The 144,179-nt window shown below is 39.2% G+C and overlaps 2 long non-coding RNA genes across 2 annotated transcripts; both read right to left on the bottom strand.

The window, feature by feature from the left end:
* Positions 1–69,380: 69,380 nt before the first annotated feature.
* Positions 69,381–86,750, bottom strand: LOC121039088 (uncharacterized). The gene is made up of 2 exons (XR_005794616.1): positions 86,437–86,750; positions 69,381–69,622 (listed from the first exon to the last, which is right to left on the bottom strand). It is a non-coding gene; the product is annotated as an uncharacterized LOC121039088 (long non-coding RNA).
* A 36,808-nt stretch (positions 86,751–123,558) lies between these two features.
* Positions 123,559–142,040, bottom strand: LOC121038858 (uncharacterized). Its single transcript, XR_005794539.1, has 3 exons — positions 141,999–142,040; positions 125,037–125,040; positions 123,559–123,658 (listed from the first exon to the last, which is right to left on the bottom strand). It is a non-coding gene; the product is annotated as an uncharacterized LOC121038858 (long non-coding RNA).
* Positions 142,041–144,179: the final 2,139 nt, after the last annotated feature.

Raw genomic sequence — 144,179 nt, 5'->3', positions numbered from 1 at the left:
AAAAATTTTTATAAATATTTTCATTTATCTTTATTTCCATGTAACTAAGGACAAAAATATAAGATGTGTTTTATGTGTACGGTCAAATGCCGACTTTAAACAAAGCTAGAAACACTAAAATGTTAATAGTAGATATCTCAGAGGTTAGGGTCATTGATGACTTTTATTTTCCACTTTATATTTTTTGTATTTTTTAATTTTCTGCATGAACATATATTACTTTCAAAATATGTTTTAGATCATTCCAAGTAGCCAAACATCTATCTTTCTATTTAAAGGGACTAAATTAATTTCATATTTTTCACATCCCCAAACCCATAAAATCAGGAATTTTAGGAAAATCTAATTTTCCTAGCAATGGTCAGCAGACCAATATTTCACTTAATAATTTCATGGAAATTATCAATATAAGCTGGAAAGAATTACACTAAATGTTGAAACAGATAATAAGAATTATTTATTAATATAGTAGTCATTGTGGATATATCATAATACATTAAAACCTAAATATCTTACAGAAATAAAGGTTTATCCTTATTCTTATTTATCCTTATTTCTAAGTCTTAAAAAGAATGCTTTTTTAAGGCACATTTTCTGTAAACCTAAGATATTTCTCTACTTAAATTATATAAGTGCTCTTAACCTGATCTGTTAAAATAGACATGAAATTCACCTGTATCCAGAAAAATATATTATTATTATTATTATTATTAATTATTATAGCAAATGGTGTGATTTTTACAGAAGTTCAATAAATACTTGGGAAACTGGTGATCTATAAAATGTAGAATTCATTTGCTATATTACTAGGAGATTTATATTTGCAAAGTATTTTATTTTAATGTATTTGGCAAGACCTGTGCTGTTACAGTGAAATTATTCCAGTAGCAGCTGAACTAAGAACTTCAAATAATACAGCACAACCCTGACAGGAAGAAAAGAGAAAGCAATGTAATTAGTCAACAGGTTTTTAGTACCTGCTTTATGCCCAGCTGAAGCCTGTTCAAGCAAAAAAGGTATGTGACATGGCCCCTGTCTTACGGAATCTTATAGCTCATTGAAGAGATACAACAAGTCTCATAAAAAAAAATAAAAAATGAGAACAGTAAGGCATGAAATTCGGTGATGTTGATTCTAAGAACAATAGATCTTCAAAGAAAGAGGGCAGTTGTGGGGAGAGGGGACTTGAATAACAGTCATAACAGGCTTTCTGAAGAAGAAAGAATTCGAGAAAATCCAAGAAGGATAGATGTGGTCTGCTTAGAGGACAAAGAAAGACGTGATTTCAGAAGAAGAAAATTGATCGTACAAAGAAAATAAGCCCATTGGTTTAAATTGAATGGAGGAAATGATAAGCACAGGAGGAGAGGAATGAGAACACTTGGTGGGCAGTAGCAATGGAGTGAAGTGCAATAAAGTCAAAGTAAGAATGAGGACTATAAACTTACATCTTCTCTCTGCCAGGGCACATGCAACTAAGTGCCCCTGAGTCCGACATCCAATCTCCAGGCAAGGATCTCCAGAGTCCCTTAAAGGACTTTGTCACCAATTCTGATAACCAAACATCAGCTAACTACGGAGTGAACATGGGCTAATGGCTTGGTTCTTATGCTTAACACAAGTCCTCATGTCAAGACACTCTTGCAAAGTTCTGTTTTAAATTTGGCTCCTCTGGGATTCTAGCTTATTCTTCACCTCTCCTGGTCCTTTCTGGGCTCTGATTCATGGATCCTAGGCTCATTAAGTAGCCCACACCTCTGGCTCTATCTTTGCTGTGAGGATGGAAGCTGATCTTTTCATAGTTATATCCTATAAAAAGCTAGATAATTTATAATTTGAAAATCTATGAATAGATAATGTGATACATAAATGCTATATTTTTTCAACTAGTAGGAAGTTTGGTGTTGGGGGCTTATGCAAATTTACTGAGTTAAAACTGGGTAATTTATGACAGGAAACTTGAATCTAATCTTTTCTGCTTGGGAGTTTGAAAAGAATGAAGGGGAAATCATTGGAATGAATATGGATTTGTTTTGTAAAACGGAAAGTCATATGTGGAAATGATCTATAGGGCATTCAATTCAGCTTCCTGACAATGCGGAATTGCTTCCTACAATAAAAGCTCAAAAGTTGAGTTCAGACTATTTTAAAATATGATTCAGCTGCTACCAAACATAAAGGAGAGTTTGTATGAGTCCTGGGCAATATATTTCAATATAAACTGGTGACCTAGCTATACTTAACAATACTGTATTGTATATTTGAAACTTCCTAAAATAGTAGATCTTAAAAGTTCTCATTGCAAGTAAGAAAACAATTTTTCTCTAGGTGAGGTAATGGATGTTAACTAAACTTGTGGTGATCATTTCACAAAATATACATCTATCAAATCCTCATGTTGTATACCTTAAAGTTATACAATGTTATATGTCAATTATACCTCCATAAAACTGGATGGATGGATAAATAAATAAATAAACAAACAAACAAACAAACCAGTAGACTTCCCCTGAAAACTTCCCACATCTAAACATACCTTTTGCTACATTTGGTCTCAGGCTTGTAAAAACTTGGACTATAGATCAATATATAGGTATAGACTAGATATAGATATATAGATATAGATATAAATCCCTGCCTTATTTTCTCTCACTAAATCTGTAATTTAGGATGCACCCTGTCCCTGGGAAAATATACTAAGAAGATAAGGCCTTCTATTGCCCATCCTAGCCTTGGTCCAATAAAGTCAGATAACAATATGCTACCCCAAGCCCCACACATTGGCTGCCAGATCAAAGCAAGCTACAGACGATTAAGCTTGTTTTATGCAACTTCCTTGTATTTTCTCTAGTATCTATATAGGTCACCCTAGCTAATACAACAGCCCATTTTTTAATCCATATGAAATCTAAATGAATGAATGGGGACAGCTCATTCACTTAAACATCTGACTCTTGATTTCAGCTCAGATCATGATCTCACGGATTTGTGAATTTGAGCCCTGCATCAGGCCTCATGCTAATAGCACAGAACGTGCTTGGGATTCTCTTCCTGTCTCTCTGCCCCACCCTTGATCTCTCTCTCTTTCTCAAAATAAATAAATAAATAAATAAGGCAATTTAAGTGTAGTCACAAACTCAAATCTCGTGGTGTCAATAGTAAGTCTAAAATATCCATCTTTCAAAGGATTTCCACAACTTTTAAAATAACCAAATTGGTGAACGCCTGAGTGACTCAGTTGGTTGGGTGTCTGACTCTTGATTTCAGCTCAGGTCATGATCTCACTGGTCGTAAGATAGAGCCTGGAGACAGGCTCTGCACTGACAACATGGAGCCTACTTGAGATTCATTCTCTCTCTCTCTCCCCCCCCCCCCTTCCCTCTCTCTCTCCCTCTTCCTGTCCCCACTTGTGTGTGTATATTCTCTTGCTATCTATCAAAATAAATAAATATTTTAAAAATAAAATTAATAGGGGCACCTGGGTGGCTCAGTCAGTTAAGCATCCGATTTCAGCTCAGGTCATGATCTCGCATTTTGTGAGTTCAAGCCCCATATTGGGCTCTGTGCTGACAGCTCAGAGCCTGGTGCCTGCTTCAGATTCTGTGTCTCCCTTTCTCTCTGCCCTTCCCCTATTCACGCTCTGTCTCTCTCTCTCAAAAATAAGTAAACATTTAAAAAAATTTTTAATAAAATTAATAAAATAAAATAACATAAATAAAATAAAATAAAATAAAATAAAATAAAATAAAATAAAATAAAATAATCAGATCTTCAACATTGTCTATGAGGCTCTATAAAGTCTGGCCCTGGCTACTTGTTCAGTCTCATCATACATCATTCACTAAGTTCTGTGCTCCAGCTTACACAAGCCTTCTTTTTCTTTTTCCAATGTTTCATGACTCCTCCAGACTCCTTGCAAAAGCTACTTACTTCTGCAGAAACTCTGAGCTCCCAACACCTTCCCATCATCCTCCTGGCTCTCAACTCAAATATTGGTTTCCCACAAATGACTTTCTGTTACCCCCAAATAGATCAGTTCTCCGTTATGTTTACCTTTATATATCCTTGCAATTTTTACTCAGAGCAACCATCACTGATTATAATTAGGAATATCCCTAGTACACAGTAAGCCACCGATAATCATTTATGAGGCTGAATGAAAAGCATCTGACTGTGTACCTGCACAAGACCTGAAGGTTTTCTGTTTAACACAGGCAGAGCAACCACATTAGTATGGAAAAATTTTATCTTGCCTTTTTGCTCTTGGATCATTGGAATTCCTGAGGTTTCCAATCTCAGAACACTGTGAAAAAATGGAGATTGCCAGTGCCCAAGCCAATTGTGGCACAAAGGAATTGTCTACCCAACTCATTCTCTTCCTTTCATTTTATCTGCACTTGCCCAGATAGAAAGGGGTCTTTAGAAGACACAAATAAAGAAGCAGAGACATCATAAGCTTAAAAAAAAAAAAAAGACAGTCAAAGAATTGGTGGATATTAGTAAGATAAAGATATTTATTTTGTATCTTTTAGATGCTTCATTCCAAGAAAAAATCTGAAATAGCCAATCTGCTCCTAAAGAGGACTGTGTCAGTCAGCATGGGCTGGGTTATACATAGTAAAAATCAACCCCAAAATCTCAGTGACTAAACACAGAACACATACTTCTCATCCCTTCCCCCCAATATGTGCAATGTGAACCAACACTGGAATTATTCTCACTGTAGTTACTCAAAGATGATGCAAAGGGGAGGTCTATCTTAACATAGGCTTCCTTGATGAATTATAGAGTGGGGTGGGGCAGCAAGAAACCAGGCAGGCACTAGCTAGTAAAGTGACACATATCACTTCAGCTCACATTCTATTGGCCAAAGCAAGTCACATGCTCATGCCTAACTACAAAGTTGTTAAGGAAGTGTGATGCTACCATGTGCCAGTACTGAGAGGGAACAATCCTAATAACTACCACAGGAATAAAAATCAATGGCAGCCATTCCGGTCAGAACAAACATGATCATGACCTTGACCTCTCTGTGCACAAGCAGAGCTGGGACCCGTGCAGGATAGAGACCAAGGAGGGAAAATTTTTTCAGAAACCCAGGTAAGAAAGAATAACTCTGAAGTGGTAACTCAGCAGGAGAAGGAAAGAAGTACAGAAATGTTTGGTTGTGCCCCTCCCCCATCCTCTGGACCCCATGTGTTTATGATCAACTAATGTAAAATTGTTTTCTTTCCAGTAATACATTGCACGCACATGCACACACACACACACACACACACACACACAACAGAGAAGTTATACTATTATAATGCAGTTATGATTGTTCAAAAAGGTTAAAGATCCTCAGGCAGAGATATGACAACAATGGTGTTTTTACTGGAGTTCTAGAGCAGCTTTAAAATGTTAAAAATACCTAAGATGTATGGAAAATATTGAAGGTAATAGAACCCAGAGAAAAAATTTTAGGAGAAAACGTAGATCTCACTGAGAATCTTACTTCCTTCGGGGCATCTGGGTGGCTCAGCTGGTTAAGCGTCTGACTCAGTTTCAGCTCAGGTCATGATCTCATGGTTTTATGGGTTCAAGCCCCACATGGGGCTCTGTGCTGGCAGGGCAGTGCAGAGCCTACTTAGGATTCTCTCTGTCTCCTCTTTCTGCCCCTCTCCCCCTAAAATAAATAAATAAACTTAAAAAAAAAATTGCTTAAAAAGAATCGCACTACCTTCAATGACAATCAAGCAGGTTAATTTATTGGTATTTAATTATTTTAGGCTGCTCTTCTATTTTCTTCCCATGTTACCAAGCAGATATTTGAATTTCTGATTCAAATGCTTTGCTGTGCTGATTCAAATGTTTTGAAGTCAGCAAAAGACTGATTTCATTGAAGATACTATGCCAGTGTCTGGAAGGATAGAGAGAAAAAGACCCATGACTTGAGAACAGAGTTAAGAGAAGCATATAGATAACAGAGGCGCACCTGTCCCAAGAACAGCCCTGCTCTGTAGCAGTAATTTGACAAGGTAGCCCAAGCCATTACTATGTAGTCAGTCAGGGACACTGAGCCCTCGTTAAAAGTCATGATTTCCATGTCCCCACATTCAAAACAAAAGCAGCACAGTTGCTAGACTTGGAATGATCTTGAACAATAGGCATCACAGAGGTTATCAGTAGGATACAAGCTACCTTGATATTTTGGTGCAGCTTAAAATACCTCAGAATTTTGTACAATCTGGTGAAGTAGAGAGCAGATGATGCTAAAGATTAAATTTGTTGCCAACAAGATGGGAGCTCAAAGGCAGATTTAAGTTGACTTAAGGGGAGAAAAAACTGTGTCAATTCTTATATACTAGAGTTTATCATTAAAAATTTATGGTCATAAGTAAAAAGAAAGCTTATGGATTTGGACCAGACTTATGAATACCGTTAGAAAAAAAGAGTTCATTCTATCTCTCACCATACATTTTTCTCTGACTTGAGACAAAACAGAAAAAAAATTGAGGTCAACAGAGAGATCCTGTAGATATGATGGTGTGAGCTCTAATCTTAGGATAAGTGCCTAATGTAATACCTGATGTGTGAAGGAAAACTACCCCTAAAGCAGCCAGCAGCCTATACAAAGAGCCAGAGAACCCAGAGAACCAGGGAGTGCCATCTCCAGGAAAAGAAAGAGAAGTAAACAAACATTTGAATAATAAAGGATGCTTCAGGTTGGACCTTGGAATCAACCATCTACCTACCATGTTCTCTCTAAAAGTTTAACATTTTGTTTGCTTTTTTAATCAAGATTTCATTTTGCCTATGGGCTAGCCGTCTCTGAAATTCTTAGTAACTACCAAATGCTAAATACTAGTCCTAAAATCAGGGCTCAATGTTGTTCTTATTCAATCAATTCCCATGGTCACAATCAATTTCTCAATCCCGTCCAACTGAAATAATGGGACATAGTCCAACTACTTTGAGTTTGTTGAAGATTTGAAGATGTGTAACAGATGGTACAGAGGGGAAAAGCACTTAAAATTTAGAGACAAAGAAGTGCCTGACTTTTGAGTTGTCAATCTGTGGAGCTTTTCATTAGAAGTTTTTGAGTGCTTTCATTACTAATTAATACGTAGTGATATGTCAGACAAGCAAATTTAACACGGAGAAAACTAACAGATACACATACCAAAAGCTATTTAACATTGATTCCATCTCATTTGAGGCCCACTATTTCAGTGTTTCGTTCAATGAAAACTGACACTTGGTATATTAGATCAATTATCAACTTGAAAATAGCATGCAAAATAATTACCATCAAGCCCTCACAGTCAGGCCCTGGCTTTCCTCTTCCAACTTCCTCTTCCCCCAAAACAAATCATTTCCTCTAAAGCTATTCTGTGAGCATCTTGTAAATTCCTGTGGCCTCCCAAGTGCCTTTGCTCAGGCAATTTCTGTTGGAATTATCCCTCTTCCCTCTTAATTGTTTTGAGGACAGAAACCGACACTTGATCATCCTCGAATCCCCTAGAGGCCTTGGCACGGCATCTGCATATAAAAAGGTGTACAATAAAAGCTTACTCAATTGAACACTGAAGTTTGATGATTGATTTCAGTCATGATTATAGCGATTCTCACATCACAGGACAAATAAGTATTTACTAACCTATACTGCCATTCGTCCTTAATCTGACAAAAGCAAAAAACAAAAAGACAAGCCTGCTTTTCAAGAGAACAAAATAAAAGGGATAAGAGCAAGTGGGCAGAATGAAACAAGGAAAAACTGAACCATAAAGCCAACCCCATGGAAGAACAATTTCTTTACTATCCTTAAATGGATATGTTGGTCAAATGTACAGATGTCAAGGAAACATTCCTATTTAGTTAATAGTGCGTGATAGACCTCATCAGAATTAGTCTTTATTCTTCTGAGGACTTTGTAGGGTACCTTTTTTTTTAAGCTTCCGTTTTAGGAAGTTTGGACTGCTTTCTGTTGAGATTACCCCTTTTGGGATGTTCACAGGTCTCTAAGACATACTAGAAAAAGTGAACCAATTCTGCTTAGCATGAAAGGAGTTGGGCAATTAAGTGAAACATTCCATTTATTTGGAAGCATTCCTTAGATGTGTGAAATAATTTCAGTAAAGCCCATGTTCATGCAAAGACTGATAAGGGCATTGAGCTCTTATATTAGCAGCCATTAGTACAATTGAGGTATTTCACAAATAGTCTCCTTAGTCTTAGTATTTTTAAAAGATGTACATGATGATGATGATGTCTCTCAAATGCCTACTTGTGCCAGTCTCTGTGATAGGCACTTACCATAAATTAATCAATTTAATACTCATTAATAATGACAGGTATTAATATCTTCTTTTCACAGATCAAAACACTCAAACTCAGAGAGGTTACATAACTTAGCTAGGGCCACACAGTCAACAGAGCTGAAATGGGAGCCAAGACAAATTCTACAGGTCCCATTCTTTACTGAACTGTATCCCAAGTTAACTAAATGATCTACCTACTAGTTGGCAGCTGAGATGATGGCAGAGTCAGAAAAGTTGGCATTGGCCAAATTACTATTTAAAATCATCCTCAACAGGATGGTTTGGGGTGGCTGGGTGGATCAGTCAATTAAGCATCCACCTTCTGCTCAGGTCATGATCTCACAGTCCATGGGATCAAGCCCTGCAATGGGCTCTGTACTGTCATAACAGCTCGGAGCCTGGAGCCTGCTTCAGATTCTGTGTCTCCCTGTCTCTCTCTGCCCCTCTCTGACTCTCTCTCTTTCTCCCTCTCTCTCTCTCAAAAAATAAACATTAAAAAAATTTTTTAATAAAAAAATAAATAAAATCATCTTCAACAGGATTTTAAATGATGGTAAAAACACAAAATGGCCAATTTCTCTACAAGTAGAAAATTTGAGAATGGAGAGCCATCACCCTGCCAGGTGCCATTAGAACAGCTGGGTAAGAGGGAGGCTAGTGCCAGACACACCCAGCTGAGACCAGACGATCATTTGTGTGAAGAAGAAATCTGTAACTCACGAAAATCTCACTATCAAGTATCCAAGTATGTGTAAATAGCTGCTTGCCTGGCATCATACTGAAAGGCTTTGTTCTGATTTCCACCTCTGTGCTGATAGGGGCCAAGGCAACACAGAAAAAAATAAAACAGAAAGTTGATGATTACCCAGCTATTGTGTGCTGGGTAAACATCCAACTGTTCAACATTTTTAGCAGTGATTTGAAAACATAAACAACACTCTCACTGTATTTTCAGATGCCCCAAAACTGAATAAGCTGGGTAAGACTAGTTATAATATAATTAAGACAACATATTGAGATATAAAATTACCTTAATGAACCAGAATACTAAGGAAAACCAGAGTAAAATTTACAAAGATAGCTTATAAAGTAAGCATATGTGAGTGCAAACCTTGCAGAAACTGAACAGAGTTGGAGGGACTTGGATCAACTTTCTGTGCAAAAAAGCATTGCACAGGAGATAGATTGCATCCATAATAAGCCATAATGTGCCAACAGACTTAAGCAATATTAACACCAGCTTAGGGTCTGTATCAAGGAAGGTGATGGTGACAGAAGAGTGTGCTGTTTAGATGTCCCTATTCAAGATCAAGTCTATTCAGAGGAGAGTGACCAGTATAATGAGAGCTTTGACAACCTGTGCACGTAAGGAACAGAGGAAATTGAGCCTGAAGAGGAAACTCTACAAGTGAATTTGCTAGACCTCTTCACCGTGTAATGGAAAGCACACGGCCTGGAAACCAGAGCATTGGTAGCATAGTGACAATCGGGCCAGCTGCTCAACCCCTGTCAAACTCAGCATCCTCAGGCCCTGTGGTTGGCTTATTCCTAAATTATCTAGACTCAATACAGTAGGTACTAAAAACATACAATAAAAAGCAAGACGTTAGAGAGCTAATGGTCCTGTGCCCAAGATAGACACGTTTCAGTCCATTAACGTATAGAGTAATGATGTTCTGGAGTTCAGAGGACAGACAAGTCACCTTAACACAGGACACGTTGGTCAGGTCTTCTTGACACAATTGTTTTACATGATGTATTAGTTGCCAGGGCTGCTATAATGAAGTACCACAAACTGGGCAGCTTACACAATTCAGAGTCTCTCAGTTCTAGAGGCTAGAAGTCCAAGATCAAGATGTCTGAAGGGAGGTTTCCTCTGAGGCCTGAAAGGGAAAACCTTTCTGTGTCTCCATTGCACTTCCTGGTGGTTTTCAGGCAATCTTTGGATCTCCTTTGCTTGTAGATCTCTGCCCTCATCTTCATGTGCTGTTCTACCTTTCTTCTGTGTATGTCTGTCTCTATAGCCAAATTCCCCTTTTTTATAAGGATGCAGTCATATTGGATTAGGGCACACCCTAACAGCCTCATCTTAACTTGATCAAGATTCTATTTCCAAATAAGGTTGCATTCACAGGCACTGAGGTTGGGACTGCAATACCTTTGGAAGATGAGGACAGTTCAACCCATAACACAGGGCTAACTAGAAATAAGTATATCAAAATATCATATATATATATGACAAAAGTCACACTCTTACATTAGCAGGAGCCCCTGACCATCCGTCTGACCCTAATCCACACTCCATCATGGACCCATACTCCATCTCTGACTCTGCTCCTTCTCACTCTCATCTTCACCCCATCCCTGAACCACATCCCTTCCTCACCCACAGAATGGAGGGTCAGCAGTGCTTGTAAAGGTCAGTAACAGAGTAAGAATAAATGCTTTAGGATTTGGAGATTTTAAGTCAATAATTTTTTTTTTTTTTTGATTTTTTAGGCTCCATCGAAGTGAACGCAAATCAAACAAAGGATAGTGTATAAAAATGTTCCTGAAATCAAAATGATCCCAGGGTAAAAATTGCCAAAATAGCCAAGTCAAAATCGTGTGGTGCAGCAGAGTCTTGGAGAGCTTAACTGTGAGGGCCAAGCCTGAGCTGAGTGTAGAAGGAGAAATAGGAAATTAATCAGGCAAGGAAAGGAACATTCTTGGCTTAAGGAAAATCAAATGGAAAGACACGATGCTGAGAAAGTAGGAAGCATCGGAGAATCTCAAGTGCTGTGGCATGACCAAGGCACAGGACAGAAGGAAGGTAGGCAAAGGCCTAAATGCCAAAGGCCTGATACACCATTGGTTGCCTATTTTATTATATTCTGTTTATTATTGCAGTGAAGAGAGAGCAGAGGATTTGATACAAGATAGGCCAAGCTCATACGTACAATTTTAAAAGATTACTTTGGCAACCTTGAGAAGGATAAATTCAAAGGGTAAAAGAATAGAGGGACACCAGGGTAGCTCAGTTGTTTGAGTGTCTCACTTCAGCTCAGGTCATGATCTCACAGTTTGTGAGTTCAAGCCCCACATTGTCTCAATGCAGTCAGTGAAAAGCCACTTCCAGATCCTCTGTCCCCCTCCCTCCCTGCCCCTCCCCCACTTTCATTCTCTCAAAAATAAATAAACTTTAAAAAAAAGGGGGTGATTATCAATTATATGCCAATAAAATGGGCAATCTGGAAGAGACGAACACATTCCTAGAAACATATGCACTACCAAAACAGAAACAGGAAGAAATAGAAAATTTGAACAGACCCATAACCAGTAAGGAAATTGAATTAGTAATCAAAAATCTCCCAAAAAACAAGAGTCCAGGGCCAGATGGCTTTCCAGGGGAATTCTACCAAACATTTAAGGAAGAGTTAACACCTATTCTCTTGAAGCTGTTCCAAAAAAGAGAAATGGAAGGAAAACTTCCAAACCCTTTCTATGAAGCCAGTATTACCTTGATTCCAAAACCAGAGACCCCACTAAAAAGGAGAACTATAGACCAATTTTCCTGATGAACATGAATGAAAAATCCTCAACAGGATATTAGCCAACCAGATCCAACAATACATTAAAAAAAGGATTCACCATGACCAAGTGGGATTTATACCTGAGATGCAGAGCTGGTTCAATATCCACAAAACAATCAATGTGATTCATCACATCAATAAAAGGACAAGAACCATATGATCCTCTCAATAGATGCAGAGAAAGCATTTGACAAAATACAGCATCCTTTCTTGATAAAAACTCACAAGAAAGTAGGGATAGAAGGATCATACCTTGAGATTATAAAAGCCATATATGAAAGACCCAATGCTAATATCATCCTCAAAAGGGAAAAACCGAGAGCTTTCCCCCTAAGGTCAGGAACAAGACAGGGATGTCCACTCTCGCCACTGTTATTCAACATAGTATTGGAAGTCTTAGCCTTTGCAACCAGACAACACAAAGAAATAAAAGGCATCCCAACTGGCCAGAAGGAGGTGAAACTTTCACTCTTCACAGATGGCATGATACTCTATATGGAAAACCCAAAAGATGCCACCAAAAAACTGCTAGAACTGATTCATGAATTCAGCAAAGTTACAGGATATAAAATCAATGCACAGAAATTGGTTGCATTCCTATTCACCAACAATGAAGCGGCAGAAAGAGAAATCAAGGAATCAATCCCATTTATAATTGCTCCAAAACCCATAAAATACCTAGGAATAAATCTAACCAAAGAGGTGAAAAATCTATACACTGAAAACTATAGAAACCTTATGAAAGAAATTGAAGAAGACAGAAAAAAAATGGAAAAAGATTCCATGCTCCTGGATAGGAAGAACAAATATTGTTAAAATGTAAATACTACCCAAAGCAATCTACATATTCAATGCAATCCCTATCAAAATAACACCAGCATTCTTCACAGAGCTAGAACAATCCTAAAATTTGTATGGAACCAGAATACCAAAAGACCCGAATAGCCAAAGCAATTTTGAAAAAGAAAACCAAAGCAGGAGGCATCACAATCCCAGACTTCAAGCTATACTACAAAGCTGTAATCATCAAGACAGCATGGTACTGGCACAAGAATAGACACTCAGATCAATGGAACAGAACAGAGAACCCACAAATGAACCCACAAGCATATGGCCAACTAATCTTTGACAAAGCAGGAAAGAATAGCCAGTGGAATAAAGACAGTCTCTTCAGCAAGTGGTACTGGGAAAACTGGACAGCAACATGCAGAAGAATGAAGCTCGACCACTTGCTTACACCATACACAAAAATAAACTCAAAATAGATGAAAGACCTGAATGTAAGACAGGAAGCCATCAAAATCCTCGAGGAGAAAGCAGACGAAAACCTCTTTGATCTTGGCCACAGCAACTTCTTACTCAACACGTCTCCGGAGGCAAGGGAAACAAAAGCAAAAATGAACTATTGGGACCTCATCAAAACAAAAATCTTCTGCACAGTGAAGGAAACAATCAGCAAAACTAAAAGGCAACCGACAGAATGGGAGAAGATATTTGCAAACAACATATCAGATAAAGGGTTAGTATCCAAAATCTATAAGGAACTTATCAAACTCAACACCCAAAAAACAAATAATCCAGTGAAGAAATGGGCAAAAGACATGAATAAACATTTCTCCAAAGAAGACATCCAGATGGCCGACTGATACATGAAAAAATGCTCAACTTCACTCATCATGAGGGAAATACAAATCAAAACCACAATGAGATACCACCTCACACCTGTCAGAATGGCTAACATTAACAACTCAGGCAACAACAGATGTTGGCAAGGATGTGGAGAAAAAGGATCTTTTTTGCATTGTTGGTGGGAATGCAAGCTGGAGCAGCCACTGTGGAAAACAGTATGGAGGTTCCTCAAAAAACTAAAAATAGAACTACCCTACAACCCAGCAATTGAACTACTAGGTATTTATCCAAGGGATTCAGGTATGCTGTTTCAAAGGGACACATGCACCCCCATGTGTATAGCAGCACTATCAACAATAGCCAAAGTATGGAAAGAGCCCAAATGTCCATCAATGGATGAATGGATAAAGAAGATGTGGTATATATATACAATGGAGTGTTACTTGGCAATCAAAAAGAACTACGTGGATGGAACTGGAGGTTATATGCTAAGTGAAATTAGTCAGAGAACAACAAATATCATATGACTTCACTCATATGAGGACTTTAAGAGACAAAACAGATGAACATAAGGGAAGGGAAATAAAAATAATATAAAAACAGAGAGGGGGACAAAACAGAAGAAACTCATAAATATGGAGAACAAACAGAGGGTTATGGGACGGGTTGTGGAAGGAGGAATGGGATAAATGGGTAAGGGGCACTAAGGAATCTACTCCTGAAATCATTGTTGCACTATATGCTAACTAATTTGGATGTAAATTTTAAAAAATAAATAAAATTAAAAAATAAAATAAATAAAATAAATGTTTTTTAAAAAGTGAAAGGAGATGGAAAGACCATTGGGAAGTGTTGGGCTAGTACAGGTAAACAATGCTGAGAGATTACACCAAGACAGCAAGTAAGGTGAAGGGGGGACAGCCCTTCACAGTTGCTTGTGGAGGAAATATTCAGAGGGCTGAACCAATAGGGAGGAAAGGAGGGAGGGAGGGAGGAATCAACAGGAATTAATAAGTGAAGTTAAACAAGTGGTTTCCAACTCAAGCTATATGTTGGAGACACCTTGGGAGCTTTTCTAAATGTAGATTCTCCGGCTTGGTCTCAGACTTAGTGAATTAGAATTTCTTCTGTTTCAGATTTGAGAATTTGAAGATTCGTCCAGCCAGCCTCTGTGAACAAACATTTAGGGGCTGACACCCAGGAGGAAGAGAAAACACTGTTGATTCAAGACCAAGTTTTAGTACTGTATAAGAAAACACTTTCTCATAGTTAAACTGTTTAAAGACAGACCCATTACCTTGGAAACTTGTCATCGAATGTATTCAAGCAGGGGCTAGTAAGACAGTTAAAGAGAGGTGCTAGAAGGGCTTTTACTTGTCAGAAGAACAAGAGTTCCTTTAAGGCAATCTAGGGCCAGAAAGCTTTCCTCCGCAGCGAGCGGGAACCAAAGCCAGTCTAAGCACCAGGCAGGTATTCAGAGGAAATCCGTGTGCCCAGGGCCCATGTGTGCATCCCTGTTGCTCTGGCATTGGCTTCAGTCACTGTCTCGCTCTGACCTGGTTTGGACCCCACGTTCTGGCCTTTGGATCTGTCTCTGTTTCCATGACAACTCAGTCCCATTTGAACCATGCTTGCTAGCTGGCTGCTACATCTGGATTCACCCATGAAACCCCCACTATGGTTTCAACTTGTCACAATAGCTGAGGCCCCATTTCAGTCTGGCACACCCCACATCTGGTCCCCAGCTCCATTCAGCCCTTTCTAATTTCTATGCCCACATTCAGACTTTTGCTTCTGGTTCAGGGTACAGACACCGCCCCCCCCCCCACCTAGTTCCAACATTGGTCTACTGGACACATTTACCATGTGAGATGATGGAAATCCAGTAGCTTCCCAGTGGATCTAGGAAATGGGATCTATAACCATTAAAAGTACAGGCTCTTAATTCAGACTTGAATTTAAATCTGGACTGTGTGACAGTAAGCAAGTTACCTAATTTCCCCAAGTTTTAGTTTCTGAACCTATTTAAAGATAATAACTACATCTAACCTGCCCCATTAGTTATAATGGTATAAGCAGCAAAGCCAGCTTCACCTTCTCAGGATAAACACATTGACTAGGTGTTTTTTCATTTAGGGTTAATAACTCAAGCATCCAGGGACTCTTATTAATAGGATGTTCTGTATCTCCCTCTTGACCCTTAACCCACCCCCAAGGCCAAATAGTTCAAGAATTCTCAGGACTTATTTAGTTTGAAAAGGTCAAATCTAGGTTAGTCAGAGAGAGAGAGAGAGAGAGAGAGAGAAAGACAGAGAGAGGGAGGGAGGGAGGGAGGGAGGGAAGGAGAGAGAGAGAGAGAGAGAGAGAGAGAGAGAGAGAAAGCTGGAGCTGCCAATCAATCCATGGACCCAGTTTTTGCTGCACCATGTATTATTAAGACTATTCCTGTGCTCTCTAATGAAGCCTCAGTAAAGCCTTTGCTGGCTGCAATTTATACCCAGGACAAAAGATGTCTCAATCTTGGGCTCCCAGGTGACTCTGTTGTAGCTACTCCCTCCTCAGACTCTTGCATTGGGTCCTGGGCACTAATCTGTCTACCACATACACACATCCCTCCCCAAGCTCCTTTTCAAGACCTTTGGGCTTATATTAGCTACCTAGGGCTGCCATAACAAAATACTAAAAACTAGGTAGCTTAAAACAACAGAAATTTATTCTCTCATGGTTCAGGAGACCAGAACTATAAAATCAATGTGTTACTAGGATTGGTTCCTTCTGGAGTCTGTGAGGGAGAAACACTCTGGTGCTCCCTAGCTTTTGGTGGTCCAGCAAATTTTAGCATTTGTTGGCCTATAGCTACATAACTCCATCTCTACCTGCATCTTTACATGTTTCCTTCATTCTGTGTATCCCTGTGAGTTCTCTTCATATAAGGACACCAGTCAGTAGTCTTCGGGCCTACCCATGAGATCAGCATGACCTTAACTTAACTAATTACACCTACAAAGACTTACTTCCAAATAAGATCACGCATTTTGAGTTTCCAGAAGACAGGGATTTGGGGGGACACTACTCCACTATTCAACCCACTTTTTCTTGATAACAAAGCTTGAAGACCCATATCCCTAATTTCAAATATCTGAAAGAAAGTTCTCATACCCCTTCCTCTAAGAAAGCCCACTGGACTCTATGTAAATTTTTCTTTTACCCTCTCTCCCAGAGTGAGGGACAGCAAACATGTCTTCTTATATTTCCAAATGTTTCACTTAATAGGAAAAAACCTCCCAAACAGTCTTACTGATCCACTCCTACAAGCTAGAAGAAACTGATATCATTTTTATTTCACCTCACGTGTGAAGTATGAACAATGTTTGGTATATTGACAACCCTCAATTATTGGTAATTATTTATTTTCCTCAAAGGTAACCAAAAGGGCCGTGAGGATATAGAACATCAGAATAAAACTTACTTTGCTGGAGGCAAAATACCTGCCCTCTTTAGTTTCTAGTACAATTTGAGTAGAACTCTCAGTGCAATCTGACAGGCTCCATATCCCTCGTATAATAGCTAAATATATTTTATATATTGTTGGCTCATGGATCAGACTAATGATTATGTGTTTCAGACCTGTCTGATACTCTGAACATTTCAGGGCTCTTGCTAGAGCTAAACTAGGATAGATAGAATGTGTTCAGAGTGGAGACAAGTGAGATATTGACACATCAAGGGCCTCTGCCTTGTGAAGACTGTCTTCACATCTACAAGTTCTACAGAAGCACGAGCTAATTGTAGCAGCAGTGCCTTGGGGTTTCCTCTACTGTTACTAAACAAAGGCTCATTTAAGATTCCAGTCCAAATCTAGATCTACGCCAGACGTCTTCTATTTCCCTTCCATATCTACTCTTCCCTTCTACCACCCCATTCCCCATCCCAAGACCTAACTGGTAGGGCCTACATTGTTAAGGCTTCCAGTTGGATTTAGAATAACAGTAACAATTGCCATGTCCTTGGCCCAAGGTCATATTCTTCTCAAAGAGGTCTCTACAAGACTCTTTTTCTGTATCCCCCACCCCAGCTTCAGGCCTAGGGATTGCAACTACTCACTGTTTTTATGATATTAACACTGCACCATTGCAAATAGTCTCTTTGTAAATAAAATTCCCTCAAACTTATTCTTGACCTTTAAAAGATTAGATTTAGATGAAATACATTAAGCTGGTTCATAGTTATTTTCATCTTAAAATTTCATCAAGGATCTTAAGACTGGAAGAGATCATCTAAATGAAATCTTCATTTAACAAATGGTGGAATGGAGTCCCAATGAAGTTCAGGGATTTGCCCAGAGGGAGCTGATCCTACAACCCAAGTCTCCTAAACCCCAATCTAATGGTCTTTCCATTCACCTACCTACAACCTTGAAGAAAGAATAATTATTTTCTTAGACAATACCAAATTTCCATAGTGAATAAATACTCAAAATTAGGGCTACCTCCAGTCACACAATAGACTCTATCTTTCATTCTTCCTTCCTTTTACCCTTAGCATTTTCTTCACCCTTTTTCTTTCCAGCATTCTCCCTCTGGCCTAGGAGAGGAATGAGCATTTATTGAGTACTCCCTATGTACCAGATTCCATGAAACACATATGGAACCCATCCTACATGGCGTGTTGTGCCATTTAACAGTTTCAACAACGGTAGGTTTTAAACCAGTTTTTCGTGGATCGGGAAAATGAGGTCCAAAGAACTTAAGTGTCCGAGATGCACAACTAACTGGGCAAGTTTCAAGTCTGTCCCACCCCAGAATCTATTCTCCCCGTGATGCCGCCTGCATCTTGCAGGTGCTGTGCATGCCTGCAGGCGCTCTGCCCTCCCCTGCCTTCACCACAACAACATTCTGGAAGGCTTCAGATGGACGCCACCATCTTACATCTGACTCCATTAGTAGGTTACAGAAAACTAGCTGAATCATTCCTAATAAATTAATTGAAAGGAACCACTTACCCATTTCTTCTCCACATTTTCTCTCTTTTAAAAAAAAAATTTTTTTTTAACGTTTATTTATTTTTTTGGGACAGAGAGAGACAGAGCATGAACGGGGGAGGGGCAGAGAGAGAGGGAGACACAGAATCAGAAACAGGCTCCAGGGTCTGAGCCATCAGCCCAGAGCCCGACGCGGGGCTCGAACTCACGGACCGCGAGATCGTGACCTGGCTGAAGTCGGATGCTTAACCGACTGCGCCACCCAGGCGCCCCTCTCTTTTTTTTTTTTTTTTTAAAGGAACCCTAGATTCAAAACCTAATGTGATCTCTACAACTGTGGAAAAGAGTCAGATGGTAACTGATGCAAATGTTGGCATCAATTCTTATGAGAGAAGAAGATAGTAGTGTTAGCTTTTGTTGAAAAGAATCCCTTAAGTAGGAAGATATGAAGAAGATCCTTTCTCACACATTCATTTAATTAGAAGTCCACCCATTTGTTCTCAAAGCACTGCTGGAAACTGGGAGAAATAAGCAAGTGTTACTTGGAATTCAGATTCTACAAACGGAGAACTCCAAAACAAAGAACATTACATTCACAGTGTGAGAGAGGAAAGTGAGATTAGGTTTGTGACCGGCTTTCAAGTCTGAAAAGAGGAAGGAACTGAATTCATAAGGAAGTATTACACCCACTGCTTTCATTTGTATAACTTATTTTCAGCACATTGAGTAATTATTTTTACAGTTTTCTCTCTTTTCTCTTCCATAAACCTTACAAGGGCAGGAACTGTGCCTTATTCATGTTTGCATCTTGCACAGGCCAAAGTCAATGTCGCATACATAGAAGATGCTCACTAAATGTCTCCATCAAATAAGTGCTCTGCCTTTTCAAGTCACAGTGCACTTTAAAGAGCCCACTCATGATTTTATCTCCTATGCTGTGCACATTCCAGAACCATATTTTCAGAGATAGGAGTTAAAATAAGATTTCACAATAGCATCAGAGGCATCATGGGAGGATTTTGTCAAAAATAATGAAACTATGGCAAAGTTCATCAGCTCCTAGGTTCTCTTCTAAATGACTTTTTCCTCTTTCATATAGGAGAACCTTGGACCCTTAGCCATTATTTTTTCCTCTTTTTTTTCCAAATGCCTTTCACATAAAATATATTTTTGAGGCACAGGTCTTTATGCATTCAGATGACTTGTACATTAGACACAATAGGCTCCTTGAGCTGCTTTGAGGCTATTGTATATACCTGTACATTTTAAGTGGGTTTTCAACACAATAGATATTAACAGCTGTTCTCAGAAGCACTCAATGTTTGAGGTGTACTTATTACTGCTTCTTACAGGATTTTGTTTCCTTTTTTTAACATTGTGTCTACAATAATATCTCCAGTGGTTGACAAATCAGGGAGGAAACTTAGCATTAAAATTGTTTATAGTTTATTTTTTTCCATGAAAGAACACCAATAAAGAAAGAGGCAAATTTCAAAGCACAAAAAGTTTGTTGCCATCTTTTTAAACAACGTAAGTATACGTAGAGCTTTAGAAATAAAATTCAGTAAATGATTCTGCTGGTTTTGTATTTTTGTCCTTTTTTATACTTTTACTGCCAGTTTGAATAAAACTGGGGTGATGTTTTTAGAGATCTGTATTCACACTAATCGACTGTTAAAGGCAGTCACCACCATTTTTCCTTTGTTGAGCCCCAAAACAAGATTTCTTTGTGGATTCCATAAAATGTAGTAAAACAGAGTACAGCAAGGTTAGTGAGTTACAGTAAACAATGCGTGGTTCTGATACATCTTTTCGGCCCCTTTAAGACCAGTTTGACTGCTTTAAGATCAGAACCAGTTTTATACAAATAGTAGGCTACGTTCAATGATATAATATTCAAACATTTGCTGCATGTAAGAGCTTCAATTTGTAAGCAAGTGAAAATTTGGCCCTGGAAAAATGGAGAGAACTGACCACCCACTTCCTTGAGGCTTGTAGGTCACTGCAGCCAATAATGACAATTCATTTGGGTTCCAGATGTTATTTCTTTTCCTACTGGCTAGAATCACAGAATTTTTTTATTTTAATTGGCTGACTTTGTCATCCTTATGTCCTAAAGTTAAACTAAAGTAGGAGCTAGTATTCTTCCAAAATCACTGAATGAAAATTGGACATTCCTGTAGTTATCATGAGATAAAAGCAATCTTTTATAGGTGTATACAATAGCATCAAAGCAGCTCAAAGAGGCTTGCCATGTGAAATGTTTCTTATTGGCCTCTCCCTGCAGTATCTGAGTGTCAAAGAGGAAGAAAATGAAGTGGGAAAAGCCAATGTGCCAGTGATCAGCTAGAATTATTCTCTGCACAGAGACAAACAATGCCATAGACTACTATTGTCAGCCTGCCTGCTTAGGGGTGGTTGTGGAGGAGGGAGAGTAGGAAGAACTCTCTTGTCACTCTCCACTCTCCATCTGAAAAGCCTCTCAACCCCAACTCACCTTTGGAGACACTTCTATAGATTGTAGACGGGGCTAATTTGGAGATCCTGAGCCAGACAGCATTATGTGTAATATGTGTGATGCATAAAATGTGTTATGTGTAATATGATCACATTTTCTGAATCAAAATTGAAATATACTGCTCTGACACATTGATATAGCTGCACATGATTAACAAGAACACAGAGTAGAGTGTATTTTCATGAATTCAAATATACATATAGTTTTATTATTTTAACATCACTGAAATGTGTTATGCAATCAATCAACAGCATGTCAGTTTAACTGGTGGCTTTTTCTTTATTGGTGGCACAAAAAATAATAGTGTGTCTTACAATCAATAGCATCAATAGCATCTTGATAAGATATATCTGACCCAGGATTATCCCAGAAAATCCAAGAAAAGCAATGGCTTTTTTGGTCACATTTAATGTATGTTCAAACCTTGCCATTTCTTTGATCCCAAACTGGATTTCAGAAGTAGAGTGTGATGGTTAGTTTTATGTGTCAACTTGGTGAGGTTCTAGTGCCCTGTTTTTCAATCAAACGCTAATCTAGGTATTGCTATGAAGGTATCTTGTAGATATGGTTAACATCTACAATCAGTTGACTTTAATAAAGACAACTATCCTCCATCATCTAAGTTGACTTGATGCAATCAGTTGAAAGGTTAGGAGAGCAGAACTGAGGTTTCCCTGAGGGAGAAGAAATTCTGCAGCATCAGCCCCTGTCAGAGAGTTTCCAGGCACCCCTTCCTGACAACCTGATCCACAGATTTCAGACCTGCCTAACCAGCTCCCACCGCCAGTTTCTTGCAATAAAACTCTGTTTACGTATTCTACAGTTCTGTTTCTCTGTTGGAACCCTGACTCATGCAGAAGGTCAGTGGTATTTTTTTTTCCTTCTAATATTTTTTTCTTTTTGACATTTAATTATTTGAAAAGGTAATACATTTCCCTGTTTCTTTTTTTAATGCTTTTTAAATGTTTGTTTGTTTTGAGAGAGAGAGAAAGTGCATACACGGGCAGGGGAGGGGAAGAGAGAGAGAGAGAGAGAGAGAGAGAGAGAATCCCGAGCAGGCTCCATGCTGTCAGTACAGAGCCCAACACAGGGCTTAGATATCACAAACCATGAGATCATGACCTGAGCTGATATCAAGAGCTGGACACAACCAACTGAGCCACCCAGGCGCCCTTCCCTGTTTCTCATAGTGAAAACATTTCTTCCTACACTCTTCCCCACCCTCCCAGTTCCTCATCTTCTGCCACCTGTCACACAAAACCATTATAATTATTTTCTTATCAGTAATTCTAAAGTTTTTTTATGCATAAGCAAGTAAATACAGATATATATTCTCCCCCAGCCCTTGCCAATCTACAAAAAAGGAAAAAAGGGTACCAACTATACACAATGTTCTGAACTCTGCCTTTTATCCTTCACTATATTTCTTAAAGGTTTTTCTACCTCAGGACACAAGAGCTACTTCATAGTTTTCTTCACAGCTGTATTATATCTTATTTCATGTTTGTGCCATGATCTAGTCAATTCACCACCTATTGGTGGACATTCAGTTTATCTCAACACTTTTACTATTATTAACAGGGAAATATCCTTAAAAACATTGAAATTGATAGATAGGCAGATGATAGATAGACACAGCTCTATAAAATGGCATGTATATATACCCTCCCTTCCTCTACCTTCACCCTTGTTCTTCTTTTAGAAGGTTTCCTTGGCTATTTTGCTCAATGCCACACAAGTATTTTAGAAACAGTGTACCTCTCTTCATCCTGCTTTGCTCCCAAAAATATTTCCATACTGGCTTCTCACAGTTCAGAAATTCTACCATTGGATGAAATGAATCAGAAAGCCATAGCATGAGGTGATGGTCTGTCATCTTGCACCATGAACTGGGACAGCTACCACATCTCTTAAGGTCTCTGTGTTCTCTTTGACAGAATGGGGACAAAGATAAGAAAAAGATGTTCTCTGAGATTCCTTCCAGTCCTATAGTTTTTAGTTCAACGTCTACCCTGATGTTGAGATTCTTAATTAGCAGTCTTAATTGGCTTGTGATTTTATGTTACTAGAATTTTTTTAATCATATGCCATAATTTGCAGTAAGGGAGAAGATTTTTTAAAAATGACTTGTTTCACCTATGGATTGAAATTTAAACAACAGAACTCATGCTAAGTTATGTTTTCGAAACCATTTACCTTTTCTAAGCACAGCACAGTATAAGAGAAGAATCTGGCATATGTAAAATGCCAACAAAAAAACAAAAGCTCCAGAAGGTCTGCCTCTATTTTTGTTTTTGCTATTCTCTTTTCTTTTTCACTATTTCTGTAAGTTGCTAGCTGACCAAATGTTGTAAGACCGAAGCCTCTAAATGTGGTTTTCTCACACATGACTGAGTGGCCGGTGAGCATATTGATTACACATCACTGCTGAGTAACTGGGACAATACTCCAATCTAAATTGCATGTCATGGGAGAGGTTGAAAAAATGAACCAATAAAAACTGTAGTTGGTTGCAATGCTCTGAAGAGTACATTATTTTTAAAACTCTTGTCAACAGGTTGGCATGCCACCAATTTTTGTTACCATAGTACTACTGCAATTGAATGGTAGCTTCTGATCAACCACCTAATCTATGAACCATCTAGATCCATGAAAAAAAACCCTCTCTGGCAACCTCAATTTTATCCATGACTGCTTCATTAACACGTCTGCCCTCTCTCTTTTCCACAATGGCTACATGTTAGGTGCACTCTGTTAGAATATAAAATATACAGCACAAAACCAAAAAGAATAGTTTATTTTCAGTGGAGTATTTTTATGCTTTCTGCAGACGAGTGCCTTACATATGTAATATGCCTCTTGCACAAAAATGAAGCATTCTTAGAGTGATTGACCTACATGAAACTCTCATCGCAGCTTTGAAAAATGTCTATGCAAAAACATAGAGCTAAGATAGAAGGCTCTGCATTCATTTCAGCAAGTCAGTAGTTACTTGGGCACAAATCCTAATGGGAGCTGCATACAAATCCCTGGACATCAAAATATCCTTGACTGGGTTGACTTTTAATTTAGGAGTTTACTAGAGCCTGCAGCTATATTGCTGGAGTCTGTGATAGTGTCAGATCCCATAAATGAAGCATGGAGGACTTGGTTAGCAGCCTGGGTAGAATGCCAAAGATTGCCCTGGGGACATGGTAATTCAGTACTCAAGGTAGCCTTCATTTCTGTGAGCCAATACTAAATCAGTGCCCTATAATGGTGTTAGAAGCTCTGCAGTGCAGTCTGAAATTTTTGCTATCAGCTCTTCGCACTTATTTACAAAGCCCTTTTCTCTGGCATATGCAGGGTAACTGCAAGGACAATAAGTTAGAGCTGCCACATCAAATTTCCCTACAAGCGGAGACTGCCTGGCACTCTGCCACAAACCTGGGTTTCCTTGAACACCTTTCCTGATGGGCAAGGGAGGCTGAAGATAGAATGTGACTGGGGAGAGGAGATAGTAGAGCCGACTCCTCCAACATTTCAATGCCAATAGGCATATGACATGAAGAACTAGAGAAAAGAATGACCAGAATGACCACCTCCTACTTGTTTTCATCTCTTCCGAAGTTTCCACTGAGGGATGAAGATGCTTAGGAGTGCCATCCTGCCATTACCCTGGCATTTCCACCACTCCAAAAGTGGAGAGCTGCAGGGATAATTGTAGGCAGAGATCTAATCAATGACTGTAGCTTTGGCTTGTTAGCAGGTAGAGGCAGGAAGGTACTCAGGAACCTAAGGGAATCGAGCCACCATCATCATCATGTCAACACCTATGAGCCCCCTCCATTGAGTTCATGCACTGTGCATTCCCACTCATGGACAAACCCATATCTGAGAAGTATTGTTTTCCCCTTTGTACAGAAGAACTGAAACTGAAAGAGATTAAGTTATGTGCCCAACATTGCTCAGGTACACACAGGAGAGCCTGCACTCAAACCTGTGCCCATCTGACTCCGAAGCACAGGAAGTGGGGTGGTAGATTTATCTCAGATTATTGGTACTTCAAATTAGACTTACCTCAGTTGCAGCTCAGTTCCCAAAGACCAAGAACAACATGAGTGCTGAGTAGTATCACAATCCTCAAGTGAGAGTCTAGAGCACTAGTAAATATAGGGCATACTAAGAACTATAAAGCCAGTCTGTCACTTGTTAGCCTATTTCTCTCAAGGGTTTATAGAGTGAAGACACCAGAGAAATTGTTTCCTTTGAAGCAAACTGTTGGGCCACAGTGGCATCTCTTCTCTCCTTTCCTTAGTAATGAGGAGGGGTATGGATCTTCATTTCCTCAAGCCAGATGAGAACTTCCAGAAAAGTCTGACATGTGTCCCCTCAACTCTGAAAAAAAAAAACTCATTGCCACCAGGTAAAACTGAAGAAAAAGGTGATGGTTTGAAGAGAGGGGGTTGTACTGAGAGTGAGCTGCACTGCTACAAATCCAGGAAAGATGTGGATCTCTCTGGAGACTAGATACAGACTCTGCTATAGGAAGCAGATTTGTGGTAATTTTTAAATTTTTTTTTCAACGTTTATTTATTTTTGGGACAGAGAGAGACAGAGCATGAACGGGGGAGGGGCAGAGAGAGAGGGAGACACAGAATCGGAAACAGGCTCCAGGCTCTGAGCCATCAGCCCAGAGCCTGACGCGGGGCTCGAACTCACGGACCGCGAGATCGTGACCTGGCTGAAGTCGGACGCTTAATCGACTGCACCACCCAGGCGCCCCTAGATTTGTGGTAATTTTTAAAGAAAGTTGACCCTAGACTACTTGGAAAGGACAGAGGCCTCAACAAGTAGAGAGGGTCTGCCTAGCGCAATATACCCAGAGCCCAGGGTAGGGGGGATTTGTTACTTCCATCTGGAAGAGAGGCATGCCCACATTCTGGGAGCCACAGAAAAGAGAGCCACAGCTGGAGGAGAGAAAGAACCAGAAACCACACATGCACAAAATCCCGAGGGACCCATCCACAGATTACACCTGCATAAGCTTCATAAAACAGCCCCTCTCCTCCTGAGCTGCTTCCTGACTGGGCCAGCTCTGGAGGCGTCAGAGGAAGTAGCTTCACAGGGGAAAGAAAACACATTGACAAGAGCAAAAAGTTGACCACAGCCACCTCTTCCACTGTAGGCTTATAAACCTGAAGCAGGCTTGAGCTGGGAAAATGAATTTGAAGAACAGTGGGTTTATTCTTTATTTTTGTACAACAATGGACTAGACAGGGGTTATGTGATTACTTGACAAAACTGGGATTTCAGTGCTAAAACACTAAAGTTATTTAAAACACTAAGTTATTGAAAAGATAACTTTAAAACTATGAAACCTGCTTGAAATGCCATGCAAGAATCAGGGATAGGGAAGAGTCACAGAGCCTGTATTAAACAGTCACTTTATGCTCTTGAGCCCCTCTGAGCTCCTTCAGTGCACACTGTATGCACCTGCAAGGCTGCTTCAATGTATATTATGAGGTGCCCTTTTCTTGGCCTATATTTTCAGGGAATTAAGTTTCTAAAGGTTTGCCATGTCATGCCATGTATGCCATTAGCTATTTACCCTATAGCGCTCCCTCACCTTGTCCACTGCTACCTGGAAACCCTACCCCACACCATCTCCACATATAAGAAATTAGGAACGTCCAATTATGCCCACCGAATGAGTCTATAAATAGATTGATCGTGATGGGTGTGGCAAAACTCAGCTTGCATCTGAGTCCTGCCCTGGTCATACATTTTTACTTCCTCCAAAGCTTTAAATTAATCTTTTGGTACTTCAGTAACAAGCCCTGTGACTGCTTCAGAAGGTGCCAGAAGACTTCATTAGGTCTGAGTATTTTGAGATCCCCAAAGCAATTATTTCTTAAGCACTACTCCATACAAGTGATGGAGGCCCGGGATGGGAAGTAATTTGTCTATCAGAGCACTCACACAGATGGCGCGGCAGCAAGCAGGGCGGTAAAGTGAACCCTCCTCGATAATGGAGTACATACATACATATTAAATCCGGACTTCCATTTGCATTTTGCATTTTTTAAAATATGGGGTGCACTATAAGTCTGTGGATTCAAAACTATCCATAGATAGCCATAAAAGAGGTGTTTGTCAACATTTTGTAATGCTTTTTAATTTCCTAAAATTGTCAATAAAGGAATATAACTTGACTCCTAATTTGAAGATGAAACTGCTGCTGGCACCTAAAAAACATATTTTTAATTAGACTTCATGTGATATGACTATACTCCTTATGCAATATTTTTTTAGGTTTTTTTTTAGTTTTTTTGTTTATTATATATTATATTATATTATATTATATTATATTATATTATATTATATTATATTACCTAGATGTGATAGGTGGCCTGAGGTAAGATATATTTGTATTCTCAAGGAATTGGCAAATAGCTAAGCTCATAACTTAGAGGCCAGGAAGTCGCAAGATTGGAAGATTGGAGAGGATTAAAAGGCACAAACTTCCAGTCATAAAATAAATGAGTCACAGAGATGAAAAGTATATCGTAAAGAATATAGTCGATAAGATGGTAATAGCATGGTTTGGTGAGAGATGGTGACTACATTTACCATGGTAAGCACTAAGTATTGTGTAAAATTGTTGAATCATTGTATTTAAAAAAAATCAGAAGACTGGAGGCTTTGAGATCTGAGGAATGAGGATGAATATAGACCTACAGAAGTGGGACATAAGTGTGTGGGTCTGATATATTTAAAAAAAAATGCCCACAAGAAAGTATTTTCCACTGAAAGTGGCTCTAAACACTGAGGTGCATTGAATGACTTAACCAATGGAGATCAATGTCTGTAACCAACCAGCTCAGTGCTTGTACAGTGGGCCCACAAATGAACTAGCCATGTGGCAAGAATGGAGACTACATGGAACCAACATGGTGAGTTCCATATCATGAAAGCTGATCTACCTACTGCCACTGCTGAATGTCCCACCTGTCCACAACAGAAACTGATGTCAAAACTTCTATATAGTATCATCTTTTGAGGAAACCAATCAATTGCTTGATGGCAGTTGATTACATTGGATTTCTATTTTGCTGGGGCCAGAAACTGGTCTTCACTAAAATTGATACATACTCCAAGGATGGATTTGCCTTTCCTTCTTGCAGTGCCTCAGCCAACACCTGATCGAGGAGCTCACAAAGTGTCTAATTTGTTGTAAGGAAATCCTACAAACCATTGCCTAGGAACTTTATGGTGAAAGAGATGTCACTGAGTACATGTCCATGAGACCCGCTGGTCCTACCATACACTTCATGCCAAACATTGTTGACCTATTAGGGTGACTGAACAGCAATTTAAAGGCACAGCAGAGGTGACAGCTAAGGCCTGATACCCTAGAGGTTGGGGTGCAAAATATACTTTTGACCAATGACCATTACCTACTGCTCCATTTCAGTAGCTAGGATTTAATAGCTAGGGTACCAAAAGATGACAGTAAGAGTGGCCCTTCTTACTAGTGGCCCCAGTAAATTATTTAAAGAGTTTGTGCTTACTTCTCTTGTAACTTGAAGGTCAGCTGGACTAGAAATCCTCGTTTGTGTGTGAGGGAAAACACAGCAAGGGACAAAGTAAGAGACCACTAATCCTATGACTGCCTTCCAGGCATTTTTACCATTCATTCTGAGAGACCAACAGACAAAAGGAATTAGTGTTCTGGCAAGAGTGACTGACTCTCATGGGGACCCAGAATTTCTTCTACTTGATACAGACAATGTTATGTTTAGAGCTCAAGACATCTGCTGACATTTTTTTTTAGAATTCATGGCTAGTCACCACCTTGAAGAATCAATGACAGGATGCAATGAACAAATCAGGAAGTACGAGTGGCCTCCATGGTGCAAGGGGCAGACTATAGTGAATGCTGATGGTGCCCCACATGTACATCTTCAGACTTCACCAGTGTAGTGCCTGCATCTGACTTCCAACTATCCAGTGGCTCTGCCTCGTGGCCAGAACCTTTTTGTCCACACACAAGACAAATCAGAAGTGTCAGGAAATTAACACCCACCCCCAGGATCAGCAACCAATGACTAAAGGGAATTGGGGTACAAATGTCACAGTTCCTTCTACATTGGAGGTGAGAACTCTGAGGTGTGTGTTCTACACAGCTTCCTAGAGTTCCTCAGTGACTTCCAGTTATCCAGGGGTAACTCGCTTCATTTTCTAATTTTTTCCCTTTATTGTCTGTTACCTTTCCCCTATTTCACCTTCCCACCTTCTTACCAGGTCCTAGAATCATCCTCAGATATATTTCTTTTACTCTAATATCAATATCAGGATTTACATCTAGAAGAACCCAAACGAAGAAAGACTCCCAGGCCATTGTTGGAGAGATGTCCACATGGGACAGCCAAGCAGGGACAGAGAGCAACATCTTGTGGCATGAACAAGATCAGTCCTGCTGCACAATGAATGAGATGCCAAATATAAACAAAACAAACCCTTCTCTGGCCCCACTGGAAAGAGAGAAAAGCTGCTCCAGCACTTGCTGTGAGCTCTGGGAGGCTAGGAGAGGCTGTTAGCCATGGGCACTCAGGTCCATTGTATGTCCCAGTAAGGTAAATAACGCCCTTCACAGCATCACTTTGTCAGGTCCACTCCTCTGACGCTTCTCAGAAATTAAGTCCTCTCCTTTCCTGAACAAAAGTTCCCATCTTAATACATACATCTCTTACTCATCCTCTCTACTCACCCTCCCATGCCACGTGTTCCCCCAGCTTATCTGTTCCCTTCAGGCTTTCTTCAGTGGCACCCCATTCCTCCTCAAAACTTACACTCCTCTTATCTTTGATAATGACCCAGAAGGTCCATTAAACCCACAATCCATATCTTTAACAATTAAAAACACACTTCTCTTTTCTTGAATGTAAGGAAAGTTTCATCTTCAACCCCTTCCAGAAGATAAGAAGAAATAGCTGCATACTATCTTTCATTTGCAGCAAAGCAAAGACAAAACTAAATAAATAAGGACAGTCTACACCGTCACATTCTGTCATATCTGTGGAAAGAAAACACACCATAGCATCAATAGGGTTTATTTTCTTGGCAGCAAAAGTACAAGGGGTTTTGATTTCCTTTATTCTCTTCTCTGTTTTCCTAATCTTCTGAAAGATACTACATGCACAATCTCGAGAAAATGCAACCGTGTGTATCATTTCAGAGTCCCTAGATTGTGAATGCTAAATCTATGTTTGTTTTCCAAATGTGTTGTCTATATTATAAGCAAAAAACTAATAGGTCTTTGCTAACTTCAATTTCAATTTATTTCTCAATAATAGTTTTCAAATTTAAAACATGTGCACATAAGTAAAAATAACTCAAACTTCGTGACTTAGAATATCACTTAACTTATTTACAGCAATAACAAAATGCTAAATTCTTTTTTTCTCACATATGCATCCATATATAAAATACCTAATCTTAATGAGCATGGATTCTATTCACAATTTTCAAAAATTACTAACCTGTCAGCCAAAAAACAATGCCAGCCTCAGTTAAGCTTAAAGATAAATTAAACTACATAATAGCTGATTCTGCTCAAGAATGAAGACCTTTTAGTAGACCACCATTAAGCACTGGAAATTTGCTCTCTTATGAAATTCTTAATAACATAGCTGAAGATCATTTGGCCTAACAAGAGTAATAAAAGGATAGCTAGTATCCTTCAAGATAGCCACAGGAATCTTTCTGAGCTATTTCTTTCATTCCTTAAGAAAAAACTGGAAAATAACTGTGAAAAACAGGATGAGTTTCTATGAAACACAATACATTTACATCTTAGATCTACTGAAAGCCATAGCGGAGGACATGTAAAACTTGAACACTGTTCACTATATTCTGGATTAAGTTCCTTCTGTAGAGCTGTCTGAAACCATTTAACAAAAAAAGTGCAAAAGAAGATAAAAATTCAAAATATCATGTTCAGTACTACAAAGTAAAATCAAACTTAGTGCAAGTTAATGCATCATAGCTCACAGTAACTGAGACTACTTGAACAATGACCAGGAGCTGCTTCCAGAATAAACTGCAAGGCACATATCAAGTACTAGGTTGAGCCATACATTTGACCATTTTTTACCATACAAATGACAATGTCATGTGATTCAACCTAACATTTTCTTTCACACTTGCGGAACTACAAAAGTAATCTTTGGCCACAATGCTGATCTAACAAACCATATGTTAAAACCCTACACGAAGGGGGCGCCTGGGTGGCGCAGTCGGTTAAGCGTCCGACTTCAGCCAGGTCACGATCTCGCGGTCCGTGGGTTCGAGCCCCGCGTTGGGCTCTGGGCTGATGGCTCAGAGCCTGGAGCCTGTTTCCGATTCTGTGTCTCCCTCTCTCTCTGCCCCTCCCCCGTTCATGCTCTGTCTCTCTCTGTCCCAAAAATAAATGAACGTTGAAAAAAAAAAAAACCCTACACGAAGCTCATCTTCGTAAGTATGTTAAGCTAGTATACACACACCACTAAGAGCACCTGCCCACTGGCCCAGCTCCACCCCCCAGAGTCTCTGTCCCTGGTGTTAGAATGTGATTTCACTTCATCTTTAACTTTTACAGGAAAAAGGTCATGTGGATCTTTGAACTTAGAAGGTCTCTTAAGAATATGGGGCGCCTGGGTGGCGCAGTTGGTTAAGCGTCCGACTTCAGCCAGGTCACGATCTCGCGGTCCGTGAGTTCGAGCCCGCGTCGGGCTCTGGGCTGATGGCTCAGAGTCTGGAGCCTGCTTCCGATTCTGTGTCTCCCTCTCTCTCTGCCCCTCCCCCGTTCATGCTCTGTCTCTCTCTGTCCCAAAAATAAATAAACGTTGAAAAAAAAAATAAAAAAAAAAAAAAAGAATATTCTAAGGGGGGGGCGAAATATCATTTATTTCTCCCTTTTTAAAATACTCTCTTCTCTTGGAAAGACATCGACTCACCTGTTTTGGGTTGTTTGTTTGTTTGTTTGTTTGTTTTGTTTTGTTTTTTCTCTACCTCTCTGCCTCTTTTCAAATTCTCAGAGCATCTTCTCTTATATCCAACCTCTGAATGTTGAGGTCCTCAGGGCTTAGTCTTGGGCCTTCCTCTTTTTTCTCTCTTTCTCCCTGATATCCTCCATTCCTGTTGTATTAAATAACATCTATGTGATGACAGTTTCCAAATTTATGTCTCCAGTCAAGATCTCATTTCTGAGTCCAGATCCTCATAAACAACTGCCTTCTTGATATTTCTACTAGGGTCTTTCTGTCTCTTCCAAGTAAAAATTAGAAGCTGAACTCTTAATTTTTGTCCCCAAAATTCATCCTTATTCTCTATCCTTCATCTCAGTAAGTGGCACTTCAATCTCACCAGTCGCCCAAATAAGAAACTTAGAAGTCATCCAGAACACCTCCCTTTCCTCAACCCACCACAACTATCACTAAGTTCTATCAATTCAAGCACAATGTATATACAGCTCAATTCAATCTATCTCAATATCTCATCTACCTCTTCCAGTGTCCGTGGCCATTTTCTAGCCGTGCCACCATCATCTCTCACCTGCACTACTGCAATAGCACTAACTTACCAGTTTGTTCTTCACAAAACTATTAAGAGCAAACTTTTAAAAGTTCAAACCAGATCAAGTTATTGCCAAGGGTAAAACCTTTCAATAGCTCTTAGGGTATAATCTAAGACTCTGCAGGATTTTGACTTGGTCTCTGCCCTTCTCTCCAGTCTCATCTTAGGCCACTCTTCCCCATTCTTGGCCCCATCCTCTCACACTGGGCACCTGGCCTGCTGTTCTGTCACCTCCAATATTCCCCCTGCTATTCTGCCTAGCTAATATCTCAGGCTTCTTCTTAACTATTACTTCCCTAAAGAGAATTTTTCCTGCTCCTCCAAACTAAATTAGGCTCCCCTTATTATTCTTCCTCATAATTACCTACACTTTTCCTTTGAAAGACATATCACAACTTTATTTATGCTTGTATATATTTAATGCTTTTCTCTCCCACTAGTCTATAAATGCGTTGAAAGCAGGCATCTATCGGCATCTATTTTGCTCACCAGTACATCCAAAGTCTAGGAGAGTGTTATTGTTTGGTAAATATTTGAAATATCTATATCAGCTCTTGACATTAATAATATATTTCCCTACAAAATAACTGCATTATAAAATAAAAACGTCAGAGGCTCCTGGGTGGCTCAGTCAATTAAGCGCCCAACTCTTGATTTCAGCTTGGGTCATGATCTCACCGTCCGTGAGTTCTAGCCCCACATTGGGCTCTGCACTGACAGTGAGGATCCTGCTTGGGAGTCTCTCTCTCCCCCCACCCTCTCTGCCTCTAGCCTGCTAGTGCTCTTTTTCTCTCTCTTTCTCAAAATAAATAAATAAACTTCAAAACATTTTTTAAAAAAGAAAGAAAAGAAAAGAAAAATATCAAATTTCTTGTCCTTGGGGTGCCTGGGTGGCTCAGTCAGTTGAACATCTGGCTTCAGCTGAGGTCATGATCTCATGGTTCATGGGTTCAAGCCCTGCATTTGGGCTCTGTGCGGACAACTCAGAGCCTGGAGCCTCTCTCTCAATGCCCCTTCCCAACTTGTGCTCTGTCTCTCTCTCCCTCTCAAAAAGAAACATTAAAAAAAATTAAAAATAAAAAAAATTTCTTGTCCTTTCACAGTATTGTATCAATTCAGTTTGATGCCATAGTTTACTTTTGCTGATCAGACACTTTAGCCCTTAGAAACAATAAATTTTTAGGGGATTTATTTTTTATCATCATAATTAATTGATCATCATAAATGCAGTTTGGGAAATAAAGACATTTCAAATGTTCACAAGGAAAACAATAGCAAGGTGAAGGTCCTGGCGACATATTTTTAACTTGAGAATTGACCTGCAGTTCAAGATGGCAGACTGAACACGTACATCGATGACCCCTTCCTGCAAAGATCATTGAAATAACAACAATTACTGCAAAAAATTAAGAAGAGAATACATTTTTAGCAACCTCAAGAGGAAGGAATGACATTACCAGAGCAAGGATCGGAATGATTTCTAGAAAATAGAAAGCAGGTAGAATTGTGCAGACGGAATAAGAGAACGTGGGGAGACAGGCTGCCGGCAAGAACAAGCAGAGGAGAAGGCTGCAGTGGAAGTGGAAGCCATTCCTGCCAGCCCAGCTCCAGAGGAAGCTCCAAACTCAGGAATCAGAGCGGGAAGTGGGCAGAAAGCAGCTGAGCAATCAAAGGACCGGCTACAGAATGTCTGCACCGGTCAGCTCCCCTCCGCCCCCTCCCCCACTAGCTTCCACTCCCCCGTGTGCAAAGCGACTGGCAGCGGGAACATTTCCCCCCAGACTGAAATAAAAGAAATTCTTGCTAAGCAAATTGAACAATATGCCTGTAAAGGACAGGGTTCTTAGTGTAGATGTGGATACCACAGAATTGGTTGCTTCTTATTTAATCATCCAGGAGAGGGGCCAGCTTAGCTACGTACCTTCTGCTCACACACTCCAGCTGACACACCCACCCGCAAACTGTACATTCACAGTCAGCCTTCCAATTTAAGGGCGAGCCTTGTGGGGAAAACCACCCCAGCTACTGACATTCATCCACCGAATTCTGCATTTAGTGCCTGTTATGCACAAAGCCTAAGTTATATAGTATTATACTAGGCCCTGTATAAATATTTTTGGATGGGGTAAACCAATTAACAAAAGCTAAAATAAATGTTTCAAAGAAATCGTTGCCTAGTCATCATGGGCTCATAATCATCACTCTCCTAAAACTTTCTTTTGCAGTTGTCAAAACACGCAGTATTTATGTGTCTACTACCTGCTCGTTCCTGTGGTTGGCAACGTTACTTTCTCCTCCTTCTTTGTCTGATTCTCTCATTTTGTTCTCCAGTGTTCCTTTCTCTTTTTTTCTACCAACATGGAGATTCCTCCGAAGAATGAGTATAAATGTGTCATGTGTGTGTGTGCGTGTGTGTGGGTGTGTTCACCCTCGCATACACTTTTTAGCAGTTTGGTATCATTTTCCCATTTGCCTGAGCACCTCCTGAGCTTTGCCCTGTCTGCTAGGTATTTCACTCAGACGTCCCTTGTTCATTTGAAAACTCACCTGACATCTGTGAGATGGTGACGTCTCACAGTGATGCCATCTTTTTATAGTCACTTACATGAGATTTTGAATCACTTCCAATTCACTTCTCCCCTTCCTTTTCTCCATGCAGCCAGTTTCTAAGGCCTGTCAGTACATCGTGGAAATATTACGTGATTTAAACTTCTCCTACTTCCACAGAAATATTTGAGGTGGCATATAGAGCACACATATAACAAAATGGTTTATTGTAAATTTTAAAAAATTGGAACTACAGAAAATACAAATTAAAATACATTATCAGGGAGGAATAAAACATAGGTAGACTGTAAAATCATATATAAATATTCTGATTTGGTAAAAATTTGATTGTGAACAATATAATGAAGAAAATGAAAAGGGAGACATATATTCCACAGTTCTTAATATCCAAAATACGAATGTTGCTGTTAATAGAGTATCTAAGAGGCTCAATAAATAGCAACGTTCTTTGCACTCAGGTTTTGTAGCAACTGAGAAATTAGAAGAAAGGAGCAAAAGCTAAGGCCATGAAGATAAAATAACACTATCACTGATAGAGCTGATGCTTGACGTGACTTACATCAGTAGACAAGTGAGCTTAAAAACTGAACCCAGGATTGGGTAGACTCTCCCAGCCAGTCCTTGCCCAGTGGCCTCCAGTGGAGGCATGGCCTGCCCCTCTACCACTCAGCTTCCAGAATGGCAGAGGGTGGCTGAGGGCACATTTTATGGATAGACTCACTTCCAAAAAGAAGAAGAAGAGAATGAGCCTAACCCTTGCCCAGTTCTTCCTTCCTAAATCACCAGTCTGATTTATTCATTCCTCCAAGTGAGGGGCAAAGACTGTGAGAAGTGTGACACCTTATAGCTTCCTCCACATGGAATCAAGAACAAGGGAGAAAAGTTCCTGTCCCCCACATAAGGGTCCCTGAGGGATGTGGCAGACAAGACATTTTCAGGAATAAGTTTAATGACACTGCTTTGTGTAAGAGTTTCTTTTTTTAATTTTTTTAATGTTTATTCATTTTTTGAGAGAGACAGAGCACACGTGGGGGAGGGGCAGAAAGTGAGGGAGACACAGAACCCAAAGCTGGCTCCAGGCTCTGAGCTGTCAGCACAGAATCCAACACAGGATTCAAACCCATCAACCGTGAGATCATGACCTGAGCCAAAGTTGGATGCTCAACTGACTGAGCCACTCAGGCACCCCTGTGTAAGAGTTTCTTAATGAAAGCTGTGATTACAACACAAAAATCCAACTCAGTGAAAGCAGTTCTGACAGAGGCCCCAACAATGAAACATTCTTCCATATATGTTGTTCCTGTTTCCCCATATAAAATGGTAACTGTGCCAGGAGAACGAGGAGACAACCTACAACAAGATGTCTGTAGCCAAGTGGTTAAATATGTGTGTTTGGTATTAGATTCAGATTTGAATCCCGACACTTACCTGTCATGTACCCTTTCTTTCAATTTTGGAGATCTTTATAGTCCCTTGTAAATTTGAAAGAAAAGTACACTAAGCAGTTAATTGTTTGACACACTGATAACATATAGAGATAGAGGTACTGATACATGCCAAAACAAACCAACACTGCCCTTGGGCCAAACCATCTGAAAATAAGCTGCAGACCTTATGACACTTGGGTACATAAACTATGTAATCTTGAACAAGTTACTTCAACCTCTCTAAGTCTTGGTTTCCTCATGCATAAAAAAATGGGGAGGAGGTAACAGTTATGCATTTTTAAGAGTCATTGTGAAGGTTACATTTTTTAAATAGCTGATGCTATTGTTATTAACTCCCATAAAATGTGTACATTTCTTAAATGTTTATTTACTTATTTTGAAAGAGAGAGACTCAGCACGAGCAGAAGAAGGGCAGAGAGAGAGGGGGAGAGAGAGATGGAGAGAGAGAGAGAGAGAGAGAGAGAGAGAGAATCCCAAGCAGGCTCTGTGCTGTCAGTGAGGAGGCCAATACAGGGCTCAATCTCACAGACTGGGAGATCATGGCCTCAGCTGAAATCAAGTCGGATGCTTAACCGACTGAGCCACCCAGGCACCCTTGTACATTTTCTATTACAGTCCAATACTTCCCCCACTTTCAATTGTTCATTTAATTGTCTTGTCAACTGGGCAACTAGGATCAATGAAGGTAGAACTATAATGACTTATTCACTACTGTATCCATAGCAAGAAGCATCCAGTCTATGTTGGGGGCCACAATTTAAAAGACAGTGCTTTAGGGGTGCTGGTTGTGATCTCTCCTCTCTCATTCTTGATTTTATTTACTTGGGTCCTTTCCTTTTTCTTTTGATCAATCTGCCTAGGGGTTTATCAATTTTGTAACTCTTTCAAAGAAGCAGCTCCTGGGAACAGTATGGAAGCTTTTTGTGTGTCTGGCGTCCATGAAAAGCAGCCAGACCAACACTAACCATCCTGCACACCTAGAAAACTGATCTGAGGATTAACACAACAATCTGCACAACCTGAACCACAGAACTCAGCAGATACACTGCACGGAGAGGTGAACTGGGTGAGAGAAAAGCGGCAGAGAGCAGGGAGGGAGGTGCTTTTGCGGATGGAGAGAGGACGATGGAAACAGTGGAGAGAATACAAGAAAAGAACCCCGCCCCAAAAGCAGCTGCAGAGGAAGTGGAAACAGCCGCAGGGACTGAACTAAAAAGGGAGAAAGGAGAAAGGAGAGGGTTCAAATTCCTTTAAGACTATAAACAGGGGGAGCGCAGAGTCTGAAACTCCGCAGCTCAATACCTGGTGGTGCTCTGATGGGAAGGGCGAATCCCCAGGAGCAGAGTGGAGTCCCGGGCTCTTCAGGCCACATGGGGAGAGGCGGTTCCTCTGCTGGGATGACACCTAGTAAAGGTTGTGTGGGTCCCCCAAACGCAAGGCCCCAGTGGACCTGGGAGAACAACCACATTCGCTGGTGCTGGAACAAGGTCTTTAATGGTGAAGCCTGGTGCCAGACGTGTGTTGTGATTTTCCATAATTCCTGAAATGCTGCTGCTACACTATCTCGCGAACTTTTTCTGGGGCAGGCTGGCACCTAGCCGCAGTCCCTGGGCATCGGCAGCAGCAGACTCACAAATGTTCCTGGGTGTGGCTGGCACCACGTCATTGCGACGGTGAGACCCTCCCACAGACAAGTGGAGTGGGTCAAAGCCGCAATCCCTCAGAAGTGGAGGGTCTGGGAAGGCAGCCGCATCTGAGACAAAGTCAGGAGGGAGGTGCTGCCTAGGGCTTGGTCATGAACTGTGTAAAAGCGGGTAGTGGACGGAAGCCGAAGACACAGGACGGGTGCGCGACTGCCGATCCGGGAGAACAGAATGGGTAGCTGGGTGACGCCATTTTTACTGCTACCGCGCGTGCGCATATGTGCCTACAGGTGCCACAATTCCTCCCAGTAAGCTAAGCAGCGCCATCTAGTGGAAAACGGAGCCTCACTCTTCAGGAACACAAGTCTCTCCACCTGCTTAGTTTATGGGCTATAAAGCGCTTCATAGTTTGACTTCTAGGGGAAAACGAAGTGATTTCCGTCATATATCAGTCTGTTCGCCAGTCCATCTATTCAATTTGCTTTTTTTTTCTTTTTTTCTTTTTCATTTATTTTCTTTTTCTTGAATATAGAAAGAGAAAAATTCGTTTTTATTTTCAATTTTTATTAAAAATATTTTTCTTTAAATTTTTTCTACTATATTTTTTACCTTTGTGTAAATTTTTTCAAATTCTATTTTACTTCCATCATTTCATTTTAGTCTACTTCAGTGTATTCATTTTTTCAAATTTTCAAATGATTTCCTTTTTTTTCTTTCCCATTTTTTCTCTAACCTATCAAGCCCCTTCCAACACCCAGACCAAAACACACCTAGGATCTAGCATCATTTATTTCATTCGTGTGTGTGTGTTTGTTTTTAATTTTTTAATTTTAATATTTTCTCAATTTTAATTTTTTTAATTTTAATTTTTTTTACCTCATTAATTCTTTTCTCCTTTCAAAATGATGAAACAAAGGAATTCACCCCAAAAGAAAGAGCAGGAAAAAACGAAAGCCAGGCACTTAACCAACACAGATAGAAGCAAGATGTCTGAACCAGAATTTATAATCAGGATAATAAGAATACTAGCTGGAGTCAGATGAGAATCCCTTTCTGTGGAGATAAAAGAAGTAAAAGCTAGTCAGGATAAAATAAAAAATGCTATAACTGAGCTGCAATCTCGAATGGAGGCCACAGCAGCAAGGAGGTATGAGGCAGAGCAGAGAATTGGCAATATAGAGGACAAACTTATGGAGAATCATGAAGCAGGAAAAAAAAAGGGAAATTATGGCAAAAGAGCACAATTTAAAAATTAAAGAAATCAGTGACTCATTAAAAAGGAACAACATCAGAATCATAGGGGGGTCCCAGAGGAGGAAGAGAGAGAAATAGGGGTAGCAGTGTGATGTGAGCAAATCATAGCGGAAAACTTTCATAACCTGGGGGAAAACACAGATATCAAAATTCGGGAAGCACAGAGAACTCCCATTAGATTCATCAAAAACAACACAATCAACAAGGCATATCATAGCCAAATTCACAAAATACTCAGGCAAGGAGAGAATCATGAAAGCAACAAGGGAAAATAAGTCCTTGACTTACTAGGGAAGACAGATCAGGTTTGCAGCAAACCTATGCACAGAAACTTGGCAGGCCAGAAAAGAGTGGCAGGATATATTCAATGTGCTGAACCAGAAAAATATGCAGCCAAGAATTCTTTATCCAGCAAGGCTATCATTCAAAATAGAAGGATAGATAAAAAGTTTCCCAGACAAACAAAAATTAAAGGAGTTCGTGACCACTAAACCAGCCCTGCAAGAAATTTTAAAGAGGACTCTCTGAAGGGAGAAAAGATGAAAAAAAAACAAAAAATAAGTAAAAAATAAAAAAATAGAGACCAAAAGCAACAAAGACTAAAAAGGACCAGAGAACACCACCAGAAACTCCAACTCTGCAAGCAACATAATGGCAATAAATTCCTATCTTTTAGTACTCACTCTAAACAGCAATGGACTAAATGCTCCAATCAAGACATACGGTAACAGAATGGATAAGAAATAAGATACATCTATATGCTGTTTACAAGAGACCCACTTAGACCTAAAGTCACCTTCAGATTGAAAGTAAGGGGTTGGAGAACCATCTATCATGCTAATGGTCTCCAAAAGAAAGCCAGAGTAGCCATACTTCTATCAGACAAGCTAGACTTTAAAATAAAGACTATAACAAGAGATGAAGAAAGGCATCTCATAATTAAGGCGTCTATCCACCAAGAAGAGCTAACAATTGTAAACATTTATGCACCAAATGTGAAAGCACCCAAATATACAAATCAATTAATCACAAACCAAAGAAACTCATTGATAATAATACCATGATAGTAGGGGGTTTCAACACCCTACTCACAGCAATGAACAGATCATCTAATCAAAAAATCAACAAGGAAACAATGGCTTCGAAGGACACACTGGACTAGATGGACTTCACAGATATATTTAGAACATTTTATCCTAAAGCAGTGGAATGTACATTCTTCCCCAGTGCACATGGAACATTCTCCAGAATAGACCACATACTGCATCACAAGTCAGCCTTCAACAAGTACAAAAAAGATGGAGATCATATCATGCATATTTTCAGACCACACTATGAAACTCAAAATCAACCACAAGAAAAAATTTGGAAAGGTAGCAAATACTAGGAGACTAATGAACATCCTACTAAAGAATGAATGGGCTAATCAAGAAGTTAAAGAGGAAATTAAAAGTTCATGGAAGCAAAAAAAAAAAAAAAAAATGATAACACTACAACCCAAAACCTCTGGGACAGAGGAAAGGCAGTCATAAGAGGAAAGTATATCACAATCCATGCCTTCCTAAAGAAGGAAGAAAGATCTCAGGTGCACAATGTAACCTTACACCTTAAAGGCTGAAAAAAGAACAGCAAATAAAATGCAAAACCAGCATAAGACAGGAAATTATAAAGATTAAAGCAGAAATCAATGCTATCAAAACCAAAAAAAAAAAAATGGTAGAACAGATCAACAAAACCAGAAGCTGGTTCTTTGAAAGAATTAACAAAATTAATAAACCACTTACCAGTTTGATCAAAAAGAAAAAGGAAAGGACCCAAATAAATAAAATCAAGAATGAAAGAGGAGAGATCACAACCAACACAACAGAAACAAAAACAATATTAAGAGAATATTATGAGCAATTATATGCCAATAAAATGGGCAATCTGGAAGAAATGGACAAATTCCTAGAAACATATACACTACCAAAACTGAAACAGAAAGAAATAGAAAATTTGAACAGACCCATAACCGGTAAGGAAATTGACTTAGTAATCAAAAATCTCCCAAAAAACAAGTGTCCAGGGCCAGATGGCTTTCCAGGGGAATTCTATCAAACATTTAAGGAAGAGTTAACACCTATTCTCTTGAATCTGTTCCAAAAAAGAGAAATGGAAGGAAAACTTCCAAACTCTTTCTATGAAGCCAGCATTACCTTGATTCCAAAACCAGACAGAAACCCCACTAAAAAGGAGAACTATAGACCAACTTCCCTGATGAACATGGATGCAAAAATCCAAGATATTACACAACCAGATCCAACAATACATTAAAAAAAGGATTCACCATGACCAAGTGGGATTTATACCTGAGATGCAGAGCTGGTTCAATATCCACAAAACAATCAATGTGATTCATCACATCAATAAAAGGACAAGAACCATATGATCCTCTCAATAGATGCAGAGAAAGCATTTGACAAAATACAGCATCCTTTCTTGATAAAAACCCACAAGAAAGTAGGGATAGAAGGATCATACCTTGAGATTATAAAAGCCATATATGAAAGACCCAATGCTAATGTTTTCCTCAATGGGGAAAAACTGAGAGCTTCCTCCCTAAGGTCAGGAACAAGACAAGGATGTCCACTCTCGCCACTGTTATTCAACATAGTATTGGAAGTCTTAGCCTCTGTAATCAGACAACACAAAGAAATAAAAGACATCCCAACTGGCCAGAAGGAGGTGAAACTTTCACTCTTCACAGATGACATGATACTCTATATGGAAAACCCAAAAGATGCCACCAAAAAACTGCTAGAACTGATTCATGAATTCAGCAAAGTTACAGGATATAAAATCAATGCACAGAAATTGGTTGCATTCCTATTCACCAACAATGAAGCGGCAGAAAGAGAAATCAAGGAATCAATCCCATTTATAAATCCCATTTATAATCCAAATCCATAAAATACCTAGGAATAAATCTAACCAAAGAGGTGAAAAATCTATACACTGAAAACTATAGAAACCTTATGAAAGAAATTGAAGAAGACAGAAAAAAAATGGAAAAAGATTCCATGCTCCTGGATAGGAAGAACAAATGTTGTTACAATGTCGATACTACCCAAAGCAATCTACACATTCAATGCAATCCCTATCAAAATAACACCACATTCTTCACAGAGCTAGAACAAACAATCCTAAAATTTGTATGGAAGCAGAAAAGACCCTGAATAGCCAAAGCAATTTTGAAAAAGAAAATCAAAGCAGAAGGCATCACAATCCCAGACTTCAAGCTATACTACAAAGCTGTAATCATCAAGACAGCATGGTACTGGCACAAGAATAGACACTCAGATCAATGGAACAGAATAGAGAACCCACAAATGGACCCACAAGCATATGGCCAACTGATCTTTGACAAAGCAGGAAAGAATAGCTAATGGAATAAAGACAGTCTCTTCAGCAAGTGGTGCTGGGAAAACTGGACAGCAACATGCAGAAGAATGAAGCTCGACCACTTGCTTACACCATATGCAAAAATAAACTCAAAATGGGTAAAAGACCTGAATGTAAGACAGGAAGCCATCAAAATCCTTGAGGAGAAAGCAGGCAAAAACCTCTTTGATCTTGGCCACAGCAACTTCTTACTCAACACGTCTCTGGAGGCAAGGGAAACAAAAGCAAAAATGAACTGTTGGGACCTCATCAAAACAAAAAGCTTCTGCACAGTGAAGGAAACAATCAGCAAAACTAAAAGGCAACCGACAGAATGGGAGAAGATATTTGCAAACGACATATCAGATAAAGGGTTATTATTCAAAATCTATAAGGAACTTATCAAACTCAACACCCAAAAAACAAATAATCCAGTGAAGAAATGGGCAAAAGACATGAATAAACACTTCTCCAAAGAAGACATCCAGATGGCAGACCGACACATGAAAAAATGCTCCACATCACTCATCATGAGGGAAATACAAATCAAAACCACAATGAGATACCACCTCACACCTGTCAGAATGGCTAACATTAACAACTCAGGCAACAACCGATATTGGCAAGGATGTGGAGAAAAAGGATCTCTTGCATTGTTGGTGGGAATGCAAGCTGGGGCAGCCACTGTGGAAAACAGTATGGAGGTTCCTCAAAAAATTAAAAATAGAACTAACCTAAATAAAATAAAAATAAATGTTTTTCTTTCTGTATCCAAGAAAAAGACAGGAAAATAGAAAAAAAAAATTTTTAAACCAAAGCAAAATAAAACAAAACAAACAAAATGAACGGATGAACCAGTAAACAGTATGAAACCCAAATGAAATTACACCCAGTTTCCCCTAGAACTCAAACTACGAAGGACTCTATAGTTGTACACTAAGCAGGAGGAGAGACTTGTGGTGGTCCTCCAGGCCATGTGCTTGGAGGGTGCACATGGGTGGGGTTAGTGTAATGGCTCTGTTCTGCACTAGGTAGCACTGCTTAGCTTACTGTGGTGGATCAGTGTGACACGCATGTGCATGTATGTGCATATGGGACAGATGAAAATGGCATCACCCAGCTTCCTAGTTTCTATTACAGGAACTCTGCACTCCCACCCACCCACAATCAAGCACCCTTCCTTTGTCTGGGGCTTCTATCCACTCCTTGCTTCTTCACTATCTGTGTCCAAACTGTCAGCCTGCCAAGTGGCACCACCCTCCCAAATTTATCTTAGATGGGGCTGTGTTTCCAAACTCCTCTCTTCTGAGAACACTGCTGCTTAGACCTGTTCAGACCCACTGGGGGAGGGACTTGCTGAGCAATGGCCAGGTGCTGGCTTACACCAGGGAATGATCATGTGGATCACAGAGGTTCAAAGATTGTGGCCGGGTGCCAGCTTGCCCCAGAAAAAGCTCATGCAATTGTGTAGCAGCAAAGGCTCTGACTTTATGGCAAATCACACCACACAGCCGGGGCACCAAGTTTCACCACACTCTGGAGTCTTTGTTCCAATACCAGCAAACATGGCTGTTCTCTGGGGTCCACTGGGATCTTTGCCTCTGCGGAAGCCGTATGGCCTCTACCAAAGGCCCTGCAACCCAGGGAGCCGCTTCTTCCTTTGTGGCCCACGGACCCCTTAGATCTCTCTGCCTGTTCCTGGGGATTCACCCTTCCTCCCACCAGAGCACCGCCAGGTACTGAGCTCTGGAATTTCTGACTCTGCACTCCCCTGTTTATAGAGTACTAATGGTATTGAAACCCTCTCCTTTCTCCCTGTCAATGGTTTTGGGGAACAGATTTCTTGTTCAGTCTCTTGTGAGTGTTTGCACTCTTTCTCTTTCTCTCCAGCTACTTTCAGGGGGAGTGCTTTTCCTATACTCTCTTGATGTGCCACATTCTCCCCCACTTTCTCTCCTCTGTCTGCAAAAACAGCTCTCTACCCTCCAAGTCTTCTCTCTCCCCAGTTCACCGCTCCATGCCATGTACCTGCCAAGTTCTGTGGCTGAAGTTATGCAGATTGTTGTGTTAATCCTCAGATCAATTTTGTAGATGTGTAAAATGGTTTGGTGCTGATCTAGCTGCGTTTCAGGGATGAGAGAAGCCAAAACCTTTGCTGCGCCACCATCTTAGCTTTTGGAGTCTCTCTATCTCTTAAAATAAATAAATTAAATTTAAAAAAAATAAAATAAATTAAAATAAATAAGACAGCGCTTTAAACCCTCCCTAAAAAGGTCATTGTCATTCCTTGTTGAATACTTAAAAGATATAATTTTTTTTCTTTCTTTCTTTCTTTTTTTAATTTTTTTTAATCTTTATTTTTGAGAGACAGAGACAGAGACAGAGCGGGGGAGGAGCAGAGAGAGAGGGAGACACAGAATCTGAAAAAGGCTCCAGGCTCTGAGCTGTCAGCACAGAGCCCGACGCGGGGCTCGAACTCACAAACTGTGAGATCATGACTTGAGCCAAAGCTGGACACTCAACAAATTGAGCTACCCAGGCACCCCTTAAACAATACAATTTTAATGATTATTGAGATGTAATTTATGTTTATTACAGAACATATGTTTAAAGAGACAAAAGAGAAAGTAAAATTTACATTTAAACCCACCACCCAGAAATAACCACTCAGTTAATATTTTTTGTATATTCATTCACACTTTATTAAAATATAAGCTTTATAAATCTATATCTACATGTATGTGTATTAACTAGGACTTATCTTGTCAAATGCACAAATAGGCCCTTCTTTACCCTTCATGTGTCATAAAATTTGCACCTTGATTACTTCTTTATAATTTGCTGGACTGCAAGAAAATGAAAGGCAGAGGATCTGTGTCTTACTTGTTTTGGAATTCCTTGGGATCTAGTACATGGTCATTATATGACTATTATTATCAAATAAAAGTTCAATCCATTCAAATTTAAAAACCAGTTACAGATTCAGAATCAGCACTTTGGAAACACAACTTCCTGCAAGTCACTCCACAATCCTTCTCATGAGCTGAAACCTCCATATATTTTGAGAACTCGTTTTAGGTGAAAGAAAACCTGTAAAATTTAGACTTCTTGATTATGAGCTTTCTCTTTTTATTGGGATTTCATTTTGGATTTCCTTAGGATTTTTTACATACTTTAAAGAGCAGGCTTCTGAGAATACGAGTTTGTCCCACCCTGTAGCATAGCACAGTAATTATTGAACATATTAGAAAAGTTCATTTCAATAGAAGATTTTTATTTTATTTTATTTTATTTTAATAGAAGATTTTTATTTTAAAGGCTTAGGGAGATGATTGTTTTATAGGAACCGATGATATTATAAATTTTCAAATTAAAATACTTTAGTAGTTTTACTGAAGTTTTCAATCTGCCATTTGATATGAGCTGGCTTGATTCCTGGAAAGAGATGTACTGTGTGTTCAGCTGCATCAGCCCTGGACTGTATCTGAGGACACATCTCCCCCCCCACCCCCACCCCCCCGCCCTCCTCACTTTGGCCTTAGATTAACTCCGTTTGTTGAGTGGCTTGGAAATATACAGTTTTTATTTCCTTTTTAATAGACATAGTTCAAGTCTTTGTATGATGATCCTCAGTTTCCTCCAACAATCTTCCTTATCTTTCTATTTTCAGATATTCTTTTACCTCATTTTTGTTATGATGTCATTTTATCTAATAAGCACCCACCCAAGCCACCACTAAATACTCATCAGGCAGTGCATGCTGAGGTTTTCAGTGAGATAACTGACAACAGTTTTTTTGTTTTTGTTTTTTAAGTTTATTTTTATTTACTTTGAGAGAGAGAGAGCAAGCTGAGGAGGGGCAGAGAGAGAGAGGGAGACAGAATCAAAAACAGGTTCTTCACTGTCAGCCCAGAGCCTTATGCAGGGCTTGAACTCATGAACCGGGAGATCATGACCTGAGCCGAAATCAAGAGTCAGATGCTTAACTAACAGAGCCACCCAGGCACCCTAACAACAGGTTTTTTTACAACTATTTTTGATCCTATGTGCCCATTTTTTTAGACAAATTAAATACTTGGCATATTAAAAGAGATATATGTAAATGATGAAGCAAAATAATGAAACAAATATTGAATATATGTTTACTTTTAAAATCTGACTTTGTTCCAGGTTTACAGATAATATTATCATTTAAAGCTTTATGAAAACAATGAGATAAACGCTAGACAGATAGATAGATGTCATTTATCTAACAAGTACTCACCCAAACAACAACTAAACACTCACAAATGATAAAGCAAAGCATGTTCAGGTTTCCTGTGAGGTGTGTTAGATTTAATAGATTTCTTTTCCAACAACATGACTGATTAGAAGATTCAAAGAAACATCCCTCCACAGAACAACTGAAGTTTGAAAATAACATACCATTTAGGGCACCTGAGTGACTCAGTCGGCTAAGCAACCAATTTGGTTTCAGTTCAGGTCATGATCTCACAGTTCGTGGGTTCGAGCCCCTGGTTGGGCTCTGTGCTGACAGCTTGGGGCATGCTTGTGATTCTCTCACACATCCCCCTCCCCACTCGCTCTGTCTCTCAAAATAAATAAACTTTAAAAGAAAAGAAAAAGAAAATAGCATACTATTTAAAATATTGCTAGCCTCATAGGAATAGGAATGTTTCCCAAGGATATACTCTCTTTAAAAAGTCACATGGGCTAGGATTGATAGCAAACATCCAGGAGCATAGTTCCTGGAGGACAGCTCTATAGTCTCAGCGCTGTCTGGAAGCTCAGACTTAAGTCAGCCTTGGGTCAATAGGAGTCTTGAAAAAGGACTGGATCTTACATGCAGAGCCTAGTTAGTCCCAGGTTGGGGTAGGGGTGCCATCAGCAGAAAAAAATGGAAATCCTTGTGGCACCTTGCTGGCACAGTCAGTAAAGCATGCAACTCTTGATCTCAAGGTTGTAAATTTGAGCCCCATCTTGGGTGTAGAGATTACTCTTAAAAAAGTGAAATCTTTTTAAAAAAAGAAATGAATGGAAATCCTCTACAGAATAGTTTCTCAACGTTTCACCTTAGGCATGAAGGATTAAGCAAGAAACTCACACTATTTGATGCCAGACGCACTTGAAAGCCAGCCACCATTGACTGGAAGAAAGAGAGGAAATAACTGATCCAAGGGCTATCGAGATTGCAAATGTAGCTATAAAATGCAGAACTACATACAAAGTGATTAAGGAAATAGATAAAACCAGAGATCATCTATCAAAAAGAAATTGCTAAGAATGACAGATATAGTCGCAATAAAACTTATAGAAAGGAAACAGATAACATTGAGATCAAAAGCTCAATGGGCTAGACTGAAAATAAAACACAGCTGAACAGAGAATTAATGACTAGTACACACACAGACACACACACAAATTACTCAGACTGAAGCAGAGAGACCAGAGAGTTGCAAAACATGGAGATATTAAGACACATGGAAAGCAGGATAATAATGACAACATAATTCTATTGAAATTGTAGAAGAAGAGAACAAATAAAAATATTGTGCCTGATCAAGAAAATAATCTGGTGTAACTGATTCTAAAAATAAAAGTCCTCAAAAGAATGGTACTATAGATGTATAGTCATGTGCTTTGAAGCTTTGAACATGCAATACTTTAGCGAAGGAACATTTTACACTTTTTCAGACATCATTTTCTATGACTATAGCAATTATAAAAATTATTTAAAAGAATTCTTGTATTTTTAAATTAAAGAAAACTGGCATTCCTGAGAGCAAAATTCAGTTGCACAAATTTGTGACTGACTTCAAGTCTCCGCAGCCAAAACCTGCAGCAGGTATATATCAATAGGGGAAGAAGAGTGAGGATTGGTTATTGAGATGGACAGAAAAGAAAAAGGGAAGTATAAATGAAATTAAAGCAAGCTTAGCACTTTGTGCTGACATTCTAGAAAGAAATTTGGTGAAACTTATCTTTTACTGAGATATTCAATTGCTTAGAGGTGAAACTTGGAACATATAACACATCTTTAAATTAAAATCTAACAAGGGGTGCCTGGGTGGCTTAGTCGTAAAGCATCTGACTTCAGCTCTGGTCATGATCTTGCAGTTTGTGAGTTTGAGCCCCGCGTTGGGCTCTGTGCTAACAGCTCAGAGCCTGGAGCCTGCTTCAGATTCTGTGTCTCCCTCTCTGTCCCTAACCCACTCGCCTTCTGTCCCTGTCTCTCTCAAAAATAAACATTAAAAAAAAATTTTTTTAAGGTCATACATTTACATTACCCTAATCATGTAAGTATTTAAATCATATAATATGTGATATTGTATTTATATTTCACATGCACAGTTACCATTATAAACATGTTTTTATAATTTATCTCAGTTCATCTTCCCCACCACCCAAGGAAATAGCCACTGTTTTTGTGAATGAGAGTAAAGCCAAGTAAGTTAGGTATCTTGCCCCAAATCACAAAGTCAGCAAAAAAGAACATTGTCTATTAACATTTTTGAATAGCATGATTTATTTTTTTATGGCCATTGTGAAAATACTGTTCTTACATGAACATTCAAAGCTAATCATTCAATGCCAATGGTGGATGAAATGAAATGCAAATTTCTGGTTTCCAGATCTTTTCTACAACTTCCTCCTCAAACTTTTCCCAAAGCTCCCAATATGAAAATTAGCTTGCCTTCATTTTGCCACCTCTGTATTCCTCAAATCCCACTCTGACCAGGCTCTAATGAAATGGAAGAACTGGTGGGGCGCCTGGGTGGCGCAGTCGGTTAAGCGTCCGACTTCAGCCAGGTCACGATCTCGCGGTCCGTGAGTTCGAGCCCCGCGTCGGGCTCTGGGCTGATGGCTCAGAGCCTGGAGCCTGTTTCCGATTCTGTGTCTCCCTCTCTCTCTGACCCTCCCCCATTCATGCTCTGTCTCTCTCTGTCCCAAAAATAAATAAACGTTGAAAAAAAAATTAAAAAAAAAAAAAAAAGAAATGGAAGAACTGGGAAAGTCAGGCAGAAGCAAAAAGAAGGGGCCGCAGCTTAAGAATCACTTGAAGAAACAGAGCCATCAATAACTGAGCTACCTCTTATTAGCAGATAGGATATCTATCTCTATTGACTTTGCATTTTTAGAAAAATCTGAGAGAAGATTAGGGCTCTATTATGTGGAAGGGAATAAATTATGACTGTAAGACTCTCAGGCGAGTCTGATGGATACTTTGCATGTGGTCTGACATGCATCAAGCAATAGATTGCTATCTGAAATTGGGCAATAAATTGCTTAAAAAGAGATGAGTTTACATTGAATTGTCAGGCACATCACTAGCCAAAATAGCTGGTTTCAATAAATGGGATTTGATGTAGGATCATCTCCATTCATTTTCATCTATGTTTCAAAGGTTGTAGTCCCACTAAATAATATTCTGTCTCACTGCAAACACCAATGTTAATGTGATCCTTTCCTTCTGGGATGACCTGATCCAAGTACCATACAAAAACACATCACTAGGTACTAAAAATAAATCCAGCATGAGGCAGAGTTTTCCTCTTTCATCTTCCGCATAGGGGTATTATTACAATTTTAATGATCTGCCTAGGATTTTTCGTACACTCTGCTTCTTTTGAAGGGAGGACAGGAAACCTATTGAAACACACCAATCTCCTTGAAATGTCTACAGTAACAGAGCAGTGGGAATATATGCTTTGCTGTAAAGGAAGAAAAAAAAAGAGTAAAGCAATCATAAATGTATCACTTTGGTCTGTTATGATATACTGCTTTTCCTTTAAAGAGAACAGGTACTTGTGTTCTAATATTGTATTTCCAGTTACAACATTATTCTTTTAAGGTATTCAGAACATTAAAAAAATCCCCACCAAAAAGAATTTTTTTCTCTTTAAATATTATTTATGCTTTAGAACTTTGTACACACCTCAATGTAATCATTTGATTATATATCTGGCCAAGCTCCTTTTATTTCTTTTCAAAGGGAAATTTAACAATTATTTTAAATGATTGAAAATCATTTATATACCTGGGAAGTTTGTATGCTTGTTTAAAATACAAGCTTTGTCAAAAGTTAGTTAGAAGTGCTAGGAGTTGGGGTGGGGATAATGCAGAAGGTACTAATGCTTGAGTAATTACTGTACCTTCTAGTGTTTTCACATGTAAACTTCTCGTCAAACCCCTAATCTCAGTCAACCCTGTGTGGAAAGAAAATATTTGAACCATGAAGGTCAAGCAAATGCACTTTTCTTAAATGTATGTATTTCTCAAAAACACGTCCCACTTCAGTTTGTTCGACATTTGGGTTATAATTTTTTTAAACAGTTCCTTTTTCCAGAGCTAATTGTCTTTCTTGTCATTAAGACAAATAATAATCTTATCTATAAAATGACATAACTTCTTGATGATGAAATATTGTAATATCATTTCACTTTCTTCTTAAAGACATTCTTTCTGAAATCTTGGGCTTCATGTTGTAATTTGAGTTATTCTAGGACTTTTTCATGTTACTAGATTAGTTTGAATGTTTGTTGGATTATATATTCTCTTTTCTCTTGGATTTGCTTTCACTTTTTTTTGACACATCCTCAAATAAATGTTTCAGAAAAAGCAAATGAGAGGAAAAAAATTTTGGACTCCTTGCTTTTCCAGAAATGTCTTTTTGACTAGATACAGAATTCTAGAATAAAATGTTTCCTTTCAGAACTTATTGAACCATTATCTTCTTGCATTTATGCCTATTGATAGAAAGTCTGAAATCAATCAATGTATTTCCTTTTCTTTTGCTGGTAAACAGTTTTTCTATGAATAATTTTTAGAGTCTTGTTTTTGTTCATCATTTTCCGAAATTTACCAAGGATATAGTTGATGTAAGATGTTAGAAACTACTATTATGGCATTTCATAGGCCCTTTCAATGATCATTCATGTAATCTATTCTGAGAAAAAAAAAATTTTTTTTCCCATCTCTTCTTTTTATCCGATTCTCTATTTTTGGAACTCGTATTGGATGTTTGTTGGAGCTTTTGAATGGGTTTTCCATTTGTCTTAATTTGTCTCTACTACACAATCATACCTGTAACTACCAGGAACTCCTCCTTTCTCTCTAGTAGCTCTATTCCTGAGATAGCTCATTCTTAGTTTCAGTGTCTTCTTGACTCTGGGAAGACAATTGGATTAGAAGGCATTAAGAAGGGTACTAATGGTAAGAAAATTAAGGCCATTGGTATAGATCTTTCAACTGAGAAGTCTTGCTGTGAACAATGGCAGAAAAAATAAAATGATAGCTAGAGACTGTAACAGTCAAGTGGGTAAGTTTTGTTTTGATTTTTTTGGCTCCACAATAAGTGAGATCTGTGCATTTGAAAACCAGCATGAAGAATTAAGAGTCCTTAAAGAACAGGAACTCTGTTCCCCACCATATACACTGGTATTTGGCCACTGCATACCTGTACAGTTGCAGCAATGTTAAAATACCTAGTTACTTCCTTAGTCATTGGTAAAGGCCAAAGCCACAACTCCTTTGAGTGCTACGCAGTATGTCAACATTCCTGAAACTGCCCCAGTAATTCCCTGGGGAACTCTGTAAGCTTTCCTCAATGCAGAAGTTATTCCTGGAATACCAAAGAGACTCCAGAATTCTGCTCTAAGATTAAAGGAGAAATTCTTTTTGATTACTAAGTACCTATGCACATCAGCTCCCCAGATTCCCCCTTCCTGCACACAGATTCTTTTCAAGGACTTCAGAAGGCTGGCTTTGGCTCATTGTGCCCTCTGCCTGGCCCCAAGAAGTTCAGAATTGATACCACAAGGAAGCCGCTCTGGCACTGACCAGCTTGCCAGCCACCCACCATGGTGCTGACATACCACTTCCATCCCTACATATTGCCCAACCAGAGCAGGCCTGGACCCCAACACAGGGTGAGAGGGGAAGCATTCCTGTCTGCAATACTGGCAACCTACAAGTAGATGCCAAGTGCCTACCTGGGCTCCCCAGGCTACAGCCAACTGCCATCAGGCTGGTATTTCCCTTAGAAGATTACCGTGGGGTCTATACCTGTGTAGAACTTTGGTTCTGAGAGCACAGGAGAGGAGGCTCGGAGAGCAGGTAACCAGGCCATTGCACAGAATGGCTGAGTGCTTTAGCTCTGGTGGCCTGGCTTCAAGAAAAGAAAATGGAAAGAGCCTGAGGGCAGTTAGGGCCTGGAAGCACCTGGAATGCAGCAGGTCCTCCTTTTCACCACTTCAGTTGAATTTCACCTCTACTTCATGGGATAAGTTAATTCAAATTGACCAACTGCCTGCTAATCACAAGAATTTAAGCATTAGTGTTTTAACAAAAATGACAACATGTCTGAAGCACATACCAATAACATGGAAAAGGACAAAAGCTACACATGTGCATATTATATAATTTTAGTGATATAAAATTCTCAATCCGGGGCACTGGGGTGGCTCAGTCGGTTGAGCTTCCAACTCTTGATTTCAGCTCAGGTCATGATCTCACTGTTCAGGTTCCTGCGTTCGAGCCCCACATGGGGGGCTGGCTCTGTACTGACAGTGCAGAGCCTGCTTAAGATTTTCTCTCTCCCTCTCCTTCTCTGCCCCTCCCCCACTCACGCTATCTTTTTCTCTCTCAAAAATTAATAAATGCTCTAAAAAATTAATAAACTCTCTCAAAAAATTAATAAACTTTAAAAAATTCCAAATCAGAAATAAACTATGATGAGGAGTTATATGGGAAGAAGTGACAAAACTATAAAGAAAGACAAGCAAGATTAAGTCAGAGGAGTGGTTGCCTCCATCTGGGGAGAGGTGCCTATTAGGTGTTTCTGAGATGCTGATCATGTGTTATTCCTTAACCTGGGTAGCAGTTTCACGGGTATTTACCAAAACTTAATTACTAAATTATATAGTTATGTTTATGTACTTTTTGTATTTTATATTAAACAATATTTCTAAAAGGAAAAGATTTCAGTGGAAGTAGTTGGAAGACCATTTCTCATGTAAGGTAATATATAAAACAGCGTGAGGCTTCCCTTTCCCTCCACTGAAAAAAAGACAGCCGTAGAAGGAACCATTGCCATGTGCTACCCTGTGGCTCTGAGCAACCTGTGATATAGAGACAATAGTCATAAATAACCTCAACACAGAGGTAATATTAAAATGTAGAAAAGTCATTGGGAAGTGATGAGTTTTGAGTATGTATTACTCTGGTTTTGAAAAATAAGTTATTTACTTACAAGTTTATATAATTAAAATTTTCATTATGGCTATGGTTAAGAATCAGCTCACACAACTCTTGAAATTTTACCAAGTAAATGTAAGGCAGTGCAAGCCAGCCCCAGCACACCTCTGACTATGGCCCATAACAAAGGTCTTCATAAAGGTGAAAAGGAGGACAAGTAAATCAAAGCCTGGTCCAGGACGCCAAGTACATGTAGGGCATAATTTACTTATTTATGCATTTAGCAATTGCATAGCACTTACTGCAAACCAAGTACTGCTCTCAGAACTATACAGATATCCACTCTGACATACGTGGCTTTGCCTGAATGAGAGGCATGCATCGGAACTGACTACTTAAGGTCTTCAAAGGTGAATGGACTCTTAAGTTCATCAAGAAATGGGTAAAGGTTCACATACTGGCCAAGGCCAGAGGAAGTTTAGCGTCACAGTGGGAAATTGCTGTGGCTAAAAATGATTCGCTCTCAAGCATGGGCATTTATGAAGCGTTTACCAAAGAGTTCATGAATGGCTCCAGTTGGGCATAGGATGAAAAAGGGCACCTGGATTGCCCAGTCAGTAGAGCATGTGACTCTTGATCTCAGGGTCGTGAGTTTGAGCCTTACATTTGAGGTAGTGTTTACTTTAAAAAAAAAAAAGGGGGGGCGCCTGGGTGGCGCAGTAGGTTAAGCGTCCGACTTCAGCCAGGTCACGATCTCACCGTCCGTGAGTTCGAGCCCCGCGTCAGGCTCTGGGCTGATGGCTCGGAGCCTGGAGCCTGTTTCCGATTCTGTGTCTCCCTCTCTCTGCCCCTCCGCCGTTCATGCTCTGTCTCTCTCTGTCCCAAAAATAAATAAACGTTGAAAAAAAAATTAAAAAAAAAAAAAGTCAAACAAAAGAAATAGAAGAAGTAATTAAGCAGATTCAGGAATTGGAGGGGCTGGTCATCTGTCTTTATGGAAAATTAACAACACTAAGACAATCAAATGTGAGGAATAAAGGGTGATTGGGGAAAGTACTACCATCTAGATTGCTTTGGAATCCATCCAATGACCCTAAAGCCATGAGAAACTCCAGAGCTTCGGACACGACCTGAAAAGCAAGCATGAAGGAAAAAACTGCTACTACTATGCTGTAAAGTATCGTGTCCTGGGAAAGACTTTATATCATAGTATATGTAGAGAGAAAACCAGTTTCATATCAAAATGAATAAATGGATGAATGGTATAAAAATAGTTATAAATTCTAATATACTAAAACATTTTAATTATTGGGAAATTTTAAATGTTTATGAATTTCTGCACATACCAGATAGTAGAATTCAAGAACTAGGTGACTATGATTGGTTATTTTTTTAAATAAGAAGCAGAGGATACCAGTGGTTCTATGTAAGAAGCTACAGGTTTTTAAAACTAATTCAACTCAGGTTTCAAATGATGGGTGTTGGTCAAATTCTAGAAACTATTACCACATTTTATACTGAACGAAGCAATATTCTGCTAGAATGTCACATATATTTAAAATAAAAGATGTTTTGTTTTTCTGTTTCAATCTCAAATTCATTTACAGGTTTAACTAGGATTTTCCTTTTTTATATATGGTAGTTGAGATGACATTTATATGAAATCATATTCATTTTGTTTGTATTTGTGATTTCTTAAGGGCCAGTCTTGGGTTTGGTATTGCATAAAACAGAAAAGAAGACCCAGTCCATGCCCTGGGGGTTTGTAATCTCAGCATGACAGACAGAACTGTAAGGGACTATATAATTCAAGGATGATTGAGTTACTACCAAGGCTTTAGTTTGCTCTAGGAACTCTTCCAATTATACAAAGAATCATGGGACCGAGAAAAAAAAATGGCATTTTGAAAAAAAAAAAAAAAAAAAATGGATGCTTGCTGTCTTTACCACCACCTCACTCTCAATCTCGCCTGGGGAACCAGGGGAAGAGAATGCAGAAAGGCTGTTATCTTACTGCTTGGGAGCTGGCATTTTCTGCCCCCCACGATATGCCCCCCACAGGCATCTATAGGAGTGCACTAATGCAAATTGGAATTGAAGCTTGGAAAGCTTCCTTCTATTCTGTTCTGAAATTAAACCTCTGAGTAGTAGAGAGCATATTGTGTGGATAAGATCTAGCCTCAGGATAGTACCCTGATTGGAGGCGTGATAAAGTCTATCAAGGCTCTTAAGAAGATTCTTGGCCAGGAGGCATGCTGACACACCCACCGCTCTCCACACTGGCCAGCACTCATTCCTGTGTGTAGCCCAGACTGCAGATAGAAGGGCTGGCACCTGCTATCACAGCATCTAAGCCCATCCATAAATGTTTAATCTTATTTTTCTGAAATCTTGGTAAAATCATAGCCTCCATGAATCTCGGTTATTTCGCCTGCAAAAAAAACAAAAAACAAAAAACAAAACAAAAAAAAAAACAACAACAACATAAAGATGCTTCCCCGTGTCTTTCCAAACATTTAAAAAAAATTTTTTTTAATTTTATTTGTTCATGTTTATTTTTGAGGGAGAGAGAGAGACAGAGCATGAGCTGGGGAGGGGCAGAGTGAGAGGAAGACACAGAATCCAAAGCAGTCTCCAGGCTCTGTGCTGACAGCTCAACCCATGAGCTGGGAGATCATGACCTGAGCCGAAGTCAAATGCCCAACCAACTGAGCCGCCCAGACGCCCCTTTCCAAGTATTTTATAATCCCCTGAGCTGACCTTACCTGGCTCCCTCCATCCCTCACAATCCCACAGTGGTCTCCTTCTAAGCCCCATTACCTTCTTCCTCTCTTTAAAATAATTACCGCTATCCATTTACTGAGAGATGGCTCCATAAGTCCTGCTCAGAAGCCTGTCCAGTCTTCTTTGCATCCCAGTATCGTGGGTTGTCTACAAGTGGCACAGCTGTCCCTCTCCTTTATCCTAGAATGCTAAAGAGACAAAGAGCCAAGGGTTCTGTGGGTTGGTAAATCATGGGTCAATCACATCTGAATTTTGAGAAGTCAGATATTGGCACAGCCACTCCTGCCCCCTTATCTGCCCTGGCACATGGCCAGGAGAGGCAGAGAAAGGGACAGCAGAGGTGAGTTTTCAACCGTGTTAACTGTTTGGACTATCCCAGCTGCCCCACCACATCCGCAGGCCAGAGCCTTCAGGCTCTGCTTTCTTTGCATGGACTCAGTTGACTGTGTTAAATAGGCAGCAGCTGGGGTGCCTGGGTGGCTCAGTTGGTTAAGCATCCGACTTCAGCTCAGGTCATGATCTCGTGGTCCATGGGTTTGAGCCCCATGTCGGGCTCTGTGTTGACAGCTCAGAGCCTGGAGAATGCTTTGGAGTCTGTGTCTCCCTATCTCTCTGCCCCTCCCCTGCTCACGCTCTGTGTGTGTGTGTGTGTCTCTCTCTCAAAAATAAATAAAGATTAAAAAAATAAATAGTCAGCAGTCCTCCACCCTACCCCTTCAAGGGGAAGGGAGGAGTAATAGAATCAAATTATTTTATTATTTTTAGACAGAATCAAACATCGGAACTGAAATCATTTTGAATGCACTTTCCCAGTGAAGGGGGGTTTACTGCAGAGAATTTCGGAAGTCAGAACCCTCTTACTTTATTACTTTATCACATCAGTTCCTTAGCATTTAACTCCTTTTTTTTCCACTTTGGGAGGGGTAAAAAAAAAAAAAAAAAAAAAGAATGAATAAAAATACAGGTTACGATCTCATGAGGCTGCCAACAAACCATGATAGAAGAAAGTCTGTAATTGTTTCAACTGTAAATAATTATGTCAATTGCACCGGCTGTGAGCCATTCGTATATAGCATCCCTCAGATCAGGAGAAGTATTATAATATATCCAACACTTCTTTTCACCAGACTGACAGACTCTCACTTGTGAGCATGGTAGGCCTAAGGGACCTCATAAGTAAAGGATTATTACTAGAAATATTCATTTCTGCACCAGGGCTAAAGAAAACGTGAAGTCTGGATGGATCAGCACTGAAATTTTAAATGTTTAATTGACTTTTTATGGGTCTGTACACTGAATATTAAACACATGGGTTTCTTTCTGTTATATTTCCAAAGCAATTTTACATTCTGTTTTGTTCAGTAACTTTATCTTTTTGTTTTCATATTTGTTTACAGCTACCTGATTTTATCATGCTGTTTTAGACCAACCTAACGTCATTGCCCAAACCTGCCATTTCACAGCATGTCATCGTGTTATGTACTGACATGGCTATGGATATATGGCACATTTCCAATTATCTGCGGTAGTGTATGATTGGAAGGGCATGGATAAGCAAAGCCAATGAAAAAAATCCTGAAATCTCTTTGTAGCCAGTACTACATTTTTAGGATTTTTCTTTGCCAAACATGTCACAGAATTTGCTAATAAAATTGATTACATTTCCAATTTCTTCTCCTGAGCATGCTAACTCACTGGTGAAAGTGATATTGATAATAAGCAGATGAATGATTAAATGACAACAACAGGAGAATCATAATCAATATACAAATGAACCTGATCTCCACTGCAGTAATGAGAGTTGGCTGAATCTCAATAGGCTTTTTTTCTTTTTTTTTTTTTTTTTTGCCTTTTTAATAATGTGCTCTGTAGTGGTGGGAGACTGTCAAAACTTGATTCTGAACTGTGTTGTGTTGTGATTTGAGACCCAGGAAGGGGTGACAGAGTGACTCCAGTAACCAGGAGCAACATGGGTTCTCTGGATGTCACACAATGGCACCCAGTAGCAATGGCCAGTGCACCTCGTCTGGCTTGGTGGGCAGCCAGGACCTCAGCATCAGACATCATTGAGAGCAACCAATGTGGAAAGTAAGGAATTGAAGTTCACATCCCATGAAAGAAGAGAGGACCTGAATCTGAGTTTGCATGAGATACACTGGGAGTAGATCTGAATGGATAACAACCAGGGAAATATTAATTACTCTTCAAAATAATTCTATGGTCGCATTTCTGACCAGGCTGGAAAAACCTGGAGAAAGACGCATTACAGATGTTTGGAATCACACACTTTTTTAAAGGTATAATTGTAGTGTGTATGTTTGTGTTTGATTTTTTTTTTTTTTTTTTTTTTTTTTACTTTTTTGGCTAAGTATGCTTCCTCTTTCCCTACCTCTAGGGTCACTTTTCTTTCCCATGTCTTCATTGATATAACAATAGTCAGGTGGGGTGTTCTGCTTTATCTGATAAAATGCTGGGATGATGTGTCTCTAGTGAGTCAACCCAGAATGGCAAAATACTGAGACAATGGCCATATAAAGACCAAAATTTGCTCAGAAAGTAGACCATCTCATAAGTCTTTCCTAGTTTTCTAAACCACAAAGAAATGTATTCATATGAGAGAATAAAACTCAAAGGAAATATTCCTTCTCTCATCTTGCCACCTAGCCTCCCTTTCCCTGTGGGGAAACGTAATTGTTTTGTATTTCGTGAAAGAGGGGATAGGTAGAGCAGTGGTTGTGTGCTACGTCTGAAACACTGCTTGGCACAGTAGGAATTTACTTGTTCTGCTTTGTAGACACGGTGCATTCCCATCAGAAGTAGTTCAAACCATGTTCAGTGACCTTTAAGAATCTAGAGGAAAAGGAAAAAGGCTGTGAGACTGGAGATAAGAAACAAAAAAATTGGCCTTTTTTCCAAATGCAAGAGGAAACTGGAAACCGCAAAAAGCAGAATACTGAGTATATTTGTTAGGCCAATTTTAGCCACCAAGAGCAGAGAGCAACTTGAACTTCTTAAGCAAACAATGGGAAATTCATGGTAAGGTAAACCTAAACGCAAACCCCAATATGGACATGGTCAAGTCTCAGTTCTGCAGCTTCCTAATTCTCACTGTAAGCTAATTACCTAACATCTCTAAGCCTCAGGGTTTTCATCTGTGACACGAAGATCATAGTGGTAACTAACATTCAGGTTTATCGTGAGGGTTAAATGAGATGATGCCAGAAAAGCGCTTACCACAGGACCTGGATTACTGCAAATGGCACCTATCATTAATACTATTAAATGACTCATGGGAAGGTGTGAATGTTGTCACCAAATATGTAAAGGGCGGCCATATGGAAGAAAGGAGACATGTTCTGAATGGTCCTGATGGGTAGAATTTAGAAACAATTTTCGGCTCAGTTTGGGGAAAATCTATTGAACAATCTGAGCCATACAAGATGAGAATGATTCACCTCAAGAGGTAGGAAGCTGCTTCCAGTCCCTGCAACAAATAAATGTCAGCCTGGCACTTTGGTGGAATAGAAAATTTTCTCTGGCTTTAAAGAGATGGTCCGGCTACTAGAAAACCATCAGGATTCTTTTGAACGTATGAGATCCTATGATTCTATTATTCTTTCCCTTCAATTTACAGTAGAAATAAGTGAGAACAAAGTCACATTTTAGGAATGACAGAGAGGAAAGAAAGACAGAAGAAAGACTTCTGCTCCGTACTTACTAAATTGCCACTATTTCTCCAGAAAAGATGTCATCATCATTACTATGAATGATGCTAATGTGCAGTGCTCCAGAAAGTGGGTCAAGATGGTCTCTAAAGGGATTTCAAAACAGAACTCTTCCAGCACTGCTTCAAGGTCAGTCTTTACATATAACCTTCTATTCTAACAAGAATGCATATTCATTCATTTCTTGATTTGTGCAAGATATATTTATTAAGTATCAGGTATCAGGAACTAGGGATACAGAAATTAACAAGATAGGTATGGCCCCTGCATCCATGAAACTTATAGTTGTTCATTTTGCAGTTTGTAAAAGCATATTTGTTGTTTCTAGTATTTTACTATACATGAGTGCTTGCTTGGGACTTTCAAAATTACTCTTTCGGTGTCTCCTGACATTTAGTGAGCTATTACATCACGTCAACTTGGTATATTTACCCTACACTAAACAGAACTGCCCCAATGGGGTTGCCTCAAAGATACATTCTAGGGGAGCCTGGGTGGCGCAGTCGGTTAAGCGTCCGACTTCAGCCAGGTCACGATCTCGCGGTCCGTAAGTTCGAGCCCCGCGTCAGGCTCTGGGCTGATGGCTTGGAGCCTGGAGCCTGTTTCCGATTCTGTGTCTCCCTCTCTCTCTGCCCCTCCCCCGTTCATGCTCTGTCTCTCTCTGTCCCAAAAATAAATAAACTTTAAAAAAAAAAAGATACATTCTAAAAATTAAGGTGTACTTTTAGAGTCACTTATTATCCCATATCAAAAAAGAATTCTCTTGCCTACTAATTATTCAGAGCAACCAGAGACCATTACTAAGGCAAGCTACTTTTTCAAAATTTCTCACTGTTGACTCAAGGCTCTTTATTCATGGTACAGTTACACAATTCCACTTAGAATTAACTAGAAAATCTATAGCTATCCCAAACAGTAGAACTGTACCCAAAACGAAGTGGAACATAGATGCACTGGAACTTGATGAAAAAAAATGTGGAAATCCTTATGTAATAACCCCTATGTAAAACCAGAGTCTACTAGTACCTCATTTTGGTGATCAAGGATCCAGAATCTTAGAAGAGCTTGTCACTTCAGATGTTTAATAAAAATAGTCTTCATATGTCTGTTCATCAAAGGCCCTGTATTTTTATGCTGTTATGTATGGGCTCTAGCTTGAACTATTCAAAGCCCAGAGAAAGCCTAAGAGTTTCAATACAGGTGTTCCCTGCTTTACCAAAGTAGAGTGTTTCTATGAAACCTTTTGTAAGCCGAAATGGCATGAAGCAAAGAAGCAATTATGAATCAGTTTATATGGAAAATCTTTTTAGTGTTCCCAGACCCCAAAAATGCCCACCCCTGGGGTTTTCTGATCCCTTAAAACACACCTTGCTAACAGATGCACAAAATAAATGGAGATAAAACACAGACACCCACAGACACAGGTCAACGCTGTGGTGGCTCAACGCTGAGATGCTCAAGGTGGTTCCCAGGGAAGGAACTTCACAGTGCCATTCTCACTGCTCGAGGTACATACTGCCTCTGTAATGGCTGCTGCAAAACGAACACTGAATGCTGTTTTTACTCTTTGATTTTTTTTGTAAAAGTGAAAACCCTCTTTGGATTTCTCTTGGTTAATGAAAACAGGTACTGATGTAGATGTTCTATAAAAGCAAGGTGGTGTAATGCAAACTTCTGAAAAGCAGACTTGTACACGGACCATTACTTTTCCTGCTTCTGTTGGTGATAAAAAGAAGAAAAGGAAAATATTCTGGGTACCAAGAATCTAGAGATTAAAGGATGATTAAAAAATAAAATAGCCATCACTGGTAGCAAGGTAATCTATGATTTTTATGCAGTCATCATCACAAAGTACTGTCAATTCTTCTTCGGGACTGGAATACAAAGAAGGGCAGCTAGGGCAGCATCCATGGTCATGAAACTATTTCCTCTCAGGTGACAGTAGCTGTCTTTAGATAGCGAGTCTGGGACCAGAGAGAAAGCATTTATATGCCATCTTTCAACCTGGGGTCACAGAACAAAGGTGTGCTTTTCAAAGTGCGAACACTGGACAATTGCTCCCTTCAAGCCCTCTCTTCCATGGCAAAGGAAGAACCTAGGAAGCCACTGAGCAGTGATTGGCAGCCCACCCCGTCTATCACTTGGAGCAGACCCACCCGATGGAGGATGCCATCTTTGCCCTCTAGCGCAGGGCATAAGGCCTGTCACTGTGCCGCATTGCCAAACTTCTCTGATGGTAAGAATTATCTGGGGTACTTGCTAAACATGCAAATTCCCAAGCCCCACCTGAAACCACTGAATCAGAATCTGTAGGTGAGGAGCCTGGAATGTTAAATATTTAGTAAGCGCCCGGAGTGATTCTTGTTTTCATAGAAGCAAGGGAAACAGCACAGAAATCTAAGTCTTCATTCATAATTCGCCTTTAACCTCCTGGGCTCTAACCAATTGGGTGGCAGGCCCTGTTCACTGGTCTAGGTATCACCTTGTCAACCAGCTTCCAGAGGTACCAAGAACCCTTCATATTTGCCACCACATTAAGCAGTGTAGCCTATATGTCATCAAATAACCAAATATTTATGAAATGAACAAAATTATATAATTAAGCAGCATAGAAGGAAATAGTAGTTCATTAGAGAAATTGTTTCCATCAACTCTCTCTAAGTGTTTCTGGAACAGAAAGTCAAAACAAATGCTTTAGTTGGCATAATATTTGAAAACCACTTTTAGTATACCAGCCTTCTGAAAAAAAGGAAGTTTTGTCTTAAATTGCAAATCCAATAGAAGTATAAGTATGTGAAACCCCCCATCTAAGACAAAATCTAGATAGTAACTTATTTTCCTTATACAATGACAATCATACTTGGCTAGACACATCCTGCATGAAGTTTATAATTATAAAAAAAAAATATCCTGATGAACAGATGCTATTGATAATATTACATAATAAGATAAATTAATATTTTTTTTGAGAGAGAGAGAGAGAGAGCATAAGTGAGCAAGGGGCAGAGAGAGAGAGAGAGAGAATCCCAGGAGAGGCAAAGAGAGAGAAAGGGAGAGAGGGAGAGAGAGAGAGAGAAGCAGGGCTCACCAGATGTGGGATTTGAGCTCATGAACCATGAGATCATGACCTGAGCGAAAGTCATATGTTTGATGACTAAACCATGCAGGCACCCCAGTAAATTAATTTCATTATATTTTTTAAATTTATTTTTATTTAATTTTTTAGAAAGATACAGAAAGAAGCAGGAGAGGGGGCAAGAGAGAGGGAGAGAGAGAGAATCCCAAGCAGGGTCCACATTGTCAGCACAGAGGTCGATGCGGAGCTAGAACCCATGAACTGTGAGATCATGACCTGAGCCAAGATCATGACCTGAGCCAAGATCAAGAGTCAGACGCTTAGCTAACTGAGCTACCCAGGTGCCCCTAATTTTATTATTTTAAATGAAAGTTAATCAAGATAAAATTTTACTAAAAAGTAAACGACATAAAAAATTGCTTTTGCCTAAAGAATCCATTGCTTGCCAACACCTCTTAATTAAATAAATCAGAAAATAGCACTTTGAGATGATCCCAGGTATCTCCCAGTGTTCTATGTGGCTACTTGCGACCATTTGGTTAAGTTCCGGTCAGAAAAATGTCAGCAAAAATAATGTGTGCCACTTCTGGGCCTTACTCGCAACATATCTGAACTCAAGTCTCTTGATTCCTTTGCCCTTTTCCAATGGCTGGGAGAGGCAGCCATCATAGACCCACACATTGGAGGCTATAGGTTGAGAAAAGGCAAGTGGCCTGCCTTCTCACACACATTTAGGTGTGTGTGTCTGTGTGTGTATAAGAGAGAGAGGGAAAGGAGTTTGTATTTTGTTTTAACCACTTTAAGGTTTTTTTAGCCACTTTACTTTTTTTCAATGTTTTTATTTATTTTTGAGAGAGAGAGAGACAAAGTGCAAGCGGGGGAGGAGCAGAAAGAGAGGGAGACACAGAATCTGTAGCAGGCTCCAGGCTGCCAGGTCTGAGCTCCAAGCTATCATCACAGAGCCCCTTGCAGGGCTCGAACCCACGAACCGTGAGATCATGACCTGAGCCGAAGTCAGACACTCAACCGACTGAGCCGCCCAGGCACCCCTTAACCACTTTAATTTTGAGTCTTTTTGTTAGAACTCCCTAGCCTGTAATACACTGCCACAAAGTACAAACCAACATGCTTGAAGAGGGAAAATACTACCAGAACAATAAGAATTTCAGAAAAGGCATAAATTAAAACAACCACTTTGCAATAAATATTAACCATGATTGAACTTGATATTTTTTATTTCCAACTTTTAAAAAAAAATCAATGGACTTTTTTAAAAGTAATTGTCAACTCTCCTACCTTCTAATACTTACTCTCAATATCTGCTGTCTTTAGATGTTATTGTAGGATACTAAGTGACCTTTTAGGTTATTTATGATGTAAAATGAACTATCCTTAAAATTGTAATCTTTTAACTGTCAGCAAATCCTTGCAAAGTTCAACAGATTCATAAATAATGAAAGTTAATATTCTGCTACAATATTTATGAAAATTTTAAGGCAGAGACATATAGATTTAAAAATAAAAACACAATATTTTTGCATTAGCAATTCAGATCAATAGAGACTATATTTCTAAAGCTAAAGTTTTCAAGGCACTATTTCTATTTTTATAGCTCCCTAAGGTAAAAGTATTTTCTGTCATTTTGTATAAATCGACAGAGTCTTAGTTCAGAATTTTTCAACACAGAATATTAAAACTCAGGATATATAACTGTTAGCATCAGAAGGGCTAGGACAGTCTACTCAGGGGTTTCTTGCTCTCTTAAGATCCCACTTTGGGTAACTCTTATACAGGCTCCACCTGCTTTGAGCAATAACCAGGGGCATGAGTAATAATCCCGGGGCTTCTAATTCCTTCTGTTGGAAAATGCCCAAGATCTTCATGCTCCTCAGATCACCTCCTTTCCCTGTGGGAAGTCAGACCCCCTATTCCCAGCATGTTTGAATGTCTTCCTCCCTCTCTGCCTTTCCAATGGCTACTTCCTACTTTCTAAGGCAGAGTTCTCAAGTTTGGGGAAGAATTTGATTATGACAGCCAACTTTCCAACTTCTGATCTTAGGTTTCTGAAAGCCTCTATAGATGAATTTTTGGTTGAAGAGAACCTTATAGAAAAAAAAAAATCGGATCCAGGGCACCTGGGTGGCTCAGTCCGTTAAGTGTCTGACTTTGGCCAGGTCATGGTCTCATGGTTCATGAGTTCAAGCCCACATCTGGCTCTGTGCTGACAGTGTGGAGCCTGGAGCCTGCTTCAGATTCTGCTTCAGATTCTCTCTCTGCCCCTCCCCCACTCACACTCTGTCTCTCTCTCTCTCTCTTTCTCAAAAATAAACATTTTTGAAAAATAGGATCCTCAGGACAACCATCCAGAGTGATCATAAACAGCTCCTTAAAGATTTCATAAACATGGAAACAAAGTAAGAAAGGCTAGAGTTGCCAGATTTAGCGAATAAACATATGGAATGACTATTTCAATTTGAATTTCAGATAAACAACAAATGATTTTTTAGTGTAAATATGTCCCATGCAACACTTGGGACACAGTTATACTTTACACATTATTCACTATGTATCCAAAATCCAAATTTAACTGGGCATCCTGTATTTTATCTGGCAACTCTAAAAACTACATGAATGAATGTAGCAATGAAATACACTAAGTAAGCATAGCAGGCGTCCCAGACTCTGGGATTTAACTGGTCAAGGCATATATATGAGAAAAGGGGGCAGGTGGCCAAGAAGCATCTATTTGCAAGAATTAATTTACCTGGGGGGAGAAAAGACACATACAGAGGAGGTGGAAGGAGGGGAAAGAAGAGCAGAACGTACCATCTGCAGTCTGTCACCTACTGGATTCCCAGATCCAGCATCAGGGACTCATGCTGAGCTGTTTTATGGAGACAGACTGTAGGCCAAGCTGAATGAGAGATTCTGAAAATCCTAGGGCAGAGGTCCCACACTGCATTTGGCATCCAGCTAATGAGTAATACTGAGTAACGATATGACCTCTTACAGAAACCTCCCTGGACTTCTAACGTTGCTGCTTGGAGACTTCAGAAGTGGCCTTTTGGGAGCACTGAGTGACTGCCACTGACCACGCCTGGAGCACTGATTCTAGCCACAGCAGCCAGACAGCAGTGACCCCCAGGATGGTCATAATGGTCAAAAGGGCCAGAGAGGGAAAGAACATGGCAGATTTGGCATTATCTTTAGCCAATAGAATTGCTCTTAAGCACAAAAGAGATATGGCTTGGCTATAGGCAGAAACAACTTCATGGAGCAGCACCAAAGAGCTGTACATGACCAGGTGGAAGCAAGAGCCAGAGAGACATGGGCATGACCTCCAGTATGACACCATGTGTGTGTAGACAAGGGAGGCCCGGGAAGCACGGGTTGTAGCGTGTTAATGAGGACACAGCTGTCCTTTTCAACTCTATCATCAACCTCTTGCTTATTAGAAACAAATCATGAGCTTTCTATGCAAGAGTTCATTCTTAGAGATAATTTTATTTCTTCTGCAACCTTCCTTTCTCCAAGTATTAAAAAATTTCATGAGCAGGAGGTTTCAACTCTCCATGACCCCAACCAATGCTCAAGGTTAACAAGAAGGTATTCAGAAATGGATTTACATATACTAGAATTTTATGTCAAGGGAACTTTCGATCGGGAATGGATTTATTCCACTGTCCTTCATTTGTTTGTCATTTATTTCCTGAGAAACCCTTCCTCACCGTCAAAAACAATTCGGCTCCTGGAATCAGACACCGAGCACCTCGGCCCTTCTGTGCAGCTTCCTGCCTCTAGAGGCACTGCCATTAGACCCTGCTGCAGTCCTTCCCTTCTTGTTAGACTGTCTCCATCCTACTATCCAATGGGCAAGCTCTTTACCTCTGTTCTCCCAGGAGACCTGGAAACGTAAATGCAAACAAGCCTCTTGGGTAACCTCTTCTGAAATCTTAGAAGCACAGGAGGCCTCCGCCTTTATTTTCACTCTTTTTTAAGTAAATAAGGGAAACAAATACACTCTCACACTTTGGGGTCCTCAAAAACCTAAATAATAGATTTGGGTGACAGCAGATATGTCAAGAACTTGTCTTGCCTTCAGAAAATACCTAAGGTGGGGCACCTGGGTGGCTCAGTGTGTTAAGCCTCTGACTGTTGGTTTCAGCTCAGGTCATGATCTCACGGTTTGTGAGTTAGGGCCCCGAGTAAGGCTCTCTGCTGATGGTACAGACCCTGCTTGGGATTCTCTCTCTCCCTCTCTCGCTCACTCACACGTGTTCTCTCTCACTCTCTCAAAAGAAAAAAGAAAAAAAAAGAAAATATCTAAGGTAGTAATATCCTTAGATTACAAATCAGGTAACTGAGGTTCGGAGGATTTGAGTCAATTGCCTAACATTGAGTGGCACTAAGTAACGGAAGGGCAACTAGAATACAATGCCTGCCTTCCAGCTTCCTCCTCTCTGCACTACACCTCCCTGCCTTATTTAAGAGTGCCACATAAATGCTTAGAGCCAGCATTTCAGAAATTAGGTCTAATCTACTAATACCAGTTTGTGCCCAGTGTAACAGAAAAGCTAGTACAGAAAACTTCATGGCTTTTAGGAGAGGCTCATTATTCACAACCATCTCTAAAATGTGCTCTAGGAGGGGAGGCACATCTTAGACACACATTTAAGGATTTGCTATCCCACAAGACAGCCGGGCCAGAGCCTCCTGGGAAACCAGGGACACCTGCCATCTCTCTTGCAACCTGCCTCTCTCTGTCTCCATCTTAGAACTGATGAGTATGTTCATGGGTCTTACTGCTGTTTTATTAAACAGCAGTAAGATTCAGGGTTCTAATTTAGCTTGAAGGAGGGGAACGCTCCTGGGTCTTCTAGCCTGAGGCTTCACTCACCACGTTCTCTTCTAGCACAGAGTTGAGCATTTCCTCGCTTTCCTTCGCAATGTTTGCATACTCCTTGGGAACTTGAAGAAAACAAGTGGCTGAAGGCCTAACAGGATTCAAGTATTAGTGTGTTGCTAATCACAATACCATCTTAATACCAACCCAAACTCATTATAAATGGTAAAAATGGGTAATTTTGAAAGAGAGACACTCTGAGAGGGCAGAGCTGGGCAGGGAGCCAGGAATGAGGTCTTTTGAAATTCCAGAGGGACAGCACTCAAGACATGCATGGGGTATGCAGGGACACCACCAGAAGGAGCAGGAACAGGGCAAGGAAGGAGTGCCAATGACCAACTTTGTTTATCTATGTTTCTGGGGATGGCAACAATCCCATGAATCTCCAAATGTTACCGAGCAAAAAAGCTGTCATGCATCAGATTTCTGAAAGACTTAGAGGACTAATCTTCCAGAAACACTTATCTTATCTTAGATAACAAATAATACCAAGACTCCCAAAGTACTTACTGTAATGTGCCACATAGTAGGCTTTTTTAAGATTTGTTGAATGAATGGTTTCTCTTTTATTGTCTCTTTTGTCCTTGATCTTAAAGGACATTTTGCTTTAAAAGCTGCCAGCATAACCACTATTTTTAAACTGCTAAAAATATTTGAAAGTCTTTGCAACTTTTCAGTAAAATGTGTGTAAATATCATTATATTGCTTCATCATTGCAACTATTGAGAATGAAATCTTTTTGGGGAAGGAGGCTAAGGCACAGGCAAAGAAGTCTCAGAATTTCTATTTGGAAATATCGCTGGAAAACTAACAAAACAAAACTGATACTTTTAATTTGGAACATAAATCAATTTCCAAAGATAACTTATCACTTCAAACAGGTACTTTAGGGAACGGTTGGGTGTAAAAGGAAATGAAATAAGATGTACTCATTATCTGGGAGTTGGGCAGGTCCTGAAGAAGCTTGTTAGTTGGCCCGTAAGACATGTCCTTTCTCCATTCAACTGTAAAGGAAAAGCGAGGGGCATGGTTAATTTGAGCTTGGATCGGACTCAGAGTTACATATACATTTTTAATTACAGTACTGAGTTTATTTACAATACTTCATATGATTAATATTCACAATTTACACAAATTCTTAAATATGGTGCAAAATAAAGGGAAAATAATGACAGCGTGTGAGGGTACTCACGTCACTGGTTTTTTTTTTAGCGCGCGCGCGCGCACACACACACACATACACACACACACACACTGTTCCTTAAAAGAGTATGAGCTAGTTTCCAGTCACATGCATCCGGAAAGGGTTTTTTTTTTTTTCAACGTTTATTTATTTTTGGGACAGAGAGAGACAGAGCATGAACGGGGGAGGGGCAGAGAGAGAGGAGACACAGAATCAGAAACAGGCTCCAGGCTCTGAGCCATCAGCCCAGAGCCTGACGCGGGGCTCGAACTCACGGACTGCGAGATCGTGACCTAGCTGAAGTCGGACGCTTAACCGACTGCGCCACCCAGGCGCCCCGGAAAGGTTCTTAATAACATGTGTGTGCCATTTTTCATTTTTCTTGAACCCTATTTACTCTGATTTCTTTTTTTCACACAGCTTGCTGTTTGCAGACACCTCCAAACAAAATCTCCTGAATGATTTTTTTTTGTTATATTCTTTCCAATATTTAAAATACATAACTGTGATAAATTTTGGGAGTTCAGAATATTGATCCATCCTTTTTAAGCAATGTTTCCTGAACTTGCCTGATCAAAAAACAACCTGGGTGGAAGCGTCCTCGTTAAAATAAATATTTGATGGTCCCACCACGTGAAGCCTATTGAATCAGATTCTCTAAAAGAGAGGGCTAACAATCTGTATCTTTTAACAAGCATCACAATTGAGCCTTATAGTAAGGTAAATTTAGGAAACACTGCCCTACAGCAACATTTGTCCTAAAATCCTTTCTTTTGAAGAAAAGCCTTCTTCCTATGGGTCCTTGAACTTTTGAACCCTTTGAACTTTTCTCTAGAGTAAATCTGTTTTCTTCTGAACACATCTGATGAAACAGGTCTCTTTGACTTCTTTTCTTTTTATAAGTGCTCTGTGGTGAAAGTCATTCTGCTTAGCTGATTCCAATATAATCAATCAAGCTAAAGCTGTGTGAGCTCATTATTTAGGAAACTCATGGAAAGAACTCCAGCCTTGGAATTAGGTAAACCTGGATTTAAATTTCCCATTTAGACAAATCTGGGTATAAATCCCCACAATGTATTTAATACACATGACCTTGAGTGAATTCCTTAAACTCACTTACTCTCAATTTTGTTAATCTGTAAAATTGGAAGAGAGCATAGGGTAGAATGACCACCCTATAGCAATAATAGAATAGAATAAACACTGTTGCTTAAGGCTTTATTTTTTTTAATTCCAGTGTAGTTAACATACAGTGTTATATTAGTTTCAGGTGTACAATATAGTGATTCAACAGGTCCATATATCACTCATCCAGATAAGTGTACACTTTTCTTTAACAAAATTTTTTTTAATGTTTATTTATTTTTGAGAGAGGGAGACAGACAGAGAATGGGCAGGGAAGGGGCAGAGAGAGAGACACAGAATCCAAAGCCGGCTCCAGGCTCCAAGCTGACAGCACAGAGCCCAGTGCGGGGCTCGAATTCACAAACTGTGAGATCATGACCTGAGCTAAGTCGGACGCTTAACAAACTGAGCCACCCAGGCACCCCAGTGTACCCTTTTCTTTAAAAAATTTATTCATTTATTTTTTAGAGAGAGAGAGAGTGAGACAGAGACAGTGAGCAAGTGAATACAAGTGGAAGAGGGGCAGAGATAGAGGGAGAGAGAGAATCCCAAGCAAGCTCCACACTGTCAGCACAAATCCCAACATGGGCTTGATCCCATGAACTGTGAGATCATGACCTGAGCCGAAATCAAGAGTTGGATACTCAACAAATTGTGCCACCCAAGCACCCCCGTATAAGTGTATTCTTAATCCTTTTCATCTCTTTCACCCATTCTCCAACCCACCTCCCCTCTGGTAATCATCTGTTTGTTCTCTATAGTTAAGAGTCTGTTTATGGTTTTGTCTATTTCTTTCCCTTTGTTTTGTTTCTTAAATTCCACATGTGAGTGAAATCATATGGTATTTTCTTTCTCTGACTGGCTTATTTTGCTTAGCATTGTATTCTAGATCCATCCATCATCCATGTTGTTGCAAGTGGCAAAATTTGATTCTTTATATGGCTGAATAATCTTCCGATATATACACCACCTCTTCTTTATCCATTCATCTATCAATGGACACTGGGCTGCTTCCATAGTTTGGCTATTGTATATAATGCTATAATAAACATAGGGGTGCATATATCCTTTTGAATTAGCTTTTTGTATCATTAGGTAAATACCCAGTAGTGTAATTACTGGATCATTTGGTAGTTCTATTTTTAATTTTTTGAAGAACCTCCATACTGTTTTCCACAGTGGCTACACCAGTTTGCATTCCCACCAACAGTACACAAGTGTTCCTTTTTCTCCACATTCTCACTAATGCTTGTTGTTTCTCGAGCTGCTGATGTTAGCCATTCTGATAGGTGTGAGATGATATCTCATTGTGCTTTTGATTTGCATTTACCTGATGATAGATGATGTTGAGCATCTTTTCATGTGTCTGTTGACCATCTGTATGCCTTCTTTGGAAAAATGTGTATTCATGTATTCTGCCCACTTTTTAAAAAAAAATTTTAATGTTTATTTATTTATGAGAGAGAGACAAAGTGTAAGCGGGGGAGGACAGAGAGAGAAGGAGACACAGAATCTGAAGCAGACTCCAGGTTCTGAGCTGTTAGCACAGAGCCCAACATGGGGCTCAAACTCATGAACTGTGAGATCATTACTTGAGCCAAAGTTGGATGTTCAACAGACTGAACCACCCAGGCGCCCTGCCATTTTTAATTGGATTATTTGGTTTTTGAGTGTTGAGTTTTATAAGTTCTTTATATATTTTGGATAATAACCCCTTATTGGATATATCATTTAGTGTTTTAGTTTTACATAGTAGTTTTTAAAATATTTTTCTTACTGGGGCACCTGGGTGGCTTAGTCGGTTGAGTGTACAGCTTTTGATTTCAGCTCAGGCTCATGAGATAGAGCCCCACATCAGGCTCTGTGTTGACAGCATGGAGTCTGTTTGGGATTCTTTCTCCCTCCCTCTCTCTCTGTCCCTCCACTTCTCATTCTCTCTGTCTCTCTCTCTCTCTCAAAAGAAATAAACTTTTTTAAAAAATTAAATATTTGTCTTAGTTTTTAGTAATGGTGACAAAGCAACAATAGAAAATTTTGCCCAACTAGAATTTTAAGACAATTTAAGATGTTGCCACCATTAAAAAGATATCCTAATGCTCAATGAATAATAGGTTTACTTATTTTAAAATATAATTTGGCTTTAAAGAGCTCTTATTTACTTTCATGCAAAGCCAAGAGGGAAAAACAAAGTTAATATCAAGCTGTCAAAAGAAGGCAAATCAAGTTGAGTCATTCATTACTCTTCCTGAGTCACCCACTTAAATGGTTAGGCCTTTTCTTTTGTTTCTTTCCTGTTTTTTTTTTTTTTTTTTTTTTTTTTAATTTGGCCTTTTCTCAACTCATGAACCACAAACTAATGATAGGATCAATAAATCCCAAAAACTAAACAGAAAAAAGCAGATTGCCTTTCTACCTGTTACACTGGCTTTTATCCTATCACTTAATCATAGTCACCTACAAAACCATTTTGTTTATCTTATTAATTACTTTGATTTTCTCTTTTCTCTGCCCTACAAGGAGTGTTTACCAATTGTCCTGGCTTGCAAGAATTAGCAAACACTCGAATGGAGGATGTGTTTAGCTACGGCAAGCCATGATTACCACCACTGTTAAATTCCCATTTTACCCGCCATAATAGCCCCCAAAAGGTTCTTCAATGTCCAGTCAAGCATTCTGGAAAATATCTAAACTGCTCACTTGGAGGGTAAGAATTTATGACAAGAATGCTTAGCCATTTGATTCAGATTATCATTATCATTTTTTATCAAGAATAAAATTTTCTTGTGAAGTGGCAAATATTTGTTTTTATTGCTATAACATCTCAATATTTAAGACACCAAATGAGAAATCTGGAAAACAGACTATTTTAACCTTGTTTTCAAATTTAAAATCTCTTCTTGTCTTCAGAGTCCTATATGTCCCAGAGCACGTATCTCTATACAAGTTTTACAATCTCTCTTTGAGAAGTGATCTGAAAATATAGCTTACTATATATTATGTTATTATGTAATTACAGATTTAAATAGAATATTTTTACATATAGTGTTTATATAATTATCTTGGTTGCTATGCTCCTTGCTGGTGAATGGTAAAAAGCATATCAAGATAACACAGAAAAACTTGCTCAAATAGAAATGAGAGACATTTTATGCTGGCCTTCCAATTAAAAACACAAATGTTATTCTAGCTGAGAAAGGGCCTCTAGGCCCTAAGAAAGAAGTTGGTTTGAGAGAATTATAAGAAAGTATAAGGAAAAATTCATTCAACAACAACAACAACAAAGATGTTTACCATACACAGAAGTTATCTCCAGCCACACAAGTAAAAACCTGAAACTAGCAGAAATTTTTATCTTGCTGTAATACATCATAAAGCACTGTGTAACGTGTTGTCTGTTTTTAACTTAAGCTGGATACTTAAAAAGATAAATGCCTACTTTTTTTCACTTACAGCAAATTTCTATTCACTGGTCCTTCCTTTCTACAATTGTTCTGTTTTGATTGATATTGGCAGCCATTGTTTCTTTACCATTGTGTTGAGAAGTATGTTAGATTTTTTTTTTTTTTTTTTTTTTGCTGTTGTTGCAATTTCCATCTGTAGGTGGGAGTTTCAAACCATGCTGACAGCTAGCATCTAAACACCATTTTCAGTCACAGTTGGCTAACATAATGTCTTATAGTCAAGGTGGTAATTTTTATACAGAGCCTCAGGGCTAAGTGATGAATGACATGTTCAAAACACAACACAAGCACAAGTGATAACAGGGCAAGAGTACCCTCAAGTTTTAGGGCTTGAGTTAAAAAGTAAGCCGCTTTTAATCACCGTGGCAAGCAGAACAACAACCTGAGAAACAAAAGCCACAAACAGCAAGATCCATATACAGTATTTTCAGCTCTCTATGTAAGAAAAGCAACACAGTGTGGGATGTGTGAACTCAGCGAGTGAGTCAGAGAGGTAGGTACATTCTATGTCATGGTTACATTCTCTCATTGAGAAATATTACATCAGCCATTTGTCCCGGAAGATAAATGTGAACATGTTTTCTGCAAGCAGTTTTTGTTCCTGCAAAAATTAAACATAGTTATACCTCACTTTATTAAATTATAAAAATAACGTATCTGTGACTCACAGGAGTTCGGCACCTCACAGCATTGCTTTGACTGAGTTACGCTTTAATGATGCCTTTAGCTTCCATGAAATGTTGCTGTAAGGAAGTCAAAAGAAATTTGTCATTTCATTTTGCCGTTTAAAAAATAGTTGGGTAGATTATAGAACCTATCACTCAATGTATCCTATAAAGAAAAATCCCCTTGGACTAAATTTATTCCAGAAAATCCTGCCAGGAAAAGCTTTATCTTTTCTAAGGTTTGTGTTTCTTGCTTTTAAATGAGAAGAAACTGTAACATGTTGTATTTCCCCCTTTGCATTGACTGCCAGGAATCTCAAAATATGAAGCTCAATGTGGCAATAAGTAACCTATATGGCACCATTTTACATTCATCATTTTTCCTTCGTTCTATTTCCATTTCTATTTTATTGTATTTTTATTAACATCATAAAAGCTGGGGCACCTGGGTGGCTCAGCCCATGAAGCATCCGACTCTTGATTTCAGCTCAGGTCATGATCTTGCAGTTTGTGAGATCCAGTCCCATGCCAGGCTCTGTGCTGACAGTGCAGAGCCTGCTTGGGATTCTGTCCCTCTCCTTCTCTCTCTGCCTATCCCCCCACTCTCTCTCTCCCTCTCTCTCAAAATAAATAAACATTAAAAAAAATTTTTTTAATTGCAAAAGCTACTTCAAGTTCTTTATGGAAAGGATTGTTAGTAAATTCTATTGGTTATCAGTAAATATGGTAAAAGCTACTTCAAATTCTGGGAAAGAACTGGAATCAGTAAATTCAATTATCAGCGTTTATGGCAACATTGACTCTCTGAAACACAGTTGATAATCAAAAAAGTAAATTAAAAAGACTCTAAACAGTTCCAATCTAGTTACAAAAGCTTTGCACCAAAGATCACATGGTGTTACACCAGGAAAACGACTCTGTCCTTCACTTATAGCTTCTTTTAACTCTGTTTAGACACAACTCTAGCAAGATGGGTTATTGTGTTCCTTAGGGCAAAGAATATGAAGCAGTAGTGAGAAACTGCTTGAAGTGGTCACACTGTTAATAAAAAATAATTTCCAATGTATAGTGAGGGAAGAGGATAAGCAACTATTAAATGCAGTCAAAAGAGGTTAAACCCTTGCTAGTCCAGAACCATTTTACAGAGAGCAGAGTTTCTCATCGTGATCCTGAGCATTTACATTAGAATTTGTTAAAAAGGTAAAGTCCTGAGACCCATATCAGAATCTTTGGGGTGTGGCAAAGTACAATATTCGCAAGCACATCAGGTAATTCATTCATAAAGGACACTTTGTGAATTACAGGTATAGACCCAGACAACTCTATATTACTCAGTAGGTCTTCAGGGCCCGATCATACATCATAGATTACATCAGAGTCTTCCTCTTTGAGAAAATGGGAAGATATGTGATCAATTTTAGAAAGGTTATCCCTTAGGGGCACATGGGGGCTTAGTCCATTGAGCATCCGACTCTTGATCCAATTCTTGATTTTAGCTCAAGTCATGATCCCAGAGTTATGGGATCTAGCCCTGCATTGGGCTAAGCCTGCTTAAGCAGGCACAGAGCATGGAGCCTGCTTAAGATTCTCCCTCTCCCCCTCTGCCCCTCTACCCCACTCACACTCACTTATTCTCTAAAATAAATTTAAAATTAAAAAAAGAAAGATTATCCTTTAGAATTGTTAATATGCAAAGAATTTAGTGTTTTATTATTTTCATGTGCAACAGGATAATTATCAATACATCCAGATAATTACAGAATTGTGACTGTCAAGAACTGTGAAGGGCCTGAGGTTCTACCCTAGTCACAAGTTGACAAGTTAACCCGCCACAGTGTCATGCTGACAGAAGCCTGGAGATTCCTGGGTCAGAGACAAAGGACCTTGTTACTCACAGCACAGCAAGGAACAGGAGCTTCTTATTTGTGCCAATTTCCTTCCACCCCTGGACTCTCAAGGGCTATCCAGAGGGGCCCAGGGGGGTTTGTGTCACAACTGAGGAAACCCAAGCTTAGCAATCCCCAATCTTTTTTAATGCAACTAACCCACATGGCCTAAACTTTGTTCTGGAAGGAGGCATTATCCTTATTATACTGGACAGTAAACAAACTTGTTCTCTGCTCCAGAGGGAGACACTATCTCTATCTTCCAAGGTTGTTCACTGTACAAATATCCTTACAGAGATAGTCTGGGATAAAAACTGTCAGTGCCTCTGCTCACAAAATGTGTAGAAACAAGAGAGACAGTGAGAACCGTGTCCCAGTAGTGACCTCTTTCTTGGGGCTGTGGAGTGATGTGTATTGTCCTTTTAAAATACAGGAATTTGTTGTCACCTGAACAAAACCTGTTTTCTTATCCTCCTTTCTCGCTGGTTGCTCTTCTCTGTCTTGTTCTCCAGTCCCTCTACTTCTCCCAGACCTCTGAACACTGGAGTATCGAGGCTTTAGTCCCCTCTGCCTGCAATCACCCATCAGTGATTTTACCCAATCCCATAGCTTGAATAGCATGTAAATTGTCAACAACTCCCAAATTTGTATCACCATCCCAGGCCATGTTTTGAACTCCAACCTTACTCAACATTTCCACTTGGATATCTAATACATACTCAAACTTTAGATCCATATTCCACCTGTGGTCTTCTTCAGTGTAGTTCACTAGTGATTCTATCCTTCCAGTTGTTCAGACCAAATATCTGGGATCATCTTAGACTCCTCTTTCTCTCCTATCCCACCTCAAACCTCTCAAGACATACTGTTGGCTTTATCATTAAAGTGGATCTTACCACCTTCATCTGATCTCTCTACTGATTACTGAAATAGGCTCCTCAACTGATCTCCCTTCTACTGCCCTAGGCTCCCCCAAACTTCTCCCGATATACACACATACACACAGTCTATTGTAAAAGTCAGATCACTCACCCCTCTGCGCAAAATTGTCAGTTGGATTCCTGAGAGCCTCCCCAACCCTTTTATCTCTCTTACCTTTTCTACTACCATCTCTCCTTCCAGTCACACTGGCCTTTCTGTTGCATGAACAAACGTAGGCACACTCACACTGCATTAATCTCCCACTGCCATTATAACAAATTACTGCAAACTTAGTGGGTTAAAACAACACAAATTTATTCTCTTACAGTCTAGAGGTCAGAAGTCCTAAATCAATTTCACTGGGCAAAAGTCAAGGTGTCAGCCTGGCTGGTTCCTTCTGGAAGCTCTGAGGGGAGAATCTATTTTCTGCCTTTTGCAGCTTCTAGTGGCCACGTATGTTTCTTCACTCCATCTTCAAATTGTATTACTCCAACCTCTGCTTCCATCATCACATCTTCTCTGGCTTTTGATTGCTCTGTGTTTTTCTTATTATGATTATATTGTGTTTATTTGAATAATCCAGATAATCTTCCCATCTCAAGATCCTTAATCACATTGGCAAGGTCCTTTTTGCATATAAGATAATATTCACAAGTTCTAGGCATTAGGACATAAATATATGTGGTAGGGCCATTATTCAGCCTACCAAACCCACTTCAGGGCACTGGCTGTTCTTTCTGCAGGAAACACTCTTCTTCTAGATACGCACATGGTTGATTTACTCACCCCCCTCAAGTCTGGCCTCAATAAGGCCAACCCTGACTACCTATTTAATATGGCGACACTCAACAACTCCTCACCCCTACGTTCCTGATTCCCTTTTCTATTCCCTTACTTTACCTGCTCTGACTTTTCCTCATAGCACTTACTATCTTCCAACATACTACATTATTTACTCATTTATTGTCTATCTTCCCACACTGCAATGCATATTCCATGAAGCCGGACATTTTTGTCTGTCTTGTTTATGGATATATTCCAAATACATACAGCAGTACCTGGCACATATGAGGAGTTCAATAAATGTTGACTAAGTAAATATGTCATAGATCTCACAAACTTAGAACACCAAAAGAAGATCATATTTCTTAATGTCAAATAAAAATAGCTCAGACTCCCCACCTGTCTCAGTTTCAAAAATTAAATTCTCACCACATTCTTGCTAACTATAGGTGCCAATTCCTTCAGAAATCTCCTCTGCTAGGTCCACCTGTCTCCCACTGTGACTACCATACTTCCATCCCTTCTTCCTAAGGGCAAGAGAGTCCTGTCCCCAATGTTCCACAGCTCAAAAACAGGCCAACATTTCTAACAGAGTTAGGATAACTAAGAGACCAACCAAGCAAAGAGTAGTTTAAACTGCTACTAGAAGTGACCACTTTTCTTAGAACCTAAAACTACAAACTCAACTTCAGAATCTCTTGTCTGGCTCCTACAATTCCTCCAAGTAACAGAGGCCAGCTCACCCCCTCCACCACAGGACAGCTCCACCACAGGAGCTCTGTCTGCACCCCATAGTCTAAGCAAAACTGTTGCTTAACTCAGAGAGAGTAGAAATCTGAAATTTGCTTCCAAGAATGTGTACTTCTCTGGCCCTAAATTGTCTTCTTCCCACAGTAATTTATAAGGACATATTATTTCCAACCCATTGGAGTCATAATAGTACAATCCATCATAATTCAATAATTGCACATTTTCTAGATAAACTCTAGAGGTTATTTGATTTTTTAAAGTTTTTTGTTTTGGTTTGGTTTTTTGTTTGTTTGGTTTTGGTTTTGTTTTTTGAGAGAGAGAGAGAGAGAGAGAGAGAGAGAGTACGAGCTGGCGAAGGGCAGAGAGAGAGAGCAACACAGAATCTGAAGCAGGCTCCAGGCTCTGGGCTGTCAGCACAGAGCCTGACACGGAGCTCGAACTCACCAGCTGTGAGATCATGACCCGAGCCGAAGTCGGACGCTTAACCGACTGAGCCACCCAGGCGCCCCTGATTTTGAATAACACTCTTTGTGGGGCTTCAACAGAACAGTCTAGAATAATAAGCTTTAACCAGCTCAGTTAAATCATTTTGAGGGTTCCCTGTCTCTGAGCTGTCCAGTTGCATGCTTTCTACCCTACTTGTGTCTCCCCTCTAATCTTTGGCAAATGCTTGGACAACGGCATGAGTGAGAATACATACATAATCCCCACAAGAACAAACAATAATTTTCAGAGACCTCAGGGTCTACATTTACAGGGGAAAAAAGTCTCTAAAGAAAACATAAGGATACTCTCAATGTCCCTGTCTACAGAACTCCCACCATCTCCATCTGAAACATCTGTTTCCCGTTACTGCAAGACCTTTAGGCCTTCCCCAACTATAATAGAAGAGGAAAAGGAACAACTTTCAAAAGAAGGCTTTTATTTGCATATCTAAAAGCCTTGTCAAGAGATTTTCCCAAAACAAAGGAGCAGTTTACCCTCAAAGCTGAATTCAAATTGTCCCCCAAAGGCTCTGAGGCTTTTAGATTGGCAGGCTTTTTAGTTTAAGGAAAGAGGAAAAAAAAAAAAAAAAAGTTGAGGTCCACTCTACAGTCATCAAGTTTTATTAACAGATGAGTAATACATTTTCCAACGTGTCAAAACAATGTTTCAAAATGCAAAAAAGAGTTTTGAAATAGCCAAATCTTTCTTAAAGATTTTAAAGTCATTTTCTGCAGAAGTCTGAGCACCTGTTTGCCAAAACGGGTACCCACAGAACGACAGTCTCCAAAAAGGGCCTAATATTTTATATATTTTATATGTGTATCTTACTTTGTTTTGTCTTAAGCCCTTACCCACCAGAATGTGAGCTTCAAGGGAGCAGAGTGTTTTTTTTCTATTTTATTCATTGCTTGCATCATTAGGGCACAGAACAGTGCTTAGTACACGGAAGGCACTGAATAAATAAATTAGTTGGATGGGTGGATGGATGGAAGGGAAATTCTGATGTTCTAAGAAGGAAAATGTCAGATTCTAAATAGACTGCTATGATAATAGCAAATCTTTTAACACAAATCTTACCCATTTTAAAGTTTTTCACAATTGTTCCTTATAATACACAGTATATACTGGTAGGGAAGCATTTCAAAATAAACCATCACAGATATAAACCATCAGTTTCCCCATGCTAGTGCCTAAGACCCCAAAGCAAAAATGGTCTCAAGCCTTGGTCACACAGTACTTAGTAAGCACTAAGTTCTTAATGTGTAGGTAATGAATAAATAAAGTAAAACAAAATTTCTAGTCCTGCTATGGGATCATAGTTTTCTACAAATTTTCCTACAAAACATCTGCTTCAGCTTCTTAGGTATAATATAGTCTTTGAATATAAGTCATTGTTTGTTAGATTTTAAGTTCTTTGAAAACACAAAAAACTGTCTAGGGATATTTTTTATTTCCAGGAAATGTGTACTTTCAGACAAGTGACATAAGACACGTTTTTAATAACTGTAAACTTTATGATAGTTTTTAAACTCTTATGAGAAAAAAATAAACATTTTGAGAGATTTACTTTTAGACTTATGCTCCTTCCTTAGCAACACTCCCCTGTATTTTGATCATTTTGTTGAAGCAACTGACGTATGAGAATAATCATGAAATATTGCATAAATAATTTTCTTTCATGATTCTGTTTCCTTGAGTTCTAAAAAAATACTTCTCACAGAAGATAGCAAAATTGATATTGAACAAAGATGATAAAGAAATCTCTAAGATGGCAAGTTATTAATTGTCTACTGGCATAAGGATAGACATATAGATCAACAGAATAAAACTAAAGAGTCTAGAAATAAACCTTCACACTTATGGTCATTCAATTTCAACAAGGCTGCCAAGACAACTCAATAAGGAAAGAATAGTCTTTTTAACAAATAGCACTGAGACAACTGGATAGCTACATGCAACAGAATAAAGCTGGAGTCCTACCTCATACCATATACAAAAATTAATGCAAAATGGATCAAGTATCCAAATATAAGAGTTACAAGAATAAAACTCTTCGAAGAAAGCATAGGACTAAATCTGTGACCTTGGATTAGGTAATGGTTTCTTAGATATGACACTAAAAGTACAAGTGACAAAAGAAAAACAGGTAAATGGGACCTTATCAAAATTGAAAACTTTTGTGCTTCAAAGGACACAATCAAGAAAACTAAAAGACAACCTATAGAATGGGAGAAATTATCTATGAACCATATATCTAATAAGGGACTTGGATAATGGAGTATATAAAGAACACTTACAACTCAATAACATAAAGACAAATATCCCAATTTAAAAATATACAAAGGATCTGAATAGACATTTCTCCAAAGAAGATCTACAAATGACCAATAAGCACAAGAAAAAGATGTTCAACACCATTATCTATTCAGGAAATGAACAATGAAAATGAGCAAATCAAATGACCAAATCAAAATCACAATGAGATACCACTACACATCTACTCAGGTACATAAAATTGCTGGAAAAGACAATATCAAGTGTTGGTGAAAATGTGGAGAAATTGGAATCTCATAGGCTATTGGTAAATATATATTGGGAATTTATATTGGGAATATAAAATGGTATAGCCATTTTGGAATACAGCTTGGCTATTCCTCAAAAAGTTAATATAGAGTTACCATGTAAGCCAGGAGTTCTACCCCTAAGTGACAAAGGAAATTAAAACAGGTGTCCAAACCAAAACCTGTATATGAATGTTCATAGCAGCATTATCCATAATGGACAAAAAATGAAAACAACCCAAATGTAGGTCAAATGATAAATGGATAAACAAAATATGGTATACATATAATGGAATATTATTCAGCCATAACAAGGAATGAAGTATTCAGACATGCTACAACACGGATAAACCTTGATAATATCATACTACATGAAAGAAGTCAGACACATAAGTCCACAAATTATATGATTTCACTGATATGCAATGTCCAGAACAGTCACATCCATAGAGACGGAAAGTAGATTAGTGGCTTTCAGGAGTTGGGGGGGAAGGAGGGAATGTGGAGTGACTGCTAATGGGTTAAGTGTTTCTTTGTAAGGGATGATGAATGCATTCTAAAATTAGACAGTAGTGGTAGTTGCACAACTTTGTTAGTATACTGACCACCATTGAACTATATAACTTAAAAGGGTGAATGTTATGATATGTGAATAAACTGTTATTAAAAAAAATAAAAATTGTTTTGGAGGGGCACTTGGCTGGCTCAGTAGGAAGAGCATACGACTCTTGATCTCAAAATTGTGAGTTCGAGCCCCACGTGGACAGACATTACTTAAATTTAAAAAAAAATTTTTTTAATAAAAACTTTCAAAAAATTGTGTTTGGAGACAACTCAAAATGAACCACACTTTAATAATACTTTTATAGATGTATGCATCTTTGAACTGGAAAGAACCTTAGAATTTTACTTTTGTGTTTGAGAAAAGACAACCATTAAAATGTCTTACTTTGTCTAATGAAATGTGTCATATGAATTGCCCTAACCTTCCTGTGAAGATCACATGAGATAATATGAGGCAAATTGCTTTGGAAAGAACTGGCCCTGTAAATATAGTCTATGATATTGCTGTCATTTTTTACAGTGTTAAAGGCCAAAGAGAAAAGAAGTCTGTGCCTTCTCTTTTTGGCCCCTTCAACTAGCTTCCCATGCAACTTTTACAGAGTCTCAAATAATCTCTTCCTCTCCCTTTAAGAGGGAATATTAGAATATTATAAAAGAAGGCATAAAAGCATGTAGGAAAGGCTTGCTCCCTGAAAGTCTTCACTGATTGAACTTGATTTAAAGGTTCACTTACTCCCTTCCTCCTGCATCTCCCAACCCCTCCCAAAATCAAGGGGGGGAAAAAAATCAATGTTTTGTTGTTTAGTGCTGTTAAAGGCTGTAGCTAAATAGCTAAAAGCAGATGAGACTGATATGGAGATGTATTTGCCTCCTGAACTATTGAATGAATATTAAAGCAGCAATCCAGACATCTTGTCTTACCTGAGCTTTATTGGTACAATAGAAACCGTGTAAGCACCAGGCTGTCCTACTGGGGGTTTAAGAAGAATTTGGCAATCTCAGAAATATGGTTTAACATTAAAATTGAGAAGAGAATCTATGGAAATAGTCCCATGTGTTCCCAAAAGGAATGGTAGGAAAAAATGAGATCACAAAGTTAAATACCCTATTCTTAGGAAAAAAACCATAACCTAGCAGCTCATCACCTGTCTAGTCAAGTTTTCATAAGAACTGGGGAGATTACTAAGAAAAAAGGCTAGATTAATGTGTTTTCTGATACACTACTCTAAAAGAAACTTTAAGACAATGGTGACTTTGCCTTATCCTACCCCCAAATCTCCTTTGGACTACATGTTTAACAAAAGTTGTTCAGAGCTGTTCTATTCTCTAATTCTTTCTCTAATGGCTCCACTCTAAGAAAGAAATACCAGAAAACTGTGCGCATAGAGTTATAAGCTTAACTCTCTAGCTGACTACATACTCTGGAAGGAATAATGAAGCATTTTATGAGTCCAACATAATGTAGCTACTATATAGAAATTTTAGGAATAACCACTATGGCTGAATACTGCCATGTTTGCAAAAAGACAAGGGAACAATTCCCAGAAGAATAGATTCCTAAAATGATTCTTAAGGAATATGTAGGATTTAGCTAGACAAAGAGACAAGTCTGAGGGAGGAGACTTGGAAGTCTAAGGGAGGAGACTGGAAGAGAGGAGGCCAGAATCCTAAGGCAGAGGCCAAACCACACAGAGCCTTTTTGGTTCCGCAAGGTAGTTTGGACTTGATTTTACACGAGTAGACCTTGCAAGGCCATTGAGAAGTTTGCCAACAGAGTAGACAATATGCTAATTGCAAATTGCATAGTATCACCTTTTCTGTACATTTCAGCCAGATTTTTAAGCTATTTTAAAGTGAGATATTTCTCACTAGAAACTTGAAAAATATGAGCATCAGATAATTATGCTGTAAGCCATTGCTCTGTGGCTTATTACCGTCAGACCTGCTTGTTCTCTGTCTTAAGGATGCTTAATTGTTTCTGTCTTTGTTGTTCTGTGTGATTGTTTAGGTTTAACATTCTACAGTTACTCTCTACTACTACGTTTATAAAAACCAATTTGGGAGCTAATCATCAGACACAAATTATCTTGTTTATGCCATAACAGATTAGTCATTATATACACCCATGGATTGTCATCCAAGTAAATTTTAGCCAGATATTACCTATGGCTTTAAAAATTGGACTTCTATAAACAGAAAGACAGCTACTTAAGTAAACAAAAAACTGCAAAGTTTCTTTCTCAATACAAAGAGCAGGAAATTGATTACAATCTGGATATATGATGGGACTCTGACCAATCTTGGTTCCCAGGTCAAATGATGGTATTTGCTCCCTGTTTATTTAGAAGAGGGTAAATCATCAACTACATCTGGCTCAGCCCCTTAAGGTGTACTCTAGGATCACTTTAATGACATTTAGATCATAGCAGGGCCTGAGTGCTAGTTTAAGAGTTTCTGATTCTGCGAGAGTCTTGTTAATAGAATTACTTCAGAATCAACATTTTCGTCATGTAAATCATTTCTCCTTCATCACAAGAATGCTTTCTTCTAAGCCTCCAAATACAAAAGCTACCTTAAAGGAAAAGAGACAATATTCAGAAGCTCCTCTCGTTTACAAGATAAAGCAAAGTCTACTTACTGTATTGCACCTGCGTATTTTGGTTTTATTTTGATCACAAAACAAAGAAGTCATAGTTTCACCTCTTGAAAGCACCTCAACGCTGAATTACCATTAAAGGCACAGAAACAATCCACTCCTGACATTCTCTTCAGCAACATTCATTAGGTAATAAATTCATTCATTTGCACTTGTTACGCACAGAACTATTATAGTATTCCTATTTTATCTTACTCTTCTGACACTGGGCTATAACAACTCACTGCAAACACAGGTACGTTAGCAGTGTTTCCCTGCAGTTTAGAAATGAAATCTAAAAAAAAAAAAAAAAAGGAAAGACAAAGACCTCACTATTTTCAGTGAAAAATACTGTTTGGGCAAAGCCTTTTATTCTAAGCCCTTTTAGACTGAACATCATTTTAGTCTCAATTAACTCCTAATTAGATTAAGCGTCAGAGAGAAAGACTTCCACAAAATATCTACAGAGTCCTAAAAATGTAGTATTAAAGAAAAATCTTCAGCCTGATTCCTAGCCTTTTAGATGACTCCTTACTATTTATAGTGCAATGAAAATAAGGGTTGTTCATTACATGGCGATGCTACGTAGCTTGTTAATTTATACATGTGTCTATCAGGTAGAAAACGCTTTGCTTCTTCTTTACAGCATCCAGTCCACCAGGTAGATTTAAAAATAAAATTGGTCAATCAAATAGCAAAGCTCAGAAGAAAACCTTACTGTTTCGTGGTTATAGAGCGAAAGGCCCAACTGTGAAAGCAATGACTGCTTGCTTCTTTCGAGAGAGAGCATTGAATTACCCGCAAAGTGGATGACTCCGCAGTCTCTTAACAGGGGCCACTGCTGTGAAAGCAGATCTCTGCTTGCCTCTGCCTGGAAGGAGCGGTCCCGAGCAGTGGAAAAAAAGAAGGAAGAGGTTCTTGTCAGAATCGCATGAAGACAGAACACTGATGTCCACAAATTAGTTCTCCTGCCCAACTACCTGCTGTTGTTGTTATTCCCCACTTCTAAACTGAATCAATACTAGTCGGGAGAGATTTCAGGAAAGAAGGTCTGTTGTGGTCCAACTGTGATTCTTTCCTAATACTCTTTTGGAACACTTCCTATGAAGGATACAGTATTAAAATCTATCAACTTGTGTCTGATTTCATTTTCCCCTTAAGCCGACTTCAGCACTTTATTTGAAATTATGTTAGGGACTTCTCATCTTTCTGCAATGTACATTGATTGCTTTTACAATCAGGAAAAATAAACTAATAAAAAAGAAATTACATTTGAGGCAGTGTGATTATCAAACTGTTCTTAGTTATTTAAACTGCTCATCATAGGAAATAAGGAAAGACATTCATCTTCCTTGCTATATTTCACATTCTTCACCAAAACTTCATTCTTCTCTTTACAAATTTTCTGCCAATTTTTTTTTTCATTACGATTGCATGATCCCTTTTAAATGTTTTCTCTGAGTAACTTAGACTGACCTTTTCCCCCTAGGCCTGGGCTTAATGAACATTTTCCTTTCACAAACCTCTCAGACCTGTTAAAAGGGCCCTCAAATACACAAGTTCATACTTCAGAGATAGTGATGCTGCCCTCAGAGCTCCATATTCAGAAGAAAATTACTTCAAATGTGTCAATTCTCAATCTTTCAAGTACATGAGGGGAAAACTGGCAATTACTATCTTAAAGCAGAATTAATGCTATATCAAATTTAGACATGTATTCTCAATTCCACCCTAAATCCATAACAAGGTGACATATAAATAAACAAATGTATACATACTAAATATTTAAAATTTCAACTTAGGATATTAGCTAACGAGCTGTTTTAGGACTATGATATAAATACAGTTTGAAATACGTAACAGGCAAATAATACTAGGATTTTTTTAATCCATTCAACTCAGACCTCAGGTGCCTGGTCCCTTATATGGGCTCCTACCCTTTGATTTTGGAGGTAAGTTGTGACCTCCAAAGATTCTTTGACTTCCCTGGACACTCTGCCATGAAGGGACAAGAAAATAGGTTATGAGTAGTCAACTGTGCCCCCCCCCCCCACCTCCAGGTACCTTCCCTAGCCCAGAGTGTTAACTTTAAGGCACCGCCGTATTAATATCACAAAGAATCCCATCAAAGCTGCTCTTCGTAGTTGTGGCTCAACATTGTCCCCAACCCAATATGACCAATCAGCAGCCGCTTTCTCGCTCTAACAAAAAGCTATCACGTTGAGGTTTTGAAGAAGTACCGTGCTGCACTGGACCACTTTTTGACATGGAGGCATTTCTCTTCAAAATTTTGAAAGCCCCACTGAGTAGTTAGTTGTCTAGCATTTTCAGGAGTGGGCAAGGTACAAAACATCACATGACACTCTCTTTCTTACATATTTCAAAGGCTCCATCTGCTCCATTGCTTTTAATTAGCCTATTCTGACTCAATTAAATTTATTTATTCATTCAAAATTGCATTCATTAATTCCACTATTCAATTTAAACCACTTGTCCAAGCTTAATGGGCAACTAATTTTCACCTCTGCCATAGTAAACAGGGAAAAGTGTGAGTTAGGTTTAAACACATCTTTATTTCTGTCTTTTGTGGATATTTTATAGCATTGAGCTAGAGAGTTCAACTGATTAGAGCAAGGTACTAATGAGCCCAAGGTTGTGGATTCAATCTCTGCATGAGCCAATTAACTTCACTTAGGCAAAACCACCATTCCATAGGTACAGGTTAAACTCCTAAATCCAGCCGGTCATGTAAAAAACATCCAGTGAGCTCTAGGAAGTATTAAGAGAGAGGAGGTGGGTAGCTCAAGGCAAGTTATCATCATTGCTCACAAAAAGGGGGAAAATTGGTGGGTCATTCATTCAGAAATAAATATCCTGTGTCTGCAGGGTACAATGTAATTAACGTGCCAGGTAAGAAGAAAACTAAGGTGAGCAGCTCAGCTTACAATCTGGCATGCAGTCTCCAGAGACATCCTGCCCAACAAAGAAATAAGCCTAATGATAAGGTTGAGATATATGAAACAGAAACCAATATAAGCAAGAAGAATTGGTAAACATAATAAGATGTATAATAAGTATCATGAAATTTGAAAACCTTCAGGGTCTTACAAAAGACAGAGAGTTCGTGTTCAGCTAGTGTGATCAAAAGTGACTTTATGGAGGGGTGCCTGTGTGGCTCAGTCGGTTAAGTGGCCGACTTCGGCTCAGGTCATGATCTTGTGGCTCGTGGGTTCGAGCCCCATGTCGGGCTCTGTGCTGACAGCTCAGAGCCCAGAGCCTGCTTCAGATTCTGTATTTCCATCCCTCTCTACCCCTCCCTGTCTTTCTCTCTCTCTGTGTCAAAAATAAATTTAAAATGTTTTAAAAAAATTAAAAAGTGACTTTATGTAAAAAATAAAATCTGGTTTGTAATTTATAGGAAAATTTGAGAGAAAATTCTAGGAAGATCAAAACTAGATAATAGAGGGCCTTGACTAGTAAACAGATAATTGTAACTTTATCTTCTAAGAAACATAGAATTCTTAGAATATTTTCTTAGAATACAGCAACAACATGATTAGAATTCTGAAGACCTAAACTGGTAGAGGCATGTGACACATTGGAGCAGGGCATCTGAATAAAAGCAGCCAAAATGAGGCTTTCTTGAGAGCTTATATTCAAGATCTCGGTGAGAAAGGAAACAGATTCAGGAAATGCTAGGGAAATGGAAATAGCCAGGATTTGACAGTGGATTAGATGGAAGAAATTATTGAAGGAAGGGAGATTAAAAATATAGAAAGATTAAAAATCCAGTGATAGGGAAAATGGTGGTTTCCATAAATAAGAATAGAAATGAGAGGGTTGGAAGTAGCCAGTAGGAGTCAGGAAGGTAGACGATGATAGTGAATTTGTGTTTGTGTATACAGTTGACCCTTGAACAACACAGGAGTTAGGGACCCCACACAGTCAAAAATCTATGTATAACTCTGGACTCCCCCAAAACGTAACTGCTAACACCCTACCCTGTTGCTCAGGGATCAACTGTACTGAATTTGAGGTACCAGCAAAACACTTACCTGGATTCATACAGCAGGCTGTTAGTTGTAAGAAGGAATCAAGTCAATAATACCAAATGCTGTGGAAAAATAGAGGAGAATGGAGAGAAAAATCTGTTTGATTTGATAATAAGGAGACATGGCAGTTCACTGAATATATTTCCATTCTGGGCGCATGGGGGGGTTGTACTTTCTCAACTGATTTCTTTAGTTAGATATGGCCATGTGACTAGATCTGTCCAATGAGTTCGAGCAAAAGTGACATGTCACATTTCCAGGCCAGAAAATGTAATTTGCTAGTGCAAAACCTTGTAGAATTCTGTTTTCTTTTGCCAAGGCTACTTGCAATGTTCAAGGTATGAGCTGCTTCATCAGCCTGCATCTTTCATGGAGCAGCAGCCCCAGCCCACCCACAGTACTGCAATAATCATCTGTATAGCAGGAGTGAGAAGCGAAACTTTAAGGCTGAGATTTTCACTAAGATGGAGACCATACTGATAGAGCAGGATTTTGGGTAAGCATCAAGAAAGCAGCTTCACTACAGTGGTAAAGGAAAAGTCTGTCTTTCAAGGTGCTGAGAAGTGATAGGAAGGGGAAAAAAATGAGGTATTCAGCAAGATCACTGCGTTGGTAAATCTAGTCATGAAAAAGACAGAAAGAATTCAGCAACTTTGAAGGTAATAGAAGAGAGAAATAGAGTGTGAGAGCTTTTGTTGTTGTTTTAGTATGGGGAATCAGTCCCAAGACAGAAAGAATATGGGAGGGGAAAAGATTAATAGAATAAGATTTCAAAAGAGTTGGAAGAGGGTCAAGGTAGAAAGAGTCACATTCCTTCCTCTGAGGCAGGAATAATGAGAAGAAAGATTAGCCTTAAGAAAATATTAAAATGGGAAGGAAAGAGACTGAAAGAGCTCACGTCAAATGGTTTCAACCAGTGTTATCTTTCCACACAAAGCTATCATGTTTTAACACTATCCAGGATATTATCACTGCTCATGAAATACTAAATAAAAGCAAAGTCTTTCATGAAATTCATGCTCTTTTTACCATATCATAAATAATTACAATGTTCTGAATACAGTGTTAAGCAAGGTGTGGGAGCCAGGCATCTAGGGTATGCATTATAATCTCTTTAGTAAATGTACACTCTGGATCCAGGAAGAAAGTTAATATGTATTTAAAATTAGTGAAAAACAGAAAACTGTGTATAACCTAGTGTTAAGGTGTGAAGTATAGAGAAGAGGATGATTAGTAAGGCCTAGAAAAATCAGGAAAAACTTCTTTGAAGCAGTGGAACTTGAAGATATGCACAGTTTGAGTAAAGGCATGGAAAATGGAGGATCCTAGTGATTAGAATGGCCCTGGCGAACCTACCAGTCCAGGATGAGCTTGGCATGCTTTTGGGTTGGGAAGATTGGCCTGTCTAGGGTGGAGTATATATGTATGTGTTCAGTCAGAATTCTTAGCTGTGTGCGTTAGAAAACAACACTGGCTAATAGAAGGATGCAGATAGCTCACAAACTCTCCAGAAGAAACATAGAGCTAGTTGTAGAGGCTAAGCAGCCAAGGTCAATGACCAAAACTGTAGTAGAAGACTGAGGTAAGCAAAATTGCAATGCAAGACTGGTCTAGAAGATTTTTCTGCAGCCATTGATGGATACAGCCACCTCAGTTTGTATTGTTGACTCCACATACTGTCACTGATGTTTCTGGGAACTGGGTAGGTGTTGACACCGGTGCCACACATCACCAAGCATTCTGTGAGAGCACTGTTGCAGAGTGTCACTGACACTTATGACCTAAAGTCTGGGAGAAGTATATCCAAAGGAGAGAGACTAGATCATATACTATAACATATGATGGCACTGCAAAGAAGCCAGGAAAAGTGATTATCTAGCATCTGCTGTGTCTACAGCACAGAGACAGCTCTGCTTCATAAGGCAGGGGATTCCCCGTAGGTAAGAAAAGAGTTCCATTGTTGAGTAGCCAAAAGGCTATGGTGTCTATGACAAATAAAAATATGATTGGGATAGCTAGTGGAAATCAGAAGAAATGATTATAGTGGACCCTGAAATCCAGACAGAAGAATTTAGCTTCCTGTTGATGGAAAATTGGAACTATTAAAGAATTCAGAACAGAGATATGTATCAGAAAGATAGTAGGTGCTTAATAAATGTTTGTTGACTAAATGAACAATTACAGCAGTGCATAAGACTAGATGGATTGGAAATCCATCTGTACCAGTATTTAGGCACAAGAGAATGGCACCCTCTAACTAAGGAAGTAGAAATAGAAATGAAAAGAAAAGAGCTCATATGAAAAATACTTTGAAAAAAAGATCCATGGGTCCTGGTGACTGCTTGAGTACAACTAATAAAAGAGCAAATTCCCTCCAAAGTGATTCCAAAGCTTTCAGCATAAGTCGTGGAGGACATTTAGATCAAAGAGTTGATTTGGGTGAATTTTCATTTTGAAGACTTTAAACTTTTTTGTGTAATTTCCAATCTGCTGTTAAGACTATCCAGTGAATTTTTCATTGAAAAATTAGTTTCAAGTTCTAGAACTTCTATTTGGTTCTTTTATGTATCTTAAAATTCTCTTCTGAGAGATGTCTGAGAGATCCTATCACGTTTTCCTTTCATTCTTTGAACATATCCATAATAGCTGATTTATAGTCTTTGTTGGCTAAATCTAACACATGGACCATCTTGGAGTTGGCTTTTATTAAACTTTTTTCTTGATGATAGGCCACATTTTCCTAGTTTTTTTTTTTTTAAGTTTTTAATAACTTTTTTCTACACTGCATATTGTGGATGAATCATTGTAAAGATTCTGAATTCTGTTATCTTTCTTTGAACTTGTTGACTTGTTTTCGTAGGCAGCTGAATTACTTGATGATTACTTTGAGCCTTGTATGAAAATCTTATTTCCTTGGTTTTATGCTTGCTAGGGAGGATTCAATGAAAGAACAGGATGTTTTCCAAGCATCCCTTACTTGGCAGAATTCAACTTCCAAACTCTGTCTCTGCTGTGGATCTTGTCAAGGTGTGATGTTTGGCCTTGTTATCCCAGGTGTACCATAGGCTTTACTATAGGAATTGGTCCTTACAGACCATTCTGATGTCTTAGCCTGATTTTATCAAATATTAGTGAGATGTTAACTAGATTTCTCCACTATGGCTGAGCTGGAATTCCAATGTCCCCAACATTGTTCAAGCTATAGTATCTCTATTCTGCTCTCGACCTGATAGCTACAAGCCTCAAGTCTGTGGGTAAGCCTTGAGTAGTGTCACAGGGCAGATATGTGGCCAAGTCCTCAGGCAAGACTGGTGGGAAACCTCCATACAGACTTCTGAGGTTCCCCCTCTACACAGCCTTTTCCTCTACAGTACCCACATATTCCAACTGCTTCTGCTGTCTTGATTTCTAATCACTGTGTCTTCAGCAAAGCATAAGCACTGTGAATTTCAGCATCCCGTGCTATGATTCACAAATGTCTCCCAGGCAGACATCCAGGTAAATCATGGGGTTTATCTTATGAGTGTCCCTTTTTTCAGGGATCAGAATCTTGCGTTGCCCATTATCTAAAACCTAAAGAGCATTGCCTTATGTATCTTATCTGGTTTCATCGTTGTTTATGGCATGAGACTAGCCTTGTACCAATAACTCCATCACAAGCAGAAGCAGAAGACTGAAGACATTATCCATGAGGATGCTGAAAAAAACAAAGTGAAAATTCAATAGACTTCTGGCATCTGCTTTGTCTCAGCCTCTTATTATGAGGCCAGCTATCCACATTCATTCTTCAGGAAGGCCATAAGTGCTAGTTTCAGCTGAGCCCCTCTCTCTGGCAAATGTCCAGTCTGCTTGCCAGTTTGACATTTTATCTCTCCTCAATCCTTCAAGTTCATTTCCCCTGGGGGTGGGGGGAGGGGGCGATGGGGGTTGATGGGGAGTGTTCTTTCCCTAGCTGTGAAGTTTTGCCAGCCTTAAAACTAGGTTCTGTTATGTTGACTGAATTTTAAGGAGAAATTTCTTCCCTTCTCTTTACTTCTCACTGGCTTATCCACATTGAAAGAAAAGGGAGCTGACTAGTAGCTCAGACTAGAAGAAGAGTTGTTCTAAGGTGGTTTATCCTCCTCTGTGCTTCTTATTCTCTTATAATCAACCTGCTCTTGGGCTTCAGGCCTCTCTTCCATGGAGCACAGAATTTGCCCTGCAGGTGCTCAGATGCTCTGCCTGCCCTAGGCCAAGCCAGTCTGATTCACTGGGAGAAAGAGCAGGAAACTACTTTGGCCTTGGGCACAGAGTACATTTCAAATCATATTTACTAATTAAACTGAAGCCAGAGTAGAAGAATGTGATTTATTGACCCCTCAAACTTCAGTAGTGCCCTAGATTAAGCCCTGTTCCTCATTTTGATGACTCACGTAGACCCTTTCTTTTAGCCTGGAAGCTCAGCTCTTGGTTTGTACATACTTCCCTAGTTTTATCAAACTGAACTCTGTATAAGAATCTTTCTGCCAGCTCTAGCCTTCTAGGACATACAACAACCCTGATTCCTCTTCCCTATTTCTTGCTAAAAATATGAGATTGGAGGGGCGCCTGGGTGGCGCAGTCGGTTAAGCGTCCGACTTCAGCCAGGTCACGATCTCGCGGTCTGTGAGTTCGAGCCCCACGTCAGGCTCTGGGCTGATGGCTCAGAGCCTGGAGCCTGTTTCCGATTCTGTGCCTCCCTCTCTCTCTGCCCCTCCCCCGTTCATGCTCTGTCTCTCTCTCTGTCCCAAAAATAAATAAACGTTGAAAAAAAAAAATTAAAAAAAAAAAAATATGAGATTGGAATCACAAAGAAAAAGATCATTTTCATTTCTAAAATAAGCTTTATTTGGTGCTTGTGTTTGTTTGTTGATTAAAGTACAATATAAATCATACCAAGAACAAGGAATCAATCCCCACATGGACTAATTAATTTAACTTTGCTCCATCTCACCTTGGCTAACATCCTAATTTCCCTAGCTCTCTAACCAAGTGGAACATAAAGAGAGAACATAATGATTCCTGGAGCTCTAGAACCTTTAGTGGGACAACAGTCTAAGACTCATGCTGAACTATTCATCAGTAGCAATCATTTTTGTGTACTGAGGACAGCATTATCGTTATATGTATTATCATTAGAAGATTCCTCAAAACCAAAGAAATTTCCTTCGTTGATGTTAGACACATGGATGAAAAGGTTAAATGTTGGAAGAAAGCATAGTATAAATTTTTTATCCTCAGAGCAGTCAAGTCAATAATTATGAATTATTTATTATTATTAGCATCATGAAAAAATTTACTCAGTAAATATTACATGGACTGCATTATACCAGGTACCACAATGGAGAATAGACAATGAACACCCTCAATGAATATACAAAATAGTTGAAAAAACAAGATACATTCATATAAAAATATTGCCAACAATACAAAATAGTATACAAGCAGTGTCCAAATAAATAAATGGTACAAGAAATGTGGCAGGAAAATATGACTGTGTCTAGGGGGCAAGCCAGCTCAAATCTCACATTGGATATTGGGATCTGAGTTGGACTGTATGGCTTGAATAGGATTATTAGATTGGGTCATATGAAATTGTCATTTTGTTGGGTCAAAAATGTTAAATATCAGCAATTTCATATGGTTCCACCTGACAGCTTGCTAAGTCTATTCTATATGTGAAGGGGAAAATATGGAGGTGATCTCTGAGTCAAGAGTCACACATCCGTTGTCTTATTTAACCTACATAACAATCCTGTGAGATATGTGTTTCCTCATTTTTTACATGCAGAAACCAATGGTCAAAAAAGAATCTTGCCAGGTCACGCTGTAGTAAAGAGAGCAAGTGGGACAAAACCCAACGATCTGATGCCCTTACTGAAGGTTTCTTGCCCCAGTACCATATTGGAAGAGAAAGCCAATCCTTGCCTCCCTGTAAAAATAATTAAGTGATTGATATTTTAAGATATCTGTCATCTATGCGTAAATGTCTCCTAGTTTAGGATCCTCAAAATTCCATAGATTGTATATTGTGTATTCATGGGGAATGACATTTCTCCTATCTGTTCAGTACTTTGGACTGTTCCTCAGAGAAAAGAGAGATTAAGAGAGATTAAGATTTTCCTGCCACATTTCTTGTACCATTTATTTATTTGGACACTGCTTGTATACTATTTTGTATTGTTGGCAATACTCATGATGGTGTTCATTGTCTATTCTCCATTGTGGTACCTGGTATAATGCAGTCCATGTAATATTTACTGAGTAAGATTAAGATTGAGTACTCAGAGATTAAGAGAGATTAAGATTAAGCTTTCTTACAGGTTAAAAGTTCGAGAGTGAGGCTATTTTTGCTTTAAATTTTTCTTAAAGAATTCTCAGACTGTTTCTAGCTAGATTTTCTCTTCATGTGATGTCTGCCTAGAAAAATAGTCCTGCCCTCTGCAATTCCATGTTCTTGATTGCAGCACTGGACTCAGAACGAGAATTTTAAAAACACCAAAACTAGTTCACTAAAATCAAGATTCCCTATGCACAAGGTTGATATGTATTCCTGTGTTTTAAATTAGTTTATATTTTTCCTAGAGCTATGTTCAGTGTCTTCTAAGTAATTATGACAAATTAGATTCTTCTCATCAAGTTAGATTTGCAATTCAACTTGAAGACACAGAAGAGCAGCTAAACGTTTAGAACTTTTTTCCTTTTTTAATTAAGTTCCTTTTACATTAGTCTTGTAATTGTTTCCAGAAATATAAGGTATTGGGGGAAAAAAAAACCTCATTTATACCAAGGTCTATTTCTTAATAAGTATTAAGACCTTGAAAACCTACTCTCTAAAATATAATAGCAGAAAACGGGTAGTGTAGTTAACTGAATTTGAATTAACTAGAAATCAAAACTACCTTTTTATCCCTCTTATAAAATAAAATAATATTACTTTACCCTAAAGGCATAACACATACCATTGAGATCTCAGAGCAATTTAGATAAGGCACATACAGGATAAAGTCACCATTGCCTCATTTTAAAAAAAATTTCCGCATATATTGATCACTACTTGACTTTATAGAGATTAGTTAACCTTTCTCGCCACAGAAAAAAATTCTGACACCAACTGTCTTCCAATAGACAAATTATTGTTTCACTATATCTGAACACCTTTTGAATAATAATGGTTTCATAGCATCTGAAAACTGCTTAATTGCTCATCTTGCTCACCACTGGTGAGCCTTGAAATGTAAATAATTCAAACTTCTAAATATTTTCATTCAAGCAGTATTGGTTCTTGCAACGGTCCTTTTGAAATTTGCACTCACTGCTTCTACATTCTCTGTATTCATCACTCCTTAATCCAACACCAATTTTCCATCCCATTCTTGCAACACCAGTGGCCTCCTTATCATCAAGTTTAATGGAATTTACTCAGCACTCCTTTTTAACTTCTCAGCCACATTTCACACAGCCTATCCCTTCCCTCTTCCTGCTTGTTATTCTTTTGTTTTGTTTGTATCTTTTCTTCATCCCCTAACCCGCTTAAACATGTTTTAATGATCAGCCCCTTCTCTGCTCTCTCTCTGTTTGTAATACCACCCACGACCCCATCAGACCTTCAGGTTTCACCTGTATCCAGTGACAGCAAATCTATGCCTGTAGCTCCGAACACTCTTCCCATCTCCAGACCCAAACATTCAGAAGCTTACCCTGTATCTCCACCAGTCTGTCCCTTCACTCCTTCAAACTGAACATTTCCCTAATGGAGATCCTCCTATTCTCCCCGCAGACACCAACTCCACGTGACCTAGTTCTATGAACAATACCACTAGCTCTAAGATCAACCTGAAAAATTTCAGAGTTGTTTTAATTCTTCCTTTACCCTGACCCACACTTCAAAATCAGTCATGCTCGCAACATCTTTCAAATCCCTACCTTCTTTTTCAACACTGTTCCCAAGCACATCACGGTAATTAACAAGGGTTATCTTCCGATTTTATTTTAGTTACTTGTGTAAAGCCATTTTCTTCTTTGTTGTTGTTGTTGTTGTTGTTGCTTTGTTTGTTTGTTTTAGGTAAGCTCCACCCCAACGCAGGGCTCAAACTCCCTTCGAGATTAAGAGTCACATGTTCTGCTGACTGAGCCAGACAGGCGCCCCAAAGTCCTTTTCTTTTTCTAAATTGTATGTTCCAAAAAAACAAGAGATTGTGTTTTATTCATACAGTGTAATCTTTCAGTGATGCCATTAAGTGCTAGAAGGGCAGGAAGCAGTAGGTTCTAGAATTTCTGTGAAGAAAGTTTTAGAAATCTGGCTGCAGGGGCAGGAAGGACATGAGAGACTGCTGGAAGTAGCATTTGCATGGTTAGCACACTATTTTCACTTAGGTTGCTTAAGTGGCTTTAGGATTCTGATGGAGGTTGTGAGGACTCTGAAGACCCCAAGATCCCTTAGCATCACCTCAGCTTATAAGCACAGTTCCCCAAAAATAAATGTTATTGAGGGAAGGGCAAGGATAAACCCAACTTCTAAAGATGGTGGAAAGAGCTCTTTACCTTTTCCCTGCAGTCACAGCCAGTCCCTGTTGAGTCCAGCTCAGAGGAATGTCAAGAAGTCTCTTTCCTGTCTTTGTCCCTTTCTCTCTTCCTCCTGTGATTCCTCACCCACTCGCCTCTCCTCTCTAATTCCACTTGTACATCCCCTCAGCCTGTATTTTGTGTGCAGAAAGAAGGAACAGAGGAGGACTGCCTCACCCTGACCAGAACCAGATGAAGCATTTTTAGCTGATTGCAGAGCTCTGATTCATTGGAAAGGGCGAGGATTTTAAAAAGCTATCTTGAAGGGGCACCTGGGTGACTCAGTCTGTTAAGCATTTGACTTTGGTTCAGGTCATGATCTCACAGTTCATGGGTTCGAGCGCCGCGTTGAGCTCCGGGTCGACAGCTCAGAGCCTGGAGCCAGCTTCGGATTCTGTGTCTCCCTCTCCCTCTCTCTCTGCCCCTCCCCCACTTTTGCTCCCCGCCAAAAAAATAAATAAGCAAAGATTAAAAAAAAAAACCCAAACCATTCTGTAATTCACACAGTCGCACAAAACTCAACACAGTGACTAGCACAAATAAATATTTGGTAAGTAAACTAATAACTGTGTCCTCTGTAAAGATTCATAGATGAAATGGCAGGAATCTTAAAACCAAATATACTAAATTCTGATTAACGTGTGATGCTTTATAAAACACAATAAAAGAATTTAATATTTTTTTTAATTTTCCTTGAATTAATAGTGCCTCCTAATGAATTGAGGCTGTTAATGAATTTGGCTCAGCTCTAGTAAAAGTAATGGAGCATTTCTCTCAAATCAGTATTCAGACTATGTCTTCATGGATTTCAGCATAATACTTAATATGTGAACTACCAAAACACAGTTATTTATAATCCAGTGCTCAAAGATTCTCCACTTGAAAAACATTAAGAGAAATGCTGATGTTATAGAGATACCCCAAAATATAGAGTTCTAAATGTCATCAAATAGCATGTGAAGCCTTATATTTTGTCAGACATTTTGGTAAACCATGTTCTGTATTCCCGTTAAGTACCTGGAATAAATGTTACGTGGCTGACATTGGTGTGTTGGGTTGGCAGCACTGACCCTACCCCACCCTGCTTCAGTATCCATTTGTAGGAGCCAGATGGAAAATGAGGACAGAAAAGAACAGTTTGATGTGCAGATTCATGGGTCCAGAGAGGAACAAATGCAGAGGACAGTTTCTAGTCCACGTTACAGTTTGACCTAAGGACTCAGTCTGAAGCATCAGGGAAAAGGGCTGCAGAGAAAGCCTGGAGTGGCCATTTGCCAAGAACCTTCATGAGATTGGTGCCAAAACAGAGGTAGGGAGAAGGCATTTTGTCATTTCTGCCAATAACCCAGCATGGCTCTGGTGTGCTGGTAAAAATGGAGAGGAATCGGTAGTATCTGGCAGTTTGGAGATTTTGCAGCTCTGGGAGCATTGTGACAAAGTATGCTGACTAGAGAAGCAGCATTCCCACACAGGCCGCTCAAAAGCACCTTGAGACCAGCAGCTCTCAACAAGGATGCTTAAATGGAATAGCCTGAGAGGGATTTATGAACACAGGTGAATCACAGGAATTGCTGGGGAGTTTTAGGGGTTGTGTGGGTGGGAAATCAACTAGCTAACAAAATAAACTTGTAAGCTAACACGGCCTTTAAAATTGGGGGATATTTGGTATGTAGTCAGAAGTGGGTAAATCATTGTCCTTTTTAATCAAAGTTAACCATTTGTGTGGTGTGTGTGTGTGTGTGTGTGTGTGTGTGTGTGTGAGAGAGAGAGAGAGAGTTCACTTAAGAGTCTAAAATTTTTAGATATTTGGACACCAAAATATCACCCTTAACTTGATCCAGCTCTCTTCCTTTGATTATGTATCCTATCCAAATAGAAAACAGCATTATGTATTTACTGAGAGTTTTCTTGTTCAGAAACTACATTAAGCTGTATGGAAAATTTTTAAAAAGAAGAAAAGAAATAAGTATCTTCCATTAATGAACTCAAAATTTATTTGGGAATATAAAATCACACATAAAGTATAATAAAGAATTATTTAATTACTAATTCCCAGTTAAGAGGCCATCTTAGCTTATAAATTTCTTTTGTTAGCTAGTTGATTCTAGAATACATAATGACAATGGTTTCCTCTGCAGAGGAAAACTGTAAGATAGGAGAGGATAGGACATCTTCTTTGCATTATTTGCCATTTGTACAACTTAAAATTTTTGCCATGTGTTTGTATCACCTTTTCAAAAACAAAATAAATAACTTGTCTTTTTCTAAAGGGAGACCAGAATGGAGAATTATAACCTAGATATAATCAGAGCAAAAGCAGAGGTCTTTGGAGTCAGACAAGCCTGGCATCACTAACTGACCTAAACCAATTAAGATTTTCAAAATTCTCTGTTTTTTGTTTGTTTTTTTTGTTTGTTTGTTTTTTTGGCAGATGTCTATAATACCTAGCAATTACTAGTTGATGAAAATTCTATCTGCAGTCCTATTAATAGGTAGGATGTTATAATGAAAACAAATCTCAGACCAAATATTGTGACACATACAAATTTTTATTAGTAGGCAGTCACTAAAAATGCCATACAATCTGAGCTTCTTAAAGTCCTTTAGGGACTCAAAACATGTGTCTTGCAGCCATGGTAGATGTGAAAATACTTTAGCAACAGAACCAGCTAATCTTCTACTTGGATCAGACAACAGAATCTTCCATTAAGTGATAGAATGCTGAACCAAATGGAATCTTTGGCCTGAGTGCTTTTTCAAAGACTTTTAGGCTGATGGACTCTGAAATTCTTATCAATATATAACATTATGATGCAATATTGTTATGCAACATTTATACATGTATTGCATATTATTTCTAGTTAATAAACATAACACTTATTTCACTGACAAAAAAATATTTCTAGCAGAAATAGTATAATGATGTAGAACGTGTGCTTTGGAGTCAGATTATCTGGGTTCAAATCTGGCTGTGCCAATTGCTACCAGGCACATAACCTTGAACAAGTTGTTCAAACTCTCTGCCTCTTTTTCCTCATCAGTGAAATAGAGATGCTAATTATGCCTACCTAGTTGCGTCATTATGGGAATTAAATGAGTTGACGTTTGGGGCGCCTGGGTGGCTTGGTCGGTTAAGCGTCCAACTTCGGATCTCGCGGTTTGTGAGTTTGAGCCCCGCGTCAGGCTCTGTGCTGACCGCTCAGAGCCTGGAGCCTGCTTCAGATTCTGTGTCTCCCTCTCTCTCTGCCCCTCCCCTATTCACACTCTCTCTCTGTCTCAAAAATAAATAAACGTTAAAAAAATTTTTAAAAAAATGAGTTGACATTTACAAAATGCTAAGATCAGTGGCTGACAAATAAATGCTATATGAGTACTTATTAAATATATTAAATTAGCACCCTTCATGCTAGCTAAGGGACTCTTTAATGATGATTCTGATAGTGTTATCAGGCTTGCTTACAGCCTTGGAATTTATAGATAGTGACTCCCTCTAGAACAAAGGGCAGGTATGATTGCCTCTCATGAAAAATTTAGCTTCCCTAAATTTAGCATTTGTTTCTGTAATACAACCCACTGCATGTGCAGGTGTCCTATGGCCTTCATCCTATCACCCTGTGGGAACTAGAGTTTGGGGAAGAAGAAATGCTAATACTATAATTACTGCTATTGCTATGAGTAGTAAACTATCTTTCATCTCTGATCCAAGAGTCTTGTGTCTTTTGCCAGTATCCATGAAACTGGAACAGGCAAATTCATTAACTGCCAAGTAGAGTAAAATGTCAGCTCTTTCCAGTTGTTGACAATATTAAGAAGGTATTCTAAGAAAACTTATACCAATAAATTAGAAAACTTAGATAAAATCAACAAATTTCTTGAAAGACACAATTTACTAGATCTCTTTATGACGTTGAGAAAGGTAAATTTTTCTTAGATAAGACACACACACACACACACACACACACACACACAAACACTACCTATAAGAGGAAAATAAATAAATAATTAGACTTCAACAAAATTAAAATATTTTGCTCTTTTTTAATGGGCCAAATATTTAAACAGAAACTCCTCAAAAGATATAGAAATGGTCCAAAAGCACATGAAACAATTCCCTACATCATTAGCCATCAGGGAAATGAAAAATAAAACTATAATGAGATATATCACTGCATACGCACTACAGGACAGCTAAAAATTAAAAAGATTGACAATGCCAAGTGTTGACAAGAATAGGAAACAAATAGGGGTGCCTGGATGGCTCAGTCGGTTAAGCGTCCGACTTCGGCTCAGGTCATGATCTCACAGTCCGTGAGTTCGAGCCCCACGTTGGGCTCTGTGCTCACAGCTGAGAGCCTGGAGCCTGTTTCAGATTCTGTGTCTCCCTCTCTCTTTGCCCCTCCCCAGTTCATGCTCTGTCTCTCTCTGTCTCAAAAATAAATAAACGTTAAAAAAATAAAATAAATAAAATAAAATAAAATAAAATAAAATAAAATAAAATAAAAAAGAATAGGAAACAAACAGAACTTTGTTATACTATTAGTGGGAATGTGAAACAGTATAACCACCTTGAAAAATAGTTGGCCAGTTGTTTTTTTTTAAGTTTTTATTTCTTTATTTTGAGAGAAAGAGAGAGCCCACAAGCACGAGTCAAGAAGGGGCAGAGAGAAAGGGAGAGAGAAGCCCAAGCAGGCTCTGTGCTATCAGCAGGGCTCCATCCCATGAACCATGTGATCATGACCTGAGCCAAAATCAAGAGTTGGACACTTAACCAGCTGAGCCACCCAGGTGACCCTAGTCAGGTAGTTTCTTATCAGTTAAATGTATACTTATTATATAACCCAGCATTTCTTACTCCTAGATGTTTTCCCATGAAAAAAATGAACATAAACCTCTACAAAAATTTTCATACTAGCTGTGTTTAAAATAGTGAAAAAATGGAAACAAAAGAATATCAACAGGTGAATGGTAAAGAAATTATAGTGTATCCATACAATGGAATATTACTCAGCATTGAAAGGAAAGAACTACTAATACACATACACAACATGAATGAATCTTAAAACCATAAAGCTGAGTGAAAACCAAAGTGAATATACTATTGGGTTCCATTTATATGAAGTTCTAGAATAAGCAAAACTAATCTATAGTGACAGAAATCAGATTATTGAGCCTGGGGATAGAGAACTGACCACAAAGCATTATGAGAAAGGCTTTGAGGGTTATGAAAATATTCTCTATCTTGTTCAGTGTGATGATTATAGGGAATATAAACACTCATGCACATACTTCAAAGCTCATCAGATTGTACTGTTAAAATTGGTGCATTTGTTTTATGTAAATTATACTTAAAGTGATTTTTGAAATAATGATCATTCTCACTAGTTATAAAAAAATTCAAAAAAATAAAAAATAAAAAAATTAAAAAAAATTCACTGGGTTTTAATCTCACTGAAACTTTATCTAAAAATATGAATAATACTCTATCACAGAGGCAAGAGAATTCTACTAAATAATTCATATAGACTATTTAGCACAATGCCTTGATCAAAATGAGAATAATTATAATGTAAACTAAATAGCTGCTGAAAATGTCAAGAGTAGTATGGATGGTGCTATCCATTAAGTTTTCCTGGCGGGGTGATTTCTGAGATAATCAGGAAAGAAAGACATGAATTACTGGGGTGAACATTCCATGTAGAAAATGTCAGACAAAAGCACTGAGATAAAATTACAAAGATGAGTGTAGTAATGGGCAACCATCAGGTGTATTCAGCTGCATTAGACAGATGACAGCTAATCATAATGAAAATTGAGAAAGAAGTTATAGAGGAAGAGAAGCTATGAGGTAATAAGTCCAGAGATGCAAAAGCTAGAGTACGAAATAATAGGGCATGTTAAACCAAGTACAGAAATTATATTGGTGTTCAGAGAAGGCCATCCTGAAAGCTACATGTGATGTAAATAGAAGCAGGACCTGACTTGAGACCAAGAAATGAATTTGAAACTTATCACTCTGCTATGCAAGACACAAGGAGGCTTAGACTAGAAAAGAAAGAAAAATAAGCAAGCAATACTGTGGGGGAATATTTTCAGAAATTGGCTCTAATTAGAAGCAAAAGAGAAACAGGCGTTGCCAACGACTTCAAAGTCTTGAATTGGAAAAACAGGTTGTTCATACACAGTATCTACAGGAGGAGAACAGAAAGGAAAACTCATAAGAGTGAATTAGTATTATAAAAAGAAAATAGAAGAGATGTTAGCGATTATGTTAATCACTAGTGCTTGTAGTAGTTTCCTGTGGCTATTGTAACAAAGTATCAAAAACTGAGAGGCTTAGAAAAACAGAACTATATTGTCTAACAGTTCTGTAGGCTACAGGTAGATCAAGGAATCTGCAGAATTGGTTTCTTCCCAGGGCTGTAAGGGACAATCTGTTCCATGCCTTTCTTTCAGCTTTTGGTGGCTTGTCAGCAACTGATGGCCTTGGCTCTGGTTGGTTGACCTTGATCTCTGCCTTCATCTTCATATAGTTTTCTCCCTATGTGTGTGTCTGTGTTCAAATTTCCCCTTTTTATAAGAAAACCAATCACTACAGATTAGGGCCCCACTCTACTCTCAATGTGACATCATCTTAACTAATTATCTGCATTGACCCTATTTCCAAATAAGGTCACATTCTCAGATATTGGGGGTTAAGATTTCAACATGAGAATTTGGGGGGTACAAAATTCAACCCATAGCAGTGCTGTTCACCAAATATGTCTAGCTATCCCCCTTTTGAGCATAAAGAGGATTGTACTTCCTCACTCTGTCTGAAATTATGTGTGGCCACATGACTTGCTTTGGCCAATAAAATGTGAAGAAAGTGACATATGCCATTTCCATCGGAAGCTTTAAAGGCCAGCACGTAATTCACCACATTATCTCCCTTTTGCTCAGGTAATTGTGAAGGTACTTGTCAAGATCAATCTTTCGGGGCGCCTGGGTGGCGCAGTCGGTTAAGCATCCGACTTCAGCCAGGTCACGATCTCGCGGTCCGTGAGTTCGAGCCCCGCGTCGGGCTCTGGGCTGATGGCTCAGAGCCTGGAGCCTGTTTCCAATTCTGTGTCTCCCTCTCTCTCTGCCCCTCGCCCGTTCATGCTGTCTCTCTCTGTCCCAAAAATAAATAAACGTTGAAAAAAAATTTTTTTTTTAAAAAAAAGATCAATCTTTCATCAGCTCATGTCACTAAGGAACTAAAATGAGCAGAGCTTCCTTTCTGTCTTGCACTGGGAATGCAGCAAAAGCAAGAAATAAACTTGTGTTGCATTGAGTTAATTATTCGGGGTTGTTACTCCTGCTAGACACCTAGCCTATCCTGCCTAATATAGAGATGACTGTGCTTTTACTCAGAAGAGTAGTCATTCGGGAAGTGATTGTCTATGAGTAGCCATTGTTTCACATTTTTACAAAGACTAAAAATAGATGAGACCAAATAGATCTTTGTTCTTGCCATTCTTCATTAAATAGCAGTGTAATAGATTGCTTCTTTAGTGGCCCACAGTGAACTATGACTCCTTGCACAGTCCCCTCTGACCCTGACTATGAGATTGGCTATTTGACTAGCTTTGGCCAAGAGTACACTCATAGGCATGATTAAAATAGAGGTTTGCATATGGAGTTATTCTCTTGGAATGCTTGCTCTTAGGACACTCCTTCTCAGAATGCAGTGACCATGTCCTGAGAAACCCAACCTAGTCCCACAGAGAGGCCACGTGGAGGACCATTAAGACCTTGGCTCACAGCTCCAACTGAGTTCCTAGGAACTATCAACTTGCCACCATAGGAGTAAGCTTTCTTGGAACTAGATCCTTCAGCCACAATTAAGCCACCAGAACTGATGCCATGTGGAGCAGAAAAAAATGACCCCATCAAACCCTGCTCCAAATGCAGAATTATAAGCCAATAAATGACTGTTGGCTATGTTAAGACATTAAGGGGTTGGGTTGTATTTTTAATGCAGCAACAGATAACCAAAGCAACTGATAAATGCTTTTATGTAATAATCAGTTGAAAATTTTTTTAATTAACTTATTTTGTGTATCAGTAATTCCTTGTTCTTCACTAAAAGCATACATTAGCTTTATAGAGCCAAGATCATGAAGCTCTAAAACAGGACATATTCGGGTAAAACTCTGGCTCTGTTGTTTACTAGCTGGGCAACCGTGGACAAAAGACTGAACCTGTGGATCTCCATTTCTTTGTTCACATAACAAGAACAGAAAGAAATACCTCCCAGGCTTATTGTAAAGATGAGAGACAATGATTACATATAAAGTACCTGAAACAAAGTCTACACTCAGTGAATGATAAAAGTAATTGCTATTATCATTTTGTTATCATTTTTTATCATTCATCAAGTGTCTCTAGATCATCAGCTATATGACAAGCTGGGTAGTGAGAAAACAAAGATATGCAGATGGCCGCACTATAGTTTCAGGGATCTTATAGTCCATTAATTGTATTAAGTGCATCAGGGGATGGGGCGTCTGGGTGGCTCTGTCACTTAAGAGTCCGACTTCAGCTCAGGTCATGATGTCGCGGTTCGTGTGTTTAAACCCTGCATCGGGCTCTGTGCTGACAGCTCAGAGCCTGGAGGTTGCTGCAGATTCTGTGTCTCCCTCTGTCTCTGCCCCTCCCCCACTTGCACTCTGTCTTTCAAAAATAAATAAACAATAAAAAAGAATTTTTTTTTTAAGTGCATCAGAGGAAGGCTACATGTTTTGTGAGAATACCTAACAAGGAAACCTAACTGTGATGTGTGGTCTGGGATGGTTTCTCTGATAAATATTTAAACTGAGTCCTAAGGGGATAAGCTGATATTAACCAGGTGAAGAAGGCTGGAGAGATCGGTGTGGACAGGAACAACAGTATGGGACTCTGAAGCAGGAAAGGACTTGAATATTCTACAAGCTGGAAGAAGGTTGCTGTGGCTCAGGCCTGGTCAGCACACTAGAAGGTCATATAACAGAAACTAAGAAATAGGTTTATCATGTTTTTCTTAATAGCTAGCCTAGAACTCATATCCCAAGAGGCTAGTGCTATGGCGCTGTGTTACCAATTGCCAACAATGTGCAAATGCTACCTAGGAAGTTAGGGTTACTGACCCGTGATGAAAAATTTCCAAAAATTGTTTCATAGGTTGGTGCCATGCTGTGAATAATAAATGTTAGTGCTTGGAAATGAGGTAACAAAACAAGGACAATATGGAGATTTCTTAATAAAGACGGATTCATTTAATTTTGATTTTTGTGATTATGTCCTTCCTAGGTTTTCATGAAACAATAGGGATGACGGTTTTATTTTCCATGCCTTTACCTGGAAAAATCAGAACTGTTGTAACCCCAAATCTATTTTTACCCAACTTGGGGTGTCTCTGTAGCCTATGAAATCCACAATTGATACAAAAGGTAACAGTGTCTAGATTGATTTTTCTGTTAAATAGTTTGGCTATGAAATCCACAATTGATACAAAAGGTAACAGTGTCTAGATTGATTTTTCTGTTAAATAGTTTGGCTATTTTGTAAGAACCAATAGAGTAGAGAGAGCAGATGGAGACTTGTATGTTCTTAAGCTGAGACCATTGAATCTTTGTTTGAAATTTTTGTTTATTAAAAAAAAAAGTAGCACATCAGAGGCTGTAAATTCATATTCACATTCACACACGTATTGTATTCGTTATGTAGAAACTGCATTGAGGAAACAGCACTGTAATTTTTCCATGAAATATAAATGTCAAACTCATGCATAATTTACACACATAAAACCAACAGACCATGTAGTTTTGGTGTTTAATTATGATCCCTTGGTTCTTCCTGATGAGCGCCATTAATCAGTCCAATCAGTATCTGAAATATCCCATTTCTGTCTGCAAATAAACACCTAACGGGAGGTGTTGAAATAAATTTAATTGCAATGTGTGCTTTTGTACAACGCATTCTCGACCTTAATGCAATAAATGGAGTTTAAAAGCAGATAATCAAATGATTGACCAAAACAATATTTTTTCCGAGATTTTTAGGGATACATGGAAAAGTATAATTTCAAGTACCTTGAGCTTTTGCTCAAACAAAACTTTCTGCTATTTAATAAGTCTGTGATTCTTTTTAAAGAAAACCTCTAAAGTTGCTGCTTTGATACAGATAAACTGAGAAGAGCTCTTCATGCTTTCATGTGATTGTGTATTCTAAATATTCTAATCAGAATATTCTAATATTCAACCCGGTGAAAACCCAAAGGCTGGAGCAAACTCTAAATGGTTTCACATTTTATAACTCTCCAAGAACCCCTCCATGTTTTGAAAGAACAATAAATCAGACTGATAAACCAGGCTGAAAGCATTAGGACTTGGATTTTGTTTTCCCTTTACAAATCTATTCTACAGCTGTGCCATTGCATCACCAGAACAACAGAGATCCATGGAACATTTTCAAATGGCTTGAAAGGACATTTTCTCCACAGAGCCTACAAACATTTGTAACATAAACATTACCATTACTTTCCTCAAAAGTAGACTGAAAACCTGATTTTAGCTCTGCTCCTGTCACACTAAAAGCAGCCTTGTCGTTTGTTAGGACAGCCGTTGTCTCCTCTCCAGTAGCAAAGCAAGCTGAGTCAGAGGCTTCTCCAAGTCCCGTCCATCACCTTCTCCGCCGTCTGCTCTGCTCCCATCAACCGCTGTGCACACACTCTGGGTCGTCTCCGTACTCTGTGGGCCCTTTGGACTGCACACATGGGGATTCCAGTCGGCTTTATAAATAGCCTCCGGTAATTTCATCCATCAATGTTTTAAATGCCAAAGAGTTTATACATTTGAAACAAAGTACTATTACTACTATTGTTCCTTACTTCTCAGTAGTTTTGTTCACTTTGTATTCTTAGTAAGCATTTTCAGGATGTATGGACATCAGGATAGCATAGTGGTTAGCAGCATGGACTTTAAGTCACAACTAGTGACAAAGACTACGAAGAAGCCAAGGTGCTGTGATAGAGAACACCGGAGAAAGGAGGACCTACTTTAGATGGGGTAATCAGGGAAGGCTTCCTGGAGGTGGCCGTCTTTAAACTGCAACCGAGCAGATGAGAAAAATGTCGGCTGACAAGTGGAAGAAGACCGGAAACAGAGGCTGAGCAGAAAGCCTCTTGGCAAATCTATAGCCATGAAGAAGGCCATGGGTCTGGAGGATGCTCAATAAGAAGCAGTGATAAGGCTGAAAGATCTTCAGAACACAGAAAAGGCAGAATCTTGAAGGGCATGGGAAGAAGTTTGGATTTTACTCTCAGTGCAATAGGAAAACTATTGAGGAGTTTTAAAAAGGAGAGTGGCATGATTTAATTTTTTTTTAATATTTATTTTTGAGAGAGAGAGTGAGAGAGAGAGAGAGAGTGCATGAGCAGGGGAGGAGCAGAGTAAGAGGGAGACACAGAATCTGAAGCAGGCTCCAGACTCTGAGCTGTCAGCAGAGAGTCCCATGCTGTGGGACTGTAACTCACAGACCACTAGATCATGACCTGAGCCAAAGTCAGATGCGTAACCACTGAGCCACCCAGGTGCTCCTAATTTCTATTTTTAGAAAATTACTTGGGGGGCGCCAGGGTGGCTCCATCAGTTGAGCATCCCACTTTGGCTCTGGTCATAATCTCACAGTTCCCAAGTCTGAACCCCATATGGGCTCACTGCTGTCAGTGCAGAGCTCTTTTTGGATCCTCTGTCCCCCCCTCTCTCTCTCTGCCCTTCCCCTGTTCATGCTATCTCTCTCTCAAAAATAAATAATAAGAAAAAAAAATTAAAAAAAAAAGAAAGAAATGTCGACAGATGGTAAATTAATAATTAATTAAACAATATTTGTTTTTAAAGAAGAAAATTACTTGGGCTATCATGTAACATTTGGAAAAATGCAAAAGAAGTAGATAGAGAAGTTCGGACGCTATCACAATAATCCAGGAAGAAGGTGATGGCGACTTAGACTGAATGGCAGGGTTGCAAGAGAGAAAGAAGAATTTGAAATACACTATAAAAGTAGTAAAATCAACTCTCACCATGGTATTGACTGGTGGAGGGAGATGTGGTGGTGGTGGCATGAATTTCTTCCTGTTGATATTCATACCTGTAATATCACCAATCAGCCTGTAGACTCTCCAAAAAAGGATATGGCAGAAAAATACTTGTAGATATTACCCTTAAATATTTTCTTACAATTGTTTCGTTATTCTCAGGCCACTTTTTCAGAAACTTACAACACATTCCCCCATTTCTGCCACTATTCCTCAAATCCTGCAGAAAGACTTAGGGAAAGGTAAAAATGCTTCATCATCAGGAAAACTTTCCTTTTTAGCACCAAGCTAAGATGCTGGTAATACGTGGAGTCTAGTTTTAATCTCATTTAGTGCAGCAAAAATTATAAATCCTCCTCTATATGAAATTTGCTTTTTGCCTTACCTGAAAGCTTCAAGAACTCCGTACCTAACTTATAGTAATTATTTTCAAAGTTATTTTTTGTTGTTGTTGTTTCAAATTCTTATGTACTTACTTTCATTCCCTTGTAAACAACACCAACAGATGGTATGGAATACTTGGTTACATAATTATTAAGGCTGAATTTGGTAAGAACTCAAAGAGTAAAGATTATTCTCAGAAAAACAACTAATCTACTGCCAGAATTTTAAAGCTTCTAAAGATTTCTACCAAAAGCACATCCAAGGAAGCACACAGTATGACTTGAAAATCTGAATTTAAAAACCCTATATACCTGAAATAAGAATGCAGGTGCATTCACCCACAAACACTCCTCAGCCACGAAAGAGTGTGAGTGACTCTGTGGTTCTCCCTGTCAAGGAGTAGATTCTGTAACTAATCTCAATCACCACTTGATGCATATCCCATCAAAATGCAGGCTTCCAAGGTAAGTAATTTATTCTGGCTACTTAAACACCTTTGTGGGATTTTTCTCAACAAGGGAAAGCAATGCAATTCATATGCACAGAAAATAGGTAACAGGAGAATAGTTGAGAAGATATCACAGGGTAATTTCAATGTCCAATAGCTCAGCATGATACAGTTTGAAACAACCAAAGATCCAAGTCATCTTATCTGTTGTAGTCCCAGAATTGCTTTTTTAAAGGGGATTCTATGTCTAAAGCCAGAAAACTAATCCTTAAAGTAATGAAACACAGATTAGGCAATTCTGACAGCAGAGAAGAGGAGGAGCAAACCACTGAAAACAGCAACAGGGTATGCTGCCTGGCAAGACTCCTCTGGGACCAGACTGGAACCAGACTAGGGTGAGCAACAGAAATGAGGAAGCATCTGGAAGACAAGATGTGATTGGAGAATTCCAAAGCAGAGCTTGATCCAATAGTTAACATGGCATCCACTGTTTATTGAGCATATGCCAATGGCTAGGCACTAGACTAGATGTTTTATGAATTTTATCTCTAATTATTGCAGTAATTCTACAAGGTAGGTCTTAAATATTCTTGATTTTTTGATAAGGAAACAAATCCTCATGAGGTCACATTCCTTGTTTCGAGGTCCTCAGCCAGTAAGGTAGTAACTGACAGAGCCAGGATTATATATCATCCATTTCTAAAGACCAGGATGGCCTGATAGGCAGTTCAACCTGTACAATCATACACAATGGTCCTGCTAAATAAAGCCTTTCTCTTTCCACGAAAATACATTTTCCAAAGTTGGATTAGGTTAAGTCCTAGGGTGAATTGGAGAAGCATTTTGCCTGGAAGGAAGACCATCTTGACACATTTTCAGAAATACAGCAGAGGAGTTCAGCAAAAGTGAGGGAAAACCAAGGTGGCACAGGACAGCTAGATTCTAGGTCATCTATTTTGAGCAAAACTATCAGACAGTCTGAGAGAAGAGATTGTAGAACTACCAATTGTGGCTGACTTTATGAAGAGCGTGGCAGATATTGGGAATTGTCCTCTAATATCTATTATCCCTTTCTTCTTTTTCATAACAGAACCCCCGAGTTGTAGCTGGGTTTAGCTGTTCAGCTAGACACTACACTTCCCTGCCCTCTTTGCAGCCAGGTTCCAACCAGTGGAAATAACAAATCTAGACTCTTCTCGAAAAGATTATTGCAAAGGGTTCAGGAGGAAGATCGTAGTAAGAGGACACTCTGACCAGGAGATCTGCAAGTGTCAGGCAACATGAGTTTCCTCCACAGAGAGGAGTAAAGAAGGCTAGAAAGAACTGGGTGTAGAGAAATCAGATGAAAATGTGTCAAGGTCAGACAATTGGTCAAAAAACGTTTTGCCCTGCAGCCAGCCTATTTGCTGAGAGAGACCCTTAAGGAGAGGCTGTATGCTGCCTCAGGCTGAGGGCAGGCCAAAGTTCAGGAGCCCTGGGGACAGAGAAAATCTTAATCAAAGCTTGGCTAACAAGCATTTTGTTCCCATTGATCAGTGGAGACAAAACAATTCAGCTAATCATTTGGAAAGCAAAGAATGGGAATTTGAAGGGTCGGTGTCTGGCCTTGTCATATGTAAACGAGAGGGGCATCCCTGAGTCTTATCTAAGTAAGGGTCGTTCTCTGTCATAAGCTGTTTCCCAGAACACAAAGGGGGTGGGGGTGGGGGGGTTGTTCTTTAACCACTGCTGTTTTCCAGGATCACGGGGCTCAGGTGAAGTTCAATATCGTCATAACTTTAAAAGGAATCAGCTTCAGCTTGCCCTGTACTTCATCTTTTGCCTCCTGGTGGTTGGAGCACAGATATGGTGGTGATGAGCCACCCTAAGGGAGGGTATAATCCAAAGATGGGAGGAACCTGGGTCCCTGCATGACTTTGTGAAACACAGCTGTCTACTTGCCCTGGTCAGCTCATCTGCCTCGGGACTATCAGCAAAGAGAGAAATAAGCAACTTTCTAGTTTGCATCATTTTATTGTGAAGTCTTCAATTTATGTACCCTAATGGATACAAATAGTCCCTGAAAACAATAAAGTTTTCATGTTTTTGGCAAGTTGCAAAAAATGGCAGAATGGCCTACTATTTGATTCAAATGGCCTTTAAGTCAGTAATAGCCTCCTTTATTGGAATGCGGACATAGGAAGATATGGAAGGTTAGCCAGGAGAGTTTAAAAGAACTAACCAATGACTACCAAATATGTATTGATTTATGTCAGACAGTTTAATGCACCCATGTGGTGTACTTTGTTAAACAGTTACATGTGTGGCTATTGTTAGTGGCACAGCTCTTCAAATTCCGGAGGTCTTTCCTTTGATTATGTAAATTTCTCAAGCAGTCCTAATAACTTAAATAAGAGTTATCGATTAGTCTATGTTCTTCTAGTGAAAAAATAGTCCAATATCAAAACTGCCTAGGAAGGCTGTTTGTTCAATTTAATCTAAACAAAGAATTAGTTAAAAGTAATCACTGCAGCCTCTTTGATTCAGTGGATCATTGAATTCACTGTCTCTGTTGAGTTCCTGATGATTTTCAGATACATTTTGGAGAAGGTATTTGTCCTAGCAAGAAATGAGCCTTTATGGTTTTAATTCCCTGCATTTTCTCGGTATTTTACGTGTGGCTTTAATACGTTGTGACATTATTCCAAATCTTTTATTGTATATTGTTCCCTTTTTAAAAACAGGTTCAGGAAGAGACATATGCCAAATATATGGCATCATTTTTCACCTAAGTACTCAGAGTTTCAAAAGCATTCTTTCTTCTCCCAACCCCTCCCGCCCTCCACTCCCCATCCCCCCTTCTCCCAGTGGCCTCTGAAATGTTATACCTAAATGGATAAGCTCCCTACTGGGTACATTATCAATTAAGAACTTCTTTCTGCTCCAGGCTTTGCACTCTGCAGTAATTCAAAAATCTCTTGCATATTAAAAACAATCTCACTTCCAAAAGATTTTGTGTTTCTCCCTAATGCAAACCATCACTTAGAAAAGGTCATCTTTTTTGTATAGTGGTACCAACAAAGGAAAAAGGCATTGGCAAAACTGTAAAAAATTCATCAAAACTTTTTCCTTTCCATTCAAGCTTAAATCTTACCTATTACTACAAAATAAAACAAAAATTTACCTATCAGCGAATTTGCTAATAAATAAGTCCTTACCTGCTTTTGAAAATTCTTCTCGACATGGGGCGCCTGGGTGGCGCAGTCGGTTAAGCGTCCGATTTCAGCCAGGTCACGATCTCGCGGTCCGTGAGTTCGAGCCCTGCGTCGGGCTCTGGGCTGGTGGCTCGGAGCCTGGAGCCTGTTTCCGATTCTGTGTCTCCCTCTCTCTCTGCTCCTCCCCCGTTCATGCTCTGTCTCTCTCTATCCCAAAAATAAATAAACGTTGAAAATTCTTCTCGACAGAGAAGATTAGCAAAAGCAATTCCTATCAAGGTGATTAATAGACACATTTTCCATTTTTAAAAGGAACCACTTTCCCATATTCTTACTCTATGGGCTAATACTAAACTCCACAAGAGGAAATCTAGTGGAAATGTGGACATTATTGAGTTAGATGTATCCCAATCCCTACCTTACACGTCAGGATCCTTATCCATTCTGAGTTTGGAAGGTAATATGAAATGCAATTGGGCTGAGGCCAATTTGAAGATCCCTTGTATGTGTTGTTCAAAAAAAAAGTTTACAAAGTCAAAAGTCACTTTCATGTGCATAGTGCAATAATTACATAGTTCTATTTACAATTGATGCACTATCATTAACTGCTATATCGCCAGCACCTGTTTTAACAGAGCATGGCAGAGTAGACATACAATATACAATTATTACATTGAAAGAATGGTTGGCCTATAACAACGGCTCTGTGCTGACATCTCAGAGCCTGGAGCCTGCTTCAGATTCCGTGTCTCCCTCTCTGCTCCTCTCCCACTGGTTCTCTCTCTGTCTCTCTATCTCTCTCTCAAAAATAAACATTAAAAAATAAAATGTCTGCTCTCAAACAACAGGTTCTCAAATAAAGTGAATACAAGATTTATTGCTAAATCATTGGGTTCTTATAAAGGAGGGTTTCAATGTACAGAATATGTCAAAGGGGTGCATATACTCTTAATTAGCTGCACCCCACAGGACAAGTCTCCTAACCTCACTGAGATCATTTTCTCCCTTATAAAATGAAACTAATATTAATGGTCAGGATTAAGTCAGATAATGCACATATTGTGCCTGGCATTGTACTAGGCACATAGTAAATAACCCCATAGATGATAATAATTATCTTATTTTGCATGAGTAACAGGCGATGTTTATTCTACCTGGTGATATTGGTGTGATTCTGAGGGAAAGTAGCAAATTTTTATAACCCACATGAACTTTTCATCATATGTATAAACTTTTCCTTCTCTTCCTTTTTTGGAGAATAGCCAATACCTCGCCAGAAAACAGCTGCATCCTTACGCTTGATCTTCGAAAATAACCCCTCGCTCATCAAGGCCACCTCCATAGCTTTGTTATGCTATTTCTGCATGCTGATCTCCATTTGGCTGAGTCTCTGCATGGGGCCACCTGCAGGGCTTTTGTTTCTCCACCTATTGAGTGTCCCTTTAAGTAGGAGGAAGAAAAGATTTACAAAGTGCTGACCAAAACAACCCCTTTCTCAGCATCTAGAGTCCATAACAATAAAAGGGACACGAAACTATTTACCTATTTCACTTACATCCAATAAAATTACCATTTACAAGGTGTCGCATGAAGTAGATTGCTTTTCTTTCTCTAAATAAGAACTTAAATTTCTCGCTCGCGGGAAAAACTGATACCGAGAGAAACAGTTCGTGAAACAATACCAGCCCGACTGGGAATGTTAGAGGCAGGGTGGGGAAGAATACAAAATTTGAACCCAAACTTTTACCGCATGCTTCTATTTTAGAGGAATAATTAATCAAAAACATACTGAATGTCAAGTTTCCTCGGATGATTATTCTCCCAGCCATGAGGCCGCTTTTCATTGTTTCTTGGGATGATACTGAATAGAGATATTCATTGTACAACTCAAGTTGGGGAGAGAAACTGGTTGCTATCAACTCTGACCACAACAGACGTAAACTAACAAGACTCCAATATTCTTTCGGAAGCTTGGACTTTGGTTTTCTGGAAACTATAAAAAGACATCTTTTTTTGTTGTTGCTGCTCTGTTGCTGTGTTAGGTTCCTTTTATTGCTTCCCATTCAGCCTTGTCTTAAGAGAAAAGCTTTATCCTGCATACCTATTAGTAAAGAAAAAGGTCTTAGAATCCCTACACAAAAGAATTATTTGCTGGATGGGCCCTGCTGTAAATTTACATTCATTCCTCGTTCCTCAGGTGAACCTGTGACTCCATAACACAATTTTGAAAAGATTAGGAAGAAGATGGTGGGATTAAAGGAGAATCTTGAAACTCACTGAATCCAATAATCCCAGAAGAACTTTAAAAGAAAAAAAAAAATCAAGCATTAAAAGAGAGGGAGTGGTTCCCTAAAATAAACAAAGGAGGATCTGCCTTAATAGAGAAGTTGACATCTTCTCCCCTTCTGTTCCAGGCTCAGCCACTAGCAACAAAGAAAAGGCCTCGTTTGCACAGCTGCTGCCCTAAGAACTGAGTCACAAAAGGCTGAAACTTTAACTTGAATTTGAAGGAAAAAAAATCAGAAATGTCAGGGAAGTCAACAAAGAAGCAAGAAACTTCGTGAGGTCAGGAAGAAGAGTTCTAAAGGTAAAACCCTGTGTGGTGAAAGGAAACCCGTCTGTGCTGGAAATCAGAGTCAGATAAAACACACGGAGGCCGAGCTAGGCATCCATCCCCTCTGAGCTCTGAAGCCGGAGATCAACTCGGTTCATCAACTCGGCTCTCACTGTGAAAACTGGGGCCAAGTGAGGGTAACTTCAAGAGCCAGCTTGATAGTATTTCTTCTAACTTCCGGAGTCCTAAGGATGTGTCTCCATCGTGGGGAGAGGTCGGCTCTGGGAAAGACAGAAGGAAGTAGCAGTTCATTTATACTCCCTTCATGTTTGATCTTTTTCGTTTGCGTCTTTTTTTTTTTTAATATCATTTAAAGTCTCACAAACGCAAAAAAACAACTAGTAAAGTCTCTTGGGAACATAAACAATATACTGGCTCAGGCTATTCATTATTTATGAACTACCAATTTCCAAAAAAGGTGGAGGCTTCCATACAATAGACACTATGAGAACACTACGACAATTAGAACATTAAGTCAGGAGTAAAAACAAAAAGGTGGTGGCACAAAAACAGACACATAGACCAATGGAATAGAATAGAAACCCCAGAACTAGACCCACAAACGTATGGCCAACTCATCTTTGACAAAGCAGGAAAGAACATCCAATGGAAAAAAGACAGTCTCTTTAACAAATGGTGCTGGGAGAACTGGACAGCAACATGCAGAAGGTTGAAACTAGACCACTTTCTCACACCATGCACAAAAATCAACTCAAAATGGATAAAGGACCTGAATGTGAGACAGGAAACCATCAAAACCCTAGAGGAGAAAGCAGGAAAAGACCTCTCTGACCTCAGCCGTAGCAATCTCTTACTCGGCACATCCCCAAAGGCAAGGGAATTAAAAGCAAAAGTGAATTACTGGGACCTTATGAAGATAAAAAGCTTCTGCACAGCAAAGGAAACAACCAACAAAACTAAAAGGCAACCAACGGAATGGGAAAAGATATTTGCAAATGACATATCAGACAAAGGGCTAGTATCCAAAATCTAGAAAGAGCTCACCAAACTCCACACCCGAAAAGCAAATAACCCAGTGAAGAAATGGGCAGAAAACATGAATAGACACTTCTCTAAAGAAGACATCCGGATGGCCAACAGGCACATGAAAAGATGTTCAGCGTCGCTCCTTATCAGGGAAATACAAATCAAAACCACACTCAGGTATCACCTCACACCAGTCAGAGTGGCCAAAATGAACAAATCAGGAGACTATAGATGCTGGAGAGGATGTGGAGAAACGGGAACCCTCTTGCACTGTTGGTGGGAATGCAAATTGGTGCAGCCGCTCTGGAAAGCAGTGTGGAGGTTCCTCAGAAAATTAAAAATAGACCTACCCTATGACCCAGCAATAGCACTGCTAGGAATTTATCCAAGGGACACAGGAGTACTGATGCATAGGGGCACTTGTACCCCAATGTTCATAGCAGCACTCTCAACAATAGCCAAATTATGGAAAGAGCCTAAATGTCCATCAACTGATGAATGGATAAAGAAATTGTGGTTTACAGAGAAAGACAGATACCATATGGTTTCACTCTTATGTGGATCCTGAGAAACTTAACAGGAACCCATGGGGGAGGGGAAGGAAAAAAAAAAAAAAAAAAGAGGTTAGAGTGGGAGAGAGCCAAAGCATAAGAGACTGTTGAGAACTGAGAGCAAACTGAGGGTTGATGGGGGGTGGGAGGGAGGAGAGGGTGGGTGATGGGTATTGAGGAGGGCACCTTTTGGGATGAGCACTGGGTGTTGTATGGAAACCAATTTGACAATAAATTTCATATATAAATAAAAAAAAAAAAAGGCTTAAATGTAAGACCCGAAACCACGAAAAAAAAAAAAAAAAAAAAAAAAAAAGGTGGGACCTAATGAGGGCAGCCCCCCACCTGAAGGCAGGGAGGGGAAAAATTGTACCAGAAAATACAGAACAGTTTTCACCTTTATCATGTCAGCTGTGATATACAGAATTAAAATTTCAGTTCAAAAACTAACTTGGATTTAAAAAAATTAAACATTTAAAAACATTTTTCAGCTCAATTGCAGTGAATTCACTTCATATTCTTTTTCATTCACCTTCCAGCTACAATAAAAAAAAATGCTGACAGAATCTCAGGTACAGTTTTAGTAATAGTAACTAAATAAATGGTCATGGCATACCTCCTATGTAGTAGCCTCCTTAGAGTCTGGATTCTAATGAGAAAGAGAAACATAAACAAATAATCACAATGCAATATGATTGATTTTGGTTGCATTTCTTTGCACATATACTATGGTAGAGGTCTTGTGGAGCTAGAAAAAGAAGCCCTTAACTTGACTGGGAAAGAGAAAAGTCCTTACTAACACTTCATATGAGTGACACATGGGCCAGGACTCAAAAGAAGACTAATTTTGGAGGCGCCTAGGTGGCTCAGGTGGTTAAGCATCCTACTTCGGCTCAGGTAATGATTTCATGGTCTGTGAGTTTGAGCCCTGCATTGGGCTCTGTGCTGACAGCTCAGAGACTGGAGCCTGTTGCAGATTCTGTCTCTCTCTCTCTCTCTCTCTCTCTCTGCCCCTCCCCCCCCCTCAAAAATAAAAAAAAATAAACATTAAAAGAAACATTTTTTAAAAGAAGACCAATTTTCCAGATGCAAATGAGGGAGGACATTTCCAAAAGAAATCATGCATTCAAAAAGAACAGAGGAGGAAAGGCCATAGTGCATTTCACCAATGAGGGGCTAGGGATAAAGTTGGAAATACAGCTTAAAGCCTTGAAAAAGGTTGTCTTCTAGAGAAGACACTGAAGATCTTTTAAACACCTAAGTGAAAGTATCCTATTTGAGTTTTAAAAGACACTTGAATATTGCAATTTGGGGAATGCATAAGAATAAGGATGAAATTGAAGTCAAGAAGGAGGTTGTATTAGGGTTCTCCAGAGAAACAGAACCAATAGAAGGTGTGCACATTATAAAAAGAGGTTTATTTTAAGCAATTGGTTCACATGATTATGGAAGATAACAAGTCTAAAATCTGCAGGTTGGGCTGATAGGCTAGAGACTCAGGAGAGCTGATGCCTCAGTTCTGGTCCAAAAGCTGTCTGCTGTAGCACCAGGAAGTCCTTCAATGTTGCAGTCAAAGTCCAAAGCAGTTTGCTGAAAGTTTTCTCTTGGCTCAAGGGAGGCCAGTTTTTGTTTACTCAGGCCTTCAACTGATTGGTTGAGGCCCACCCACACTATGGAGGGGAATCGGTTTTACTCAAAATCCACTCACTTAAGTGGTAATCTCATCCAAAACACCCTCCCAGAAACATTGAGAATAATGTTTGACCAAATATTTGGGTAACTTGTGGCCCAGCCAAGTTAACAATAAAGTTAACCATCACAGAAGCTATTAGTGTATAGAGGTCTCCAGTGTATGTAAGGGATAGCAAAGGATCTGGACTAAGTTCGGAGCAATGAGAAAAATAAATCGAAGAAAAATAAGTCAAATTTAGGGAAAAGTTGGATACGAAGGTGAAAAAGAAGGCATTTTAAGGGTGAATTCAAAATTTTTAGTTTGAACAAGTAGGTGGTATAGAAAATAAACCAACCAATTAGCTCCAAGGATATATTTTTCTCTTAATTTCGTTTCTTTCTTCATAGTAAGGCCAAGTTTCTTCTGCTTCCTGGTGCCTATATTCACCATTCACATTTTTTTTTTCTTGTTGTATATTTTGTCCTTGCTTCGTTTAAGAACCGTTACAGTTAAGAAGGTATTTCAATGATCAGATTTCATGTGTAAGGATACATATATTTCTCGATCTATTTTGAAAACACAGAAAAAAATCTGTTAAATATACTTCTTTGCCCCCTAACAAAATGTATAAATACTTAAGAACAAGAATACATAAGAAATGATCACAGAAATAGTGACAATGTTTTGAGAACAAGAAGCAGGTAGCTGAATGACAAATCAAAGGAAAACAGAAAGTCGGGTAAATGGATTTCCCCACAAACCCCAGAAGGTCTCAGCAATTGGAGAAGCAAAGCACCTCTGGAAGAAGAAGGAGTGGAGTTCAAGTGGAGTGAAAGCAGGACTACTTTTTGAAAGTCTGATATAAAAATCAATTAAATCTCTAAATCAACCACCCAGCTCCCTGCAACTAGGAGCCTACCTGTCACTAACTCCAGCAGAAGACTGGAGGTTTCATCTTTGGTGAAATTGAATCAAAAGGAATATGAACTTGACAACAGGCAGAACTGGAGGCAGGAGATGTGTGCCAGGATGAAAACCAGGATTAAGTGAAAAATCTCCGGTCTGCACGGCAAAATCTTCAATGCCTTTACCCATTTGTTCCCAGAATCTGGCAGCCTGGAGTATAAACCTCAAACAGGAGATAAGAGAATCACTCTCAAGAGAAACCGACCAACCCAAGAGAAAAAGGACCCACAGAGGCTGACAGCTCTAGAAAAAGCCAGGTTTGGTCCTAATCATCCAACAAGCCCTGTGGCCACACACAGAGCCTTCCAACATCTTTCTGGTCCCTTACTGTTAAATATAAAAAGACAGTCAAGGATCACTGGGCATGATGAAGGCTTTTAATATGAAAGTAGAGGCCAAAATAGGAACAGTGGATGACATAGAGCACAACAAGCAAAAGATAATGTCATAAACAAAACTCTAGTACCCTCAAGTAGAGAGGAGAAACTACTACAAATCCATGAAATGAAAACAGGAGGCTTTCTTAAAAGTATTACTCAGAAAAGAAGCACTCCTAGAATTTAAATATGATAGAAATAAAATGTGAATAAAAGTGTTAAAAAGATAAACTTGAAATTGCCCAAAAGGAAATAAAACCACCAATAAGTAAAAAAATATATATAAAGAAGTTGAGAAGAAGAAAATCAGCACGGAAGTTCAACATTCAAGTGATAAAATTTCCAGGATTGGGGAACAAAGAGGAAATTATCAAAGAGAAAACACCAAGAAAGTCCCCAGAACTAAAAGAGGTAACTTTTCAGATTGAAGGAGCCCAGGTGCCCGGTGATGACCCAACCCAGTTAAAACACACATACACACACCAAAGCATATTATAGAAAAACTTCAGGATATCAGGAATAAATTAAAAAAAAAAAAAAAAAAAAAAAAAAAGTCCTAAAAGCTTCTAGAGAGAAAAAGCAGACCACATACGAAGTGATCGGGAATGAAAACGATATTGGCTGATTAACAGCTCTGAAAGTTACAGTGCAGTCAAAATTCCAAAAGAAAATCATTTGCAACTTAGAATTCTAACCCATTCAAATTATTGAGCAAGTGTGATAACAGAATAAAGACATTTTAAGATAAGCAAGATCTCTGGGCGCCTGGGTGGCTCAGTCAGTTGAGCGTCCGACTTAACTGACATAACTATCCTTCTACTTCCCAGCTGTCCTTTCATTCTTTGCAGAGTGGAAGGCAGTGGGAGTTGGGATAGTACTAGGCAGTGTGTGCAGGCAGCTGGGCTAATCCCTACTCTGGCAATTCTGTGAACATGTGGGAGCTGTCACAGATAAAAGGTGTTACTTAGGGGGCACCTGGGTGGCTGAGTTGGTTAAGCATCTGACTCTTGGTTTTGGCTCAGGTCATGATCTTCCTGGTTTGTGAGTTCGGCCCTGCATCAGGCTCTCTGCTGTCAGCACAGAGCCTGCTTCGGATCCTCTGTCCCCCTCTCTCTTTGCCCCTCCCACTTGTGTTTTCTCTCTTTCTCAAAAATAAATAAAAAAAAAAAAAAAAAAAAAGATAGCAAAGTCTCAGATGTTTTATCTCCTGAATGTTCTTTTTCAGGAAAGTGCCAAAGCATCACTAGGACCCTTGTTTATAAATGCAAATTCTGAGACCTCACACTACAGTCTATGTCCTAATGAGCCCTTTAGATACAAGCTAAAGTTTGAGAAACACTTTACCAGTGGATGTGCTTCTCCAGAACGAGGAGTGAACCAAGAAAAAGGAGACCAGAATATTCCAGAACAGAAGAACAAGGCTACAAGATGAATATTACAAATGATCACTTATGATGTGTCTGTCATTGTTCTGAATGCTTTCTATTTATTAATGCTTAAATCATTATCTTAACAACCTTATGAGATAGGCCTTACCAGTTCTGCATTTTTACAGATGAGGAAACTGAGGCAAGATCTCCACTAATCAGTGGTGCAGCCAGGATTCAAACCAAGTGATCTAAACTCAGGACCCTCATGCTCTCATTTGCAACATACCCTGCGTGTGCCAGAAAACAGTGAAACCAAGTAAATGCCTGATGTGTTTAAATATAGTGAGATTTGTAACTCCGTGGAAGATAGGGGATGAATGCATATAAAGCCAAACAATCAAACAAACAAAACTGAGGCAAACAGTCCAAGGAGGGAAAAAAAGCTGAACCAGAAAGGAAATGTAATCATACTACATGATGGAACTAATATTTACATAGTCCAATGAGAATGAATACTGAATAATGATTTAACAAAGAAATATATGATGATATATGCCAGCCCAAAATATGCCATTTCCATATATTAATTATTTTTGACCTGTGAGCACTTGAAAAAACAGCCAACACAAGGGCACCTGGGTAGCTCAGTCGTTAAGTGTCTGACTTTGGCTCAGGTCATGAGCTCACAGTTCGCGAGTTTGAGTACCATGTCGGGTGAGCTCAAGTCCCTCTTCGGGTGAACGCGCTTCTCTCTCTCCTTCTGTCCCTCACTCACTTGCACCTTCTCTCTCTCTCTCTCTCTCACAAAAAAAAAAAAAAAAAGTAAAAACAGCTAATGCAGGGAGAGGTTTTCTCTGAGCTCCCCTTATTTACTGAAAGAGCCTTTAAAAGGAGCTCAATTGTTATAAATCCCTTCCCTGGGGAGTTTCATTAACCAGGGAAGATTGACTATCATCACAGGAGAGGAGATGACAGGTGGACACCACCCCAACCCAGACAAACTTTGTCACCTACTATCATACCTATTATCTGTTCTAATGGCCCATTGGTCTTTTTTAAAATTCACTTACCCTCCCCTTTTATTATAGGAGTCTCAGCCAAGAACTCACAAGGGTAGAGGGAAAATTATGTTTCCTCCCTTACAAAAACAAAATGGGAGAGAAGCAGAGGGATAAGAAGTTAATAGATAATGCCTAAAATTGAAAAATTAGGAAATAATAATATAAGCATGGTAATACTAAAAGAGTTAAAATTGGTTGCCCATTGCCTGGCTGGCTCAGGTGGTAGAGCATGCAACTCTTAATCTCAGGGTTGTAAGTTCAAGCCCCAAGTTGGGTGTAGAGATTACTTAAAAAAAATAATTTAAAAATTGGGGGTACCTGGCTGGCTCAGTTGGTGGAGCATGTGAGTCTTGGTCTCAGGGTTGTAAGTTTAAGCCCCATATTGCACGTAGAGACTAGTTAAAAATACACAAAAATAAACTCAAAATGGATGAAAGATCTCAATATAAGAGAGGAAGCCATCTAAATCCTAGAGGAGAAAGCAGGCAAAAACCTCTTTGACTTCGGCCACAGCAACTTCTTATTCAACATGTCTCCAGAGGCAAGAGAAACAAAAGCAAAAATGAACCATTGGGACCTCATCAAAATAAAAACTTGTGCACGGTGAAGGAAACAATCAGCAAAACTAAACGCAACAGACGGAATGGGAGAAGATATTTGCAAATGACATACCAGATAAAGGGTTAGTATCCAAAATCTATAAAGAACTTAATCAAACTCAACACACACACACAAAAATAATCCAGTGAAGAAACGGGCAAAAGACATGAATAGACACTTCTCCAAAGAAGAAATCCAGATGGCCAACCAACACATGAAACAACATTCAACATCAGTCAACATCAGGGAAATATAAATCAAAACCACAATGAGATACCACTTCACACCTGTCAGAATGGCTAACATTAACAACTCGGACAACAACAGATGTTGGCAAGGATGCAGAGAAAGAGGATCTCTTTTGCATTGCTGGGGGGGAATGCAAGCTGGTGTAGCCACTCTGGAAAACAGTATGGAGTTTTCCTCAAAAAACTAAAAATAGAACTACCCTACAACCCAGCAATTGCACTACTAGGTATTTATCCAAGGGATACAGGTGTGCTGTTTTGAAGGGACATATGCACCCCAATGTTTATAGCAGCACTATCAACAATAGCCAAAGTATGGAAAGAGGCCAATTGTCCATTGATGGAATGGATAAAGAAGATGTGGTATATATGTACAATGGAGTATTACTCGGCAATCAAAAAGAATGAAATCTTGCCATTTGCACCTATGTGGATGGAACTGGAGGGTATTATGCCAAGCAAAATTAGTCAGGGAAAGACAAATATCATATGACTTCACTCATATGAGGAATTTAAGATACAAACAGATGAACATAAGGGAAGGGAAGCAGCAATAATATAAAAACAGGGAGGGGACAAAACATAAGAGACTGTTAAATATGGAGAACAAACAGAGGGTTGCTGGAGGGGTTGTGGGAGGGGGGATGGGCTAAATAGGTAAGGGGCATTAAGGAATCTACTCCTGAAATCATTGTTGCACTATATGCTAACTAACTTGGATGTAAATTGAAAAATGCATACATACATACATACATACATACATACATACATACATACATAAAATCTTTTGGGGGTCCCTGGGTGGCTCAGTCAGTTAACCATCTGGCTCTTAATTTTGGCTCTGGTCATGATCTCATGGTCCATGAGATCAAGCCCCATGTGAGACTCTGTGCTGACAGAATGGCCGAACTGTCTCTCTTAAAATAACTAAACATTTTTTTTTAAATAATAAAGTATTTTTTAAAAATTAGTTACCCCTTTGAAAGAGAGATAGAGAGAGGTAATGGAGGGACTTTTGTTATTGTTATAAGCCTTATAAAATTATTTGATCTTTTAAATTATCCTGGCATTAGTTTGATTTAAAAAAGAAAAGGAAAGAAAGGAAAACCAAGTTAAAAAAATAAATTACTCCACCATAGAAGTCACAGTTCAGTAAATGTTTCTAAATTTCTTCTTCCCCTTCTCCTCCTCCTCCCTCTTTTTCCTCTCCTTTTTTTCTGAGAGATGGTGCATAAGCACCCATTAGTGGGGCAGAGGGAGAGAGAGAATCTTAAGCCTGCTCAGCTCCCAGCGTGGAGTCTGACAAGGGGCTCAATGCAGTGCTCCATCCCATGATCCTGAGATCATGACCTCAGCCAAAATCAAGAGTGGGAAGATGGGGTGCCTGGATGGCTCAGTCAGTTAAGTGCCCGGCTCTTGACTTTGGCTCAGGTCATGATCTCACAGTTTATGGGTTCGAGCCCCACATCAGGCTCTGCACTGGCAGTGTGGAACCTGCTTGGGTTTCTCTCTCTCCCTCTCTCTCTCTGCCCCCTCCCCTGCTCACGTGCTCTGTCTCTCTCTCAAAAGAAATGAATAAACTTAAAAAAAAAAAAAAAAAAGAGTGGGACATTAACCAACTGAGCCACCCAGGCAGCACACTAAATTTCTTCTGATAGGCAATTTCTGCCTTACTCTGTGTTCTGGCATTCAAAGCAGGACAAAGCCTTCTTGGTGCTTCACCTCTTGTCTCCATAGCAGTTTCTCGGTCCCCATCAAAATGCCTCAGACCCCAAGACTCTGAGCTTTGAGTTCAAAGGGACAGATCTGAGGGAGTCACTGGAGATGCTTTATCCTAATTCTTCTATCAGATTCTGGCAGAGTGTAGTTTTCTCTATGATAACTTCCACAGAAACAAATTCTCTCAATCATCTACAAGTTTCTAATGTGCAAAAAGGTTGCCAGACTTTGCCTGTGTTTTAATACCCACAGACTTGACTCTTTTAGTATCAGACTTTTATTTATTCAATCATTCATTCAAAAACAAATGTTTAGTGAAGCCCTACTGTGTGCCAGATACTTACTATTGAGTTTCTTAAAATTATTTTTCCTCTATGCGTGGTTTCCATACCTTGGAATTAAGATGTTTCAAGGTTCTTTATAATCACTGTCTTTTTATGTGTTAATTAGAAAAGGCAAACTTCTGCTGTGTAATGATTAATTAAAATGAGGATAAACTACAGTATGTTAAGAAAGGAAAATCTCCAAGATTTATTTTCTAAATTAGATCAGGTCAGTTTAAATTTTTCTCTTACCCAACTTGTCAGTGGGCTTTCCTTGTCAGAAAGAAAAATGTTAACATTTATCCAAAAGGCTTATCTACCTCCTACTGAAGGTTTATGAGAAAACAGACTTCTATGTTTCCTCTCAAGAAAGCAAAGTACACTCACAAAGTAAAATAGTATTTTGAAGTACTAATCCACATATCCTTGTTCCATCCCACTCTACCCTCCACTCAAACCCAGGCAATTTAACACAGGTCCACCACTGCCCAAAAGGATGGTTATTATGGCAGAGTATGAAGGGAACAAATATAAAATCCTTTAGCATAACCAATGTAATATTAAAGATTTTTTGGTATAAGTTACAACCTAAGGTCCAGCTAGTTTCCAGGTAGGGACTGAATGTTTGTCTTGCCGAAGTTCGTATGTTGAAGCCCTAATGTGGTATTTAAAGGTGGGGGCTCTGGGAAGTAATTAGCTGATGAGGGTGGAACTTCCATGATGGAATTAGTGTCCATCTAAGAAGAGAAAGAGCTCTCGCCCAGTCCTATCTCTCTGCTCTCCACCACAGGAGGACGCAACAGAAAGACATCTGTCTACAAGCCAGGAAGAAGTTTCTCACCGGACACTGAATCTGTTAGCGCCTTGATCTTGGACTTCGGGCTCTCAGAACAGTGTGGAATAAGTACTTGCTGTTTAAGACACCTAGTTTATGGCACTTTTGTTACCGTAACCCAAACTGACTAAAAGATTACCCAAATCAGGAATTAAAATCCCAGGGGCAGCCAGTTAGCATGCAAATCAGGAAGCCCACACTCCAGCCAATATGAATATACACCTTCTACCATCCATATCTCCGTAAATACCAGAAGCTTTTCTAATTAGCATAACGAATGTTAGAAAATAGGGTCTCACTGTGGAAATGAGTGGAACTCGAGATGCGTAGCTTAATTAATATAATATGAAAATCTACCCAGGCCTGTTCCTTGTACCAATAAGGATATGGCCTGAGGCTTGACCCACAGATGAACCTGTGCACGATCATTGAGTCAGAGGACTCCTTGTTGCCTGATGCTCACTCTGAGAGCACAGGATCCTGCCTCTGCATATTGTTCTATCTGCTTCAAGTAAACATTTCATGCAAAGAGGTAGTCAGAACGCTCCAAAAGAACAGAGAGCTGGGACTTCATCAGTCTTATAGTTTGTATAAATATTTTCAAGACTGCTTCCTAATAAATGTTCTTTTAATAAGGTCTGCACTTGTGGCATAATTTATGGAGAGTAAACCGCTTTTGTGGTGGTTACTATTATTTCCTAAAATAATCTAAAGCTGTACAAGCCCAAACCAGCTTAGAGTCACAACAACCCCCACAAAAAGACAGAGTGCAGACACCTGAAAGAATTTTGTAGTCGTGACAAGGGAACAGGGCAGCATAAGGAAGCTTGGACCGTACAGCTGGGGATTAGTAGGAACATCAACATCTCGATAGAAGCTACTGTAAGTGGTGACTACATCTGGAAACCATACGTGATGATTACAGCAAATAACAGCATGGACAACTGCTGTCTGAGACCCAAATACTGCTTCATCCCTGGAGCCAGGAGGCTACTTAAATGCAACCGGGGAATCATCTGAGTTAAAACTTGCAGTGACTGAGTTTGCCAGGAATTTACTAAAGTTGTGGTTACTGCCCTCAGGGAGAATAGGGTCTCTAAATAAATGGTAAATTGGAATTTAGAAAAAAGAAATCTAAAACTTTTCTTTCTCGCATATCTGAATTTTGGATTTTTAGAAATTCGTATTCACTATATGCCACACAGGGAAGAACAAATTCTGTGTCTCTCACAATTTTTTCTCTCCAAGATCTCTTATTTTTAGCCTTGACACCACTGTTACATTTTCTCCTCTAGTGCACTTAGGAGTGACCCCACTCTGTCCCTAGGCTCTTCTTAGTGGTTCAAAGTCCAAGAGAGGGATATTCATGTCTGTGCAAATCAGAGAAAAAAGAAAGGCAGCATCTTAAATATGTAGATATGTATCCTAGTCAGCTTGAGCTTCTATAACAAATACCATAAATTAGATGGGTAAACAACAACATGTATTTCTCCAAGGAGACTGCGAAGTCCAAGATCAAGGTGCCAGCAGATTTGGTATCTGGCAAGAGACTGCTTCCTGGCCTGCAGACAGCCACCTTCTCCTGTATCCTCACGTGGTAGAGAAAGATCATATCCTTCACATCTCTTCTTATAAGGATACTAATCTCATTCAGTGGAGGGTGGGGGGTGCTGCTCAACCCTTATGATGTAATTGCCTCCCACTTCTAAATACCATCACATTGGGGATTAGGACTTCAGCATATGAATTGGGGGGGGGGGATACAAACATTCAATCTACAGCAGCCCATACTGCATAGGAAGGGAAGAGGCAGTGAGGAAAGAGTTAGTCTGAATTCATCCCTTAGGAATTTTACGTCCTGGGAAAAGGGAACAGAATCGTCTTGTATTCGGCAAACACCTAACTATAAGCCAGACATTGTGTTAGGAAAGCATTCGTTTCACCAAGATGAATAAAATATTTTCTGCCATCAAATAAGGAGACAGACAATATAGCATGCTAAGTGCTGTGATGGGCCTAAGTACAGAGTCAGTGCTGGGGATGGAGAGATCCCAGCTCTTACTGGGGAAGTCTGAAAAGCCTTCAGAAAAGATGACTTTCAAACTGGGTCCTATATTTCACCAGCAGAGAATGGCCTTTCCAGTCAGCACTAACAGCCTATGCCAAGGTGAAAATGAATGAAAAAGCATGGCGTGTTGGAGAATGACAAGTCCAGGGGCTAGAAAGTTCACAAGTGGACTAGCAAGACATTATGCTAGAAGGAAAAAGTGTGGTCAGGTTGTGAAATCTCATGAATGCTTTTCTGAATAGATTGGCCTTTTTGAGGACAACCAGGGCATCCAATGGGCCAACAGCTTCCAAAGAAGCACCATAATGGGAGCACAGGGTGGGTCCAAAGACCAAAGCTCCGGCCTCCACCCTACTCCACTCCACTTTGTATCTTTCATACATCTCGTTTATATTTTTAATTTGAAAGTAGAAGCCAGCTGTTATTTTCAAGTTTTAAAATTGCTCATGTAAGCATCTAAAAGTCAGAAAAGATCTTTGGTTAGGGAACTTAAATGACCATATTTACATTTCAGAACACGGATTCTGGCTGTAGGACAGGAGGAAAGATTAGAGAAAGGAGACATGAAAGGCCAGAAAGCAATTAGTTAGACGTTAAAATAGCCCATAATGGGGATGACAAAGGGTCCAAACCAAGGTTGTGATAGTTCAGAGTATGAACAGAAGTAGAAAGAGGGAACAGATTCTAGAGACGTTTTAGAAACTGGATGAACAGCCATTTACCACTCCTACCACACATGCAGTGGTTTTTGACAATGTTTGACTGGACATAGCAGGCAGGAAACTACACACTCTACCCTCTCTCCATTGGTGGATTGATTTGCTTCACTTCAGTTCCAATGCATTACCACAGAGAGTTGAGATAAGGGCCTCTTGCAACATTCCAAAGCTTCTATGCTACTGAGAGTATAATGGTTCATAGACTGATGTGATTTTGTGGGAAATTGCATTAGATTTAGTGCCTTATGGATCATGGGAAAAGTCACCAATACAGAGTATTCATTTGACTTAGCAATTCCAGAAGACTGATGTGGTATTTTGTTGTCTCTTTTCTCTTTCATTTTCTGTAAGTGGTATTTTTTCCAACTCTAAAAAAGGAAATTTAGAAAAAAAAATGGGTTTAGTTGTATACAAAGCAATCCATCGACATGTATTGTTATGCTATACTAGTTGATGTAATATCACATGATATGATGCTTTACTAAGACCAGTCCTTGCAGTGGGCTGGCCTTGTAAACAGGCAAAATAGATTACTGACTGTATTAAGATCTAATGATGATGAGACAATCCTTGTGTATACAGTCATTCAGTAACTCTTCACCAAACACCTACTTTGCAAAAGGACTTATGATAGATAGGCACAGTGGAATGCAACACAGATGTGGTCTTAGCCTAATAGAGCTTTCAGCCAGCCAGGAAGACAAACATTAATTACACAATTAATTTTTTTTAATGTTTATTTTTTTTAAAAGGTGGCCATGAGGGGGTTGTCTGGGTGGCTCAGAAGGTTAAGCATCTGACTCTTGATTTCAGCTCAGGTAGTGATATCATGGTGCATGAGTTCCAGCCCCGCGTCAGGCTTTCGGCTAGCAGCGTGGAGTCTGCTTGGGATTCTGTCTCTCTCTCTCCCTCTGTTTCTGTCCCTTTCCTCTTGTGCACTTTCTCTCCCTCAAACTAAATGATGTTTATAATAATAATAATAATAATAACAAACATTAATGTTCATTTATTTATTTTGAGAGAGAAAGAGTTGGGGAGGGGCAGAGCAGAGGGAGAGAGAGAATCCCCAGCAGGCTCCGTGCTCGGTGTGGAGCCCAAAGCAGGGCTGATCCCCCATCTGTGAGATCACCACCTGAGCCGAAATCAAGAGTCAGATGCTCAAATGACTGAGCCACCCATGCACTTCTAGACACTTAATTATTTGATCACTATTGTGGTAAATGCATTGAATATGAAACAAAAGCTACAAGAGAGGCTGAAACAGGGGACCTCACATACCCCACCTCCATGAGGAAGTGACTTTTGACTGACAAGTCTAAGGACAAGAGGGCTTCTTCTGCTAGTAAACAGGGAAGAGAAATTCAGGCAGAGTAGACAGTATATAAAGCAGGAGCATGTGTGTGGAACAGCTGGGGAGAAGCTGTGGCTGCAGGGCAGAAATCAACAGGGAGAATGGCTAGATGTACAGACCCGTAGGCCTTGTTGAGGTTGGGTTTTAGCCTAAAGGCCAAAGGAACACCTTGGATGGAATTTAAGCGGAGGGTGAAATTATCAGATACATTTTTAAGGACTCCTCCAACTTCTCAGCTAAAAATAGACTGGAATGGGACAGAAGTGGATTTAGGGAAACCATGCAAGTGGCTCTTGTCAGAAACGTCTCTAAATGTCTCAGCCGCAGGCCCCGACACCAACAACTTGAGTTCTGGCCATAACTGCAACCAGAGCGGATTGCATTTAGACCCCCGTAGAGGCTCAGACACACTAGGCAGCAGGGCCTTAAAATGTATTGCGCTGCTAAACGTGATGACCTGTGTCTAGCCTGTCTCCTGCCGCTAGGCCACAGCCTCCCTGACCACAGCTGTGTTGGCCTGGGCCGCGTGCCAGCTACCGTTTCAGGGTTTTCTCTTTTTCCTCATTTGCTACACAAATGCCTGTTCCTACAACCTGCCTCTGACCCCTGCCAAGCTTCACGGGAGAGTGGGGGGGGTGGGGGGTGGGGGGGGTGGGGGTCCCTAAATTCTGCAGTTGTTTACCACACACTGGACTGGCACCCACCCCCCCCCCTCTCCCGAGGATAACACCATCTTCCCAAATAGGGCTCTTTTCTCCCAGCTGCGTCTACCTCAGCTGTGGATTCCCTCACTCAGCTCTGCCCTCAGTCGAGGTCCTCATCAGGCCCCTCCCTCCATAAGGGTCTGGGACTATAAAAATAAACCACAATAAGTAGCTTACAGTGGTGAGGTATCTATCAAGAAGATCTTGCCTTTGGAAGAAGAGAGCTTTCTTATTTCTTATTCTTCTGAGATAGCAAGGTAAGATTTATTTATTTTTTTTAACAATTTCCAAGTACCGTGGAGGGGTTGGGGAGGCACGGCTGTGCATGATTATCAGAAGAATCACAACCGTGTTTTATGGCAACGAGTATCAGAAGCTTTGCAAGCTCAAATGTTTTCTCAAAAATGTTGAAGTGTTAAGGTTTGTTTGCTTTTAACTGGCCTGCATGTCTAACTCCGATGTTTCTCCGGATTCCTGCAGTAAAAAATGATACACCTCAGTGAAAAAAGATATTGGGATGTGAAAAGAAGCCGTATGAGTCAAGGAGCCACTGGCATTTAATCTGCAGCAGGTGTGCTGTTAGATTTAATAAGCATTTCTGGGTATTCAGGGTTTTTTTTTTTCCTTTCTTTCTTTATGGAGAGGCCTCTAAACACAAGAGCAAAATTTACATCAAAATATGAAACACAATCCTAGCAGAAAACAACAAATAGTTCTCCACCCTTACACTTTACCCCTGAAAGGAAAGAGAGAGAAAAGTTTTCTCTGAGTTTGCTAGGATGTATTTCTATTTCTTTTGTGTTATTTTCTCCTTTTCCAATTCAAGCAAGGTAGAAGATTCCATAGAAATTAACTAACTCTTATTTCCTAAGACTGAAATATGAAAAGCATTCATAAGTTTCGAGATAACATTTTTTTAAAAATCTGTGGTTGTGATTCTGTTTTAAACACCTTTTTCTAAAAATAAAATTCTCAGTGTGACCAGAACAAACACAGACTGGGTAGAAAACGTTTCTGCCAAGTTGTGAGATTGATGTGAATTGAAGTAGCTGAAATGTAAGTCCGTGTTATTATAATCTGGAGTGTTAAAGCGTGCCCTTCATCTAAGAAATGCAAAATATTTTCAAAACAAGCATCTGGTGACACTCAGCAGGGTCATATTATTACAGCTCTCCAGAGGAGGTAATTTGTCGTGCAGAGACTTTGGGATGTTTTGCTAAAATACTGACCCTTTATTTCTTAATGCAGCTCAGAATTTGTAATTTTTTTGATGAACTGGTTTGATAGTTGTAATAGTAACAGTAATAGTAACCTGATTACTCCCCAAAATTCTTAAGAGTCCTATCATCTTTTAAGGTAGAAGGGGGACAGTGAAATGATGCACAAGAATGAATGGTGAAGCTTTGGGTGTTTCGATTGACTAGCCTTTTACACTGTTTTGGAGGTGCCAACCATGATACTAACGCCTGCCTTAGCACCTAGTAAGTACCCTGTCCTCAAATTGGGGATTTTGTTATCCGTTCTCCCATGTACTCTTGTCGCACGTATTTCATAACCTGTAGATTCGTTGAATTTTTCAACCATGATGAAAACATCAAAGAGCTTCAGACACTTGAGCTGCCAGTAGCAAATTCAACTCCCACCTCTCCTTAAGCAGAAATAAATAAGCCCCAAAAGGAAAGGTGAGTAAGAGCCTCAAAGAGATCCAGTGGCAAAGCCTCTGTGGGAATTATGGAAGCACAATGTTATTTCTGCTCACTAGATACGTGAGCCCCATAGAAGGGACACCAAAAGCTGAGGCTGGACAAAAGCAAGTAGCAGAGGCTTGGACTTCTCATATCAAAACTGGTCAGAAGGGAACCAACTGTTCTTTTCAAATTATTTCCAAGAGGGCTTCCTACTTGACAGTCACCCTTCGTCCAGTTGATCTTTTGTTTTCTATTCCTTTTATTTCCTTAGGGTTTTTTCTGTTTCTTTTTCTTTTCTTTTCTTTTTTTTTACATAGATGTTTAGCGTCTGGGTCTCATCATTTCTCAAACTTCAACTCAGTGGTTTTTTTGGTTTCTTTGTATTCAGTAGGTAATTCCTAGGCATATCTCTCGGCTCCATTTTTAATACCAAAAGCAACAGTAGAATCTAGCTGCGTTTCCTTTTTTTTTTTTTTCTTAATTTAGTTCTCCATCCAGCTCTATCTCCCTCTGTTTCCTGAGCTGGCTCAAAACTCTGACTCATCTTCCACTGCATGCTGTCTACCTTCACCAAGGGAAAAAGAAGACCCATCTCTGAAGGGGGTGGGTGGTGTTTAAAAGTTCTCCATTGGCCCAGTTTCTGTTAATTCATAATCCGAACGTATACACACAAATGAAAGCTGAACAATTATCTCATAAATATTGGAGTGCATTGTTGATAAAAGGGCAATATGTATTTGTGTGCTTAATTATCTTTAGGGTTAACAGAAAACACCTAACTTTCATAGGACAGAAACATTTTTAGTTCACCCAAACAAAGGAAGATTAAGTTTCTGTGGGGCCAGATATTTTCTGGCCTAAAGGGACATACTTTAAGGAAAAGAACACAAAACTACAAATATAAAATTGGGAATAAAAGCAAATATATGTGTGGGAAGAGAAAATACAAAATACAGAAAATATATGCTCCACAAATACAGAAATACACAATACAGAAAAATAACATAATACTTTGTTAATTACTTGATAAATCCCTCTAATATTTTTTTCCTTTTTTGCTTCTATTCTGAAAAATATATGCAAAATTAATTGTAACACAAGAGGAACTAAAACATAGTTTTATTTTTTTTTTTTTTAATTTTTTTTTTCAACGTTTATTTATTTTTGGGACAGAGAGAGACAGAGCATGAACGGGGGAGGGTCAGAGAGAGAGGGAGACACAGAATCAGAAACAGGCTCCAGGCTCTGAGCCATCAGCCCAGAGCCCGACGCGGGGCTCGAACTCACGGACCGCGAGATGGTGACCTGGCTGAAGTCGGACGCTTAACCGACTGCGCCACCCAGGCGCCCCAAGGTAGCAACAATTTAAAACTATGTTTTAGGGGCGCCTGTCCCAAAAATAAATAAACGTTGAAAAAAAAAAAATTAAAAAAAAATTGTTGCTACCTTATGCAGAACTGCATGAAGCATAATCAAATTACTCTTATACTACATTGACTAAGTTGATGAATACATGTAGGTATTTTGCCATCCGAGTACTTATTTTTTCAGTCCATATTTCTGCACTGTTGGCAATTTTGTGTACGATTTCATCTGGAACTACACAACGTTCTAAGGACAAGATATGTCAGATACTCTAAGAAGTGATCTGACATATTGGAATGCAGTAAGCACTATGTCAAGAGGCTTATTCTCTGTAATATTTCTAAAGTCTGTGACCTATAAACACAGGAATTCTTGGACAAATGTTATTTTGCGTGGTTCTCATCCAAAAAAGGAAAAAACATGATGCATTTATAATTGTACACTCTGCATTAACTCTCCTGACGGGAGAGAGCAACCATTTTGATGAGGCAATAATGAGAAGTAGATGCTCTGGTTATAATTCTACACTTCTGATGTTTAGAAGTATTTGCCACAAACTAGCTTCTGGCTTCCTATTTTAAAAACGTTTTCCTCTTCTGCTGTCCACATACTGCAGTGCCTGGCACTATAGAACACCTGCGTATCACAATATAACTTCTGACTTTGAAGCTTTGTGTCATTATGCCAGGTGGGCAGCAGGATTTTCTGGAAGCAATTCTTTCAAAGAGGTGGCTAATTATACAGAGAAGTGACTATCATTATTGCAGTCCCAGTATGGCGGACACCAGAGGAAATGTGAGGGAGAGTCTGTGTGGAGACAGGAGTCTTAACCAATTATAGATCAAAGTTTGCAAATTTTACAAATCATCTGACCATGTAAACACATCGCTTGGACATTCTCAGGGCCTTGGAAAGGGAATGCAAACAAAAGCCTCTATTACCTTCACAGTAAAGTTGCTTCGGCCTCTAACCTCAATGATCCTTTAAAACAGAGCAGTTAAGACTTCCAGTTTCGAGCACAGTGCAGCTTAGAAGTTGCCACTCCAATCAAAAAGAATGAAGTCTTGCCATTTGTAACTAGGTGGATGGAACTAGAGGGTATTATGCTATGCGAAATTAGTCAGAGAAAGACAAATATCATATGACTTCACTCATATGAGGAATTTAAGATACAAAACAGATGAACAGAAGGGAATGGAAACAACAATAATATAAAAACAGGGAGGGGACAAAACATAAGAGACTCTTAAATATGGAGAACAAATAGAGGGTTACTGGAGGGGTGGTGGGAGGGGGGTGGGCTAAATGGGTCAGGGGCATTAAGGAATCTACTCCTGAAATCATTGTTGCACTATGTGCTAACTAATTTGGATGTAAATTAAAAAATTAATAAACAAATTAGAAGTTGCCATTCCATCCGAACAGCTAATGAAAAGCTAAACAATCTGAAAAAATCAACAACTCTTCTTAACATTCATCAGAGAAATGAGATCACAGGGAAAACTGCTAATCTCCCAAACTGGGAAAACAAACAAGCAGATACAGAGAATCACAGTTCAATAAAGCAGAAACCTATAAGCACAGACCTTCACAGGAACAAGAAGAAAACCTGAATTGTAACTGACAAATTCCTGGAATCTCAGTATGGACAAATCTGAGGGTTAAAATCTCTGAAAGACCCATTAAGGGGAGGAGGGCGCGCTTTTGTGAGTTTCATCTCAGGGACTGCTACCAGGTTCTCACAGTGAATATCAGAAGAACCCCTCATGCTTCCTGCAGGGAAAAGAGAAAAGGAACCATTTGAAATATTCAAGGGGCGGGGAGCCTGGGTGGCTCAGTCGGTTAAGTGCCTGACTTCGGCTCAGGCCAGGATCTCGCGTTTGTGAGTTCCGGCCCCGCGTCAAACTCTGTGCTGAGAGCTCAGAGCCTGGAGCCAGCTTCACATTCCGTGTCTCCCTCTCCCTCTGCCTCTCCTCCACTTGTGCTCTCTCTCTCTCTCTCAAAAATAAATAAAATGTAAAAAAAAAAAAAATTATTTGAAATATGCAAGTGGTATTCTATTCTTTCTTATTTTTGTTTTTTTAAGTTTATTTATTTATATTGAAAGAGCAAGCAGGGTAGAGGCAGAGAGAAAGATGGCAGAGAGAGAATCCCCAGCAGGCTCTGCACTGCCAGCACAGAGACCGACAGGGGGCTTGAAGTCACAAACCATAAGATCATGACCTTAGCAGAAATCAAGAGTCGAATGCTTAATCAACTGAACCACCCAGGGTATTGTGTTCTTAACAAAGTCTGCCCCCATGAGAAACTACTTCACCAGAGACTAACCTACTAGAGTTTTACCAGATCCTACCTGACCTGAGGGAAGGGAAATACACAACCGCAGCCCCCACTTAGCCCATCCTTTCCCACCACTGAGAAGTAGTGGTGAAGTACACAGTCGAGGGGCACAGGCTCCCCAAAAGGCTGAGACCTAATCATAGGACCAAACAGGGCTTCCCCTCTCTGGGCACCTGATCACTACATTACTAAAGGTTTAATTACTGCAGTTCCTTTTACTAAGTACATCATGTCTACTTTTCAACAGAAACGTTCAAGGCATACTAAAAAGTAAACACAGTTTGAAGAGCCTGAACAATATCAGAACCAGAGTCAGATATGGCAAGAATGTTAGAATGATCAGACCAAGAATTTTAATAACTAAAATTAATATGCTAAAGGCTTTAACGAAGAAAAAGTAGGCAACATATAAGAACACATGGATAATGTAAGCAGGGAGATGAATATTCTAAGACATAATCAAAAAGAAATGCTTGAGGGGCTCCTGGATGGCTCAGTTGGTTAAGCATCTGACTGCAGCTCAGGTCATGATCTTTGTGAGTTTGAGCCCCAAGTCCAGCTCTGTGCTGACAGCTCAGAGCCTGGAGCCTGCTTCAGATTCTGTGTCTCCCTCTCTCTGCCCCTCCCCCACTCATGCTCTGTCTCTCTTTGTCTCTCAAAAAAAAAAAATAAATAAATGTTAAAAAAAATTTTTTTAAATGCTTGAGATCAGAAACACTGTAACAGATATGAAGAATGACTTGGTAGACTGGACATGGTTGAAGAAAGAATCTCTGAGCTTGAGGATATGACAGTAGAAGATTACAAAACTGAAATGCAAAGAGAAAAAGACTGGGGGAAAAAAAAAAGAACAAAATATCCAGGAACTGTGGGACAGTTAAAAAAGGTGAAATGCATGCATAATGGGAATACTAGAAGGAAATAAAGAGAGAAAGGAACAGAAGCAATTTTAAGCAGTAATAAGTGAGAATTTCCCTAAATTAATATCTGACACATTCACTAAGATAGACAACTTCTGAACCATAAAATACATCTTAACGAATTTTTGAAAATATAAATCACAAAATGTTTGTTCTCAGACCACACTGGACTTAAGCTCAGAGGCAATAACACAAAGATAGCTGGGAAAATCTCAAAATACAAGGGGATTAAACACAATTCTAAATATACATTGGTCAAAGAAGATATCTCAAGAAAAATTAAAAAGTATTTTGAACTAAATGAAAATAAAACTTATTAAAATTGTGGATGCAATGAAAGCAGAGCAAAGAGGAAAACTTATGGCATTGAATGCATATATTAGGAAAGAAAAAAGATCTAAAATCAGTTGTCAAAGTTTCTTTAAGAAACTAAAGAAAGAAGAGCAAATCCAGAGTAAGCAAGAAGAAATAAATAATAATAATCAGAGCAGAAATCAATGAAATTGAAAACAGGAAATCAATACAGAAAATCAATGAAACCAAAAGCTTGTTTTGTTTTGTTTTGTTTTGTTGTTTTGTTTTAGAAAAAGTCAATAAAATCAATAAGCCTCTAACAAGGCTAGGAAAAAGAAACAGGGAAGTCAAATTACTATTATCAGAAATGAAAGAGGATACATCAGCACAGATCCTATAAATCTAAGATGACCTTGAATTTTGTGATGACTTTTTAGATACAGTTCCAAAGGCATGATCCTTGAAAGAAATAATTTATAAGCTGGACTTTACCAAAATTAAAAACTCTGCTCTATGAAGGACACTGTCAAGAGGATAAGAAGACAAGCCGCAGACTGAGAGAAAATATTTGCTAAAGACATATCTGATAAAGGACTGTTAGCCAAAATATATTAAGAACTATTAAAACTCACTAGTAGGGGGGCGCCTGGGTGGCTCAGTCGGTTAAGCGTCCGACTTCAGCCAGGTCACGATCTCGCTGTCCGTGAGTTCGAGCCCCGCGTCAGGCTCTGGGCTGATGGCTCAGAGCCTGGAGCCTGTTTCCGATTCTGTGTCTCCCTCTCTCTCTGCCCCTCCCCCGTTCATGCTCTGTCTCTCTCTGTCCCAAAAATAAATAAAAACGTTGAAAAAAAATTTTTTTAAATAAATAAATAAATAAATAAATAAATAAATAAATAAATAAAACTCACTAGTAGGAAAACCAAAAACCAGATTAGGAAATGGGCAAAAGGCCTGAACAGAGATCTCACCAAAAAGATATACAGATGGAAAATAAGCATATGAAAAGATGCTTCCGGGTGGCTGGCCTGCTCAGTCTGGTTAAGTGTCAGATTCTTGGTTTGGGCTCAGGTCAGGATATTATGGTTTGTGGGAAAGAGCCCCATGTCAGGCTGCTCTCTGACAACATGGAGCCTGCTTGGGATTCTCTCCCTCCCTGCCCCTTTCCCTCTCAGTGTGCGTGCACTCTTTCTCAAAATAAATTTTAAAAAAGAAAAGATGTTCCACATCATATGTCATCAAGGGAATGCAAATTAAAACAATGAAATGCTTCTATATACCTATTAGAATGGCCAAAATCCAAAACACTGACAACACCAAATGCTGGTGAGAACATGAAGCAACAGGAACCCTTATTCATTGCTGGTGGGAAGCAAAATGGTACAGCCGTTTTGGAAAACAGTTTTGTGGTTTCTTACAAAATTAAACATACTCTTTTTTTTTTTTAATTTTTTTTAACGTTTATTTATTTTGGAGACAGAGAGAGACAGAGCATGAACGGGGGAGGGTCAGAGAGAGGGGGAGACACAGAATCCGAAACAGGCTCCAGGCTCTGAGCTGTCAGCACAGAGCCCGACGCGGGGCTCGAACTCACGGACCGCGAGACCATGACCTGACCCAAAGTCAGCCGCTTAACTGACTGAGCCACCCAGGCGCCCCAAACATACTCTTATCATACAATCTAGCAATTATATTTCTTGGTATTTTCCCAAAAAAGTTGAAAATTTATGTCCCCACAAAACCTGCACGTGGATATTTATAGCAGCTTTATTCAGAATTGGCAAAACTTGGAAGCAACAAAGATGTCCTTCATTCAGTAGGTAAATGGATAATATACTGTGGTACAGCCAGATAATGGAATATTATTCAGTGCTAAAAAGCAAGGAGCTACCAGGCCATGAAAAAACAGACTTAAATATATAGAACTAAGTGAAAGAGGCTAATCTGAAAGACTTTATACTATGACTCCAACTATATGACATTCTGAAAAAAACTAAAACTATGGACAATAGAAAGATTGGTGGTTGCCAGGGGTTTGTAAGTAGGCAGGGAACAGGGGATTTTTAGGGCATGCAACTACTCTATATGATACTATAACGGTGCATATATGTCATTATGAAATTGTCAAAACCCATAGAATGTACAACACCAAGAGTGAGCCCTGATATAATCAATGAACTTCCAATGCTAATAATATGTCAATGGAGGTTCATCAGCTGTAACAAATAATCCCCTCTAGTGGGGGATGTTGATAATGAGGGAGTCTATGCACGTGTGGGTCAGGGGATGTATGGGAAATCTCTGTATCTGTCTCCCAATTTTGCCATTAATCTAAAACTTCTCTAAAATACAAAGTCTATTTAAAATAATTATGTAAAATAAAGTTAATTTTTTAAAAAAGAATGGTTGCTTGGGATATTTTAGATAAAATTCTACTTATTGGCCATAGAAATTAAAGGCATTTGCTCTGCATTAGGGTCTTAAGTATATTTGCAGTAATATTGGAAAACATGACAAAAATAATGAAAAGTGTTTTCAGTCATATACCAAAATAGCTATCTTTCATGTTGTCAAATAATGGCTCTTTTTATCTCCTACTTCACTCCATTTGTTTCCTCTACTTAGCAACAAGAAATATAGCAATTATTTTATTTATTCACACTTCTTTCCTTAAAAATCTTCCTTTTCTAGGGCAACTGAGTGGCTTAGTTGTTAAGCATCTGACTTTGACTCCGGTCATGATCTCATAGTTAATAAGTTTGAGTCCCACATCAGGTGAGCTCAAGCCCCTCATCTGGTGAGCACAAGTCTCACTTCAGATGAGCATGAGCCCTACTTTGGGTAAAACATGAGCCCCAGGTGAGCCCCACTTCTCTCTCTCTCTCTCTCTCTCTCTCTGCCCCTCGCTCACTTGTACCCCTCCTCTCTCAAAAAAAAAAATCTTCCTTTTGTATAATTTTGTTAGTTAAAAAGCATAGGCTGGTATTTGCCAATACAACTACTTTCAATTATTCAAGGCCAGACTGATATTTACATTAAATTTTTATAGTTGTACCAAAAAACCAAAGATACGTGAATTTGTAAACAAAGCTAAAGTAACTGTGAATTAGCTAAAATGGCCACATAATTTTATTATATTTAATTTTGATACTACATAGTAACCTAAACCTTAATTTTTTTCTGATGTACATTCACTTCTTCAACAAATATTTGCTATACATGGAATCTGAAGCATGGTGAGCCAGGTAGCCATGATTCAAAGAAATAAATATTTATTATAAGAGTTAACCGTGATCAGTGCCATGAAGAAAATGTTTGGAGGATTTAATAGCAAGAAGATCCAGTTCTTTTGGGGGGTGGGGTGGTTAGGGTTGGGGGATGTTTACAGGGAGAAGATTTCCCTAAGGAAATGGCATTTGACTTGAGCCTGGAGTTTGAAGAATTATAAACAAGGCTAAAAAGTAGAAATGAGCAGGTGGAGGGCATAGTTTGTGAGAAGGTTTTAAGAAAGCTAGAAGTCTACTCACTTAAATGACTAGAGTGATACTTCTCTAAGTTTATCATTTTTATCACTTCAACTTTTGAAGCATGTTACTTTTTAATATTCATAAAATAATAATATATTTTAACCCTTAAAAGGAATACAAACTATTAGTATCTAAAGAATATAATAATAATTGTGTTCTTATTGCATTCAAAAGAATAACATAACTACCCCTGAGGTGGGAGAGTGGGGGAGAGAGTCAGGAAGGGCTGTTCAAGTCACCTTTGAGCATGGCATTTTAACACTATAACTTCATTCTAAAAGGAAAGAACTGTATGAATATATGATTTTTAATATAATAAGAATATTTCTTAGCACTGTCTGCTGAGAAAGCCTAGAAGTAATCAGTTCCCAATTGCAATAAGAACAATTAATGCCCAAATTTTAGCTTCTAAACATACTGTCTATAAAAAGAAATCAATGCTCCTTGGAGAAATGGCTGATTCCAGCCTGAAGCAGAGAAAATATAAGAGGAACCTCAAACATCTTGTCATGCCACTGTAAAAAAGCGGTTCAAACATAGTGGGAATGTCAAAAAAGCACAGGAACCTATTTACCTAGCCAAATCTGGGACAATTTCAGCAAGAAAATAATTATATTAACAGATTAAAACCTATTAAGAGAAATAAGAATCCACAAATCCATACTGATATAGAAAGCATAGGAATGAATAAGGGAATGAATGAATGAATGAATGAATGAGGGATAGAAAAAGCTTTTATACAACAAACATCATAATAATTGATTTGGGCAAAAATTGTCAATGGGTACTTAAACTAATGGGTGAAGAGGTCTACATACTCTTACAAAATATTATCTCCCCCCAAAATTCATTGATTAAAAATAGAAAAACAGGGGCGCCTTGGTGCCTCAGGCAGTTAAGTGTCCGACTTCGGCTCAGGTCATGATCTCATGGTTCGTGAGTTTGAGCCCCGCATCAGGCTCTGTGCTGACAGCTCAGAGCCTGAAGCCTGCTTCGGATTCTGTGTCTCTCTCTCTCTGACCCTCCCCCCTCCACCCCTTACCACCCCCCTCATGCTCTGTCTCTCTCTAAAAAATACACATTAAAAAAAAAAAAAAACAAAGGTGCCTGGGTGGCTCAGTTGGTTAGGCGACTGACTTCAGCTTAGGTCATGATCACACAGTTTCTGAGTTCGAGCCCCACATCAGGCTCTGTGCTGACAGCTCAGAGCCTGGAGCCTATTTCAGATTCTGTGTCTCTCCCTCTCTCTGCCCCTCCCCTGCTCATGCTCTGTGCCTTTCTGTCTCTCAATAATAAATAAACATAAAAAAAAAAAAAACCCAGAACTTTACAACAGAAAAACTTTTAACCAAGTGATCAAAGTTAATATCACTGGAATTAAGACAAGTCAATATCATGTGCCTCATGATATGGTGCACTGAGAAGTACACAACATCACTTTTGTGGTATTCCTGCCAAAAAACTTCAAACTAATCATGAGGAAACATAAA

This window comes from Herpailurus yagouaroundi, unplaced genomic scaffold (genome assembly GCF_014898765.1).
Source record: "Herpailurus yagouaroundi ecotype Mexico unplaced genomic scaffold, PumYag 166, whole genome shotgun sequence".
Lineage (NCBI taxonomy): Eukaryota > Metazoa > Chordata > Mammalia > Carnivora > Felidae > Herpailurus > Herpailurus yagouaroundi.
Note: the sequence above shows the minus strand (reverse complement) of the source record. Positions and strands in the feature narration are given on the sequence as shown.